This window comes from Cervus elaphus, chromosome 20, assembly GCF_910594005.1.
Source record: "Cervus elaphus chromosome 20, mCerEla1.1, whole genome shotgun sequence".
NCBI lineage: Eukaryota > Metazoa > Chordata > Mammalia > Artiodactyla > Cervidae > Cervus > Cervus elaphus.
The window spans coordinates 69,650,179-69,794,357 of record NC_057834.1 but is presented as its reverse complement, the minus strand read 5'-3'; the positions used below and the strand labels follow the sequence as shown (position 1 = coordinate 69,794,357).

Sequence of the window (144,179 nt, the reverse complement as noted above, 5' to 3'; positions counted from 1 at the left end):
TTTATTTTTTTCATGCCCTTTCAGCAATATAAAATGAACTTATTTGCTTACTTTTAAGCTTCACAATAGTGGCAATTTTGTTTTTTTTTTAAATCCCTGTGACCCCAACTTCTTAAACTGCACCTGAAACATAGTATAAATTTAATAAATACTTGTAGAGTGAATACATGAAGAAGGATGTCACAATACACAACTTGCATAGGAAAGAGCTTAAACTGAGTGGAGTTCATTTCTTTGGGGAGTGTATATGAAATGGTTCCAAGCTTGGAATTATCCAGTATGTGGAGAGGAAGGAGCCTTGAAAGGAAGCATAGCTACTTATTAAGGGACTACCTATAAAAAACCTGGGACACTGGATGAGTGTGTGCTAAGTCACTTCAGTCATGTCTGACTCTCTGTGACACTATGGAATGTAGCTTGCCAGGCTCCTCTGTCCATGGGATTTTCCAAGCAGGAATACTGGAGGGGGTTGCCATGCCCTTCTCCAGGGGATCTTCCTGACCCAGGGATGGAATCCACATGTCTATGTCTCCTACAATGGCAGATGGGTTCTTTACCACCAGTGCCACCTGGGAAGTCCAGGAGGGTGGATCCCAACTCTTTAATTGCTCCATATTGAATAATTTGCATATGCTTGTACCAAAATCACAGTTATCCTCTGAAGAAAGTGAAAACTCTTCTTGAAAGTAACAGTTCAGTTCAGTTCGGTTCAGTCACTCAGTAGTGTCTAACTCTTTGCAACCCCACGAACCGCAACACACCAGGCCTCCCTGTCCATCACCAACTCCCGGAGCCTACCCAAACTCATGTCCATTGAGTCAGTGATGCCATCCAACTATCTCATCCTCTGTCATCCTCTTCTCCTCCTGCCCTCAATCTTTCCCAGCATCAGAGTCTTTTGAAATGAGTCAACTCTTCGCATCAGGTGGCCAAAGTATTTGAGTTTCAGCTTCAGCATCAGTCGTTCCGATGAACATCCAGGACTTATCTTCTTCAGGATGGACTGGTTGGATCTCCTTGCAGTCCAAGGGACTCTCAAGAGTCTTCTCCAATACCACAGTTCAAAAGCATCAATTCTTCAGGGCTCAGCTTCCTTTATAGTCCAATTCTCACATCCATACATGACTACTGGAAAAACCATAAGCCTTGACTAGATGGACCTTTGTTGGCACAGTAATGTCTCTGCTTTTTAATCTCCTATCTAGGTTGGTCATAACTTCCCTTCCAAGGAGTAAGATTCTTTTAATTTCATGGCTGCAATCACCATCTGCAGTGATTTTGGAGCCCAAAAAAATAAAGTCAAGAACTGTAAACATAGCTGGTGATAGTGTAGAGAGAAGGTGAAGACAGGAGTCAATGTGGACCTATAGGACAAAGGGGGAAAGGAGACAGGGAAGTCAACTCACCTTGGGGAAAATACCCTAAGTGAAGCATGCCTGTTCATTCCTGCGCACACAGCTCCAGCCTACCTGCTCCTCTGCTCTCCTAAACACAAGTTTGTTCATCTGCAAGGCATAGTTATTGAGACAGAGCTAGAAATCAGCAATCCCATTCAGGGAAGAAAATGTTTACATATAGATCTGCACAATTGTAATCAGAGTTAACATTTGCAATAGCACTTGTCATGTGTAGGCACTGTTATACACGCTTTAGATATATTAACTTGCTTAATTCTTATTCTCCATGAGGTAGGTACAATTCTTCCCATCCTACAGATGATGTACACAAATGGTGTAGCGACTAGCCCAAGCCCTCCCAGCTTTTAAGTGGCTGAGTAGGAACTTTATTCCAGGAAGTTTTATTCCATGGTCAAAACAGTTAACCTCTACAGTCTATGTAAAATAAATTTATGTCAGTTCAGTTCAGTTCAGTCGCTCAGTCGTGTCCAACTCTGTGACCCCATGAATCGCAGCACGCCAGGCCTCTCTGTCCATCACCAACTCCCGGAATTGACTCAAACTCATGCCCATCAAGTCGGTGATGCCATCCAGCCATCTCATCCTCCATCGTCCCCTTCTCCTTCTGCCCCCAATCCCTCCCAGCATCAGGGTCTTTTCCAATGAGTCAACTCTTCGCATGAGGGGGCCAAAGTATTGGAGTTTCAGCTTCAGCATCAGTCCTTCCAATGAACACCCAGGACTGACCTCCTTTAGGATGGACTGGTTGGATCTCCTTGCAGTCCAAGGGACTCTCAAGAGTCTTCTCCAACACCACAGTTCAAAAGCATCAATTTTTCAGCGCTCAGTTTTCTTCACAGTCCAACTCTCACATCCATACATGACCACTGGAAAAACCATAGCCTTGACTAGATGGACCTTTGTTGACAAAGTAATGTCTCTGCTTTTTAATATGCTCTCTAAGTTGGTCATAACTTTCCTCCCAAGGAGTAAGTGTCTTTTAATTTCATGGCTGCAGTCACCATCCACAGTGATTTTGGAGCCCCCAAAAATAAAGTCTGACACTGTTTCCACTGTCTCCCCATCTATTTCCCATAAGATGATGGGACCAGATGCCATGATCTTAGTTAAGCCAACTTTTTCACTCTCCTCGTTCACTTTCATCAAGAGGCTTTTTAGTTCTTCTTCACTCTCTGCCATAAGGGTGGTGACATCTGCATATCTGAGGTTATTGATATTTCTCCTGGCAATCTTGATTCCAGCTTGTGCTTCTTCCAGACCAGTGTTTCTCATGATGTACTCTGCATATCAGTTAAATAAGCAGGGTGACAATATACAGCCTTGATGTACTCCTTTTCCTATCTGGAACCAATCTGTTGTTCCATGTCCAGTTCTAACTGTTGCATCCTGACCTGCATACAGGTTTCTCAAGAGGCAGGTCAGGTGGTCTGGTATTCCCATCTCCTTCAGAACTTTCCACAGTTTATTGTGATCCACACAGTCGAAGGCTTTGGTGTAGTCAATAAAGCAGAAATAGATGTTTTTCTGGAACTCTCTTGCTTTTTTGATGATCCAGCAGATATTGGCAATTTGATCTCTGGTTCCTCTGCCTTTTCTAAAACAAGCTTGAACATCTGGAAGTTCTCAGTTCACGTATTGCTGAAGCCTGGTTTGGAGAATTTTGAGCATTGCCTTACTAGCGTGTGAGATGAGTGCAATTGTGCAGTAGTTTGAGCATTCTTTGGGATTGCCTTTCTTAGACATTGGAATGAAAATGGACCTTTTCCAGTCCTGTGTCTGCTGCTGAGTTTTCCAAATTTGCTGGCATATTGAGTGCAGCACTTTCACAGCATCATCGTTCAGGATTTGAAATAGCTCAACTGGAATTCCATCACATCCACTAACTTTGTTCAGAGTGATGCTTTCTAAGGCCCACTTGACTTCACATTCCAGGATGTCTGGCTCTAGGTGAGTGATCACACCATTCATTGTTATTATCTGGGTTGTGAAGATCTTTTTTGTACAGTTCTGTGTATTCTTGCCACCTCTTCTTAACATCTTCTGCTTCTGTTAGTTCCATACCATTTATGTCCTTTATTGAGCCCATTTTTGCATGAAATGTTCCCTTGGTATCTCTAATTTTCTTGAAGAGATCTCTAGTCTTTCCCATTCTGTTGTTTCCCTCTATTTCTTTGCATTGATCACTGAGGAAGGCTTTCTTATCTCTCCTTGCTATTCTTTGGAACTCTGCATTCAAATGGGAATATCTTTCCTTTTCTCCTTTGCTTTTCGCTGTCTTGTCTAACTCAATGAAACTAAGCCATGCCATGTGAGGCCACCCAAGATGGTTGGGTCATGGTGGAGAGGTCTGACAGAATGTGGTCCACTGGAGAAGGGAATGGCAAACCACTTCAGTATTCTTGCCTTGAGAATGCCATGAACAGTATGAGAAGGCAAAATGATAGGGTACTGAAAGAGGAACTCCCCAGGTTGGTAGGTGCCCAATATGCTGCTGGAGATCAGTGGAAAAATAAGTCCAGAAAGAGTGAAGGGATGGAGCCAAAGCAAGAACAATACCCAGTTGTGGATGGGACTAGTGGTAGTAGCAAGTTCTGATGCTGTAAAGAGCAATATTGCATAGGAACCTGGAATGTTAGGTCCATGAATCAAGGCAAATTGGAAGTGGTCCAACAGGATATGGCAAAAGTGAATGTCAACATTCTAGGAATCAGGGAACTAAAATGGACTGGAATGGGTAAATTTAACTCAGATGACCATTATATCTACTACTGTGGACAGGAATCCCTTAGAAGAAGTGGAGTAGCTGTCATAGTCAACAAAAGAGTCTGATATGCAGTATTTGGATGTAATTTCAAAAATGACAGAATGATCTCTGTTCGTTTCCAAGGCAAACCATTCAATATCATGGTAATCCAAGCCTATGCCCCAACCAGTAACGCTGAAGAAGCTGAAGTTGAACGGTTCTATGAAGACCTACAAGACCTTTTAGAACTAACACCCAAAAAAGATGTCCTTTTCATTATAGGAGACTTGAATGCAAAAGTAGGAAGTCAAGAGACACCTGGAGTAACAGGCAAATTTGGCCTTGGAGTACGGAATGAAGCAGGGCAAAGGCTAATGGAGTGCTGCCAAGAGAACGCACTGGTCATAGCAAACACCCTCTTCCAACAACACAAGAGAAGACCCTACACATGGACATCACCAGATGGCCAACACCGAAATCATACTGATTATATTCTTTGCAGCCAAAGATGGAGAAGCTCTATACAGTCAGCAAAAACAAGACCAGGAGCTGATTGTGGCTCAGATCATGAACTCCTTATTGCCAAATTCAGACTTAAACTGAAGAAAGTAGGGAAAACCACTAAACCATTCAGGTATGACCTAAATCAAATCCCTTATGATTATACAGTGGAAGTGAGAAAAAGATTTAAGGGACTAGATCTGATAGACAGAGAGCCTGATGAACTATGGACAGAGGTTCGTGACAGTCACAGGAGATAGGGATCAAGACCATCCCCATGGAAAAGAAATGCAAAAAGGCAAAATGGTTGTCTGAGGAGGCCTTACAAATAGCTGTGAAATGAAGAGAAGCGAAAACTTATGTCATTGACCTGTTAACCAACTTTATTCTCCATTCATTATTAGAAATGGAAACTAAAGGAAAAAAAGACACTTGAGATAAATATACCACACCAAAAAGAATCAAGGGAACAAACAAGACAATTAACACTATAGGAAACAAAATTAATTCAAGATGCTAGTAAAATTCTAATAATATCCTTAAAAAAATTTTTGAGAGGCTCTTGTGGCCATTAAATACTATCAGAATTCCTGAGAAAAGAGCAACTGAGAAAAAATTATTCCTGGAAATTTGCAACATTATTGCTCAAAAAAATTTGAATAGTATATCTAAAGGCTGAAATGAATATCATCTAAGACCAAACAATGGTATAGAAGATAAAGGTAAAGAAATTTCAAGGAACATAATGCAAAAAGATAAGTAGACTTAAAATATGATAAAAGTAGTTAATAAACATGAAAAATTGATTCAAGACATGCAACATCTAACTATTAACAAAGAAATAAGGTGAGCAAGAGTGAAAGTGAGAGTAAGAAATAAAAAGCAAGAAGGAGAGGGAGCAAGAAAAGGAAGAAGGAGGGGGGAGAAAGAATGAAAGAAATAATGAAGGAAAATAGAAGTGAGAACACAACATTGATAGAAGACAATGAAAAAAATGACATAATTAAGCAATAATAGAATAAATAGAGGCATGAGCCTATATTGAAATGCTATGAGTATTAGTGGGGGAAATTTTTTTAGACATATGTGGAAGAAAACTCATGATATACAAAAACTACAATGATTAAAGGAAAATTCTAAAATCCTAAAGACAGAAACAGTAAGTGCTCTACAAAGAAGTGGGAATCAGAATTGTTTCAGAAACTCTGGATATTAGAAAACAATAGTGGAGGGCTTGACAAAATCTAAAAGTGGAAACTAGAATTCAATATCTAATCAGGGACTGGATGCATGTAAGAACTCAAAAAATATATTCCACAAAAAAAAAAAAAAAGAAATCTTTGAAGGCTTAAAAATGTGCTTTAACGAGTTATGGACTTAATACAAAATATAAAAGTAAGAAAATTACAGGATGGCATCTATACACTAAGACTAAAAACTACTGGTCTAAATTAATGCAGAAGTGAAGAAGGCTCTGTGAAGCATCACTTCGGAAAGATAATAGATTCTTTTAAAAAAATACGAATATGAAATGTGAAATTCTTTTGTCAATAAAGAAAAGAAAAAGCAATCAGAAATTTAGAAAAGCACAAAAAGTTGCACAAGAAAAATTATTCTAGGAGACAAAAGGTGTGGTATGCTTTTCAATAATTAATTTGTGTTTTGTAAAGAGCAACACCCATTTGACTTAATCTTAAAACACTCCATTTTGAGCAACAATTTTTAATCACCTGGGGTTAAACTTTTTCCTCTGCAGTAAATTATACAATTTGAATATCAGTGGATATATTTTATAAATATTATAAACACTGTTTTTAGTTTATAAATTTTAGATTTAAAGGTAATAAAATCTTTGCTTACAGTCATAGAGTGATTTAAGTTAATGGCCCCTTGTTGTTGTTGTTCAGTCACTCAGTCATGTCCGAATCTTTGCGACCCTGGGACTGCAGCACACCAGGCTTCCCTGTCCATCACCAACTCCCAGAACTTGCTCAAACTCATGTCCATTGAGTCAGTGATGCCATCCAACCATCTCATCCTCTGTCATCGCCTTCCCCTCCTGCCTTAAATCTTTCCCGATCTTTCAGGGTCTTTTCTAATGAGTCAGCTCTTTGCATCGGGTGGCCAAAGTATTGGAGTTTCAGCTTTAACATCAGTCCTTCCAGTGAATTTTCAGGACTGATTTCCTTTAGGATGGACTGGTTGGATCTCCTTGCAGTCCAAGGCACTCTCAAAAGTCCTCCAACACCAAAGTTCAAAAGCATCAATTCTTCGGCGCTCAGCTTTCTTTATAGTCCAACTCTCACATCCATACATGACCAGTGGAAAAACCATAGCTTTGACTAGACGGACCTCTGTCGGCAAAGTAATGTCTCTGCTTTTTAATATTCTGTCTAGGTTGGTCATAGCTTTTCTTCCAAGGAGCAGATGTCTGTTAATTTCATGGCTGCAGTCACCATCTGCAGTGATTTTGGAACCCCCAAAAATAAAATCTCTCACTGTTTCCACTGCTTCCCCTTTTATTTACCATGAAGTTATGACACCAGATGTCATGATCTTAGTTTCCTGAATGTTGAATTTTAAGCCAACTTTTTCACTCTCCTCTTTCACTTCCAAGAGACTCTTTAGTTCTTCACTTTCTGCCATAAGGGTGGTATCATCTGCATACCTGAGGTTATTAATATTTCTCCCTGAAACCTTGATTCCAGCTTGTGCTTCATCCAGTTCGGCATTTCACATGATGTACTCTGCATATAAGTTAAATAAACAGGGTGACAATATACAGCCCCTTAGAATGTGAAATTATAAAATTGACTGCAACTGGAAGATGGCATGAGGAGATATGGAGAATTATGTAGGGGAGATCACTTCTCATATGATATAAAGGGAGTTCAGTAGGTTATGCCTAAATTTTATGAATTAAGATATAGAACCATAAATGTTTAAAATCACAATACTAACCACAAGAGTAGTTAAAACCATAAACTGAGTGGTAGAGGAAGGGAAAGGGAGAAGTAGAAAACAGTGTAACTGTGGTCACTTTCTACTTGTAACATTGGTACAGCCAATACTGCCTAAATCAAAAAGTACTCCTTCATGTTTATCACTTAGGGATACAATAGTAACCTCCAGAAGAATCAATTTTTATCATTTTTATGATAAGTAAATAGTCAAATGAAAATTGCAAAATTCTTTGTATCAAGGTGACACCTTGGCTGAAACCAAGTTAATCAGTCCTCATGTCATCTGGCTGAAAAATGATAAAATTCTATTATAGAGTGATAATATGTAATCCTAAAAGAATGAATTATAGCAGAAGTGTAAGTTATTTTTGATGTGAATTATGACCATTCCTTAATTCAGCTAAAGAGCAAGAAATTTAAGATAAGAAAAGATGAATAAATAAAATGCAAAATGTGCTTAAACAAACACATTAGTTTTTGCTCCTAACAATATCTCACTGGCATCCAGTAATAAGCTTTTATTACTATTATTATGTTGTTACTATTATTGTTATTATTTTCCTTACAGGGCTTCAGGCTGGCTAGGACAACTTCAGCTTTTGGGTCCACTGCATACTTTTAGGAGTGGCTCAGCTCCATACTCCTATTAAGTAGCCCAGGCTGATTTGGGGCAGCATTCATCTGCAAAATGCTTTTCTCATGGTAAAGCCTGAAGTTCCTGTAGGGATGAGTGAAAACATACTGCATCTTAGGGCCTCCGTTCAAAATTCACACATTCATTTCTCTCTTCAGTCCCCTGGGCAAAGTACGTCACATGCCCAATCTCAAAATCAAAGGAGGCAGAGAATATAATTCCTATGGAAGTAGAGAGGGGAATAAACATTCGCTCAACAATAATCTAAGCCATCATAGACTATATATAAAGTTATTTCTTTCTATTGAATACTGTTGAATTTACTCAGAAATACATTTCAGAAAATTATTATTCCAATCATGACTTTACCTATATTTGTTTCCCCAAAAGTAAAAAGGCCAGTAAAAGCCTTGCAAGTCAAGTTACCAGTAACATCAAGCTAATAGAGTAATATACAACCAAACCTTTATTTATCATCCCACTAAAACCAACACTAAAGCAAACCACATGGTAAATTTTTCTCAAAAAGGAGAAGTATCATTTTTTCATTATCTCAGCACACACAATTATGTATACATGATATTAATTCTAGAAACATAACATTCGCCATTTGTATGAATGAGTACATATACAGCATTTGGTGGGAATTGCTCACTTTGTTCTGTTGCAATGCAATATCACTTAGGATATTAAAAATAAATAAGCACATTGGACACAAGAGAGTCTGGTGAAGGTTGACTAAGAGGAGCAGCATTTCTCAAAACAAACAAACAAAAAAAATTCTTAGTATATATTTGAAAGCTCTTTACACATATAAAATGTTACTTTTAACCAAACATATATGTAATTATATATCTATTATATAGTAACCTAACTTTCTTTCTTCCATCTCTGCAAAAGAAGAAATATTATCAACTTTTAGATAAACATTGATTTGAACTTCATAAATCAAGTATGGCTAGTCATTACTCTTTGTGACCCTATGGACTGTAGCCCACCAGATTCCTTTGTCCATGGGATTTTCCAGGTAAGAATACTGGAGTGGGTTGCCATTTCCTTCTCCAGGGGATCTTCCCAACCCAGAGATCAAACCCAGGTCTCCTGCATTGCAGGCAGAAGCTCTACCCTCTGAGCCACCAGGGAAACCCTTACATTATTTAGACATTGCTAAAACAGAGTTCCTTTGCCAACAAAGGTCCATCTGGTCAAGGCTATGGTTTTTCCAGTGGTCATGTATGGATGTGAGAGGTGGACTGTGAAGAAAGCTGAGCACTGAAAAATTGATGCTTTTGAACTGTGGTATTGGAGAAGACTCCTGTGAGTCCCTTGGACTGCAAGGAAATCCAACCAGTCCATCCTGAAGGAGATCAGTCCTGGGTGTTCATTGGAAGGACTAATGCTGAAGCTGAAACTCCAGTACTTTGGCCACCTCATGAGAAGAGCTGATTCATTAGAAAAGACCCTGATGCTGGGAGGAATTGGGGGCAGGAGGAGAAGGGGACAACAGAGGATGAGACGGCTGGATGGCATCACCAACTCGATGGACATGAGTTTGAGTAAACTCCAGGAGTTGGTGATGGACAGGGAGGCCTGGCGTGCTGCAATTCATGGGGTCGCAAAGAGTCAGACATGACTGAGTGACTGAACTGAACTGACTGAACTGACAAGAGAGTTCCAGAAAAACATCTATTTCTGCTTTATTGACTACGCCAAAGCCTTTGACTGTGTGGATCACAGTAAACTGTGGAAAATTCTGAAAGAGATGGGAAAACCAAACCACCTGACCTGCCTCTTGAGAAACCTGTATGCAGGTCAGGAAGCAACAGTTAGAACTGGACATGGAACAACAGACTGGTTCCAGATAGGAAAAGGAGTACGTCAAGGCTGTATATTGTCACCCTGCTTATTTAACTGATATGCAGAGTACATCATGAGAAACACTGGTCTGGAAGAAGCACAAGCTGGAATCAAGATTGCCAGGAGAAATATCAATAACCTCAGATATGCAGATGACACCACCCTATGGCAGAAACTGAAGAGGAACTGAAAAGCCTCTTGATGAAAGTGAACGAGGAGAGTGAAAAAGTTGGCTTAAAGCTCAACATTCAGAAAACTAAGATCATGGCATCTGGTCCCATCACTTCATGGGAAATAGATGGCGAGACAGTGGAAACAGTGTCAGACTTTATATTTTTGGGCTCCAAAATCACTGCAGATGGTGATTGCAGCCATGAAGTTGAAAGACGCTTACTCCTTGGAAGGAAAATTATGACCAACTTAGAGAGCATATTAAAAAGTAGAGACATTACTTTGCCAACAAAAGTCCATCTAGTCAAGGCTGTGATTTTTCCAGTGATCACGTATGGATGTGAGAGTTGGGCTATACAGAAAGCTGAGCGCTGAAAAATTGATGCTTTTGAACTGTGGTGTTGGAGAAGACTCTTGAGAGTCCCTTGGACTGCAAGGAGATCCAACCAGTCCATCCTAAAGGAGATCAGTCCTGAATGTTCACTGGAAGGACTGATGTTAAAGCTGAAACTCCAATATTTTTGGCCCCCTCATGCTAAGAGTTGACTCATTGGAAAAGACCCTGATGCTGGGAGGGATTGGGGGCAGGAGGAGAAGGGGACGACAGAGGATGAGATGGCTGGATGGCATCACCGACTCGATGGACATGAGTTTGAGCAAACTCCGGGAGTTGGTGATGGACAGGGAGGCCTGGCATGCTGCAATTCATGGGGTCACAAAGAGTTGGATATGATTGAGCGACCGAACTGAACTGAACTGAAAAGAGCATTAAATTTAAACTTAGAGACATAGAGCAATATCACTTGGATCTGGTTGATTGGCCATCATGCTCAACAATATGAGTTCACTTTAGATGCAATTTACACAAGTTAGCTGATAATAGTCCAAGCAGGGAAAAAGGCTGATTGAGAAGCATATCATCTTTCTCTTCATGTATCTCTGTTTCCCTTTTTCATCTTCTTTCTTCATTTCCAGTTCAGGAAATACAGTCCTCATGCAAACCTAGTTAAAAAGCTATTGCCATCTTGTCCTGCTCTCTTGGACCTCCCAGCATATTCCCTCCCCTAAATTTCTGAACTGTTGAGATTTACACATATTTTAATGATTAAAACAAATATACATATCTGTACTGAATAGAATAAAAGCCCTGCAAAACTTTGTATTATCCTCAGACTGTAGAGAACCTATTAAACAAAGAAAAAAATCAATAAAATTTCAACTGATTGAATAATTTAACAAAACCTTTTGCTGGAAAAAACATATATATAGATACCAATATCTGTCTATCTATAGACAGAGAGGAAGACATGTATACACATATATAAGTATCTTTGTATACATATGTATACATACATATACATGTGTATATATATATATGCATGTGTGTGTGTGTACAGATATATATCTCAATAAACTTATGCAAATATAATATACACTATTTTCATGATTTTCCTGAATAAAAAACATCTAGATAAACCTACCTAAATGTTTTCCTGACTTATACTTTATAACAAATCAATAATTTAGTGCAGTAGCATCAGTGGGGCATAGAGATTGTCCAAAAAATATATCTCAGGGTAACTTCATAAATTTTGTTTAATTTTTTTGTAAGACACATACATATATTCTTATCTTTTGCTAAGTGATTTGTCCAGTGTTTTTGAGTTGACCTTTTGTCCTTAATGGTCTTTCAGGTCTCTACCAATCAAATATCTCACTCTTATAATTGCAAACTTTTAAATAAGTAAATAAATTGAAATTTTCACCAATTCAAATTAATTCATGTCTTCCTAAACCAGGCAAATTTGTGATACTTCCTGGTACATAAATAGAGCAAGTAAAATGCTTAGTTAACAAAGATGACCCACTTTATAGGTACTCACTAAATATTTGTTGAATGATTCAATGTATGAATCCTATAAAATCAGAACTGAAAGACTAACTTGGTTCATTTTTCTTTATTTCACAAAACTTCAACCCCCAAACATGGGGAAAGTCACTCAGTGAAAGAGAATGTGAGTATCTATATTAATTCCTTATGAATGCTTCAAAGATTTAAATACAGATTTACAAGATGAATTTGTCCTGGATGTATTTCTTAAATGATCTTTTTTTTTCCACTATCACAACTGCTTTAAATTATTGATTAGTCAGTAGAATATAAGTCAAGAGTACATTTTAGTGAGAGACATCTATGCAGGAGCACCATGAAATGTACATGAGTTTGAGTAAACTCCAGGAGTTGGTGACGGACAGGGAAGCCTAGCATGCTGCAGTCCATGGGGTGCAAAGAGTTGGACACAACTGAGTGACTGAAGTGAACTGAACCATGAAATAGGGTTCTCTTTAAGTTTTTGAGTATGAGGTTCCCTGAAGAGTCAGTGGGTGAAGAATTTACCTGCAATTCAAGAGACACAGGAGATGTGTGTTTTGGGGAAGATCCCCTGGAGGAGGAAAATGGCAACCCACTTGAGTATTCTTGCCTGAAAAATCCCATGGACAGAGGGGCCTAGTGGGCTACAGTCCAAAGAGTCCCAAAGAGTCAGACACAACTGAGTAACTACATACACGTGTAAATATTCCATTAAGGGGTTTTGCTGATGTGGTCATGATGATGTGCTGCTTATATCTCTTGTGGGGAGCAAAATTCATTGAAGGCCTCAGCAGCCAACGCTCCTTTAGATCCACCCCATTTGGAGGCTGATTACATCAGGGCTGTGGCTTCCAGACACAAACTGAACATGGTGAAGGGGAAAAGATGAGTCTTACAAGACATGGTACTCTTAATGAGTGGCTTTGGCTCAAGGACTCTCTGTTAGACTGATCAGAACTTTCTCAGAACTGAGCTTCAGTTGAAGACTCTTTGCATTGGTCTATCCTTCCTCCTCCCCTCTTTCACAAGTGTCAAACCCATCTGGCAGTCTGAATGTTCTTCCCATTTTTTTTTTGGATCAGTGCACTGATCCCTTTATCTTTTATACCCAATAAATCTCATACACTTCTAATCTCCCATTGGTTTCTCAGACTACCCAAACAAACAGAACTGAACAATTGAGTTGAAAGTGTTTTTTTCTCTTTAAAATCTTCTCCAGGGTTGGAGAATCATGTAGGCTTTTATAGAACTCTTACTCTGTCCAGTACAGATATGTGAATTAGTATTAACCATTAAAATATGAATAGATCCCAACAGTTTGAAACTTTGATTTATAGTAGAAATGGCAGAAGGGCAAGGCAAACCCAAAATAGCTTTCAGCTAAGTCTGCATGGGTATATTAAGCCCCTGGGTTGGAAACGGAGATAGGAGATGAAACAGAGAATCATGGCCTACTTCTCACCAGCCCAGAGTGTCTCTGCTTAGAGTTTCACTGGCTAATTCATTCAAACTGCCTCCAAAGTGAAGTCAGGTAGCTAAAAACACTGGTTGTTGAACACAATCAAATCCAAGAGTTATTGCTGCTTTATTTCTGACCCCAAGAATTAGTATTTTTTAGCACAGTTTGAAAGTGAAAAATTATGAACTCAAAAATTAGCATTTCTAGCACAGTTTAAATGTCATTTAAAAAAATTTTTTTTTATGGGTAGCCAAGCTTCATTTGTGAAATTCAAAGCAAAGTTTATCTTAAAAGATCTGATCAAACTATTCTGTTTTAGTACGGGTAAAAAAAGTCAGGATTTTTTTTTTTTTTTTTTGATCAAAAAAGTCTGTCTAAGGAGCCCTCAAATACATACTTATATGTTATCTAATTTTTAAAGCAGCATTTTTTTCCAATTTAACTTCACTAGGTTGGCAGCAATGCTTTGGATGTACTTTACCTATTCAATGTAGCAATTCTTTTTTTTTTTCCATTAATTTTACATCGTTTGTTTTATTGAATTTTACTATTATTTTCTTATTGTAAATATGAAAATAATTTTGAAACAAAGAAGAAGTTATAAATTGCATAAGCTGTAGAAATGTTAAAGTATAACATAAAAACTACAATATATAAATACTTGCATTGGTTGACAAAACAGAGGAAACATTACTTGAAGTCATTACAATTGTATACCTACACAACTATCAAAGAAAAATTCTTTTAGTATGAACTATTTAACAGACACTACTGGGACACCTTGAGGACATCTAGAAAAAGAATAAAATGGTGTTGAAAATATCAAATGTAAATGAGAATAAATGGAGAGGCCAGAGAGTGTTGCTTGAAATGGGTGTGGGACTCGCTGGCCTATAGAGGAAATCATTACAAAAACCCACTAAGGTAACAAGTTCCTTGGTCCCAGACATATTACAGTTTCTACTTCATATGTACAAAGTTAGTTTTCCTCGCCCCAACAAATATGCCTTTTGGGGGCTTCCCTGGTGGCTCAGAGGTAAAGAATTCACCTGCCAAAGCAGGAGACATGGGTTCAATCCCTGATCTGGGAAGATCCCACATGACGTGGAGCACCTAAGTCTGAGCACTGTAACTATTGAGTCTGTACTCTAGAGCCTGGCAGCCACAACTACTGAGCCCATGCAGTCTAGAGACTGTGCTCTGCAATGAGAGAAGCCATCTCAATGAGAAGCCTGAGCACTGCAACTAGAGAGTATCCTCTTCTTGCTGAAACTAGAGAAAAGCCCACATAGCAAGAAAGACCCAGCACAGCCAAAAATAATAAATAATTTTTTAAGTGTCCTTTGGAGGATGTGTAATCATGATTATATCGTTATTTGCCCATTCAGTGTCTCTGCTTGACCATGTATGAGTGGAGATGAGTTATAATGCAACCACTTCAAGTGAGGGGAAATTATGACACAGACCAGCCATACCTGCCTCCAAAAACCTCTGACAAAGACAAATCCTGGGTTTAAATCAGAAGATTCATCATTTACTAATATATTTCCCTGATTGTAAATCAGCTCTCTTCCCCAAAACCACTCCTAAGAGAATATAAACTCCTTTGGGGCAGGTGTCTTTGTAGATGTGTTCTACTGTTGCATCCCAAGCACCAAGAATAGTGGCTAGCATAGAGTAGGTACTCAAACAATAAAATGTATTGAATGAATAGGTCTCCCTCCCCAAGGAGACTGTAAGACACTTGGGAACAAGAACCATATTGAACTGGGTTTTGTACATCCACCATCCAGTTCACTCTCTGAGACCTCTCTGCATCAGTGAATATTTGTTAAATTAATTATTTGGAAGTAGAACCAGTAGAAAAAAAAATTTCTTTCCAATCCAGAGATAGGGCATTGGAATCTACCTTTGGGCCAAGCATAGATGTCTTTTGTTTATCAGGTGTCCTGCAAGCTCTTCTAGTCAGCTGTAGAGTTCAAGGACAAGTATGACAATGCAATTCATTTTCTATGAAATTCACATAGAAGCTGATTCAGTTCTCAGGAGAGAGCATGAACTAAGGTAGCATTTACTGGATCTCAAGCATTTAAGCATCACTTTTAAAGTTGCTTCTTCCCCTACATCACAGCTGCACTGATATATTTTTCAATTATTTATTATAAAACAATTTTTGATTTAAAGAAGAGTTGTACAGATAGTACATAGAGTTCCCATATACCCTTCACCCAGTTTCCCCTAATGCTGACATCTTATACAACCATGAAACACTTGTCAACACATGGAAATTAACATTGATATGGCACTACTAATTGTACTGTACTTGTATTTTACCAGTTTTTCTACTATCATCATTTTTTGTTCCAGAATTCAACCCAGAATACCATGTTGCATTTATAATGATTCCTTAGTCCCCTTCTAAACTGTTATAATTTCTTGGTCTTTCCTTGTTTCTTCATGATCTTGCCTAACAGACACTTATGAAGATTTGTGGTCAGTAATCCTATAGACTGTCTCTTAATCTGAGTATGTCTACTGTGTCATGATTAGACTAAGTTTATAGATTTGGAGGAAGAATCTCACAAAGGTGAAGTATACTAGTCCATTAATTTTTGTATTCCAAATGATGCTGCTATTTTACAAAACAAAGTGAACATTTTATATCACATGCAACACCTGTCAAAACTGGTGCCAGTATTGGACTGCGCTAAACCTAGAAATCCCAGTACGTAGTTCTTTTGTTTACTAAAGCAGTGGAATACATGCACTAGAGATACAAACATAAGCTGGATGCCTAGTCTGGAGTGGAGGTCAAGGCCTAAATTAATTGTGAGGGTGAAAACACCTGCCCCTGCTTTGGTCCTTCTAGTGACTAATCTCAGAAGCTTCTGGAGAAAAGAAAATGAGAAAGAGACTATTTAGTGGGCAAATATCCAAGTTTCTTATATTGATATCATGAGTAATGACAGTATAGTAAATTGCATATTGTAAATGCAATAAGTATTTGTTGATGAATAAACAAATAAATGGCCAGACAACAAAACCACATCATCTGTATGACTAACAGAATACTGAGCTCTCTGGGCAATGGATCTGGCCCAAGATGTCTGGCAGTTTTTCTCTTTAGATGTCATAGTAACCTGCAAAATTAGCTTTACAATAGGTAGTTGAAGAGAAACTGCTGGTAAGATCACATCAAAGGTTACATTAAGTATAAAAGTTAGAAATTAAGTCTAACCACACATAACAAGCTTCTTCTTGCTGCCTTTTTGAACCAAAAGGAAGATCCTAGGAAAGATCTTTTTGTTTCCCTTATTTTAATTAAATCAATATATCTAACAATCTTAAGGCACTTACATTTTTAATAACATTAAAATGAAGCATATTATAGACATTGCTGACAAGAGCTTACTTTCTCTTGCCAAACTTAATGCAGAATATATTATTGGTCATATTTTATTTTCATTATTTTTAAGGGCTTTACCTGGGGGAATCTAAAAATGCACACATCACTGAAAAGGCAGTTTTGCTCTTTCAGAAATAATTCCTCCTTAAAGAATGTCGCTGGCTTAAAGAAAATTTGGAATAGGTTTTCTCTTTGAAAAAACTCATATGATTGAAGAGATTTCACCTTCAAAGAGTTTTACTCCAGAGGGAGCCCCCTTTGAGAATTTTAAGCATTGCATGGGAAATGTATTCTTTGAAGATTTTCATGTTAAAAAACAGTTGCATGACTTGGGTATCCTCTTTGAAGTTTTTTTTAAACAATATTTAAAGGATTTCCCCCTTTGAATGTTTTCATGTTATTGAGTACTGATTTTCTGAAAAATGTTATTCTCTGTTCAAGTGGTTTGCTTTTCTTTTTATTTTTCCCTATTATTAACATACCTTTAATTATTTTGTTCTGATAAGAGAGATTGAAGATATTAATATACCAGGACCCCTCCTAACTGCTATAAAACTAGGATTGGATTTCTTAGCCTCACGCTGCATCAAATCAGATTCAGAAGTACTATAAAAATTACTACCCCATTTAAGGAACCAACATAGAAATATGACCTAGCATAGGAAGCTCTGTAAGAATTGTCAGTGTCTGGATGAATTACTCAAGAGCAGCATTAAGTGATTACAGATAATAGAGAACACCTTAATGAATTTTATCATCCTGTCCCTAAATCGGATACAGCTCAAGAAGAGACAAATCTTTTAGAGTAGATTAGATGAGGCATATAAAGACTAATATCTGATTTCTTTTATTTGACTAACTTCCTATGAGACTCTACAATATTGTATCAAATAGGACACAAAATAAATAAGATATCAGCCTTACTCTTGAGAAGTTTACAATCTTACAAGAAGGCATAAAATGGACACAAATAGCTATGATGTCAGATTTTGTGTTAATTAAGTGCATCAGTAGTAAAAGCCCTTATCAGTGTAGATAGAAAAGAAAGGCTGTTTCTGATTAGAGGGATAAACATCTTCATATAGGAGGGGACATTTTAGATAAGCATTAAGGCAGTGTTTCCAACTGGAGAATATAACAGTAACCCATAATTGGGTCAAGAAATCGATCTAGTGGGATGAGATTAGCATTTTCTTTTAGTGATATGGAATGGTAGAGAACAGAACACAATACAATCAAAAAGAAGTTTTCTATGACTCAAAGTAAGGGAAAATATACTTTGAGGAAAATTCTGCTTTTTTATTTTTTATGTACATATGTATGTGCATTAGGTTGCAAGTAAAACATGTTTCTTTCAGTAGGTCTCAGTAAAACAAAGCAAACAAAGCAAAAACCATTTGAAACTCACTATGTTAAAAATGGAAAAGATTCAAGGAAGGAAGTGAGCTAGGAGAATAGACATAGTTTTGGCAGAGGTCAAAAGATAGAAACACACTGAAGGATGTGTCTTGAAAAATAATTCAGTGTCTTGAAGATAGAGTTCACTAGAGGAGTGAGAAAAGAATGGAAAAGTAAAATGAGGTGAGGAAAGGAACAAATTTTGTATAAACTTGAAATCCAAGCCACAGACTTCACGTATTATTCTAATATAGAGAGGAACCACTGAAAATCTGGGGGAGGAAGTAACAATATCAGAGTTTGTACTAGGAAGATTAATCCATCAGGGATAGGTTGCAGGAAGTAGAAATTATACATGGGAGAGAGATTAGTGGTGTATTGCAATACTGACTGAACAAGAGTGGAGTTTGTCATTTTTTAACTAAATATTGTGGCTTAGAGAGTAAAGTGTCTGCCTGCAATGCAGGAGACCCAGGTTCAATCCCTGAGTCAGGAAGATTCCCCTGGAGACGGAAATGGCAACCCACTCCAGTACTCTTGCCTGGGAAATCCCATGGACTGAGGAGCCTGGGAGGCTGCAGTCCGTGGGATCCTAAAGAGTCGGACACGACTAAGCAACTCCACTTTCACTTTCACAAATATATAGACATCATAAATCCAAATTTTAAAATTCTAAAGTAGGGTTAAGAAGCATAACTTATTGTGTTTTTCTTATAAAGAAATAAGCTTAAAAAAACCTTTCCTTCTAATTGTATTCTTTAAATAAGAATGAAAAAAATTACACAACATTGTGACAATGCTACAAGTAAACACTGCAAAAACTGGGAATGAATTCATAGGTCTTTTCTTATTTTTTTATTATTATTAGCGTTCTTTTTCCTAATCTCTTAAAAATTAAAACTTCAAGAATTTTTGAAGGTATGTCACTGTTATATTAATAATGTTTATATAAAGACGGAATTCATATTGCTAATATGGCTAAGCATCACCATAACTTAAGAAAACTACTCAAATGCCAGAATTCTACCTAATAACCCACATATTTCAGCCTCTAGCATAATTTCTGATAAACAGTAAGTTCATGGACACCACCAGATGGTCAATACCAAAATCAGATGGATTATATTCTTTGTATCCAAAGCTGGAGAAGCTCTTTACCAGTCAACAAAAACAAGACCAGGAGCTGACTGTGGCTCAGATTATGAACTGCTTATTGCAAAATTCAGACTTAAATTGAAGAAAGTAGGGAAAAGCACTGGACCATTCAGGTATGACCTAAATCAAATTCCTTATAATTATACAGTGGAAGGGACAAATAGATTCAAGGGATTAGATCTAATAGAGTGCCTGAAGAACTATGGACAGAGGTTCATAGCATTGTACAGAAGGCAGTGATCAAAACCATACCCAAGAGGAAGAAATGCAAAAAGGCAAAATGGTTGTGTGAGGAGGACTTACAAATAGCTGAGAAACAAAGAAAAGCAAAAGGCAAAGGAGAAAGGAAAAATATATCCATCTGAACGTAGAGGTCCAAAGAATAGCAAGGAGAAATAAGAAAATCTTCCTCAGTAATCAATGCAAAGAAATAGAGGAAAACATCCTGGAGTGTGAAGTCAAGTGGACCTTAGGAAACATCACTAGAAACAAAGCTAGTGGAAGTGAGCTATTTAAAATCCTAAAAGATAATACTACTAAAGTGCTTCACTCAACCTGCCAGAAAATTTGGAAAACCCAGGAGTGGCCACAGGACTGGAAAAGGTCAGTCTTCATTCCAATCCCAAAGAAAAACATTGCCAAAGAATGTTCAAACTACTGCACAATTGCACTCACCTCACACGCTAGAAAAGTAATGCTCAGAATTCTCCAAGATAAGCTTCAGCAACTGAGAACTTCCAGATGTTCAAACTGGATTTAGAAAAGGCAGAGGAACCAGAGATCAAATTGCCAACATCCATTGGATCATAGAAAAAGTAAAAGAATTCCAGAAAAACATCTACTTCTTCTTCTTTGACTATGCTAAAGCCTTTGACTGTGTGAAAGTCACTCAGTCATGTCCAACTCTCCGCTACCCCATGGACTATACAGTCCAAGGAACTTTCCAGGCCAGAATACTAGAGTGGGTAGCCTTTCCCTTCTCAAGGGGATCTTACCAACCCAGGGATCAAACCCAGGTCTCGCATTGCAAGTGGATTCTTTACCAGCTGAGCCACCAGGGAAGCCCAAGAATATTGGAGTGGGTAGCCCATCTCTTCTCCAGGAGATCTTCCAAACCCAGGAATCAAACCATGGTTTCCTGCATTGCAGGTAGATTCTTTACCAGCTGAGCTACCAGGGACTGTGTGGATCACAACAAACCATGGAAAAGTCTTAAAAAGATGGGAATATCAGATTACCTTACTTGACTCCTGGGAAATTTGTATGCAAGTCAAGAAGAAACAGTTAGAACTGGACATGGAACACCAGACCGGTTCCAAATTGGGAAAGGAGTATGTCAAGGCTGTATATTGTCACCTTGCTTATTTAATTTATATGCACAGTACATCATGAGAAATGCCAGGCTGGATGAACCACAAGCTGGAATCAAAGTTGCAGGGAGAAATATCGATAACTTCAGATATGCAGATGACACCACCCTTATGGCAGAAATTGAAGAGGAACTAAAGAACCTCTTGATGAAAGTGAGAGAGGAGAGTGAAAAGGCTGGTTTAACACTAAACATTCAAAAAACAAAGATCATGGCATCTGGTCCCATTACTTCATGGCAAATAGAAGGGGAAACAATGGAAACAGTGACAGACTTTATTTTCTTGGGCTCCAAAATCACTGCAGACAATGACTGCAGCCATGAAATTAAAAGATGCTTGTTCTTTGGAAGAAAAGCTATAACCAACTTAAACAGCATAGTAAAAAGCAGAGACATTATTTTACCCGCAAAGGTCCATATAGTCAAATCCATGGTTTTTCCAGGAATCATGTATAGATGTGAGAGTTGGACCATAACGAAAGCTGAGCATTAAAGAATTGATGCTTTTGAACTGTGGTGTTGGAGAAGACTCTTGCATGTCTTGGACTGTAAGGAGATCCAACCAGTCCATCCTAAAGGAGATCAGTCCTGAATATTCACTGGAAGGACTGATGTTGAACCTGAAGCTTCAATACTTCTGCCACCTGATGCAAAGAACTGACTCATTGGAAATGACCCTGATGCTGGGAAAGATTGAAGGCAGGAGGAGAAGGGGATGACAGAGGATGAGTTGACGTCAGAGGATGAATGACAGGATGGATGACATCACCGACTGCATTGACGTTAGTTTGAGGAAGCTCTGGGAGTTGGTGATGGACAGGGAAGCCTGGTGCTCTGCAGTCCGTAGGGTCACAAAGAGTCAGACACGACTGTGCAACTGACTGAACTGAATTTTTCTATGCTTGCTTGGCATGTAGAACTACAGGATTCCCACTGAAATTTGAATTCATATAAACAATGGTATTTTTGGTATAAATATGTTCCACTTCAGAAAACAAATACTTTTTTACTATAAGGACGTCCCAAATATTCAAGTTACACAAAATTACACTAAAAAAATTGATTTTTCTGACATTCAAATTTCACTCTCATATTTATATTTGGCGAACTGTAATAGTAGGAGTTCATTAATATTAAATTTTAAAAATGAATGCTTATATATGGTTCTTTTTTTATTGGTACAAAATAGACATAATATAAAATGTATAATTTTAACCACTTTAAGTGCACAATTCAGGGGCATTTAGTACATTCATGTTGTTGTGCTACCGTCACCATGATCCGCCTCCAGATCTTTCACCCAGACTGAAACTCCGTACCCATGCACACACTATTCTACCTTTTGTCTCTATGAACTTGTCTATTTAAAGTCTCTCATATAACTGGAGCGGGCTTCCCGGATGGCTCAGTGGTATAGAATCTACCTGCAATATAGGAGACACGAATTCAATCCCTGGGTCAGGAAGGTCCCCTAGAGAAAGAAATGGCAACCCACTGCATTATTCTTGCCTGTGAAATTCCCTGGCTAGAGGAGCCTGGAGGGCTACAGTTCATGGGGTCGCAAAGGAGTTCAGCATTACTTAGTGACTAAACAACCACAACAACAGCTTAACTGGAGCCCTGAACCCCTGACACATTGTCTGACTGTGGATCCCTAACAAAGCCTTCTTCCCAACTGCCACTCTGGACTGGCACAATAACCTGTTACAACATGTTCAGTAAGCTACTAGAGTAAATATTTGTTAGTGTAAGTTGCATTCTTTTTTATTATTTTGAAAAATATACAATCTCTAATACATCACTGGGCATTTTGAAATGATGTGTGGCAACTATAAATTTAATATTTAAAAATCTTTGTTTAATTTTCAGCTCTATTAAAGCAATTTTGTACCATTCTCCATATATATGAGATGGTTGCTAAGGAACTATTCGATGTAAATATCAAGTAATTCAGGTTTGGGCTTCAAAGGGCAAAGAGCTAAATTTTAGAGATCTTTGGAAGATAATAGTGGTTTTCTTTCTTTCTTTTTTTTTTTTTTTGTCCCCACCTTGAAAATGCAGAGAGATATTCTGAAGTCTCCGTTTGTTTCTGTGCAAGATGGATCAACCATGACGCCCGTGCTTGTCTATCATGACACTCATCCCATCTTACAGTGATTAACACCCTCCTTTGAGCTAAGAATTATTCTGTGTGAAAACTGTCTTGTGTATCCTCCTCAGTTCCTTGGGTCTAATAAATTGCTATTTATTTTTGCTTTAAGAAATCAATTATGTTTTGAAGAAATTTTTTAAATGAAAAAAAAAAACCTTTAAATATACCACATATTCACCTTTTCAGGCATTTTTATTCCTTCATTAGGATTTAATTCCCTCTCTAGTATAATTTTCCTTTTATCTGAGGAAACCATAGTACCAATATGCTGATAATTTTCTCAACTTTGTCTGGAATAGGATTTCATTTTCCTTAACTTCTGAAAGATATTTTCTCTGAGTATAGAATTCTAGTTTGAAAGGAAAAATTTTCAACACTTTAAAGATGTCATTGCACATCATCTGGATTGCAATTTTTTCTGGAAAGAGATCTGCAATCATATTTTATTTCTTCTGTCTGGTTTTAAGATTTTCTCTTCGTCACTGATTTTCAACAATTTGATTATGATGTGGCATATGTAGGGGGTTTTTGTGTGCTCATCATGATTGGTGTTTCTTGAATTCTTGAATCTGTGAGTTAATAGTTTTATCAAATTTGGAAATTTTTCATTCATTAATTTGTCAGGTATTTCCAGTCTTCCCTTCCCTATTCAGAACTTCAATTATCCATGTTTTAGACCATTTACTATTGTACCATGGGACATTGAAATTCTGTTCATTTTTTTTCAGTCTTTTCTTCCTTCTTATATATCAGTTTGGATAGTTTCTATTGATTTTTATGTCTTCAAGTTCATTGATCTTTTCTTCAGCAGTGTTTAAAAGCTCCATTAAACCTATCCACAAAATATTTTATTTCAACTATTATCTTTTTCAGCTTTAGAAGTTCCATGTGATTTTTTAATTTCTTAGTTATACATGTTATATAAAAATGATTTTATATAAAATAATCTTTTAACATCTTTTATTTCTGTCATTATATTTATATTTGCCATTATACTTATAAGCATATGTATAATCACTTTTAAAACTTCTGCTAAAACCCATCATCCCTATAATTTTGAGGTATATTTCTATTAATTTACATTTTTCTTGCATGAGTCTCTTTTTCTGCTGGCTTACATGTCTTGTAAATTTGTATTGAGTTCTGGACATAACAAAGTTTACTTTGGTCTGTATCATGTTTCACTGTCTTTTAAAGAGAGTTAAATTATTTTGGTAGACATTTAAGTTAGTTTTGGGCTTCCCTGACAACTCAGATGGCAATAAAGAATCTGACCACAATGCAGGAGACCCTGGTTCAAGCCCTGGATCAGGAAAATCCCCTGGAGAGAGAAATGACAACCCACTTCAGTATTCTTGCCTGGAGAATTCCATGGACAGAGGAGCCCAGTGGGGTACAATCCATGGGGTTGCAAAGAGTTGGACAAGACTGAGTGACTAATACTGACTTTCAGATCAATTTAGCTACTTTCATATCAATTTAACACATTTTTAGGGGGAGGGGTGCTTGGTCAGGGAAGGTGAAGAGTAATCTTAACACCGCAAGGGTTGTTTAGCTCCACTGTTAGAGCATGACATTTCTGTGGTCTCCACTGAATACACGGGAAATTCAATGAAGACTCTACCACGGTTTGTGTGTCTGTTTAGTCATTCAGTTGTGTCTGATTCTGTGTGACTCCATGGACTGTAGCCCTCCAGGCTACTCTGTCCATGGGATTCTCTAGGCAAGAATACTGGAGTGGGGTGCCATTCCCTTCTCCAGGGAATCCTCCTGACCCAAGGATGAACCTGGTTCTCTTGCATTGCAGGCAGATATTCTTTACCGCCTGAGCCACCGAGGCTATACCCAGACAAAGATACTGGAGCTCAAATATCTCCCCGCCCTGTGAGAGCAGTGATCACTACTCAGCTTACAGATCATCAGTCATTCTTTGACCAGCTTTATGGAGGTTTATTCCATGCATGTGTAGCTCAGTATTCGCCAGTAGACTCTAGGGTAACTCTCATAGATTTCTGGAGCAATTCCTCTGCTTTCCTTCTGTTTCAGATTCTCATCAGTTCAAATTTCAAGTGATTCAGCCTCTTCTAAATCTGATATCTGTCACCTCAACTTAGTGAGACTGTCATATCATGCTTTGTTTAATTCTCTCCTCACTATATTTCAGAAAGTGCCTTCAGGGACAAATTGGACAGATCATAGGGCTCACTTCATTTTTTTCCTTTTCTCAGTCTTGCACTGTTTGTTGTCCAGTGTATGAAAACATTTGTTTATATTTTTCAAGTTTTACAGTGTTTCTTATTTTAATGGTAGGAGGGCATGTCAGGTCCCAATTACTTTTTATGGCCAAGGATACTAATGAGCCCAGGCCAGATTCTTATCTGTGATTGACTTGTCTTGGCTATTTACAAACGAAATTTCCATTTTTCCCTGCTGTATTAGCCAAGAACTCTGATCTCACTATATAGAAATGTGTTCAGGTTGATTACTCCTGAGAGCTAGAGATAGAACACAGCAATCTTAGAAGAAAAAGTATATAAAGTGGCCTACTCCCTGTGGACATAATTTCTGCTTTAGGGAAAGGACCTTTTCCACACTGCAGCTAGGCCAGATGCCCAGATTGGTGAACTTTATGGCTACCAGGGTTCACTCAGGTCTTGGCCACTATTTCTTAACCCAGGTGGTATTAATTCCATTAATACTCTTTGTTTATGAGCACTTGTGTCTGGTATGGATGAAATATTTCACAGCGAAAATTCAGAGTTTCACACTGCAATACAATAAAGGATTTGGTAGATCAAGGTTGAAAAAAAATGTAGTTTCTACCCTCAAGGACCTATGAGGTATGTGTGGTAATATAGTTGTGGGCCCAGACTTAAAGAGAGAATTAGAAAATAACAGATAAAAATAGGTGATGGAGAGCGACAGGATATCATTACAGCAAAAAAAAGAAAGAGTTTTACTGTGACTTATTAAATGACTCCAGTAAAGTAAGCAGAAATTAATTAAGCAAAGGAAATGTGTTATTCAGTGTGGTGTACTGTGGGAAAGTTGGGAAGGTCATAAACAGGTGTAAACAAGGGCGTTGAGGCAAGAATGATACGCTAGGTGCAGGAACTATTGGTGTCCTATTTATCTGGGGCATAAAGTGGGAGACTGGGAGTGTCCAAAAGTGAGGTTCAACAACATGAAGAGTTTGCATACCATGTAAATAAAGCTTGGACTTTACAGTGAAAGGGAGTCATTAAAATATTTTGAGAAGAATGATTCCATATTCAGATCTGGTTTTACAGAAATCCTGTGGAGTGTAGAGTTCATATGAATAAGAATAGTGGTTAAAAGAGTCGAAAGTTATTATAGTAATTGAGTTAAGAGAAGATGCTTGTCCCTGAACAAAATTAAGTGATAGTGGGAGTCATTGACAGATTAAGGACCTGGATGATATAATATCCAGAAACTATAAGAGGTACCCTTCATCCTCAAAATTAGAGGAAAAGAGTAAGGGTGAATGGTTTGTCTAAATTATCTCATAGGTAAGGGATGTCCAGTTAAGAGAGATTATATATCATGGCCTCAGTTTTCTCAGTGGAAGTAGCCTGAAACTGAATGGAGAGTTTGATAAGATTTGTGCCAATTTGGATTCGGAGCTGAGGGAGAGGATGCTAAGTACAACTCAAGGGATTAATAGAAGAAGCTGAGGATCCAACCGAGTTTTTTGAAAATATGATTTTATGGAGGCAACATCTGTAAGACTGGGAGATGTTTCACAAGTGGCACTTAACTGTTCAGGTGGAGGAAAGAGAAGGTGATACATTAGAGCTTTGACTGGAATGCTATCGGGAGGAATTGGGAGTATAGCACTTGGGAGTTTTGTTGTTGTTTTTGTTTTGAGCAGTAGTTAAAAGCTTTCTCTAAATAATCAAATCTACCTTCTAAAACTTCTCTCTCATACTCCTATAATGAAGGGGAGAGAAATGTATTCATCAGAATTCCTCTAGGGAAGAACAGTGTTACAAGGAAGAATTATTTCTTGATGTTTTGAGTGAGACCCTCAGAGACAAGTTGAAGCGATAAATGATGGTCACTAAAACTATACACGTGAGAGAGGAAGGACGTTTTGTTTTGCTTCAACGGAGAGGAGAGCACAAAATGAGGAAGAGAGAAGAAAAAGAAAGCTGTAGAAGTCTAACCTCAGCACAGTGTAACTTCATTGTCACCTCCAAATATTCAGGATCAATCTCATGGACGCTTGGTGGAAGCTGATTTATTACGTAAACTAAACAAGGGATTGAATTTCACATATATGTTAGTGCAAGCTGTAAGGATGTAGGAAACATAGACACAGGCTGCTGCTGCTGCTAAATCGCTTCAGTCTTGTCCAACTCTGTGTGACCCCGTAGACGGCAGCCCACCAGGCTCCCCAGTCCCTGGGATTCTCCAGGCAAGAACACTGGAGTGGGTTGCCATTTCCTTCTCCAATTAACGAAAGTGAAAACTGAAAGTGAAGTCGTTCAGTTGTGCCTGACTCTTTGCGACCCCATGGACTGCAGCCTCCCAGGCTCCTCCGTCCATGGGATTTTCTAGGCAAGAGTACTGGAGTGGGGTGCCATTGCCTTCTCCAATAGACACAGGAGCTGGAGGCAAAGTAGATCATAAAAATCTAAGCTCCCAGGAGTGGACACTGGTGATTCACACCAACTTTATCTTTAGTGGCAGGAAAGCCTCCACAATAGCTTCTCAGGGGTAGAATTCAAACCAGTCCCTCCATATCTCCTGACTGCCTGGCATGTGCCTTACACATGGGAAGCATTCAATAGATAAACTCCATTCTGAGTCATCTGTCTCAAGGATGCATGCTACCTTTTACAAGAGGAACAGGAAAGAAAATAGTGACTGGATCTGTTACCTTTCACTGCCTTCAAATAAACAACTCAAAGCACAGTTCCGCACTGTCATTTTCATATAACAAGGGCACAACATTTTCAAACACTGGAGTGCTAGGAAAGCACAGGTAAGTGTTCTAAGAAAGACTGGACTAACAGAAACACGCTTGCATTAAGTATCTATTGTGAATTTATGTGGCTGGGCTGTAGGTAAAGCCACTCATAGCAATCTGTACCCAAAGCCATAGGTGTCTGTTTCTAAAGGTTAAATGCTGGCTCTCTGTTCTCCTCTGGCTGGTTCAGGACATTATCTGCCAAAAACTTATCATGTTGGCCACTAAAGTGCCTAATACCAGGTTAACCGATAATCAAGCTAAATTCATGCTTAGGATTCTAGCAAGATAGGAGCGTCACATTTTTTGCTTGTTTGTTTCAATGAAAGGCTTCCAAACAGTCACTAGAGGAAAATGCATTGGTCAAGGTTTAGGGGTTTTTCCCCCATCCTAAATTTTGGATTAAATTGTGAGCTGGAGAGATTTGAGGGGCAGGGGCAGTTTTCTTAGGCCCCTTTAGAGTCTCTGGATGGGTCTGATAATCAAATTGACAAAGATTAACAAGAGAAAAGCATACAAATTTTATTGAATTTTTACATGTACGGGGAGCCTTCACAAGAGAACAAAGACCTGAAGAGGTGCCTAGAACAGGAAGCTGTTATTTTATTCCTCTTAGAAAAAGAAGTAGTAAGTTTGTGAAGAATTGACCAAAGCAGTTTGGGGTATGGGTGGTGAAGAAATAACTAGAAAGGTAAGGGTGAGTTTAACAAGGTCTGTTTGTGCAGATTTCCCCACCTCTGGTAATAAGAATGTTGTCTTTCATTCTGGTACAGGAAGTGAATCTTTCACATATTTTTCTTCTTCTTCAGAGAAGAAGAGTATTGGGGGGTGATGGGAGGTCAGAGTGACCTTCCTGCTTCTGCCCTTTTCAAAAAATAAGGTATTAACGGTAATAAGGTTACCTATTTTAGTGAGTCCAGACCCCATAAAATGGAAACCTTAATTTTGTAACTAATTATGTCTTTAAAAAACCACTCTGGCTTATAAAATATCTGGTGGATATTTTCAGCAGACATATCCAGCTTGGTGGCTCAGATGGTTAAGAATCCACCTGCAATGCAGGAGACCCAGTTTCGATCCCTCGGTCAGGAAGATTCCCTGTAGAAGGGAGTGGATACCCACTCCAGTATTCTTGCCTGGAGAATTCTATGGACAGAGAAGCCAGGGGGGCTACAGTCCTCAGGGTTGCAAGAGTCAGTCATGGCTGAGTGACAAACACTTTCACATTTCAACAGACATAATGGTGATGGGTCCTAAGCAAAAAGGTACCAAACAAGATGAGGTAGTCACTGAAGAAAGGGGAAATAAATGTCCAAGTTCACTTAACATAGATGAAAGGCAGCAACTATTTCACCATTTCATCTTACTCATTTGCTGTCAAGTCTGAAGTAACTCAGACTTTTCCAGCTAACAACATGTTGACTAATAAAAATCCTTAGGGGACTGATTGAACAAATAGATAAGAATTATTCATAAATTAACCATAATTATCATATCAATTGTATGTAAATTAATTACTTCTGAAGTACTTAAGGGTGTTGAAGGTGCTTAGAAATAGTTTATAGTTAATGTTATTTTAAACATTCTGCTTACACTTAGACAATTAAGTCGTGTTGTTTGTAAGTAAGGAATTCTTTTGGGGAAGATGAACTTTATATAAGTATGACTCAATCTCCGAAGTTCTAAAAGCCACAAAAATCTGAATATTGTGGAGTTTTTCTTTTAAAAGTTTTATTGTAGGCTTCTAAATCTTCTCTCTCTCTTTTTTTTTTAAGAGATTTTGGGAAGGAGATCCAGAAGATATGCCTACACTCGACAAGTATTAAAAAAGGTCCAAAGATATATTTCATAAATTATTAAAACCTTGGCTTAAAATATACCCAAATTGGTCACTTTGCATTCCAAAGCACATACAACATCAGAGTAGCCAGGCTGCCATCTTCTATTTAACTATATTCATGTGTCCAATGGAATGTAGGGAGGGAATAATCTCTTCCTCTGCTTATTTAAGTTCTCCAATTTGGACCTGTAAATTAGACTGACAAAAGACAGATTAACAAGAGAAAAGCAAACAGAAGTTTATTAACATGTATATCCCAGGTATGAAAGGAGAGACTCAGGGATTAGTAACTCAAAGGGATGGCTAGACCTTCAGTTCATACAGTATTTTAACAAAGGAATAAAAATTTTTAAAGAAGTAACAAGACAAAGGAAAAGGAGCCTCTAGGTCTCAAATTGTTAGAAGATAAATATCTGTGTATCCAATGGTTAGTAAAGGCTAGTTAGTAAACTTTGTTATGCTGATTCCTCTGGTGCTGTCTCCAAGCTGATGAGGGTCTAAATTTCTAAATCTGTCTCTAGTGGGGGACATCTTTGTAAATGTTTGTTCTCCTTTTAAACAAATTAGGAGGAGAACAGAGGACTTTTCTTTCATCTGCTTCTTCTCAATTGCCTTCAGCTCAAAATCATTCTTATGCCAAAGTGGCGTATTTGGGGTGGCAAATTCTTCTACTCTCAGGGACAAGATTTTGTTTGCTGCTGTTAAAACAGCAAACTTCTGTATTGGTAGACAATATAAAAAAGAGATAGCTTTTGATGAGACATAAATAAGCCATGCTGCTTGTTAATAACAAAAGAAAATATTTGTCCATTGCATTAATCAAGGTAAAATCAAAATAATATCAGATTACTAGCATTAACATTGTTACTGATCTCAGGTTCAGCTTTCACTGCTCAAAAGCCAATAATTTGAGAGACAAGTGTACGTAGAAGGAAAGGTGCTTAATCAAAATAATATCAGATTACTAGCATTAACATTGTTACTAATCTCAGGTTCAGGTTTCACTGCTCAAAAGCCAATAATTTGAGAGACAAGTGTCCGCAGAAGGAAAGGTGCTTTAATCAGAAAGGCAGGCAATCTGGGGAGATGGTGGATGTGTGTCCAGAGACTAACTCCAAAGATTCTGCTGAGTCATGACAGTTTTTAAAGTTTTAAAAGGGGGAAGAATCTCAGTAAGTCATAAGGTCAGGAGGTTGGGTTCTAGTCATTCTCCATTGAGTGCCGACTGGCTGACTCTCTCTTCAGATGTTATTTTACCAGAGTGATCTGCCTGGAGGAATCCTTTGGGAACTGTTAGGAGTAGAGAGCTAATTATTCTTTACTTAATTCTTCATTCTTCTTTATAGATAGGAAAAAAATCAACAAGTTAGACAAGGCTGGTGTGCATTCAGGAGAGCATAAGTCAGGTGTTAGTTTTGACAGCTTAGTGATCTCTTTCCTATAATTAGATTCTTTTAAGGTTAGAGGAGAATAGAAATTGGCAAACAGGAAAGGGGCAAAAAAGCTGCTTTCAATATCAGTGGGAAAATACCCAATTCTCCTTTTTAGAAGCTTCAAATCAAAGACAATCTCCAGGCTATACTAAGTGTCATGAAAAAGTTACTGACATAAATATCTTGGTGCTTTATGTATTTCAGTATTTTAGAGAAACTATGAACTCTTTATTTGGCTTTTCCCCCTCTTCAGAGATATCAAGAGTCTCCAATAGGTAACAGTTTTACAAAACAGTCTTGTAACTTTCAAAAATTTAAAAGTGGAAATATCTACCCTGATTTCCTACCAAAACATCTTATAGGAACCTCACGTATTCTGCTGCTTAAAACCTTCCAACAGCTTCTTGTTGCATTGCCTTTAGGATAAGGTTCAAAATCCTTTCTTTTTGTTGTTCAGTTGCTAAGTCATGTCTGACTCTTTGTGACTCCATGAACTGCAGCATGCCAGGATTCCCTCTATCTCCCAGAGTTTGCTCAAACTTATGTCCATTGAGTCGGTGATGCCATCCAAACATATCATCTTCTGTCGTCCCACTTCTCCTCCAGCCCTCAATCATTCCCAGCATCAGGGTCTTTTCCAAAGAGTTGGCTATTTCCATCAGGTGGCCAAAGTATTGAAGATTCAGCTTCAGCATCAGTCCTTCCAATGAAAATTCAGGGTAGATTTCCCTTAGGATTGACTGGTTTGATCTCCTTGCTTTACAAGGGACTCTCAAGAGCCAAACTTCTTAGGTAGGCACACACAGACATTTCATTACCAGGTTGTCTCTTCACACTCCATTCCTTACAACAAAATCTCCAACACCATTATTACCTCTCTGTACAGGTTCCGTGGAAAAGGAAATGGCAACCCACTCCAGTATTCTTGCCAGGAGAATCCCATGGATAGAGGAGCCTGGCGGGCTATAGTCCCTGTGATCACGAGAGTCGGACATGACTTAGTGACTAAACCACCACCACCACAGGTTCCAAAGACTTCATTCTATCTCCTGACACGCTCTTTTGCACGTGCTGTTTCCTCTTATCTGAAATGCTCTTGCCTGTCTCATTTATTGGCAACCTGAGGCCTGAAGCTTCAACCACCCAGAGAACTCTCTCTATCTCACATTCTCCCCAATACTGCAGGCCTTCCTTTATGCTTCCGATTTTACGAGAGCTGTACTGAATTTTCTTTTTTTTTTTTTGCACTGAATTTTAATAATTGATTTTCCTAGCTCCTCCTTAACAGTTCAGTTCAGTTCAGTTGCTCAGTCACGTCCAACTCTTTGTGATACCATGGACTATAGCATGGCAGACCTCCCTTTCCATCACCAACTCCCGGAGTTTACTCAAACTCATGTCCATTGAGTCGGTGATGCCATCCAACCATCTCATCCTCTGTTGTCCCCTTCTCCTGCCTTCAATCATTCCCAGAATCAGGGATTTTTCCGATGAGTCAGCTCTTTGTATCAGGGGCCCAAAGTACTGGAGTTTCAGCTTCAGCATCAGTCCTCCCAATGAATACTCAGGACTGATTTCCTTTAGGATGGATTGGTTGGATCTCCTTGCAGTCCAAGGGACTCTCAAGAGTCTTCTCCAACACCACAGTTCAAAAGCATCAGTTCTTTAGCACTCACCTTTCTTAATAGTCCAACTCTCACATCCATACATGACTACTGGAAAACCATAGCTTTGACTAGTAGGACCTTTGCTGGCAAAGTAATGTCTCTGCTTTTTAATATGCTGTCTAGGTTGGTCATAACTTTTCTTCAAACGAGCAAGCTTCTTTTAATTTCATGGTTGCAGCCACCATCTGCAGTGATTTTGGAGCCCCCCAAAATAAAGTCTGTCACTGTTTCCATTGTTTCTCCATCTATTTACCATGAAGTGATGGGACCAGATGCCATGATCTTAGTTTCTAAATGTTGAGTTTTAAGCCAACTTTTTCACCCTTCTCTTTCACTTTCATCAAGAGGCTCTTTAGTTCTTCTTCACTTTCTGCCATAAGGGTGGTGTCATCTGCGTATCTGAGATTATTGATGTTTCCCCTGGCAAACTTAATTCTACCTTGTGCTTCATCCAGCCCAATGAAGTACATTTCACCTGATGTACTCTGCATATAAGTTAAATAAGCAGGGTGACAATATACAGCTTTGATGCACACCTCTCCCGATTTGGAACCAGTCTTGTTCCATGTCCAGTTCTAACTGCTGCTTCCTGACCTGCATACAGATTTCTCAGGAAGCAGATCAGATAATCTGGTATTCCCATCTCTTTCAGAATTTTCCACAGTTTGTTATGATCCACACACTCAAAGGCTTTGGCATAGTCAATAAAGCAGATGTAAATGTTTTTCTGCAACTTTCTTGCTTTTTTGATGATCCAACAGATATTGGCAATTGAATCTCTGGTTCCTCTGCCTTTTCTAAATCTGGCTTGAACATCTGGAAGTTCATGGTTCACATGTTGTTGAAGCCTGGCTTGGAGAATTTTGAGCATTACTTTGCTAGCATGTGAGATGAGTGCAATTGTGCAGTAGTTTGAGCATTCTTTGGCATTGCCTTTCTTTGGGATTGGAATGAAGATTGACCTTCCAGTACTGTGGCCACTGTTGAATTTTCCAAATTTGCTGACATATTGAGTGCAGCACTTTCATAGCATCACCTTTCAGGATTTGAAATAGCTCAACTGGAATTCCATCACCTTCACTAGCTTTGTTCATAGTGATGCTTCCTAAGATCCACTTGACTTCACATTCCAGGATGTCTGGCTCTAGGTGAGTGATCACACCATCGTGATTATCTGGGTCATGAAGATCTTTTTTGTATAGTTCTTCTGTGTATTCTTGCCACCTCTTCTTACTATTTTCTGCTTCTGTTAGGTCCCTGCAATTTCTGTCCTTTATTGTGCCCATCTTTGCATGATGATCCCTTGGTATCTCTAATTTTCTTGAAGAGATCTCTAGTCTTTCCCATTCTATTGTTTTCCTCCATTTCTTTGCATTGACCACTGAGGAAGGCTTTTTTATCTCTCCTTGCTCTCCTTTGGAACTCTACATTCAAATGAGTATATCTTTCCTTTTCTCCTTTACATTTCATTTCTCTTCTTTTCACAGCTATTTGTAAGGCTTCCTCAGACAAACATTTTGCCTTTTTGCATTTCTTTTTCTTGGGGATGGTCTTGAGCCCTGCCTCCTGTACACTGTCACGAACTCTGTCCATAGTTCTTCAGGCTCTCTGTCTATCAGATCTAATCCTTTGAATCTATTTGTCAGTTTCACTGTATAATCATAAGGGATTTCATTTTCCCTATTTTCTTCAGTTTAAGTCTGAATTTGGCAATAAGGAGTTCATGATCTGAGCCACAGTCAGCTCCTGGTCTTGTTTTTGCTGACTGTGTAGAGCTTCTCCATCTTTGGCTACAAAGAATATAATCAATCTGATTTCAGTGTTGACCATCTGGTGATGTCCATATGTAGAGTCTTCTCTTGTGTTGTTTGAAGAGGGTGTTTGCTATGACCAGTGCATTCTCTTGGAAAAACTCTATTAGCCTTTGCCTTGCTTCATTCTGTACTCCAAGGCTAAATTTGCCTGTTACTCCAGGTGTCTCTTGACTTCCTACTTTTGCATTCTAGTCCCCTATAATGCAAAGGACATCTTTTTTTTGGTGTTAGTTCTAGAATGTCTTGTAGGTCTTCATAGAACTGTTCAACTTCAGCTTCTTCAGCATTACTGGTTGGGGCATAGACTTGGATTAGCATGATATTGAATGGTTTGCCTTGGAAACGAACAGAGGTCATTCTGTTGTTTTTGAGAATGCATCCAAGTACTGCATTTGGACCATTTTGTTGATTATGATGGCTACTCCATTTCTTCTAAGGGATTCTTGCCCACAGTAGTAGATATAATGGTCATCTGAGTTAAATTCACCCATTGCAGTCCATTTTAGTCCACTGATTCCTAAAATTTCAATGTTAACTCTTGCCATCTCCTGTTTGACCACTTCCAATTTGTCTTGATTCATGAATATACCATTTCAAGTTCCTATGCAAGATTGCTTTTTATAGCATTGGACTTTACTTCTATCCCCCATCACATTCACAGCTGGTTGTTGTTCTTTCTTTCTGGAGTTATTTCACCACTGATCTCCAGGAGCATATTGGGCATCTTCTGAGCTGGGGAGTTCATCTTTCAGTGTCCCATAATTTTGCCTTTTCATACTGTTCATGGGGTTCTCAAGGCAAAAACACTGAAGTGGTTTGCCATTCCCTTCTCCAGTAGACCATGTTTGTGCCTCTTGGAGGGCACAGGCAGAACCTTGTGTGCACCAGGACCCAGGAGAAAGGAGCAGTGTCCCCACAAAAGACTGACCCAGATTTGCCTGTGAGTGTCCAGGAGTCTCCAGCGGAGGCGTATGTTGGCGGTGGCCTGCTGCAGGGTTGGAGGCACTGAGTGTAACAGTGCATGGAGCTTCTGAAGGCGGTCACCATTATCTTCATTACCTCCACCATAGTTTGGCCTCAGGTAAATAACAGGGAGGGTAGGCAGCCCCACCCATCAACAGAAAATTGGATTAAAGATTTACTGAGCAAAGCCCTGCCCATCAGAACAAAACCCAGTCTCCCCCTCAGTCAGTCTCTCCTGTCAAGAAGCTTCGATAAGCCTTTTATCCTTTTCCATCAGAGGGCAGACAGACTGAAAACCACAATCACAGAAAACTAACTAATCTTATCACATGGACCACAGCCTTGTCTAACTCAGTGAACCTATGAGCCATGCTGTGTAGGGCCACCCAAGATGGATGGGTCACGGTGAAGAGTTCTGACAAAATGTGGTCCACTGGAGAAGGGAATGGCTCCTCCTTCTACCAGAAGTCAAATTAGATGAGGCTGAGGACTGTTGGACTGTTTTGTTTCTTTGCTTGTTTTCATCCTTATGGCTTCAGTACCTCACACAGTGATTTAAGATATGGTACATTTCTAGTAAATTATATGTTAAATAACTTAATTTTCAAAAATTTTGAACAGCCACAGTCAATGTATTTCCATACTTACACAGACAGTGTTAGACTGCAGTCTCATACTGTTTTATCTTCTTCTAAGTTTCTTCTTAAATATTATTTTATCAGAATTGGCTTCCCTAATTTCCCTATTAAAACACATCACTCAGTTCTCATTTATTGCCTTTTTCCTACCCTGCCTTGCTATTTTTCTATCTAGCAGTTATCATCTCCTGACATATATATGAATATATATGAGTTTATGCATACATGAATATATACACACACACATATAGTGTGATTATATTCCTAGTCCCTAAAATAGAGTCCGAAACATAGAAAGTGTAAATTCTTTCATTTAACAAATATTTATTGTTAATAAGATTAGTATTTTGTAGATCCAGGCACCATTCTAAAGGCTTGGGGTACATTGATGAGCAAAGAGCTTTCCCTTGTGAGTGTCCAGGGTGAGAGACTATTGAAGGAAAGAAAGGAAACAAAAAATAAGTTTAATACAAAAGGAAATTGTTTACTATATTGAAAGATGTTATGAAGTGAAAGTAGGGTAAAGAGGATCAGATTTGCTACGGGGACAATTTACACTATTATTAAATAGGACAGTCAAACAAATATTTATGAATAAATAAACATTTATTGATTATATAAATATGTATTGTGTGAACACATACTTGTCTAATGAATGAATGAATATCTCTTATTACATGTGGTCAACTATTTTATACCTATTTAAACTAGCAATAGTTAAATAACTTTGGCTCACCAACAACAACATGAATGGTAACTTCTAGAGTGGAAACTTATTTTTGTTTGAACTGGATATTTCACCTCATGTAAAAAGGAATCGAAAATCTATATTTTCAAGTAAAATAACCTGATCATAGACTCTTCAAGTTGGAAGGAAACCTATACACCTCTAATCATGCCATTTCACAATATTTCTTTTAGCAAAAAATCATTTAGTGCCACCCAGTTTAGGCAACTGACACAAGAGCCAGCTCTCCTGAACTACTCATCCTTTGCTCTTTCCATTTCTAATTCAGACAGTCTTTTCTGAATCAAATTATTAGCTTTATATAAATGCAACACACTTTATATCAATAGGTAAAGTCAATTTGTTTTTCTGTATTTCAGTCTTCCAAACTATGAAACAGGATAAGGAGGAAAAGATATGCCATCTACTGTCCAGCAAGATCACTAGAAATAATAATTTCTAAGTAAACTTTCTCCTAACTTTCCACTTTAGCTCATTTGTCTTATATATCTAATCACTTATTCATATATTCAAACATTTTTATTGAGTGTCAATTCTGGTCCAGGCACTGTGCTAAGCATGTACAATAGAGAGATGATTACCACTTGATTTAGCGAAGTCTATTCATTAATTCATTTCATAATGATTTATTGACTATTTGCTTTGTGCCAGGCATTGTTCTAAGTGTTGGAAGAGCAACAAAGGACAAAAAATGCAAATTTATTGTTCTCCTGTAGTTTGCATTTTGGGCGATGAGACAAATAATAATCAATTAAACATTTAGACATACAGTATACTCTTAGGCTGTTAATTCTTAAGGAGAAAAAAAGAAGTAAGGCAGAGAATAAAGTAATGGAAAAGAGTTGTTATTTCAAGCAGAACTGTTTGGGAAGGCCTCTCTGAGGTGGGGTCACTTCTGAACAAGACTAGAAGGAAGGCAGAAAAACATGCAAAGAGAGAAAAGCATTCAAGACAGCCCAGCCTGAGGCTGACATGCTTGGCAGTAGATTCTGGATTCAGCAAGGTGGCCTGTGTCAGTGGTATGCTGGAACTGGCTTGTGCACGGGCTTGAGAACCAACTAGGCTCACATCTTCCCAAATTCATGTTTATGGCTTGAAATCAAACATGGAGGAAATATTTGAAAGTGAAAGTGAAAGAAAGTGAAGTCATCAGTCATGTCTGACTCTTTGCAACCCCATGGACTGTAGTCCACCAGGTTCCTCTGTCCATGGGATTTTCCAGGCATGAAGACTGGAGTGGGTTACCATTTCCTTCTCCAGGAGATCTTCCCAACCCAGGGATTGAACTCAGGTCTCTTGCGTTGTAGGCAGACGCTTTACCTAGCCACATGCAAATCAGCAAACATGACCAATCAGAGCTTTTCTCCCAGTTGTGAAACATTTTCCAGTGTTCAGCCTCTGTTCCCATGCACTGAGGCAGAGGAGAGTAGTGGTGGTGAGATTATCTCAGGGGGCAGATCTGACTTCCATGAGACCGGTTCACATGGTGGAGATCTGGCCAAAAGCTTATGCTTGTTTTCTTAAGCATCCCTACAATTTCCCCACACTACATTTACTTTTTCCAATTGGCAGAGTATGAGTCCCAATTAATGTGTAGAGAGAATCTTAACCTTTACCCTTTATATATAAACAGTAGATTTCATTTATTAATCCAGAACCTAGAAATGCAGATAAACAGCGGTTAAAAGCAAAATAAAATATTTATTAAATGCAAGTAATACAAAGAATTTGACTAGCTTGTTAGCTTAAGGGGACAAATAGAGCAAGAGTGAAAATGAGAAAGAGAGAAACTCAAGAACAGGAAAACCATTGGGCCTTAGGAAGGACTGAAATAGGAACTGGAAAGCCTGATAGTCGAGCAGCATAAACACTCATTCAGTTTTATTCTTTCTTTGCATCAGCTACATTCTTTTAATCCTTCTACAGACCAGTTATCTATACTCATTAGCTCATATGGTAGAATTCATTTGCTAGAATATGATTGTTTTACTTCTGGATTCAGATGTTACCTTTCTAACCACATAAGAAGGCCAGTTGAAAGATTTTTCTCCTACCTCTAAATTTCTAGGTGGAAGAATCTGACTGATTCAGTTTCCTAAGCTGCACACCCCTAGTCTAATTACCTATGTCCAAAGGAGCTGGGCTCTCACAATACAAATCTGACTGCTGGAAGCCCATCCATGTAAAAAGAGTCAAGGAATGAAGAAGGAGGTAGATGTTTTTATGGGTAAAGCAAATATCCTATAAGTGCTCACATCAAAATACTTCAGATCTGATTCTAGAGTAGAAAATAACTCTAAAATTAGAGTTCAATCTACCGCCAAATGCAGTGACTTCTGCTATCCTCTCTCTGACCCATGGATGTATTCAGTATCTGCTTGGATAGCAGAAAGCTGACTAAAGCCTGAGGCAGCTCATTCCAGAGTGAGGCAGTTTCATTGTTAAAAGGTCCATTCGTACACAGAGCTGAGATCTCTATAACTTCAATCCATTCTGCTTTGTGGAACAATATATGCCTAAATTCTTCCTGGCAGCCCTTTATTTATTAGAAGGGGGTCGCAGAGAGTCGGACACGACTGAGCAACTGAACTGAACTGAACTGAACTAACACGTTCTTCACTGATGTTCCCCAGAGTAAAAACATTTCCAACTCCTTCATTCTTTTTCTCTGGTATGAATCACCTATCCTTCATACTTTAATAATTAGTTTGCTTTCAGTTGCCTAAAAAAGATATTTTTGTTTCAAGTGTATAAAGCCCTAAAGGAATCACCTTGGCTCACATCATTGGCAAGTCCAGAGTTTTCTGCAAGTGGGTGATCCAGCAGCTAGGTTGCTCATTCATCCTTTAACAAAGGATTGAGGAGCACCGACTATGTGCCAGGCATTTGTACTAGGCACTCGAGGTATGTCAGGCCCCAAATAAACCACCATTCTACAGCTTATATTCTAGTGGAGAAAGACTTACGGTAAACAATAAATGTAAAAATATAAACAAATTGAATAGTAAGTTAGAATGTGGTAGGTGCTTTTACTAAAATAAAAAAGTAGAACAAGGAAAGGGGGCTGAGATTGTTGAGAGTGGGGTACAAAGGCTGTATCAGGGTAACATTCTTTGAGATTTGAATGAAGACTTAAAGATGAAGACTTTATTGAGGGTGTACATAGGAGATGGGCAGGGGATATTTGAAGGAAGAGAAGAGAAACAGATTTAGAGAAGATACTAAGGTGAGACAGTGCCTGCAATATTCTAACAGGGAAGGCCAGTACATCAGTAAGGAATGAGTATAAAAAAGGAGAGTCACTAAAGATGAGGACAGAGACAGGACAGGGGACCAGATCATGTCAGATTTATAAACCTTTGTAAGGACCTTGCCTTTTACTCAAAGTGAAATCAAGCTCCATTTCCAGCTTCTGAGCAGAGTAGTGACAAGATTTTGCTTACAAAAGAAACTCCCTGGCTCCTATTAAAAATAGATTATTGGAAGGATAAGGAAGCTGTGGTACATATACGCCATGGAATATTACTCAGCCAGTAAAAAGAATTCATTTGAATCAGTTCTAATGAGATGGGTGAAACTGGAGCCCATTATACAGAGTGAAGTAAGCCAGAAAGATAAAGACCATTACACTATACTAACACATATATATGGAATTTAGAAAGATGGTAATGATAACCCTATATGCAAAACAGAAAAAGAGACACAGATGTACAGAACAGACTTTTGGACTCTGTGGGAGAAGGCGAGGGTGGGATGTTTCAAGAGAACAACATCGAAACATGTATATTATCTAGGGTGAAACAGATCACCAGCCCAGGTTGGATGCATGAGACAAGTGCTCGGACCTGGTGCACTGGGAAGACCCAGAGGGATCGGGTAGAGAGGGAGAAGGGAGGGGGGATTGGGATGGGGAATACATGTAAATCCATGGCTAATTCATGTCAATGTATGACAAAAACCACTACAATATTATAAAGTAATTAGCCTCCAACTAATAAAAATAAATGAAAAAAAAAAAAGAATGTAGTATAAAGAAAAACAAATAGATTATTGGAAGGGAAGAGTTTCTTTCTGTCCTTCTGAGGGTTTATGTTTAGGTAGTCTCCTGTTGTGATTTTAGTGTGGTTACCAGCACTGATCAGAACTACATGCTTCCATGTTTGTGTCTATGAGATTTCATGCTGACTGACCCATCCTTGACACAACCTCTGTTTTCAATGGAATGCCATGCTCTGATTAGCCTTAGGTCTGGATGACCTGAAATTATCACTATGGAAGGAGGGGGATGATTACTTTGATTGGCTTACCCCTCACCAAATTGCATGGCTATCCATAAAGAGGAGAGGTCTGCCAACAATATTGTTTTCTACAATTATCCTCGTACAACTATTTTTTTTTTTTTAACACATTCCAACTAAACAAAGTCCATGGGAAAAATTTGAGTCAAATATAATGAAACTATTACCTTCTTAATTGAATACTTTTATTTTATTAAGAATCCTAACTGCTTTGGGTCAATGCTTCATTTTTTCTGTATAGAATGTATCATCAAGCCACATACCCCTTAACATGTAGAACCTTTTACAGTTGATTTTTTAAAACCTAAATAGAAGAATTTACATTTATATTCCTATTGAATTCCTTTCAGTATCATTTTGAATACTGATTGTATCTTCCTAATATAAAGTACCTGTCACTTGCAAATTTGGAAAAAATATTAAATACATTATAAATATTAAATACATTAAATAAGGACAAAATCATATTTGTTTCTTCTTCTTTAAAACATACCTTATTTTCTCTAATAGAAAATGGGTGTAGAGGGTAAGAGAATCAGACTTGAAGTAACAATGCTCCAACAGAAATATCTGTTGCAAGATAATTAAGAGATTTAGCCAAATCTGAACAATTTTCAGCTCTCATTTCTCATTTTTCATTGCTGGTGTTAAGGAGTAAATGTATTCAAATTACTTTGAACACTCTAGATTATTAAAATGGATTTTGAAAAGGCTGAAGGTTTCCATTTGTTATTTGGTTCCTTACTGTGTGAAGTTACCAAAGAAAGTTAGTTTGGAAGAGTTACTCATTCCGGGAATGAGCTTCAAAGCTGTAGTTTTATTTGCAGACCACTTGTCAGTCATCATTTGTGTGGTTATTTGCATAAAGGTAAGTAAATTATAATGTGGATTTTATAAAACATTTATACTATTTCATAGTTTATGATATTATAAAACAAAACGATGTTGTTTCTTTTGTATTTTGCATATTTTTCATCTTTTACTTTTCTGCACATTTTTCTTTATTTTTTCACATTCGCTCCCTTAGTTTAGTTCTTTATGCATGATCATTCTAAAAACTGCTGATCTGCTTAAACTATTGTGTTCTCTTCCAAGAATAATCTTTATTATATGCACAATATAGGAAGGACAGCCAGCTATGCTGAGCTTTTTTCAGTGAACATGTAGATAAGCAGTCACTTTTGCAGAATACAAAAGAGGCAATGTTTGTGCTAAGACAGTCCTTTGCTCGCTGCCATCTAATCCTTTCTTTTTTTAATGTAAAATTTATTTTTACCAAAGTAACACATGCACAAAACTTAAAAAGTAAATAGCTTTGGAAGATTTATCATGAAATAAACAAAATCCAAACTATATTCTTTTGTCTCACTCTTTTCTTATCCCTAAGTATTACGCCACAGAAACAACTGCATTCAACTCTTTCCTGATTTTCCTGGTATTTACCTCCATGCTTCTGAACAGTATGTTCATCTGCCATTTTCTCATCTATAAATGCTAGACATTATCTATTGGCTTCCTACTTTGGAACAGGAGAATTTGCATTCCCATCACATACACATATGCATACATCCATGCTTCTCCTCCATCCTCCCATGAAATTGCTTCACACTCTTAATTTTATTAATATTCAGTGCTTACGTTTTTATGGAGATGTAACTATTTTTATAACTGATTCATACAACTTTTTATTTATTTTGAAGCTAATTTTTAAAAAATTTTCATGTATCTTTTATTAATTTTACCCCTAAGCTGGCCAACAGTGCTATAAAACTCTGCTCAATATAGTCAGACATTTTCAGTCTATAAGCTCCGTGTTTTTCCTTGGAGACATGTTTTCTGGAGCTCTCTGGTCTCATACTGCATTGGAACCCTAGGACTGCTATATGGCTGTATAGCTGTTGGTCTAGGCCTTCTTTCATTGGTACCTAATTTTCTTCTCTTACATGTTGGATCTCTGGTTTCCTGGGTACCATGTCTTCTTTACTGATACAATGCTTCATTGGGAAATATGTCTTTCAGAAGACTGACGAATTACAAGTGTGTAGGGAATAAACTTTTTGACATTTAGTATATCCAGAGGTGGGTTTCCCTGGTGGCTCAGCTGGTAGAGAATCCACCTGCAATTTTGGAGACCTGGGTTTGATCCCTGGGTTGGGAATATCCCCTGGAGAAGGGAAAGGATGCAGGTCAAGAAGAAAGAGTTAGAACCAGATATGGAACACCAGACTGGTTCCAAATTGGGAAAGGAGTACGTCAAGACTGTATATTATCACCCTGTTTTTTAACTTACATGCAGAGTACATCATGGGAAATGCCAGGCTGGATGAAGCACAAGCTGAAATCAAGAAGAAGAAATATCAATAACCTCAGATACACAGATGACACCACCCTTATGGCAGAAAATGAAGAAGAACTAAAAAGCCTCTTAATGAAAATGAAAGAGGAGAGTGAAAAGCTGGCTTAAAACTCAACAATCCCAAAATGAAGATCATGGCATCCAGTCTCATCATTTCATGGCAAACAGAAGGGGAAACAATGAAAACAGTGACAGACTTTGAGCTCCAAAATCACTGCAGGTGGTGAGTGCAACCATGAAATTAAAAGATACTTGCTCCTTGAAAGAAGCTATGACCAACCTAGACGGCATATTAAAAAGCAGAGACATTACTTTGCCAACAGAGGTCCATCTAGTCAAAGTTATTTTTCCAGTAGTCATGTATGGATGTGAGAGTTGGACTATAGAGAAAGCTGAGCCCTGAAGAATTGATGCTTTTGAACTGTGGTGTTGGAGAAGACTCTTGAGAGTCCCTTGGACTGCAAGGAGATCCAACCAGTCAATCCTAAAGGAAATCAGTCCTGAGTATTCATCAGAAGGACTAATGCTGAAGCTGAAAGTCCAATACTTTGGCCACCTGATACAAAGAAATGACTCATTGGAAAAGACCCTGATGCTGGGAAAGATTGAAGGCAGGAAGAAAAGGGGACAACAGAGGATGAGATGGTTGGATGGCATCACTGATTTGACAGACATGAGTATGAGCAAGCTCTGGGAGTTGGTGATGAACAGGGAAGCCTGGCATGCTGTAGTCCATGGGCTGCAAAGAGTCTGACTGAGCAACTGAACTGAACTGAACTGATATCTAGAGGTATCTTTATTCTACTTTCACAATTGATACTTTGGAAAGGAATCCTTTCAGTACTCAGCTTTGTGGGATATTTGCCTGAGGTGGAGGAGGGAGGTGGGCATTGACAGGTGAAATTAGTACAGTTTTACTTTGGATGTTTCTTATTATAAGTGAGGCTGAGGATTTATAATTTTTGCTTTTACTTTCCTATGATGTTTGTTAATATTTCATTCATATGCTTTCCCATTTTTAAAATTTGGTTGTTGGACTTTGATTTTTTTATTTTTAGGTGTATATTAGAGATATCAGCCCTTTTTAATGATAAGAATTGGTAATATTTTCCAGCAAGGACTCAAGGACCTGGAAGGTAATTTGGTAGGATCTTTTAAAATAAAAAGTGTATTCTACCCAGAAATTTATAGTATCTATCCAGAAGATATATTCATACATGTGAAAAATGACCTAGAAATAGGAATATTCATCACAAAATTTTTTGTAAACAGCAAGATTGGAGGCAACATAAGTATTATCTATGAGTTCTAGTTAAATAAATCATTATTCTTATTTGATGGAATATTATGCAGCTATATATAAAGAATGGGGGCTTCCCTGGTGGCTCAGTGGTAAAGAAAAACTGCCTGCCAAAGCAGGAGACATGTGTTTGATCCCCGGGTTGGGAAGGTCCCCTGGAGAAGAAAATGGCAACCTACCCTAGTATTCTTGCCTGGGAAATCCCATGGACAGTGGAATCTGGTGGGCTATAGCCCATAGCGTTGCAAAGAGTCAGACACGACTGAGGAAATGAGCTTGCACATTGACATATATAAAGAATAAAATAGTTCTTAATGTGGTTACTGATAAGGACAGATCTCTAAAATATATTCTTAAGTTAAAAAATAAGTTATAGGACAATGTGTACTATGGTTACTACTTATTTTTTAACTCTGTATGTAGTCAATTTATACATTAAAATATATGTGGAAGAATATACCAGTAAACTGGTAGGATGGGTTTCCTCAGTAGCTAAAGATATGTGCTTTTTTTGGTTGACAGATTTATTGATATACAAATAACATATTATGAAAATCATCAGTATTAAGTATATAATTCAATGAATTTTTTTATATTTAGTATATTGTATAACTATCACCACAATTACTTTTAGAATATTTCCATTAGCCTAAAAATACATACTCCCCCAGAATTATCTAATTGACCCTACGATTATTTCCTCTTTTCATAAGAAGGAAAGCAGCATAAAAAAGTTAAAGGAAGTCTTTAGTAATATAGGCATGAAAGATGTAAAGCTAGGAATAAAATCAGAATATTATGAAAAGATCCTATCTCCTATTTTTAGTGCATCAATATTAGACCTCATTTTGACTTAACATACACTGAAATTTAGATTTAATCATTGTTCACATAGGTTTAAATCTCTGTAAAAGGTCAAAACATTTACCACTCAGAGGAGAAAGATCATTATACTGAAAAAAGATATTGAAATGAAAATAATACTGTACAGGCACTTCAACTTTTATTGCCTTATTTTGTTAGGAAGTCATAAACACTAATATAGTCTTGTCATATATTATAAACGTTGATCATCTGCTAATGTTGAGATTAATAATTTCCACCATGGTTAACTCATAAAATCACACAAATCTCAATTTGGATGAGGTTTTAGAAATTTATCTATGACATTTTCTCAGATTTATTCCACTAGATATCAGCCAATCTAATTATGTTAGTGATGTGTTTAACCTTTGTGAAAGTCTTCATATAGATTTATTTATATGAATATTATTGGTGCTAAAAAATCCAAGGGCCAAAAATTTGCAACCTGTTCCTTCTCAAGTGAATAATAATACTTAGTAACAACAACAACAAAATAGGATGATGATAGCACCCTTTATTCCTTTATTGAGCATTTACTATATGCTCTAGTGAGCTAGAGTTCTGCTTTACATACGTTAGGACTTTTAAGTTCAGTCATCTGGGAGGAAGGGCTTATTTTTAATCCCATTTTTATTTACAGTAGAGGAAATCCCACTAACATCAGTAAATGAAACTTTTTCCTGGAGAGGTTAATGAACATGTCTAGTGTCACACATCTACTAAACGAAAAGAGCTCTGATTTGATTCCAATCGTTAATCAGCATGCTTTTGTGATGTAGTTGTTGCATTAGTCTCACTTCTGGTTTTACGTTGTATCATCCTTTTATTTCTTCATTTCACTTTATATATTTTACCTACTACTTTTTGTGTCTTGACTTGTAAGGAAACTTAATTTTTTTCTAGAAAGTGATGGGTTTAAATAAGTAAGCACACTATTTTCTGTCCATAGTCTTGTATTTTATTAGGAGAAAAAAAAAAAAAGAAAAACACGTTTTTGTGAACATTATAGTTTGGACTTGGTTAACAGGGTAAAGTTTTTTTGTTTGTTTTGCCACCTAAGGACAGGTTTCCTTTGGTGGAGCAGTTTGTCTTTCCCAAGATAAAACAAGAGCTAATGAATTAACATTGATTGAGTCACTGTAGGGGAATACAGAGAATTATGGTAGAGTTCCTGCCCTTTGGGAGCTTACATATTTAATTGTTGAGTGAAAATACATGTTCAAAACCACAAACGTTTGAAAAGTGATTATTAATGGCACTGATAATGGGTCCTCTATGTATCATAAGTTAATGTTAAAAGCAAAGGGAAGACACTGTAGGAAATAACGGTTATTTATTTTTTTTAAGAAATTCTAATCCCTGAAGCAAATCAAGAATTTTTAACATTTGAGTGCTTTGAAGAGTTCTATTTGGACCAGATGTTCTATAAGTTTTGTTCAAGTTAAAAACAATGTAATTTCATGAATCATAAAGTATATTTAGTACAGTAAAATTCCAAATAGTAAAAGGATAAGAGGTTTGTATGAAGGAGATACAGGAAAGCCCAGAGTAGTCACTGAGAGTAACTGGAGAGACAAAGAGAATATTTTTCATTTCCCGGGATTAGAAGTGTGCGTATGTGTGTGTTGTGGTTGCGGGGGAAGGACGGAGGATAGAGAAAATTCGCCAACTGAGCAAAGTTTTCAAAAACAGATGCCTTTTCAAACGTTGAGCCTCTGATAAACACACTTTAAAGGAATTGTCTAATATGCTTTTAAAATTTAAAAGGAGACAGGTGAGAGATCTAGAAAAGGGAGTCAATTTGAGTAGCCCATCGTAGTGTTTCCTCCATCTTTAACCAATGGTAAAGATGGAGCTAGTACTTCCATCCCCACTTGCTCTTTCAAGCCCCCAAATGGTAGATCTTACTGTTGGTAGCAGATTTCTTACCAACTTTTTAATACATCTCTCAACCTGTGTTCTCTTCCATCCAGGTATTGTGAATATTTCCTACAGGTGCCCACTAATCATCAGCTGAGTGAGGTGAGAATCATGTCTTTCTCCACTTGGAACTGTAAGTGTCTGGAAGCAAAGGCCTATGTTTCCATCTAATGTCTACTTGCTTCAGAAGGACTGTTTTCATTGAGCAGTGGTCTTGGTTAATGGGATAAAGTTTCTTTTGGTTTTGGGTTTTGAGAGGATGGAGAAGTCTGTTAATAAAAGATGGCATAGTAAAAAAAGAAAAAAGCTATGAAATAGTTTTTGCTCGGCCCATCTAAGTCAAGGGTAGCCAAGTTGGGACCTGCTTTGGAGGGAAAAGTGGAGGAGGTCTTTGGGCAGTCCTGCGGTCCAGGGAACACCCTCCCGAGGTCCAGGGCAGTGGGTGTGGAGGGCTGGGTGCCCTCTCGGGGCAACAGGGACTTCGGGCACGAACGTACACTAGAAGTCAAGCAAGCCACGCTGATCAGCAACAGGCCGAGGCCCAGAGCGCAAAGGGCGGAGGGCCCCAGGCGCGCGGCGGCGCGTAGGAGGCCACTGCGGCGGCGCCCCCTCCCCGTCGTCCTCGCGCCCCGCCGCTCGCCGCCCGCAGCCGGGCGCCGGCGCGCTCGGCTCTTTCCGCCGCCGCCGCTGCCACGCGCTGCCCCGTGCGCTCCGGCACCTTCGGCAATTTCCGTCGGGCTCTAGCCGCCATTTTCTCTCCGCTTGTGTGTCTCGCCGGCTGCGTGGCTCGGTTCTTGTGAGCGAAGCTTTGTTCGGTTCGGCAATGGACGGGTAGGTAACGGGGTTGGCGAAGTGGTGTGTGAGAGGGGAGTGGGGCCCGCCTGTGGCCCCGTCCGGGGTCGGGCAGAAACCCTCTGGCGGCCCCTCCCAGGGCTGGGCTGCCGTTACCCAACCCCCGCCCCATCGCACACACCCCTCCCTGGGCTTCCTCCGGCGGGCTCAGGTCGAGAAAACGGGGAGAAAGCGGACTCGTAGGCTTGGCCGGCATTGGGGCGACGACCCCGGAGAAGCAGCGGGTCTTGGAGGGGCGGCGAGGGATGGGGTGGGGGCCCCAGAACGTCTCGCCCGGCCCTTCCCCCCTCTAGGAGCCATTTCGATCCGTAACCGGGGACCCGGACCCCGGACGAGCGGTTCTGGTGGGAGCGAGTGTAGCGGCCGGAGAGCGAGGCCTACGTTGGCGGGGGGAGGGCTTCCCGCTGAGAGAAGAGAGGGCCCCCCGGACCCCCTCCCTAGAAGTCGCAGGCCTTCTTGGCCACGCCTGGCCCGCCCTGGCTGGGGGAGATGCCGGTGGCGGGAGCTCCGGGGAAAGCTAAGTGGGAGCCGCGGGGGAAGGGGGGCGGGGAGGCGTGCGGCGGCGGGAGGAAGGGGGAGGGCAGATGTCACACTCCTTTGTTTTCACTGGAGTCTGCTAGTGGGGGCGGGAGGCTGAAAAATGCCTTTCTGTGCGGCCTAAGAACGTTGAAGGCTTGGCAGAAGGGCCCAGAAATTAAATCATCTCAAATACGAAGTGTTTGTGGTGGACATCAGTCACATGGGCAAAGGCTAAGAGCTGTGGCCGAAAGAAGAGCAGATAGCCAACACAGGGCCATTTTTTCAGCTACTTTGATCAGTTTCTGGAAAAACAAAACTCTTAAAAAGCCAGAACCATCTTCACCTTTGAGGCTGGCGATAGAATGCTAAGTAAGTGAGGTGAGGCAAAGGCTTCGGGAAATGATACGGGACCAGGGTCTCCCTGGTACTTAACGTTCCACACCTGAAAAGACTCTAATAATTTAACTCATTGTTAAAGGAGACACCCTTTAGGGCGAAATATAACCGTATTCAGCCCGTTTGGGAGCATAGGAAAACAGTATCTTTTATTGGTATCTGTGACTGTATTTGAAAGGTCAGAAGTAAAATACGAGGTATTTTTAAGCATCTGGAGTTCGATGTTTTTTAAAAGATACCAGGTGCAGATCTAATAAAAGTTAACAGACTAACGAAATTTGAGTCATCCTAGAGGTTCTCTAAAGATTATTTTCTAAATGAAACATCCAAATTTCCCTGTTTTCCCCAGATCCACATGGAAATAGATGGCAAAATTTGTACAGAATTACATGTTTCCTCATCCTATTAAGATAACTAAAGAGTTGAATTAAGTTTTAAATTAGTAACCTAAGTGTAGCGGGACATTATGTAGGCTTTGGGATTTTGTTCTTTTTGCTATTTGAAATTTAAAAAATACCGAAACTGAGTTTCCTCACGCGTTTGAAAGTCATTTCTAGAAAGCCAAGTTGATAATGTTCCACTGACCATCTATATGTGTGTTTTCCATCTGCATTTTGAGTGGAAGATGTATGAATGATGAACTATCATAAAAAGTTTCAGTCAAACAATGACCATTTGAAGAACTAGAGGTTGAAGCTTTTTGTTTGTTTGTTTTACAGAATTGTCACTGAGGTTGCAGTTGGCGTAAAGGTAGGAAAACAGTGTTTAAAATTAATGAAAACTGGGTTCCTCGATCTACTCAGTGTATTATCATTATTAATGGAAACTTTCTGTTGACTTTTGAAAACTATAATATAGCTTACAAAAATTCAAGTGGAAAGTATTTGTTGAATTTTTAAAATTGGTTTATATAAATAGTTTTAACCTAAATAGACAACCATAAATTTTCTAGCAAAGCAGTCTCTGAGAATAACATTTTAAAGTATGAATGGTGCTCAAGGAATTGAAGAAGCTTTCAGACATGGCTTCTTGTAAATATAAAATGATAACCCAATTTTCTGAGGGGAAATTATGGTTTTAAATGGACAAATAAGTGATTTGACATAAATGATATAATTATAGTAATAAAAGATTTTTTTCACTCTGCTTTTCTGTTATGAAGTCTTGAGATAGGTTCACCAGTAATAAGCTTCATTAGAAATCAGTTACCCTGATTTTTAAAAAAAGATCAACTTGTTCAGGCACTTCGCTTCAAATTTGAGTCAGAAGTTACAGAGTTGGTTTATGTGTCTATTAAAGAAAGTTAGTCCTTACAGTAGAGATTGTTTAGAATCTTGCCTCACTCACTTTGGCCAGAAAAACTATTCATACTTTAAACCTTAGATGTAGTGCTTAGGCCTTTCATTTCCTTGAATCCTTGTACATTTTAACATTGGGATGTATTACAAATTTTCGTTTGTAAACCTTTCTGCCCTGTTAGGGCACGATTCTTAAATCTTTAATTTTCCAAGCCTGGCAAAATGTCTTCCAAGCCTAGATCTCAAATACTTGTTGGATGCAAGACATTTACCTCCTTCAAGTGTGAGTGGTCATGAGAGGCAGTTTGCTCTTGAGAGTCTAGTTATGCCTGACTATTCTAAATAATTTTTGGAATTCTTAAAATTTCATCAATAATAATGTGATATTCTTTAGAACATTTGGAGATATTTTGTGTTTTCTTGCTTATTTTCTGTCCTCTCTAGTAAATTAAAGTCCAGGCTCTACTATTTTGCCTTATCTGTTAAGTTCATATTATGTAGATTGAAGGAGAAGTAATGAGCTTTTTGTGGGAAGGTGTATTTATTTTTATTCAGCAGCGCTGTTTTCTAAGTTAAGAGGGTCAGATATAGTAACCATCCAGGCATATCTTCTGGAAGTGAATTTTTAAGAAGAATATAAATGATGCAAGTTTGAGTTGTCAATTACTGGATAGGGAGAAAAGGAATTCACAAAACCTAGAACAAGCAGAAGGAAATAAAGATGCTTGGAAGAGGGTGTTCAGATGTGGTTTATTGGCAGTTTTCTACATCAGTAGTTTGAAGAGGGAATGTTAGAAAATGATGTTAAAGTGGTTACTAGCCTTTTTTTGGTCTATTGTTTAATATAAAAGTTTTGATAACTGAAGTTGTATTTTTATAATCTGCTAGGATAATAGTTAAGAATTTTTCCTTTGGCATCAGATTTATGTGCAAGTAATTAAGTTTTCATGAAATTTAAAAAATAATACATGTGTGTAGTAAAAAAAAATTCAAGTGAAAAATATTTCTCCCTGACTTCCAGTCCTTTTTCTTAGGTGTAGGTAATTACGTTAAAATCTTTTTGGTGCATGTTTTTTTTCCTGAACTTACTAGTTTACATATTACCACATACAAACATCCTTGTTTAGTTACACAAATGGATTTATGCCATGTGTACTGGCCCATATTGTGCCTTAAAAAAAAAAGCTTTATTGAGATGTAATTTGAGATAAACCACCTATATTTAAGGCATACAATGTTTTGACATATATACACCTATGAACCACTGCTATCAGGATAATGAACCCCAGGAGTATCATTTTGCCCCTTAGTAATTCCTCCCTTCTGCCTTTCTTTCCCCAACCAACCCCTGATCTGCTTTCTGTCACTGTAGATTAGTTTGCAGTTTTCAGAATTTTAAATAAAGAGTCATACAGTTTGTATCCTCTTTTTCCCTGGATCATTCCACTCAGCATTATTATATTGGAATTTCACTCATGTTGTGTATCAATAGTTGATTCCTTTTTATTGCTTAGTAGTACTACATTGTACAGACATACAGCAGTTTGTTTATCCACACAGCTCTTGAGGGACATTTGGATTGTTTCCAGTTTGGGTCTATTATAAATAAAGTTTCTGTGAACATTCCTGTGCAGGTCTTTTTGTGAACAAATGCTTTCATTTCTCTTCAGGAAATACCTATAATTAGAATGGCTAGATGATATAGTTAGGCAAATGTTTAACTTTTTAACAAATTGCAGTTTTCCAAAGTGGTTAAATTTTTACGTTGCTACCAGTTTACTGCTGGTGGCGTCCTCCATCTGCATCCTCTCTAGTGCTTGTTACTGTTTTTTTCTTAATTGTAGATAGTCTCATGGATGTGAACTGGTAATTGTGGTTTTATTTTTCATTTTTTCAGTGTCTTTGGTGTTGAACATTTTTTCATGGACTTTTTTGCAAGCTGTATGTCATTGGTTAAGTCTGTTTAAATGTCCACTTTTCAAATTGATTTATTTCCTTAAGTTTTGAGAAGTCTACATTCTGGTTACAAGTTCTTTATCAGATATATGGTTTACAGTATTTTCTGCCTTTTTTGCTTTGATTCTCTCAACAGTGTTTTGAAAAATAGCATTTTAAAATTCTGATGAATTTAAGTTTACCAGGTGTGTGTTAGTGTGACTCATGCTTTTGGTCATATCTAAGTCATCTTTAGGGCTTCCCTGGTGGCTCAGCGAGGGCTTCCCAGTGGATCAGGGGTAAAGAAACTGCCTGCAATGCAGAAGATACAGGTTCAATCCCTGGGTTAGGAAGATTCCCTGGAGAAGGAAATGGCAACCCACTCTAGTATTTTTCCTTGGGAAATACCATGGACAGAGGAGCCTGGTGGGTTGCAGTCCATGGAGTCACAAAAGAGTCTGAAGTGACTTAGTGACTAAGTAACAAAAACAGGCCATCTTTGTGAAACTCCAGGTCACAAAGATTTCTCCTTTGTTTTCTGATAGATTTTATAGTTTTTAGTTTTACATTGAAGTTCTTTTTAACTTTTTTTAATATGATGCAATGTATGAATCAAGATTTTTTGGATTTGAATATGGACATTCACTTTTTTTACCATGATTTGTTGAAAAGACTTTTTTCCTATTGAATTGACTGTGCATCTTGGTCAAAAACAGTTATGTATCTACATATGATTCTGTGTCTGTTATATATTCTTTTCCATTGACCCGTTTTTGTCTTATTTAGTAGCCAAAAATGTACTGTCTTAATTACTGTAGTTTTATATCAAATCTTGAAATAAAGTAGAACTTTGTTCTATTAAAAGTTGTTTTGGCTCTTCTGGGTCCTTTACATTTTCCTATGAGTCAGTTTCTACAGAAAGGCCTGCTGGAATTTAATTGAAATTAACTTGAATCAATAGAGCAATTTGGGGAAATTTTAACGTCTTATTGTTGATTTTTCTTCACTCTTGAACACAAATTATTTTAACATTTAATTCATTCTTTTACTTTTTGGAGCAGTGTTTTTAGTTTTCACTGTACAGATTTTTTGTTTGTTTTTTTACTCAGATTTGTCCTTATTTTGTATTTTTTTGGGGTGCTATTCTAAGTAATTTTAAAAAATGTCCATGTTATTAATATATAGAAATATTATTTTTACTCATTGCTTTTGTATTTTGCACATTTGCCAGACATTTTTTTTTTTGGTAGACGCCATCATTTCTGTGTACACTGTTTATCATATTTTCTATCTGGATGTCTTTTCTTTTTCTTACCTATGGCATTTAGTTGTTCAATCACTAAGTATGAAAAGGCATCTAGTGCAGTGTTTAAATAAGGAGAGCAAGCATTCTTACTTTGTTGCTGAAATTAAATACCTTAAATGACATTATTTTTTTTCTTAAATGTTTGGTACAGTTCATCAGTGAAGCTGTATGGGTTTGCTGTTTTTGTGGGAAGGTTTTAAACTACACATTCAATTTATTGAATAGGTATAGGACTATTCAGATTATCCTTTTCCTTTTGAGTGAGCTTTGGCAATTTTGTTTTCATAGAATTAGTCTGTTTCATCAAAGTTGCTAAACTTTTTCATCAAAGTTGCTAAACTTATTTGTAGGGTTGTTTAAAAAAAATTGCATTACATTTTTATGTTTTTAATATGTAGAATCTATAGTGATGTCACCTCTCTCATTCCTGATACTGATAATTAGTGTCTTCTCTTTTCCCTTATCAGTCTGGCTAGAAATACATTGATTTTGTTAACTTAAATAATCAGCTTTTGGCTTCATTGAGTTTTCCGTGTTTTCCATTTCCCATTTTATTGATTTCTGCTGTTCTAATGTTCTGCTTTGTATTTAGTTTGCTTTTTTCCTGTTTAATGTTGAAGTTGATGTAGTTGACATGGTATCTTTTCTAATACAGCAGATTAATGTTATATATTTTCATACAAATATTGCTTTCATGGCATCCCTCAAGTTTTGACATGTAAGCTTCTTTTCATTCAGTTCAGAGTACATCTACCATGTTTATTTCTTTGACCCATGGGTTATTGAGAGGTATGTTATTTAACTTCCAAGTATTTGGAATTTTCCATATGCTTTTTTTTTCTTTGCTTCTAATTTAATTCATTGTGCCTGGAGAACATATTTTGGAAGACTTAAATCTTTGTAATTTTTTCTTATTTTATGGTTTAGATATAATACATCCTGTTAGTTTTAAGTGCTTTATAGAGAGGTGTATTCTGTTGTGAGGCGATATGTTCTGTACATGTCAACTAGGTCATGCTTATTGGTAGTGTTGTTCAAGTGATGTCTTTCCTAATCTTTCTATTGCTGTCACTTACTGTAAAAATGATACTGAAATCCCCTATATTATGCATTCATTTGTTTTGCCCTGCATTTATTTCATTTTCACTTTATATTTTTGAAATTATAATTAGTACATAAATGTTTAAGATTACTATGTCCTCTTGATTCATTCACCTTTTTATTATTATACAGTGACCATTTTTATTCCTGGTAATCTTCTTTGCTTTAAGGTATACTTTTTCTAATTTTAATAGTCATCTTGGCTTTGTTTTGAGTAGAGTTCACATGGTGTATCTTTTTCCATTATGTTACTTTCAGACTATTTGTATCCTTCAGTTTAAAGTGTAGTTCTTGTAGACTACAGGTGGTCAAAGTATTGGAGCTTCAGCTTCAGCATCAGTCCTTCCAATGAATGTTCAGGGTTCACTTTCTTTAGAATTGACTGGTTTGATCTCCTTGCTGTCCAGGGGACTCTGAAGAGTTTTCTCTAGCACCACAGTTCAAAAGTATCATTTCTTAAGCGCTCAGCCTTCTTCACAGTCCAGCTCTCACATCTCTACATGATTACTAGAAAAACCATAGCTTTGACTATATGAACCTTTGTTGACAAAGTGATGTCTCTGTTTTTTAATGTGCTCTCTAGTTTTGTCATAGCTTTTCTTCCAAGGAGCGAGTGTCTTTGAATTTCATGGCTGCATTCATTGCCTGAAGTTATTTTGGAGCCCAGGAAAATAAAATCTGTCACTTGTTTCCACTTTTTCCCCTTCTATTTGCCATTAAGTGGTGGGATCAGATGATTGATCTTAGTTTTTTTAATTTTGAGTTTCAAGCCAACTTTTTCACACTCCTTTTTCACCCTCATCATGAGGCTTTTGTAGTTCCTCTTGGCTCTCTGCCATCAAAGTATTAGAATACTTCTCCCCTTTTGGCCTGTGTACTATTGTTATTGTAGCATTTTATTTCTACATGTTATAAATTCTATAGTGCATTCTTTAAGTAGCCATTTATCTTTTTAAAAGACTTAAACAACAAGAGAAATAACCTTCTACTTTACATAGTTATGCACTTGCCTTGAATACTCAGGGAGGATTCTCTGCAGATTTCCAGAGTTCTCTTTGTGCACCTCTCTTGAACTCTGCCAAACAAACTTGAGCTGCTTTGATCTTGGCTTTTTGACTTTTAACTCTCAGGGAATTTTTTGAAGTTCAACGTGGTTTCCTTATCAGAGATGGGCCTTGACCTGGACTTTCTCAAGCCAGTAAGCTGGGACAATCATGGCCTGTCCCATGGTCCATCATTGTCTAGTGTCCAGTGGTCTTGAAAAACAGTGTTGTATATATTACGTGTGACTTTTTTGTTTTCCTAAGTAGGGTAGATTGGTCCATTGTTACACCTTCTTGGCCAGAAGTAGAAGTTCACTTAAAAAGTTTACTTAATATGGTCTCTGCAATTATAGTTTTGTCTTCTTTGTTACATGGGTGCATCACAGTGTAGTTGCTTTACACATCACAGTTTAGTTCCACATCGACTAATGCTTTGATTTAATTATTTTTGCAGTTAACAGGTGAGCATATTAAAAGTAAAAGTAAAAATGCTGTGTCAAATTAAATTACAGTTAAAGAGTTTATTAAAACCACAGTGCCAAAAAGATTCTTACTCATTTGTTTTCTACAGTTGTGTATGGGAGTGCTTGTTTTTCTGCACCCTTACCAATTCTGAGTTTTAATGAAAATTTAGAATATTAGCTAATTTTAGGGTAAAAAAAGCTTTGTAATTTATATTTTGAAATAGGTGAGGTTTTAAAACTTTGGCTTTCTGTTTCTGTGAACTGCCTCTTTGAATATGTGATCTATTTTAATGATTATCTTGTTGGTCCAACTCTATATAAAAAGATAATTGATTCATATGCATTATAGGTACTTTTTCCCTACAGTTTTATTACATTTTTGGGCATTTAGATGTTGCCCACCAGGCTCCCTGGTCCATGGGGTTCTCCAGGCAAGAATACTGGAGTGGGTAGTCATTCCCTTCTCCGGGGGTTTTCCCCAGCCCAGGAATTGAACCCGTGTCTCCTGCATTGCAGGCAGATTCTTTACCCTCTGAGCCACCAGGGAAGCACATTTGAATTATTAAGTAGTATAATTCAGCTTTTTTTTCTGTTTGATACTTAAACATTTTAAACTTAAGTTTCTTTAGAATTGAGATTAAATTCTCAATTTATAAATTGAATATTAAATGTGATTGTACATAAAAAGTATTTTCCATGAACTAAGTCCTTTATTAATATTAACCAGTTTATACTACATGTAGAATATCCAGTTTTTGTATCTCTGGGGTATGTTGAAATCTCATTTTTCATTATCCCTATGAATGTTTTCATTGATGTTAATTAGTTTAGTCCCTCAGTTGTATACAACTCTTTGCGACCCCACGGACTGCAGCACACCAGGCCTCCCTGTCCATCACCAACTTCTGGAGTTTGCTCAAACTCATGTCCATTGAGTCGGTGATGCCATTCAGCCATCTCATCCTCTGCCGATCCCTTCTCTTCCCGCCTTCAGTCTTTTACAGCATCAGGGTCTTTTCCAGTGAGTCAGTTCTTTGCATCAGGTGGCCAAAGCATTGGAGTTTCAGCTTCAGCATCAGTTCTTCCAATAAATATTCAGCCCTGATTTCCTTGAGGATGGACTAGTTGGATCTCCTAGCAGTCCAAGGGACTCTCAAGAGTCTTCTCCAACACCAGAGTTCAAAAGTATCAATTCTTGGGCACTTAGCCTTCTTTATAGACCCCTTTTTATTTGGTTAGGTCAGTGAGACTGTGAAACAGAAAAATACAAATTTCTGTTTTGTAGATTTTAATAGAAAGTTTGTTGCATTTCTTAAAAAAAAAATTTTTTTTTTAATCGCTTGGTGATTTGTTTCAGAGATTATTTCTATACTCTTGATCATTTTGCCTCTGTGAAATTCTTTCAGAATAATGGGCCCAAATAGTTAGCTTTTTTCAGGTTAAATTTTACTAGAATTTTGAAAGCACCAGTTGTAATCTGCTGAATGCAAAGACAGTTTAAGTTGTAATATGGGTATTTTATTCAGCATCATTGGCTTTCCTAGATAATTGCAATAAAATAGTACTAAACATAACCTTTTCTGCAGTAGTTGAATATAACTGATTGATGACCAGTATTTTAACCATAAACTGTGTTATTTGGGTTTTTAGGTTTTGAGTTTTCTTAAAATGTTACATAATGCTTGCTAGGGTATTTATATTAGAAATTCAAATTAAAGACATTTATAGTGTGTCTACTAAATGACAGCACTGTGTTAAAACCTGGTGATGCGAGGACACTGAGAATAGAATGTCTGTGTCTTGAGGACAGAGACCTCACTTGTTCTGTTGATTTCCATCATTGGTAGTACATATTACATGATACATACTCAGTATACTTAATGACTCTTGAAGGGTCTCTGCCTTCAGTATGCTCATAATCTCATGAGCTACTTATCAGTGAAAAGGTCAGTGCCAATTTTATTGCTTAACATTCTTCCTTTTCCCTGGAGATCCAAAAGAGCTATATCTTCCAGGACCTCATCTAGTTAAAGTCATAAATATACTAAAACAAGGTTTATGAAAATGCCCTAAGGCTACAGTAGGGAACATTAGTTGGTAGAATCAGAGTAGATTTCATGAATTTGGTAGATTGTGACCAGTACATGTAAATGTTTGGGAGCAGAACTGAGCAATATATGTTGAGGGAAAGACATGTCTAAGGTTGTGTCAGTAGGCTGCCACAGATTCATAACCATTGAATAATCAGCTAAATCATTTGAATTGTACTGCATAGTTTGTATGTGGGAGGGAGAGAAAATACAGGATGTCAGATAGGTAGGCAGAAAGTTTGTACTTCATGTGGTGGGCAGTATTCCATATACCTGTTCAGTTCAGTTTAGTCACTCAGTTGTGTCCAACTCTTTGCGACCCCATGGACCGCAGCACGCCAGGCTTCCCTGTCCATCACCAACTCCCGGAGTCTACTCAAACTCATGTCCATTGAGTCGGTGATGCCATTCAACCATCTCATCCTCTGTCGTCCCCTTCTCCTCCTACCTTCAGTCTTTCCCGGCATCAGGGTCTTTTCCAGTGAGTCAACTCTTTGCATCAGGTGGCCAAAGTATTGGAGTTTCAGCTTCAACGTCAGTCCTTCCAATGAACATTCCGGACTGATTTCCTTTAGGATGGACTGGTTGGATCTCCTTGCAGTCCAAGGGACTCTCAAGAGTCTTCTCCAACACCACAGTTCAAAAGCATCAATTCTTCTGCACTCAGCTTTCTTTATAGTCCAACTCTCACATCCATACATGACTACTGGAAAAACCATATACCTGTAAGCTACCATATATGAAAGTAGCTCATTATTCTATTTTTAGAATGTCTAGACTGAGCTGCAGAATCCTTAGCTTTGGCATTATATGGAACACTATGATTTAGAATCATGATCCTCTGTAGTTAACTGTTCAGATATCTTTTTTGGTTCATTTGTGTTGCTAAATTAAAAGCTGAATAGCTTTCTTAATTTAGTTTTAGCTATTCATGAAGGGCTAAGGTGGCTAGGTAATCTTTTTACTTGAAAAGTAATAAAATAGAAAAGTTACGGAAGAAATGTGTTTTTGAGTAATGATTCTTGTTATAGCTATTGTGGTGAATTTTGAACATAGAAAAAAGACGTAGTAGTATCAGAAACTGTTATTTATTTGTCACTCAGTCCAAACAATCATCAACAGACAACCCATTGCTAAAATTTAGGCTATCCACACTCTACTTTTCTTCTCTTATGTTATTTTGAGAAAAATTCTGGGTATTTGTTTTCATTCGTAAATGCTTGGTGTGTCTCTTTTAAAGATAGAGTCAGTTCTCTCTCCTTCCCTCCCTCTCTGATTTAAAGAAATACAACCACAATGCACTCCCTCCAATAGGAAAAAAAAAAAACAACAACAGCATCAGTAATTGCTTAATGTTCTCAAGTGCCAGATTTGTGTTAAGATTTCTATTTGCCTTGTAAAAGTTGTAGTATGTTTACTGGTTTTATTTTTAGGAGTACAGAAGGTTGAGGATCAAATAAGATCAACACATTCAGTAAATAAATTTTTTCAGTCTGCAAATTATCCTTTTATCCTTGTGAGGTTTTTATAATTATATTTTATTTTTGAAGAAAACTGGTTGTTGGTCGTACAGAGTTATCCATGGTCTGCATCTACTGATTGTATTCTGATGTTATAATTATTATGTTCTCCATATATGTCAGTTGGTGGATGGATCTAGAGACCATCACGTTCTCTTGATTTTTAGTAATATTTTGTAAGTGATGGAATGTTTTTCCATTAAAAGATACATAATAGCTGATTTTTTATTTTTGCATATGTCTGTGTGACACTTTTTTCAAGAACATTCAATTTAATAACTTTGTTAAAAAACCTGTTTATGCTCAGCATAGTCTGCTCGGTAAGTATCTGTTCATCAGTCTTCTTAAAGGGTATATGTGAAGATGTGTATCTTGAAAGGCCAAATAAAATTTTTATAATAAAGATGCAGTATTAAAATATGGGTTGGAATTATTGATGGTGAAAAAGAAATGTTTTGTCAGTGTTCAGTTCAGTCGCTCAGTCGTGTCTGACTCTGTCAGTGTAGGTCTTGTCAAATTAAAAACACATGATTTAGAATTAACAGACGAGTTAATATTGAACAAGGAAACCTCTGAGTTTCAGTTTTACAACTTTTAAAATGGGTTTAACGGGACCTATTTCAAAAGTTGTCTTGATTGAACAGTATGTAAAAGAATTAGCACAGAATGGTACATAACTGCTCAAATGATGGTGATGCTTTTTATTATAGTTCTTTAATCTGTAAGTGAGCTAGTGAGTGCAGTTGCTCAGTCATGTCTGACTCTTTGCGACCCCAGGGACTGTAGCCCACCAGGCTCCTCCGTCCATGGGATTTTCCAGGCAAGAATACTGGAGTGGGTTGCCATTTCCTTCTCCAGAAGATCTTCCCGATCCAGGGATTGAACCCAGGTCTCCCGCATTGTAGGCAGATGCTTTACCGTCTGAGCCACTAGAGATTCCTGTAAATCTGTAAATCCTGAGAAGGAGCACTTTACTAGAAGTCAGCTTCAAAGTTTTCATTTATTTTCTTGGAGTTTTTATATATTGATTTAAGGAGTTTTTCCTTTTATTGATTCTTAGGAGTTTTTATGTATTGTGGGTACTACAGCTTTGTTGTACAAGGTACAGGTAAACTTCCTGTCGTGGCTATTTTTTTTTTTTTAATGATGTTAGATTTGGAAATACTAACATTAAATTTTTTTTAGCTTTAAGAAATTTGTTTTAAATTGGTCTTTTATATAATCTTCCAGATTTTATTTTGAACATTTAAAAATTTTGATTTTCACATTTAGGGCCTCAGTCTACTTGAAATTTAATTTTAGTGTGTTATAAAGGTTATATGATTTTTTCCTCTTATGGCTAACAAATTTGTTACAAACTTGATTGATTCATGTTTTTCCTACTGATCTGCAGTATTAATTGTCATATTTCCATATATGTGAGAAACTTCCCTGGGCTATCTCTTCCGTTTCATTGTTTGTGACTATCCTATTGCTATCAATACATGTCTTAATTTAATGTAGCATCATGATAAGTCTTGGAATTTTGGTGAGTAAATTTCACAACTTTTCTTAAAAACTGTCCTTGGCATTTTTTTTTTCATATAAATATATTTGTGTGTATGTGTATAATATACAAGATAAGATGGCTGGGTTCCATGAGGACTTTTGATTTTTGATTATAGTTGTACTAAATTTATAAATTAATTGGAGAGCATATTTCTTCTCCATGATATTTTCTTTATTTGTAAAAGACATGCTCAATGCAGAAACTTAATGCTTTAGGCAAAAATGAAAATAAATCACTGGCAATTTTACCAAAGCTGATGCGTTGTACTTCCCATCATTTGTCCTACATGTTGCAAGGATTTTAAACAGCTTGTGTGTAAGGCATGAGGAGAGAGAGAGGCTTTTTTTGACAAATAGTTTGATTTCTTCCAAAGTTATTTTTCAGATTTATTTCTTTTTAATTGGAGGATAATTGCCTCTCAATATAGTATTGGCTTCTGCAATACAACAACATGAATCAGCCATAGGTATACGTATGTCCCCTCCCTCTTGATCCTTGCTCCCACCTCGCATCAAAGTTTACTGATTTATTCCGTTATTCAGTACTTTGCTATTTCTCAGAATTTTATAGCATTTTTTAATTCTCCCTTTTTTATTTTTACTAAAAGCACATATTCATATTTTACCCTTTATTTTTCTTGTCGGAGGCCTTATTTTACTGGTTTTCTCAAAGTACCAGCTTCTGTAATTTTTTTGTTTCAAATTTCACTGATTCCTGTTTTTATCTCTTTCTACCCAGCTAGCTTTGTTTTATTATTTTTTGTCACTTTACATGCTAAACATGTTTATTTTCTTATTTAAAAATGCATTTAAGATTAAGAAAAATCAGTTGATACTTTCGGCAGTAAGCTTGGATTTATAGAGTTCTTTTTCCTTTTTTTTTTTTAAGATTGTGATATAATTGACATATAACATTGTATTATTTTCAGGTATGCAGCATGATTTGTGAAACAATTACCAGAATAAGTTTAGTTAACATCCATTGCCATACATAGTTAAATTTTTTTCCTTGTGCTGAGAACTTTTAAGATTTACTTTAGGCAACTTTCAAATACTGTTAACTATATCAGCATGTGTACATGGTCAGGGCTAATTTATGGGCTTCCTTGGTAGCTCAGCTGGTGAACAATCCGCCTGCAACGTGGGAGACCTGGGTTTGTTCCCTCGGTTGGCAAGATCCCCCGGAGGAGGGAACGGCTACCCACTCCAGTATTCTGGCCTGGAAAATTCCATGGACAGAGGGGCCTGGCAGGCTACAGTCCCATCGGTTGCAAAGAGTTGGACACGATTGAGTGACTTTCACTTTGACTTTCTCACTTTATGTCAGAATTCCAAGTTTGTACCTTTTGGCCACCATCTTTACCGCCTCCCCCCACCTCCTACTGCCCCAGACTGTGGTTCTGGAATTCAGTGTTTTGGGTTTTTGTTTTTTAAGAGTTTATAGGTAAATGAGATCATACAGTGTTTATCTCTGTCTGACTTATTTCACTTAATCCTATGACCTCATTTGCATGTTGTTGCAAATGGTAAATTCTTCTGTTTATGGTTGTTATGAAGATTAACCACATTTTCTTCATCCATTGATGGAGACCTAAGTTGTTTCCCTGTCTTGACTGTTGTAAATAGTGCTACAGTGAACATGGGGGTGCAAATGTCTAGATAGTGATTTTGTTTCTTTTAGATAAATATCCACAAATGGTATTACTGGATCATGCAGTTATATTTTGTAAAATTTTTTGAGAAACTTGCATAGTGTTTTCCTTAGTGGGTACATCAGTTTACAGTCCCATCATCACTGCCCAAGTGTTCCCATTTCTCCAAATCCCTGCTAATGCTCGTTATTTCTTTTTTGATAGCATCCATCCACCTAACAGGTGTGAGGTGATACTTCATTGTGATTTTGATCGGCATTTCACTGATTTATGATTGAGTACCTTTTCGTGTATCTATTATTGGTCATTTGTATGTCAATTTAAGTCCTCTGCCCATTCTTTAATCGTACTATTTATTTTTTCTGAGTTGTATGAGTTTCTTATATATATTTGATATTAACATTTCATGTATGATACGCACATTTTTCCTTCCACCCATCTTGTTGATGGTTTCCTTTACCCTATAGAAGCTAAAGTTTGACATAGTCCTAATTACTTTTGCTTTTGTTGCCTTTGCTTTTGGTGTCAAATCCAAAAAGTCACTGCTAAGATTGATTTCAAGGCGCTTACTACTTACGTTTTCTTCTGGGAGTTTTATAGTTTCAGCCTTTTTGTTCAAATTTTTAGTACATTTTGAGTTCATTCTTCTGCATGAGGCTGTCCAGGTTTCTCAGCATCATTTTGAAGAGACTGTTTTTCCTCACTGTATACTGTTGGCTCCTTCTTTGTAAACTGACCATGGATTATTTCTGAACTCTGTACAATTAATCTATAATAGTCTGCTTTTATGCCCATATTATACTGTTTTGAGTTACTCTGTATTACAGTTTAAGACCAAGAGGTGTGCTGCCTTCACTTTTGTTCTTTCTCAAGATTGCTTTGGTTCGTAGGGATTTTTTGTTGTTTCTTTTAGGATTTTTTCTATTCTATTTTATGAAGAATGTCGTTGGAATTTTGATGATTGCTTTGAATCTGTAGATGGCTCTGAGTAGTATGGGCATTTTAACAGTATACTTCCAATCCATGAGCATAAATGGAAAGAATACCTTTCCATTTGGGTCTTCTTCAATTTCTTCCATCAGTGTCTTTTACCTTTGTCACTTTTTTAAGCTTTGTGAAAGCTTCAAAATGTACAAACGTGGGGTGAATGGTATAATAGTACACTTCTTTTGCCTTCCTTTGGAAGAATGTTAAAGCAAATCATGGCGACAATTTTATATCATTCCTAAATATTTCAGTGTGTATCTCTAGCAGATGCAGTCTCTTGAAGATATTTTTATCATTATACCTAATAAAATTTTAAAGAATTTTTCTGTTGCTGTTTAAGTGTAGTTGAGTGTGTTAATCGATCAGTCGTGTCTGACTCTTCGCAATCCCGTGGAGCCTGCCAGGTTCTCTGTCCATGGGATTCTCCAGGCAAGAATACTGGAGTGGATTGCCATTTCCTCCTCCAGGGGGAAATGTCAAATGTAGTTGATACACTATATTATGATTTAGGAGTACAACATAATGATTCAACATTTATACGCATTACAAATTGGTCACTGTAAGTCTAGTAACCATTTGTGACCATATAAAATTATTACAATATTGTTACTACATTCCCCATGCTGTGCATTACATCCCAGTAACTTACTTAGAACTGGAAGTTTGTATCGCTTAGTTACCTTCACTTATTTTGCCCATCCCACCCAACCACTAAAATGTGTTTTTTAAGTTACTTTTTGGTTGCGCCGGGTTTTCGTTGCTAACTTAGGCTTTATCTAGTTGCAGTGTGCAGGCTTCTCATTGTGGTGGCTTCTCTTGTTGTGGAGCAGGGACAGGGACTCCATAGAGTGTGGGCTCAGTTGTTCTGGTGCATAAACTCAGTTGCTCTTCTGCATGTGGGATCTTCCCGGACCAGGGATCAAGCCCGTGTGCCCTGCATTAGCAGGTGGAGTCTTATCCACTGTACCACTAGGGAAGTCCCTAAAATAATTTCTTAATACCATGTAATCTCCAACAGTAGTAGTCAGAATTTCCTGATCCCTTTAAAGAAATCTTGTATATTTTCTTTTTAAATCAGGGATCAAGGGAAGGCAGCTTACTGATTTGGCACTTTTAGGTCTGTATCCCTGCTGGAGGGCAAGACAACCCACTCCAATATTGTTGCTTGGAGAATCCGCATGGAAAGAGGAGCCTGGTGGGCTACAGTCCATAGGGTGGAAAAGAGTCAGACGCAACTGAAGCGACATAGCATGCATTCAAGCAAGTCTATTTATAGGACATTTTTTTTCCCTCCCTCCCCCTTTCTTGATTTTCTATTAAAGAAACTGGGTCATCTGTTCGTACAATTTCTTGAAAATTATGCTTTTGCTGATTTTACCTCTATGTTGTCATTTTGTCTGTTTCTCATATCCTTTATCTCTTGTGTACTTGTGTGTGTCGTTGTTCAGTCGTGTCCGACTCTCTGTGACCCTGTGGACTGTAGCCTACGAGGCTCCTCTGTCCATGGGATTTTCCAGGCAAGAGTACTGGAGTGGGTTGCCATTTCCTTCTCCAGGGGATCTTCCCAGTCCAGGGATCAAACCCGGGTTTCCTGCAGGTAATAGGACTTGATCAGATTGAGGTTTAATTTTCAGCAAGAATACTTTGTAAATGTGCTGTGTAATTTCAAGTGTATCACCCTAGAAGGAACATATCTAGTTATCTTTTTGTGATGTTGATATTTATCAGTAGGTTCAGGTGTTCTCAGCTTGATGCATCCAGCATAGAGTGCTCCATCATCTTTTTGTACTAATGGGTTTTAGTAGGTAATAATTGCATAATTCCACTGGGTGTTGCAAAAATGGTGATACTCTTCTCCTGCATATGTTACTTAGTATTTTTCTATTCAGGAGAACTTTTCCTCTCAAATATTTGGTTATACCAAAACACCCTTACTAAAAAAAAACAGGAGAGATTTTTGTTAAAAATTTTCCTTATGAGCTGCTAACTCTAGCCTAAACTCCAGTGTAATGTGAATTCTTTATTGTTGGTGAAAGTGTCATTGTGAAGGCAAGGATTTTTACATTTAGTCTTACTGCAGTGATCATTTCTTTAAAAATGTTTAAATTTCCTCATCTTGGGCCATCAGCAGCTCATAGTATCACTAGTTTTGCTACTTACCTAAAGTATTATTTTTTTCTCAAAAATTTTAGTTAGCTGGAAATCATGGGTCCTTTAGTGGGACCTGGTCTTTAGAGACAATAATAATGTGGGTGCAAAGGTGCCAATGACTTTTATGTTTGTTATTGTTTCCAATTTTTTTAATTGACAAAGCTAACAGAATAGGACATATATATTTGTGTTCATTTCCAATTCGTACATAATTTTACTATTTTTCCTTTTCCAATTTTTTGTTGGTATCTCTTGTAGGCTGAAAATGCTTGCTAATGTTAACATAATTGCATATATATTTCTTTAAAAAGCAACATCAGTGTTAACATTGTAGTATATTTTTTGTAATATAATGTAATTTTAAGATTTGTTTTGTAATTATTTTTGTTCTCAAAGTGTATTTCATGAAAAATGTATAATAGGTTTGCCAACAGGTACATTTGCTTTTTTCCATAAGATGACTCTAGTATTGCTTAGTTATCTTTGTATTAACTTCAGTTGGAACAATTTTGTTAGTTTTTTCTTTTTTCATTTTGTTTACTTGAGACAATTTTGTTAGATTGTATTCTGACAGCTATCATATCAGCATGCATTTTTAAAAAACTTACTAAAATTGGTGAATTTTTGTGTAACCATTTTACAATTGAGGATGGAGGGGAAAGCAACATTTTCAGCATATTATGCTTTATTATTTCAAGGAAGGTAAAATGCAACTGAAATACCAAAAAGGACTTGTGTAGTATATGGAGAAGGTGCTGTGACTGGTCAAGTGTGTCAGAAGTGGTTAATCAAAGTTTTCATGCTGGGGATTTTTTGCTGGATGATTCTCCAAGGTTGGGTAGACCAGTTGAAGTCCATAGCGATCAAATTGAGACATTCATTGAGAACAGTTGATGTTACACCATGTGGGAGATAGCTGACATACTCTAAATAAGTCACATCAAGCCTTGAAAATCCTTGGCACCAGCTTGGTTATGTTAATTGTTTTGATGTCTGGGTTCCACATAAGTGAAAAAAACCTTCTTGATGCTGTTCTCTACTTGAACATAGCGAAAACGTTCTGTTTTTAAAACAAATTGTGCCAAGCACTGAAAAGTGGATACTGTACAATCAGGTGGAATGGAAGAGATTGTGGGACAAGCGAGTTGAACTACCACCAGCCAAACACCAGTCTTCATCCAAAGAAAGTGATGTTGTGTATATGGTGGGATTGGAAAGCAGTTCTTTAATAAGGGCTCCCTCTGGGGAACCAAATGATTAATTTCAGTAAATATTGCTGACCAACTGGAAATTAGACCAACTGAAAGCAGCACTCGATAAAAATTGTGGATTTATTCAACAAAAAATGCATCATCTTCTATCAGGATAATGCAATACTGCATGTTTATTTGATGACCAGGCCCCCCCAAAAAACTACTACAACTTATCTGGGAAGTTCTGATTCATCAGCTATATTCACCAGATTTTGCACCTTTGGATTTCCATTTATTTTGGTCTTTATAAAATTCACTTAATGGAAAAGATTTCAATTCTTTAGGGGACTGTAAAAAGCACCTGAACAGTTCTTTACTCAAAAAGTCTTTAGATGATAGAATTATGAAGTTATGCCTGAAAAATGACAGAAAGTAGTGGAACAAAACAGTGAATGTGTTGTTCAATAAAGTTCCTGGTAAAAATGAAAAATGTGTCTTTTATTTTTACTTAAAAACAAATTTTTTGGTTAGCCCAATACAATTACAGGATTTTAAAGTTTATTGAGATAATTTTGTGTGTGGCTCTACCATCACCCTGATAGTTAGATTTATTTGTTACATTTTGATTTTCATTTTTACGGAATATTTTTTCACTTTGAATAAATTTTCCAAAGTCAAAGTTGCAAAACAAGCTACATTCATAGATGACTTCTACTGTTCATTCTACTTTGCTTGTTCTGTCCCCTTACAAAGGGTTTCTACTTTGATTAATTTTTGGTTTATTATTTTGTTTAATAGAAAATGTGAGCTTCTTCTGCATGCTCCCTCCTAGCATCTTAGAGAAAAGATAGCACAGAATACACAGGGTTTAATATCTTGACTTTTTAAGGTAATGATAAACATACCCTGGAAGGTAAATATACCCTGAAAATCACTCCATGGCTATACATGGAAAATCTTCTCATTTCTTTATCCTACTGGTTAGAAAGTATGCAGGTTCCTCAGTTCCCCATAGCCTGCCCAGCATATTGAAATGCTTGGGATTTTGCCAGTCTGAGAAGTGAGATGTCATCTAAGTCTAGTATTGACTTTTTTTTTCTTTCTTTCTTTCTTTTTTTTTTTTTACTATGAGCAAGATTAAGGGTAATTTTCATTTCATGTACTGAAAACTAATTTCTTGCTGCTTATTTTATGAGTAACTTGTCTTTTAAAGTTTCTTATTACTCTGTGAAATTTACAGTCATTTTTGGCTCAAATTTTTATAAACAGTTTCAAAATCTTACCTGAATAAACTACAACAATTAGATTTAGTTCTGTTTTTCTTTTCTCTTATTTTCATTAAAATATCTTATCATGTTTGATCAAATATTACGATCTGTACAATTTCTTATTTTTGAAATTTACTGAGGTATTCATTACATAGTATGTGATCCACTCTTGTGACTTACATATTCATAGATAAAAAGAAGTTTTCTTCTGAAAAGTTTTATAGTCTTATCTATTCTGTTTGTCTCTAATTTACCAAAAAAAAAATTTTAGTTACTACACTGTATTAACTGGGGATCTAGTTTTATTTCTTTTTGCTTGTATAGAACAGCTAGCCAATTGAAATATGCAGTGTCTTTTTTTTTTTTTTTCTTCACGTTACAGGGGTATGTATATGTTAAAGTGTAAGCTACTGTAACAAAATGTAAATGCAGAACATAGTGGCATGAATAGCCTAGAAGTTTATTTTTCATAAAAGTCCTGCAGCTGTAAGAAAATGGCGTCATTGTGCTCCATGAGGTTTTTCATTGAGCTAAGTGTTTTTCATCTGGTCGCTTCAGTTTTTCCCCTGAGCTTTTATTCTTATGTGCATGACTTAATGAGGTATAATGAGCTATCTTTTTTTGTTTTGTCTCTTTTGTTGTCTTGTTTTCAAAAACTCAAAAGCTTGATTTTATTGATCCTCTTTTGTGTGTCATTGTTAAATTTATTTTGTATTTTTATTGAATATGTGAGTTTGTGCTCTTGTGGTGTTTAGCAGGTATATTCCTCTCTCCATGGAATCTTCCAAGTGAGAAATATTGGAGTGGGTTGCCATTTCCTTCTCCAAGGGATCTTCCCAACCCAGGGATTGAATCTGCATCTCTTACATCTCCTGTATTGGCAGGTGGATTCTTTACCACTTGCATCACCTGGAAAGTCCATATTCATATATAGAAATACTCAATATTGTCAGGATGTCAGCTCTTCGCAAAATGATGTATAGAGTCAATGCAATCCCAGTCAAAATCCCAGCAAGTTATTTTGTGTGTATCAACAAACTGATTGTGAAGTTTATACAGAGAAGCAAAAACCTCAGAATAGTCAACACAGTATTGAAGGAGAATAACAAAGTTGGAGGACTGATACTACTCAACTTCAAGATTTAATATGAAGCCACAGTGATCAAGGCAGCCTGGTTTTGGTGAAAGAATAGATAAGTTGATCAGTGAAACAGAATAGATAGCCCAGGATAGAGCCCCTTATAAATAGAGTCAAACCTATTTTTGACAAAGAGGCAAAGGCAATAAAGTGGAGCAAAGATAGTCTCTCTGACAAGTGCTAGTGAAATAACTGAAATCCATGTGCAAAAGAATGAATTGAGACAGATATAAACTTTTCACAAAAATTAACTCAAGGTGGACCATATACCTAAATGTAAAATGCTAAACCATAAAACTCTTAGAAGATAACGTGGGAGAAAAATCTCGATAACTTAGGTATAAAGGTATCTTTTCAGGTACAACACCAAAGACATAACCCAAGAAAGAAATAATTGATTAGCTGGACTTGATTAAAATCAGTAATTTTTTCTCTGTGAAAGATAACTAGAAGACAAGCCACAGACTTGGAGAAAATACTTGCAAATAATACACAGGACAAAGGGCTGTTAACTAAAATACACAGAACTTTCAAACTCGGCAGTAAGAAAGTAACCTGATTAGAAAGTGGACCAAAAATTTGACACCTCACCAAGGAAGATATACAGATGGCAGATACACATATGAAAAAATGTTGCACATCATATGTCATTAAGTAAATGCAAACAGAAACAACAGTGAGATACTGCTACACTATCAGAATAGCCAAAATCTGAAACGCTGGCACCCATAAAGGCCGGGGAGGATATGGAGTGTCAGGAAATCTCATAGATTCCTGGTGGGAATGCAGAATTATATAGCCACTTTGGGAAAAGGTTAAAGTGTCTGCCCACAATACGGGAGACCCAGGTTTGATTCCTGGGTCAGGAAGATCCCCTGGAGAAGGAAATAGCAACCCACTCCAGTATTCTTGCCTGGAAAATCCCGTGGATGGAGGAGCCTGGTAGTCTAGAGTCCACAGGGTTGCGAAGAGTTGGACACGACTGAGCTACTTCACTTTCACTTTCTTGGAAAACAAATTAGCTGTTTTTACAAAGCTGAACATACTTGTACTGTATGATCCAGCAGCTCCTTGATATTTATTCAAAGGTGTTGAAAACTTACGTATACACAGAAACCTGCACATGTATCTTAAGAGGAGCTTTATTCATAATTGCTAAAACATGAAATCAACCAAGATGTCCTTCAGTAGGTGAATGGATTAGTAAACTGTAGTACATAACATTGTGGTATTTATCAGCAGTAAAACAAAATGAATTTTCAAGCAACGAAAAGGTGTGGGGGTATCTGGTAGCATAAATGCAGATTACTAAATGGAAGAAGCCAATTGAGAATGCTGCATACTGTAAGATTCCAGCTGTATTCTGAAAAAGGCAAAACTATGGAGACAACAAAATTCAGGATTTGGAAGGAGTTTGCATGAATAGCCAGAGCACAGAGGATTTGGGGGGTAGTGAAAATAATGTTAAAAAAAAAATGTTAAAAGATGGATATATGTCACTACACATTTGCCCATACCCATTGAATGTACAGCATTAAACCTTAGGTAAACTGGACTTTGGGTGATTATGATACATTAATGATCGTTGGTAATAAATGTACCAGTTTGGTGGAGGATGCTGGTAATGGAGGAGGCTATGCATGTGTGGTGGCCAGGAGTATATGAGAAATCTGTTCCTTCTCAATTTTATTTTAAATTAGTGTTCTAAAAAAATTAAAGCAAACTAGGAAACAAGAAGTTGTTGATAGTTAACCAGTAATGTTTATTAGCAGTTCTTAAACTTTAGCATTCATCAGAAACACCTGGAGGGCTTGTTAATGAACTCAGGTTGTTGGATCCTGTCTCTGTTGTTTTCTTCAGTAGGTCTAGGATGGATCTGAGAACATATTTTGCTAAGGAAATTTCCAGGTTTTTAATGTTGCTCTAGGGACCACAATTTAAGGATCTCTTAAGTATCTAATTCTGTATGTTATGTTCTTATAAAACAGTGCCATGCTGTATCTTTCATACCTTGATTAAAAAATTAAAGATGATGTAAATATGGCATTAATGTGACTTGATACTGTGTGTTTATTTTTCTTGTACTTCTCTGAGCTTGATGTTAGCAAATAGTTTGCTTTTAAAACAATGAGGACAATGACGTATGAATATTTATCACTTTTACATTTATTGTAATACAGCTTATTAAAGAATGAGTTTAACACAGATTAGCATGAAGCTTATGGTTAATTAGAATTATTTTGGACTTTCTGAAATGCTCTGATAAATTACCTACTTTGTATATTTTTTTTCCATTTTGGTGGTTGCATTCAACTTTGTACTGTTTGTCTAAATCAGCTAGTATTGATTTAGTTATTTTAAATATTGCTTACCAGTGTTTGTAAGTACATACTTCAAATAGGCAAAACAGTTGATTTAGCTATTTTAAATATTAGTGTGCTCATATGTACTTTTGTAAGTACGCACATTTTAAAAATAGCTGAAACGGCATTGCTTGGTTTGAACAAACCATGCAGTTCTAAGAACATATAAACATATGATTCATATGATTTTTCTTTAAAGGATTTGAAGACATGATTTTCTCTTCTTATATTGGTAGAAAGAAATTTCTCATTCCATAGATTTTGCCTTTGCTTACAGTGTTCTAGCCATTGAAACATATACCTGTTTAATTTCAATGATTATGAAGATGAGTTGCCCAGATCATTACTGTGAAGTTCTCATTTTCTAAAGACCTGAATTACCTGGATGAGTAAAGGATATGAGGTTGAAGGTTCACAGTGTCTGTGAGAAAGTTCAACTGCTTTGGTATTTGCTTATTAAAAAATTGATATAGTTTTCCAAAGCTTTTGATTATGAAACCTAGTCATTTTTCCTACTTATTGCCTTTTGGACTTGGGTGAATGGAAGGAAGGACATACTGTTGGCTTTGTGAGAAAGGAAGTTATGGATAGGAGAGTGGAGTTAACGTATTATTTCAGGAATTAAATTATTTTTATTCCCAGTAGTGTAACACCTGACATTTTTCAGTGACACTATTTGAAAAGTTACAGAGAAGTGACTTTCAGATTAACATTTTTAAATTTAAAGGGGTCTTATGCTAGTCTGTTCTTGTTTTTATAGAGAGGATCTGACGAACTACTCTCAGGCAGTGTTCTCAGTAGTCCAAACTCTAACATGACCAGCATGGTGGTTACAGGTAAGTGTTACTCTCTTAACAGTCTCATTATTTGCCATTTTGCAGGGCAGAATGTTACAAGTTTGGTGTGCTTTACCAGAATAGCATTTATTTTTAAATGCTTTGTGTTGAAACATTTTAGAGGAAATTTTGCTACAGTATATATGTATCAAGTGGAAAAAAAAAACTGAAGTGGATGTCTTGTGGTCAAGTAATTAAATCTGATAGCTTTTTTAAAAAATGACAAATGTAAGCTTTTTTTTCTTTCATTTACAAGTTTCCTCACTCTCACTTCTTTTGTACTTTCGTGTTTAGCTCTCATGTTTGTATGTCATAAAATATTTTTACTATAAGTATTTCTTCTCAATCCCACAAATCCTACAGCCCCAAATACAAGATTCAGTTGCATAGTTGTCTTTTTTATGTGGTTTCAGTATGTTTCTCTGCTGTAACAGTATTGTAATTCTTTGACTTGATTTCCTTTATTTACTTGAAAATGTAAGATTTGTTTACTTCACAAGGTATTTAAACTTTATATATTTGAAATAATTGGTTGGTTGTATTGTCTGTCTGTAAATATGTGGACCAATATTTAGACCTTAGATTTTTGGCCAGTGGACCAAATTTGAATCTGATGATGAATGAATGAGTTTGCTTTATAACTGTACATTTTATGTTATTTACCTTAACCAAGGTTTCTTTTTACTAAACCCTTTCCTGAATTACTTGTTTGAGGAATCAGTTACATTGGGCAATATAAAGATTGTAAAAGAATGAAAGCATTTTGATTTTCTTTAGATAACCTCGCCCATGTATTTGTACACCTCAGTGCACACATACAGACCCTGCAAGTTAAATAAAAATTATAATGAAGTATTCTCCAAATATAGTTATAATAATGATAAGATGAATTTTTCTTCACACTGTCATTACTGAGTTTTCCATGTCACAATTACAAAGCAAAATTACTGACCATGATTTTGAAAGTCAGGGTACCATGTGCAGATAATTGAACGAACAAGCTCAGATGTCTGTATCTCTGCCAGTTTCATTTTTTGGAAACTGTACATTTAATGATTGATAATGGAAATGTTTTTAAAACTGATTTGTAGGGCTATGACAGACTAGTAGCAGCCTTTCCTTCTTTCCATCTTCCCTCAAAATGAAAAAATATAAAATAGAGTAAAATATGTAGGACAGCTGTTGTCTGGAATTGATGAGTAAATAGTGTAAGATGGTGATCCTTGAGATAAAGGAAACATGTGAAATGAATCTCATAGTTCGGCTTTTCTCCTTTGAGGTACCCTACTGTTGTAGAACATGGAGGAGGAACCCAAGCAGAGCATGAAGGTTTCACTGTGCTGAAGAGAGTAAGATTGGAATTCAGAGCTTCTGAGACATTTGGAATTTATGGAGAAGGATCCTGAAAAAGGAACTCGTTCGAGGGTTTGGGCATAGGTCAGAAGGCAGAATTTGGTGTAGGGATTCTTAAATCAGAATTTTGAATAATGACTGGGCTGCACATGTGCAGGTTAACACTCTCATAGTCTGTCAGGAATGACCTACTGTGGGGCTGAGAGTTAGAATGGTGATTCCATAGGTTGTACAGTGCTCTGAGACATTGGAGTTCTGGAAAGTTAGAATGCATACGTCTTGTGGATTACCTCAAACATTCTCTTTAGGCTGCAGAATGGTCAGGCTTTCAGAGAAAGGATCATACACTAATATTAATAGTAACAATCATTAAGACTAAGTTAAGAGACTGTGATAGTCCAGTCTGACAAGACGTGAAGAATTCACCAGTAATTTAATAGCCTGCCTAAATAAAACAGTATCCCCTAAGGGAGACAACATGATTCAGTCTTCCCACAATTATCCACAATATCCTACCTACATCAAATGTTACAATCATGTGAAGAAGTATTCAATAAGAATAGACCTCAAAATGTTCTAAATATTGGAATTTGTAGACAGAGACTATAAGTATTTTTAAAGCTGTGAAAGAAAATATTGAAAGAATGAACATGGAAGAATGTGTTGAGAAAGCTATAAAGAAAGCATATAGAAATGCTGTAACTGAAAAATACCATATTCACACAGTATTTGGAATGGAAAATTCACTAATTGAGACTAACAAGTTTGGAGACAACTGAAGAAAGGTTAGTGAACTTGAGTACAGATGGATAGAGATTATTCAGTTTCCAGAGAGAATAAAATTATGCCTTTGGATGATCAGGCAGTCTCATGTATGTGTCCTTGGAGTTCTCAGAGAGGGAGTAAAGAGAATGCTGCCAAATATGTATGTAATTGAAGCAGTAATAACTGAAAATGTCTAAAATCTGAAGAAAAATACCAAGTAGGATAAAAAAAAAAACGTTGCTCAGTCACTAAGTCATGTCAGCCTTTTTGCGACCCCATAAACTGCATTACTCCAGGCTTCCCTGTCCTTCACCATCTCCCAGAGTTTGCTCAAACCCATGTCCATTGAGTTGGTGATGCCATCCAACTGTCTCATCCTCTGTCGCCCCCTTCTGCCCTCAACCTTTCTCAGCATCAGAATCTTTTCCAATGAGTAGGTTCTACACATCAGGTGACCAAAGTATTGGAGCTTCAACAAAGATGCATAGTTAAAAGCTAGTAGAAATTCGGAGGACTGACTCCTGTTTTCAAGTTATTGTAAATCCTAAAGTAATCAAAACAATATCATATTAACATAAAGGTACGTAGATTAGTGGAACAGAATAGAGAGTCCAAGAAAAAAGCCACAGAATTACGGACAACTGGTTTTTGACAAAGGTACAAAGGCAATTCAGTAGAGGGGAAAAAATTAGATTTTTCAGCAGAGAGTTGTATCATATCATAGGATATCCATATGCTGCCAACAACAGCAGCAGCAGCAAGCTTCTTGGATCTATGTTTTGTTGTTTAGTTGTTAATTTGACCCCAAAAGCATGGTCTATGAGAGAACAAATGGGACTTGATCTGTTTTAAAAACTTAACATTATTCAAAATACAGTTAAGAGAATGAAAAGACAAGCCATAGAGTGGCAGACATCTTTACAAAGCATGCAGTTGATAAAGGATTTTTATCCAGAGTAAAAATTAAAGCTAAAGTGAGACAACATTGCCTATTTCTACAATAGCCAATATTTAAAAGAGTGACCATACTAAGTGTTGAAAAGGATGTAAGGGTACTGTAACACTCATATACTGTTGATGGGAATGTAAAATTGTAGAACTATTTTGGAAAACAATTTGGCAGTTTCTTAAAAACATTAAACATTTACTGTATGATCCAACTTTGTTTCCTAGGTACTTAACCCAAGAAAAATGATAGCATATACTCATCACTCATGTAAATGTTTATAGTAGCTTTATTTGTAACATCTAAAGCCTAGAACAACCCAAGGGTCCATCAGTGACTCTATTGGCATTGAATTTCATGCATACAATGAAATACTGCTTAGCCATATAGAGTGACCTATTGTTCTATGAGCTTTTCTGGTGGCTCAGTGGTAAAGAACCTGCCTGCCAATACAGGAGGTATGGGTTCCATTCCTGGGTTGAGAAGATCCCCTGGAGAATGAAGTGGCAACCTATTCCAGTATTCTTGCTTGGGAAATCCCATGGACAGAGGAGTCTGATGGGCTACAGTCTGTGGTGTTGCAAAAGAGTCAGAGACAACTTAGCAACTAAACACAACAACAAAGCCAAGGGTATGGGCCGGGGGGGAGGGTTTGTAAAGGACATAAGGAATTTGGAGATGATGGGTATGTATATTCTTTTATGCTGAAGGTTTCATAGATGTAAACATATGTCAAAACTTGTCAGACGACTGTAGCTTTATATGAAGCTTATTTTACATGAATTGTATCTCAGAAACACTGTTTAAAATAAAAAACCCATAGAGGAATTAAAATGGAATACTGTCAAATATTGCAAGAGAAGAACAACAAAACACTGGACAGTTAGAAAATTAATGGCTAGATGTTAAACCCAGTCATAAATCTCTAAATGTAAATTGGCTAAACTAACATAGTCTCGTAGTAACCACTGGTTATATAAGGCTATAGAGCATGTAGAATGTGACTACTCTTAATTGATAAGTGAATGGGTGGTGTGCTTCAAAGATGTCATACTGAAAAAATAAGGATGTAAAACATCTAAAAAATTTTTTGAAGTACTGATTATATGTTGATGTGGTGGCTTACATTGTGAAGAATCTGCCTGCAATGCAAGAGACCCAGGTTCGATCCCTGGGTCAGCAAGATCCCTTGGAGAAGGAAATGGCAACCCACTCCAGTGTTCTTGTGTGGAGAATTCCTTGGACAGAGGGTAGGAGCCTGGTGGGCTACAGTCCATGGGGTTGCAAAGAGTCAGATATGACTGAGTGACTAACACTTCACTTTCACAGTAATATTTCAGATATATTGTATTAAAATATATATTAAAATTAATTTCACTTTCTTTTACTTCTCGGTATGGTTACTAGAAACTTAAAAGTATGTGATTTGTATATTTCTTTTGGATACTAGTGGTCTAAGAAGTTCAATTAAAAGACAAAGTCATACTGGATTAAAAAGTACTACACTGTCTACTTCTGAAGTCAGGTTGAAGTACAGAGACACAAGTTGGAAAAGGATGGAAAATAATATTTCATGCAAATATAGCACAGGAAAGTTCATGTAACTATATTGATATCAGATGAATTAGAATTCAAGATAAGAAGTATTGGCTGTATTGTTATAAAAAGACATATTTCTTAGTGTCAAAAGGGTCAGTATATTGGAAAACATAACGTTCCTTAATCTGTATATTAGTAATACCAGTTTCAAAGTACATTTTAAAAATGACAAAAGAGAAGCAGAAAAATCTACAATTTTAAATTTAAAACTGGGCATTTTAATATTGTTCATAGTAATCAATAAGACAAATCAATCTTAAAAAATACATGGAAGTTTTGAACAATGCTATTGGCTCAGCTTAACTTATATTTATAAAACATGGAGTAACTGCAGAATAACTTTTAAAGCCAATATAGGATGTTCAACATGATTTTAAAAGTAAATTTCAAATGATAGAAAGTTTGTACAGTATCTGATTATTCTGGGATTTAACTAAAAATAAAAAACAGTAAGAAATCTAGGAAATTGCCAAATATTTAGAAATTTCCATAATTCTGTACAGCACATGAATCATAGGATATTTCTGATTGAGTAAAAATGAAAACACAACAAAATTGTATTTTCTCAGAATATAGAAGAAAATATAGAAATGTTCCCCACACCACCTCCAAGAAGTGCATGGGGGGAAATAGTTTTGTACCTACATTAGATACTTATCTACCTTTGTTGGCTCCATATTAAAAAAAAATGGTTTAAAATTCCTTTTGAGAAAGAAAAAACAAATTACTGGTATCAGTAGTGGAAGTGGAGGTATTACTATAGATCCCATACAGTGATCCATAGATCCTTATTATAGGAAAATAAGACAGTATTACAGGCATCAGTAATGCCAATAAATTCAACAAATGAAATAGAGAATTTCTTTTATAAATTTAGTTTAAAAAACATATTTTAGATTAACTCTCTATACATTAATAGGTAGTATTATAGGCATCAGTAATGCCAATAAATTCAACAAATGAACTAGACAAATTTCCTTACAAATCTAGTTTAAAAAACTGATAGATTACCTCTTAAATATTATTATAGATATAGGTTATCTTTATATCTATTATCAAAATTGAATTTTTAATTTAAAAAAGTGTTAGTCACTCAGTCGTCTCTGAGTCTTTGCTTTGTGACCCTGTGGACTATAGCCTGTCAGCTTCCTCTGTCCTTGGAATTCTCCAGGCAAGAATACTGGAGTGGGTAACTGTGCCTTTCTCCATGGGATCTTCCCAACCCAGGGATCAAACCTGGGTTTCCTGCATTGAAGGCAGATTCTTTACTGTCTGAGCCACCAGGGAAGCCCTAAGTTATTTTTCCACAAAGATTTCTCAGGCATAGGTGGTTTCACTGTTGAATTGTATGAAATGTCAAAGGAAGAAATAGTCATTTTTTAACCTTTTAGACAAAGAGAATGCTCCTTAATTCACTTTATGAAGCTACTGAAATCAAAATCTAACAAAGATAATATAAGAAATACAGATTTCACACTAATACTTTTCATTTACATAAATGTGGACATTCTTCACAAGATATTAGCAAATCACATTCAGCAGTATGTAAAAGATAATTCACGATGACTAATTGAGATTTACCCCTTGATTGTAGGGTTTACCAGTGGCAAATGAACTCTACATAATCACAGTAATAGAATAACAGAGGAAAAAAAATCACCAGGTTAATAGAAGCAGAAAAAGCCTTTAACAAAAAATACAGCATCTGTTCATGATAAAAAGTTCTCAGAAAGCTAACAAGAAAAGGGAACCTTCTACAAGATACACAGAGGGGATCTACTAAGAGCCTACAACAAATTTCATTCATGATAGTGGAACACTGAATATTTTCTTAAAATTAGAAATGAAGTAAGGATGTGTCTTCCCAGAATATTTCTAGCTTTTACTTTCTTTAAGGCAAGTAAAATAAATAAAAAGCATAAAGTTTAGAAGGGGAGAAGTAAAACTGCCTTATTCACAGTCAACATGATTTTTAAAATAGAAAACTCAATAGAATCCAAGTGATTTTTAGAACAGATATGGGATACAGTTCAGATTTTTTTCTGATAGTCTTAGCAAATTTTTGGAAAATGAACTTTTAAAAAATCCATTTATGGGAACTTTAGAAAAAATATGCAACTTTTTGTTAAAGTTCTTGATGTGTTATACTAAGGAGACTGAACTTTTTTAGAAAAGATTTACATTTTAGAAAGGATTTTTGTTCTGTTTGTGTGTGTTTTTTTTTTTTTTAAGGTGGCAGAGGCAAATTGAAGATATCAAGGTCCTTAATTTTAGAGTCTGAGAAGTAGAATATGGAGAAAATGATGTATCAAGAAATTGGAAGAATTTCTGAGTTGGGAAGTAGACTTTGATAGAAGTATTAAGCGTTTTGGCCTGGAATCACTGGGTAATGGATAGTACAATAGTTCTGTTAACAAAAGGAACAAAGTAGAGAAATTTGATTTGATTTTGTTGAAAAGAAAGAACAGTCTGTTAATTGTCTTCCTTTTTTTAAAGGATGTTTAGAATAACAATACTTTATGACTAAAGAATGAATCAAGTCTTTTTGTAGTGATGGAATAAAATTTCTTAAAGCCTGTTTTAACATGAGAAATTTATATGCATTCATTTTATTTTACCTTTTCTGAACAGAGGCATTGAGTTTTAAAATTTTTGTGTTTTTCCTAACATAGATGAGGGTAGGATCTGTGTATATGCAGACAGATGCCAATTTGAATCATAAGACCTTTGAAAACCAGTAGCTGTACTTAGCTAGAAAAATAAACAATTGTCATCCAAATGTCTCAAAAATGGACTTTACAGACAATATTACTAGGACATTTTTATGATTGTCAGATGCAAAATAGTATTTCATTTTTATGTTCCAGCTTTTTCCATGTCTGTTCTAATTGACTTTATAGAATTCTTGCTTCCAGTAGCATGTCTCAGCAGCCTTTCCCTGTCTAGACTGTCTTCCTCTACAGCTGTATTTCTGTCAAAGAAAAAAAGAATTTAGGCGTGGGGGAAGTTAATGTTATTAGAAACTTAGTCTTGGGGAAATAATCTTGAACTATTTTGTATTAAACTAGTTCCTTTAGAAGTTAAACATTTCAAAGACACAGCTCTGATGGATTGGAATTGGATTTTATTGGAAGGAATGTGTAATTATTTGAAAGTGGGGAGGAGGCTTGACAGTGGTAAGATAGGGTCTGTCTTGAGTCCATTTTATATAGGTATGGAGATGGGATACTTCTTTAAGTTAGGTGTATTTCTGTCAGTGCTGGTGTTAATCTATAATATCAGGGTTTATTATTGCTGAAAGTATGACTTTTTATTTCATTATGTGAATCATTTTCCAGATTTTGTTACATGTTACTCAGAACTGTTTATGTCTGTTTTAACTTTTATATACAGACATTTTTTATATGATGTCATTTCATTTTATTGTAATGTTTTGAAACTATTCCAGCACATTGTTTCAGTTTGAATCTCTATGAGGGTCCTAACAACATGTCCTCTTGCACAGAGGTGATGGGAGCCTTCCTCTAATATAGTCTGCATGCTTAGTCGGTCAGTAGTCAGTCATGTCTGACTATTTGTGACCGTATGGAATGTAGCCCGCCAGGTTCCTCTGTCCTTGGAATTCTCCAGGCGAGAATACCAGAGTGGGTTGCCATTTGCTTCTCCAGAGTATCTTCCCGACCCAGGGTTGAACCCACATTTCTCCTGTATTGGTACGTGGATTCTTTACAACTGAGCCACCTGGGAAACCCCTTTGTTGTCCAGTTGCTCAGTCATGTCCAACTGTTTGTGACCCCACAGACTGCAGCATGCCAGGCTTTCCTGTCCTTCACCGACTCGCAGAGTTTGCTCAGACTCATACCCATTGAGTTGGTGATATCATCCAGCCATCTCATCCTCTGTCATCCCCTTCTCCTTCTTTCCCAGCGTTAGGGTCTTTTCTAATAAGTCGGCTCCTCGCATCAGGTGGCCACAGTACTGGAGCTTCAGAATCAGTCCTTCCAATGAATATTCAGGATTGATTTCCTTTAGCATTGACTGGTTTTATTTCCTTGCAGTCCAAGGGACTCTCAGGAGCCTTCTCCAACATCACAGTTCAAGAGCATGAATTCTTTGGTGCTCAGCCTTCTTTATGGTCCAACTCTCACATCTGTACATGACTCCTGGAAAAAATCACATCCATAGCCTTGGTAATACTGACCTTTGTCAGCAAAGTAATGTCTCTGCTTTTTAATGCACTAAGCTTGTCATTGCTTTTCTTCCAAGGAGCAAGCATCTTTTAATTTCATTGCTCCAGGCACCGTCTGCATTGATGTTGGAGCCTAAAAACATTGTCACTGTTTTCATTGTTTCCCCGTTTATTTGCCATGAAGTGTTAGGACCAGATGCCATGATCTTTGATTTTGAATGTTGAGTTTTAAGCCAGCTTTTTCACTCTTCATCAAGAGGCTCTTTTGTTCCTCTTCATTTTCTGCCATATGGGTGGTGTCATCTGCATATCTGAGGTTATTGATATTTCTCCCTGCAGTCTTGATTCCAGCTTGTGCTCCATCCAGCCCAGCATTTCTCATGATGTATTCCGCATACAAGTTAAAATAAACAGGGTGACAGTATACACCAATTTTGTGCCCAATTTTGAACCAGTCCGTTGTTCCACGTCTGGTTCTAACTGTTGCTTCTTGACCTGCATACAGGCTTTGCAGAGGCAGGTAAGGTAGTCTGGTATTCCTGTCTCTTTAAGAATTTTCCACAGTTTGTTGTGATCCACATAGCCAAAGCCTTTCGCATAGTCAATGAAGCAGATGTTTTTGTAGAATTCTCTTGCTTTTTCTGTGACCCAAAGAATGTTGGCAGTTTGATCTCTGATTCCTCTTGCCTTTTCTGAACCCACCTTAAACATCTGGAAGTTCTGGGTTCATGTACTGTTGAAGCCTAGCTTGGAGAATTTTGAGCATTACTTTACTTGCATGTGAAATGAGTGCAATTGTGAGGTAGTTTGAACATTCTTTGACATTGCCTTTCGTTGGGATTGGAATGAAAATTGACCTTTTCCAGTCCTGTGGCCACTGCTGAGTTTTCCAAATTTGTTTGCACATTGAGTGCAGCATTTGCACAGAATCATCTTTTAGGATTTATAATAGCTCAACTGGAATTCCATCATCCCCACTAGCTTTGTTCGTAGTAATGCTTCCTAAGTCACACTTGACTTCGCACTCCAGAGTGTCTGGCTTTAGGTGAGTGATCCCACCATCGTGGTTATCTGGGTCATGAAAATCTTTTTTTGTATAGTTCTTCTGTGCATTCTTGCTACCTCTTCTTAATATCTTCTTCGTCTGTTAGGCCGTTTATTGTGTCCGTCTTTCCATGAAATATTCTCTTGGTATCTCTAATTTTCTTGCAGAGATCTCTAGTCTTTCCCCTTCTGTTATTTTCCTCTATTTCTTTGCATTGTTCACTTAGAAAGGTTTTCTTATCTCTCCTTGCTATTCTTTGGAACTTTGCATTTGCATAGGCAAATCTTCCCTTTTCTACTTTGCCTTTCACTTCTCTTCTTTTCTCAGCTATGTAAGACCTCTTCAGATAAACATTTTGCCTTTTTGCATTTCTTTTTCTTGGGGAAGCCCCTAGCCTTCTATTATTTTCCAAGTCATGCATAAGTTACATTTGGCAGCTAGGCTGTGCAGCTTCTCAGAAATAGAGTTACAGGCAGGTTTTACAATAAACCTAGTAAGATTTTTTTTGTTCAGTGTCTGTTGAAATTAACTAACAGCTAAAAAGTATTCTCTATCAATGTATACTCACATTTCTGGTTAACTGTTCTTTGAAATTTATTTTCCCATGTAGGGATGGAAAGATAAGAAAGATAAGTATGATCATTCATTTTCCTTAGCTCAGATTCTTTGTTTTTTTTAAAGCTAGCAGCTTGTGTAACACTATGCTTTGCCTTGAAGTCTAACTAAAACTTCTAGTCATACAACTCAATACCAGGGAAACAACCCAATGAAAGGTGGGAAAAAGACCTAAACAGACATTTCTCCAAAGAAGACATACAGATGGCTAACAAACTCTTGAAAAGATGATCAACATCGCTCATTATTAGAGAAATGCAAATCAAAACTACAATGAGATATCACTTCACACCAGTCAGAATGGCCATCATCAAAAAATCTACAAAAAATAAATGCTGGAGAGTGGAGAAAAGGGAATGCTCCTGCATGGTTGGTGGGAATGTAAATTGATATAGCTACTATGGAATACGGTATGGAGATTCCTTAAAACACTAGGAATAAAAGCACCATATGACCCAGCAATCCCACTCCTATGCATATACCCTGAGGAAACCAAAATTGAATGAGACACATGTATTCCATTGTTGATTACAGCACTATTTACAATAGCTAGAACATGGAAGTAACCTAGATGTCCATTGACAGGTGAATGGATAAAGAAGTTGTGGTACATATACCCAATGGAATATTACTCAGCCATGAAAAGGAACACATTTGAGTCAGTTCTAATGAGGTGGGATGAACCTAGAAACTGTTATACAGCACAAAGTAAGTCAGAGAGAAATAAATATAATATTCTAATGCATATATATGGAATCTAGAAAAGTGATACTGAAGAATTTATGTACAGGGCAACAATGGAGAAGTAGACATAGAGAATAAATTTATGGACATGGGGAGAGGGGAGCAGAGGGTGAGATGTATGGAAACAGTTAACATGGAAACTTACACTACCAGTTGTAAAATAGATAGCCAGTGGGAATTTGCTGTATGTCTTAGGAAACTCAAATGGGCTCTTATCAACCTAGATGGGTGGGATGGGAGGGAGACGGAAGGAGGTCACAGAGGGAGGGGGTATATGTAAACCTGTGGCTGATTCATGCTGACGTTTCACAGGAAACAGCAAAATTCTGTGAAGCGATTATCCTTCAATAAAAATTAATTTGAAAAATAAAACTACTTGGGAAAATAAATTTCAAACTTTTTAGGATTAAAACTGCATTGCCTTTCAGTTATCGTATTTGATAAAAGAAGTTACTAGTGCTTTTTTATAAGTGCTTGCATCTGAAAGACTTGGAAAATGAAAATAAGGAGAGAATACTTATGTTTTGTTAAATAATTTTCACTGAACAAATGAAGTATGTTTTGAGATGTTGCACTTCAAGTTGGTATATACAATTGGAAGTACACAATTAGAATATTGGTCAAATGAGTGAGATTAAAATAATGGGCATATAGAAAAACTTTTACTGGAGTGTTTATATGAGCAAGTAAGGATAGGAAGGACATGGAGACCAGAACAACTTGGGGCACTCTAACCATTTTGAGACATAAATGAGTTACCAGGTGGGGGCGGGGGGGGGATGGTTGTCACTGTAACCATTTTGAGAAGTAAATGAGTTAGCAAAGGGGTCAGTGTGTGAGTATGTCTACATCCACATGTGTGCATGCCTGTTTGTTGTGTGCACTCAGTCATGTCCAACTTTTGTGACCCCACAGGCTGTAGCCCACCAGGCTCCTCTATCCATGGAATTTTCTAGGCAAAAATACTGGAAAGGGTTGCCATTTCCTACATCAGGGGATCATCCTGACCCTGGGGTTAAACCCAGTCTCTTACTCCTCCTGTATTGGCAGGCAGATTCTTTACCACTGCACCACTGGGGAAGTAGCAGAGGGGTCCAAACAGGTATTAAATGAATCAGGAATTAAGGAAACTGGAAATGAGTATTACGGGTGCTGTGAAAAAAGAGATTTGGTAAGATGAGAGGGCCCATGGCTCTTTGACCACATGTGGATTTAACAAATAACACAGAATCTTGGTGAGACCTTTTTTGTGTTAAAACTACAAGTATAAAAGCCACTAGAAAATAAACTGTGGAATATTCCGAAAGAGTTGGGAATACCAGAACCTGCCTTTTGAGAAATCTTTATGCGGGTCAAGAAGCAACAGTTAGAACTGGACATGGAACAACAGACTGGTTCCAAATAGGAAAAGGAGTACTTCAAGGCTGTGTATTGTCATCCTGCTTATTTAATTTATATGCAGAGTACATCATGAGAAACACTGGGCTGGAAGAAGCACAAGCTGGAATCAAGATTGCTGGGAGGGTATCAAAAGCCTCAGATATGCAGATGACACTACCCTTATGGCAGAAAGTGAAGAACTAAAGAGCCTCTTGATGAAAGTAAAAGAGGAGAGTGAAAAAGTTGGCTTAAAGCTCAACATGTAGAAAACTAAGATCATGTCATCTGGTCCCATCACTTCATGGCAAATAGATGGGGAAACAGTGGAAACAGCGGCTGGCTTTATTTTTCTGGGCTCCAAAATCACTGCAGATGGTGACTGCAGCCATAAAATTGAAAGATGCTGGCTCCTTGGAAGACAAGTTATGACCAACCTACACAGCCTATTAAAAAGCAGAGACATAACTTTGCCAGCAAAGGTCTGTCTAGTCAAAGATACGGTTTTTCCATTAGTCATGTATGGATGTGAGAATTGGACCATAAAGAAAGCTGAGTGCCAAAGAATTGATGCTTTTGAACTGTGGTGTTGGAGAAGACTCTTGAGAGTCCCTTGGACTACGAGGAGATCCAGCCTGTCCATCCTGAAGGAAATCAGTCCTGAATATTCATTGGAAGGACTGATGTTAGGCTGAAACTCCAATACTTTGGCCACATGATGGGAAGAACTGACTCATTGGAAAAGACCCTGGTGCTGGGAAAGATCGAAGGTGGGACAAGAAGGGGATGACAGAAGATGAGATGGTTGGATGGCATCACCAACTAAATGGACATGAGTTTGAGTAAACTCCAGGAGTTGGTGATGGAAAGGAAGGCCTAGCATGCTGCAGTCCGTGGTGTTGCAAAGAGTCGGACACAACTGAGTGAACTGAACTGAGAAAACAAAGATCAGTCAAAGAGAAAAACAGATGAGACTGGGACTGATCAAAAGTGAAGATATTCACTAGAACTGAGGTAGAAAACTTTGAAATTTATATTCGAATGTTCAGTTAGAAACAGTGTCTGTCTTGTTTTGAATTTATGAGTAGAACAACATCCTCACTAAGCTTTTGCGTTTTAAAATGGCATATATGGGAACTAGTATAATTAAAGATTTCTACAATTTATATGCAGCTTATCCATATCTGTTTTGCATAAATTCTTAAAATTTGTTTTAATTATTACTGTTTTTATATACCCAAACCAAAAGTTTTGGGATTTCTCTGGGAAATGCAAGGAAAAGGATTGTGGAAAGAAGTCCAAATTAAACTGAGGACCACTCAGTTGTGCCCTTTTCTTTTTCCAGGGTTGGGGTACTTTTATGTATGAAAATCAGCTTAGTTAATTTTAAAGAAATTTTCATTTCTCAGTTTTGCATTTTCATAGTAATTAAGACTTTCATGATATTTTGCACTAAAATATGAATATGTGAAAGTCACCCTTTCTGAAGCTATTAAATAAGAGGACTTTCAGGTAATGCAGAGTCTAAATATTGTTAGTTACATGGCATTTGGAAGAAAAGAACAAATATTCTTTAGCCATTATATGTTACATGAAGTTTGTCTTTAGAGTCTTCCAGTGGTATAGTGGGTTGAAAGCACAGACTTCAGACTCTTGAGTTTTATATCTTTTTCTGCCATTTCCTGTCTTTACCACTTTAGTAATTTCCTGACCTTGAGCAACTTCAGAAGCTCTCGTCTATAAATGGGATTGATAAGTCATAAAAGCAATCCTAGAATTATGAAGTGCCTGGCATGTAGGTTACTTTCAGTGAATGTTAAATATAAATGCAAATTTTCTATAAATCTTAAAAAAATAAAAACCAAAACCAAGTTATTTGTCGTCTTCTTTGTGAAAGCTGTCCCATCTACTAAACTTTATTATTCAGTTGTTTCACTTACCCTCTACTGTCTAGAAATCATGAAGTACAAAATCAAACAGTTAACTCTTCTATTCTTTTAATAATAGGTTTAGGCAGGCTTTTGCCTTTTAGAAATTATATTCTAAGAATTGTTTGATAAAGGTAGAGTTTTTCTCTCCCTCTATGTGTAGTGATGGGTAGTATTTTTATTGTGATTTTTTTCCTTTGCTTTTTCCCTGAAGGAAAAAAGGCTAAATTAGGAGAAATAGAAAATTGCTGTTTGAATTTCCTCATATTATAATGTATAACTCATGTGACTGTAGGTTGGCCTATGAAGTATTCATTCTTGTTATTCAAATGAATGTACAAGAACTCAATCTCAAGACTGCTTTACAAGAAAAGGCCTTAGAAGAAAATGCATTTGTTATGTCGGTTGTATGTTTTATGGTGTATGTATATTTTTTGATTCCCTGATTTAACTTACATTATCAGTTAAACAGACCCAATGATATTGTTAAAATGAGATGCTACAAAATAAGAAATTCAGCCTGTTCCTGATAATTTCAGGTGCTTGTGCAGGAACAAGTCTTCTTTACTTATGAAAGGAGATGTGGAGAGCTTTTTGTAGTTTTTATTATTTCTGGAGTGATGAAGAGCTAGCCAGCAAGATTTTTCTGGTAATATATAGTAGTAAGTAGAACTTAACTAGTTTTCTGTTCAAAGTAACCTATGGAATCTTTATTGCATTGAACAACATTGCATTGGCTGTATAATGTATTGGCTATATAAAGTTCAATGTAACTCTTAAGCTGTGACTTAATTGACACTTCAAGTTGTATGATAAATCAGATGAGTTCACATATTTCTGATCATCCAGTTAAATCACTACAATATCACCCTCTTCAAATCCTCTGTTATGTTACTTTTAATCACATTACTGTGCTTTACTTTCTCCATAGCACTACCACTCTAGAAGTTATCTGGTTCATGTACTAGGTAGGCCATCTGTCTCACTAGACAACAAGAGAACATCAGGGCTCTTACTGCTTGCTGTTCACTGATGTACTCCAGAACCTAAAATGCCAGACATTTTCTTGATATTCAGTAACTGTTAAAAGAGTTGATGTTTGAGTAAATTTTAAGGATACTTTTAGAAGATCAAGATGGTCTTAGAGTTTTATTGTATTGAATGTTTGGGAGTATGTACTGTGAAGTAACAAAATTTGTATACAGAAATGGAGTATACATGTATCTTTCTCTGTGTGTAAGAGTTTCATTTTAATAGATTCTTAGAACTATCCTTGAGTCTTAGGTGATGTTCTGTTTATTGTACCTTTCATAAATTTTGTTTTTGTTTTTTTGTGTTTTGGTAAAGTTTTGGAATAAAGGCAGGCAACTAATTTGTTGTTCAAAATATCACTCTAAAGCTCAGAGTAACAGAAAAGATAATCAAGTCCATGAGTGATAATATAGTACGTAATTGTTGATAGTGATAAAATATTTAGGTAGAGGAATATAAGCCATACTGTGGATTGACTGCATAATAATTTTTAAAGCATTGTCTGATTCCATTTTTTAGTACATTTTCCAATTTGAGCAGTTTAGAATTTTTCAGGTAAAATACAGTATCCCTGATTTTTGCTAAGTCAAAATTTTCACTGTTTTTGTATTTTCCTTATTCTGTTAAGATGATTGAATTGTAAGATAATTGTTTTGTGTAGCCATTGACCATTTCTTTATGAAATTTCATTTTAATAAAATTGTTACTTGTTACTTGTCACTTGTTACTCTACATATGCTATCCAGAAATACCTCTACCCAATAATAATCTTAATTGATGAGTTCATTTAGTAGTAATTGGTGGATATGAGTTTTTTCCATTACTCTGCAAACCATGTTTTCAAATTTTTAGGAAGTATCACAAGTATGCTCAGCTATGTTTTTTTTAAGTTCTCTATTGAAGTTTGTTTTGTGATTTTTATTTATGCACATAAGATAAACATAATAACTGTTTCTTTACTTTCTTTCAGCCAATGGTAATGATAGTAAAAAATTCAAAGGAGAAGATAAAATGGATGGTGCTCCTTCTCGTGTACTTCATATTCGAAAATTGCCTGGTGAAGTGACAGAAACTGAAGTTATTGCTTTAGGCTTACCTTTTGGCAAGGTGACCAACATCCTTATGCTGAAAGGAAAAAATCAGGTACACTTATTTCTGGACTTAGAAAATGTTAAGCTCCAAACTGTCCTGTAAGTGTGAATTAGCTGTCGCCTGATGAAATGATAGTTTATGTAATTATACATAGTAGGTTACTTTTCTTAAGGAGCATGACAAAAGTTCTGCTCTGACTTTTCCTAGTAGCTGTGTATAAGAAATTAATGCTAGGGAATTAAAATGAGTAAGTCACTGTAGTTTTAAAATTTTGCTTTGTAAATTCACTTTAGAACTGTAGTGGAACTATTGTTCAAGGAGATTGTGGGAAATACAGATGTAATAACTTTTTTTGATTGTGGCTTTACTCTTTGTAATATCAGAAATCAGTAGGGACATTAGTATCATCTTACCTTTAAGCTTATCCCAGGGAAATATTTATCTGATTGCATTAGAAAAAAATAGTTATTAGTCCCAGATAATCTATACTGAATAGATACATCTGTAGCAGTAGGGTCCAGGTGTATTAAAAATCAAATTTTGTTTTAAAGTTCCTAATGATACCATTTAGAAGAATTTAGAGAAATTTAATGCTCTCTTAAATATAGTTAATATCGCTAATAAGATGACATTTAATTTTTTTCTTCTACTAGATTATAAATGCTTTAAAAACGACTTGGAGATCTCATATTTTCTAGGTTAGGCATGGTAAAATTCTGATTTTAGAAAATGTTTGGGTTTTATTTTCTCTAGCCTTTGTTGGAGGAGTTACATTTGTAATGTATGGAAATCCGAGGTGGAAGGCAGAAATGCTGTGTATGCTAAGAGCTGTCTACTGAGGTTAGCTTTAACTGTATCTCTAAGCTTCAGAAAGGATTTCTGATTGTACTTATTAGGGCAGTTCTCGGTAGTGATTTTTTTAATGAACCAAATAGATCACACAGATATTGAAGTTTATTTGAATTTAATTCATAGTATTATCATTTTTGCTATTGCAATTTTCAGGCGTTTTTGGAACTAGCAACAGAGGAAGCAGCTATTACCATGGTTAATTACTATTCTGCTGTGACACCTCACCTTCGTAACCAACCAATTTATATCCAGTACTCCAATCACAAAGAACTAAAAACAGATAATACATTAAACCAAGTGAGTATGTGTAGGTTCATAAATGAAATGTCCTAGAGCATATTAAGACTCATATTAGGAGAAAAAATATTTTTAACCACTGAGGAGATTTCTGTGTGATCTTTTAAATTTTTTGTTGTTGTTATATTTTCTTGCAGTATGTCCCTAAGTATTAAATGTTATGTTACTTTACAGAGTCTGTTATTTTCATATTTTAAATTAGTACTGAATAAATTAAATAGTATCTTTTCAGTTTTTTTAAGGTTCTAGTCAAAGTTCTTTTTCTTTGTACAAATTAAAACTTTTATATAGAAACTGTCTGAGGTGGGACTTAACTATAAACTGTTTATACAACTTTGATTAGATTTAATGTATGAAATTCAGTCCCTTTGGTTATTTGACTTTTTATAGGTTTTAATTTCTTATGGATAAATTCCTATTAAAGATGAATTAATGATTTTCCTGGAGGGAAATATAAGAATTGAGACTATATGAATATGTTGATCTTTTCAGGTAGAAGTTTCTAGTTATTTAAAATTAATGTTTCTTTAGAAAAGTATGGTGGTTTTAGATATAAACACATAGGATTGCAGTAAACAGTCATATAGAAACTTTAGTTCTTTTAATGTAGCTTTTAGCTAATTATATCTGTTTTAGTAAAATAAAAAGCTGTGTCTGGCTCTTGACTTAGCAAATGGAAAATAATCCTCACAAATTTTAACCTTTGTAAAAAAATAACTGAAGATCATTTTGATAGTATAATAACAATAAGCTTGTAAAACTTTTTGCCTAAAAGATAAGGCTAAGATTTCAGGTTTGTTTTTTTTTTAAGTTTGGTAAATTTTCATTACTTTTGAACCAGAAGTTGTACTTCTTACAGTTTATCAAAAGAAAATACCTATTCTCTATTCCTTTTACTTAAAGTGGCATTTAATATCCCAGTTGGGTTTAACATGTTAATATTTTCAATAAAGTAATTAGTGAATACATTCTCATTTTAAAAGATTCAAATGAAAAGGATGTGGAAAGGATAAAGATAAGGCATCTCTAGATATCTGTGGTGGGGTGTGAGGGTGGGGGCTGTAATTTCAAATAGGATAACCAGTGGACGCCTGATTGACAGGTGACATTTGAGTAACAAACCTCAGAGATTAAAGAGTAAAACACTTATTACAGTTTTGGTTATTTTTGACATCGGGAATAATCAGTGCAACGTTCCTTCTGTTGAAAAAAAGGTTACAGCCATATTTTTGACTTTCAAAAGTTCTTTGATAGCCTTTTTGTATTACAATTGGTCATTGTTTATAGATACTAATTAATGGTATTTTTAAACACTCTGCTATCTTTTACTTTCCTTAGTATTAGCTGTATGTTTATCTTGCTCTTTCTTCAACCCACCCGCTCTCATTGCCCGTTTTATATTTCAGAATCGACAGTTAGGTTTTATTGGACTTTACGTGCTTTCCTCTAGAGTAAAGTAATGAGTTGGATGCTGAACTAGGATTCCCCCAAATGCCAAAGAGGTTTTTACTTTGGCCTTTAAAACCCTCTTTAGAGTTTCTGTTCTTTTAAGGGGGTGTTTAGTTGTTGCTTTTGTTTTTACTAAGTTGGTTGATGGTGAGGAGGAAGAAGAGTTTAGCTGTTTGTTAGCCAAGCTTTCTGTTAATCCTTTTATTTTCACATTCCATTTCACCTCCTTCTGTGTACCTGCCAGTTTCTAATTTGACTCCTATAGCTGCTACCAGTGCAAACGCTCTTTGCTGTGTGTTCACTGTGTCTTCAGTCCATGCAATTTCTGTGTTCCAGGAATCTGATAAAATTATTCTCAGCCAGTGATGACCTCTCTTCAGTGTCTGCATTTATTCCATTTTGTATTTATTTATAGGCATTTTAATAGTGTTTTATAACAAAAGAGAGATGAATGTGTACATCAACCATAAATTCTTCCACAACCTTTTATCAAGTTGCAAGTCCTATGAATTCACTCTTCTCAATATCTGCCCAGTTTTCTTTTCTTTTTTCTACTTCAGTTGCTCAAACACAGCCATCTCTTACCTAGTAACTCTTGAAGTGAAATGAAGTTGCTCAGTTGTGTCTGACTCTTTGGCGACCTCATGGGCTTTAACCTACCAGGCTTCTCTGTCCATGGGATTTTCCAGGCAAGATTACTGGAGTGGTTGCCATTTCCTTCTCCAGGGGATCTTCCCAACCCAGGGATCAAACCCAGGTCTCCTGCATTGTAGGCAGACGCTTTACCATCTGAGCCACTAGGGAAGTCAGTAACTCTCTTACCGACCTTTAATTTTTGTCTTGAATACTTTCTCCCTAGTGATGTGTGTGTGTATCTTTCTAAAATGCACAGATCTAACTTGCTCTCCTGCAGCAGTTTCTTTTCATGCTCAGGATAAAGGCCCTTTCTGAGATGACTACTGTTTCTGACTGTGGCTGCTTCCCCCTCCATTTTCTTGTGCTTCTATCTCAGTAGTAATGGTAGATCCTATAACTTGGCATACTTTCTCTTCGTTTGTCTTTGGAGGCCACTGTGTTTCTGTGCTGTCACTTTTGCCTGAAATATTGTGGCCTGCCTATGTTTGTGCCAAGTTTCCATCCCACACTTCATATGACCACTTGTTAGACATCTTCAAGATTCCGTAAGCCAGTTTCCTTGAAAGCCATCCTCTGATCTACGAAGTAGATTAGGTTTGGATTAAGAACCTTTAATGCAATTTAAAATCACTGTGAGATACTGCCATGTGCTACCCTATTGGATACAATGAGGTAATTCCAAGTGTTGGAACAATGTAGAAAAGCTTGAACTCTTATAAATAAGTGATGGGAATGTAAGTTGGTAGAATGGTTTTTAAAATCTTCATTTGTCTGCTAAAGCTGAGCTTATTCCTGTTCTTTGACTTAGTAATTTTACTAGTCATGTATCTGAGAAAATTTATATATATGTGCATCAAAAGATATGTATGGGAAAGTTCATCGCACACTATATGTAATTACCCAAGGCTGGAAATGATCTAAATGTTGAGCAGCAGTAGAATGTGTTGTGGTATATTTATTTGTTGGAATACTCTCTGGCAAAAGAATGAACAAGCTACTGGTGCATGCAAAACTTGAATGGACATCATAAAAATTATGTTTATTGGAAGAATCCAGACCAGAGTAGTACATTCCATTTATATAACTGGGAGAAAACATGTGTGTGGCTTTTGGAGTGTTGGTAATGTTCTGTTTTTTATCTAGATAGCGCTTTCACAGATACGGTTTACTTGATATTTTATTGAGCTGTGTATACTCATGATTTGTGTCCTCTTATGTGTATGATTGTTTCAATACAAAGTTTAATTAAAGTCTAGATTGGCAGATCACCTCTGCTCCATGAATATTTTTAAAACATGTATGAAACATGAATGAAGTTATTTGTTAATGATAGTAGAGAACATAATTGTTAAGGTAAAAAAGGAAGATGTAGAAGAGTGAATATAGTATTAGAAAGAAAAATATGCAGTAGATAAGTACTTATGTGCTTGTATGGAGTATGTATATACATACATGCTTGAATATGTAGGTGATGTCTCTGGAAGAATACCCAAGATGATTGTGAGGGTTCGTAGGGGAAAGCATACAGGATGAGTGAGTTGCAGAGAAAAGTTAACTTCTTACACTGTTTGGATAGTATACCATGATCATGTGATTCCTGTTTAGAAAGTGTTCAATTATTTGAAATACCAGGTGTTAGAGTTGTTGTAAGTTGTGATATTTCCATGCTTATTATAATAAATGTATGTAGACATGTTCACTAATGAAGAAATTGATATTGCAATGAGCTACTTAAAATACTTTATTTAAATTTGTATTGGACTAAATATGTTCAAATATTTAACAAACATTGTTCTACAAATACTTTCATCTCTCTTTTATAATAGCTGTGTGCTCTAATAGTAGTGTAAATGTGTCCATTGTATTAAATATTTATCATATATTTCAAAATGTTGGATTTTAGTCACTTTAGCTGACATAAATTTATAGGTCATGTTTTATTTAATTACCATTTAGATGATGAAGTTTGACTAGAGGAGTGTGTGATCTCTTTGAGATTATGCTATGTGATTTCCTAGTTAGAGTATATATTATTTCAGTGAAATGAGCATCCCCTCACCTTTGTTGAGATATAATAGACATATATATTGTGTAAGTTTTAAGATACACAACTAACTGATGTGATTTATTTATGTTTTGCAAAATGATTACCAACACCACTTTAGCTAACAGGTCCAGAAAATGACACTTCATGAATTTGGGGGTCATATTTGCATAGGACCATGCTAAACTCTGTATTGTTTCAATATTGGTATGTGTGCTGCTAAAGGGAGCACTGATCCTTCCTTACATAAGTGGTGGTATTCTTTTGTGTTTGTCTTCCTTTTCATTTATTGCTGTGCTTTGTTTATATGCCTGTTCATCTGCCAATATAGCTTCTTCAAACTATAAAGCTAGCGTAGAGGTGTTAATTACTATTATATTTAACAGTTATTTGCCTTTATATAAAGGTTTTTTGACCCCAGATAAGGTAGAAAACAAACTATTTCCTTATCAGTGAATCTGTCAGAGAAATAGAAAAGACATAATGGTAATAAAGGCAGTCTTTTTGGAGCATTTAACATAGATTTAGTTGACATATTTCCTAAAAATACTGTGTTTTCTCAATTCCATATATATTTTTTTCACTTTTAAAATCTCAGAAATCAAGATGTGTCTTATAAGTTGATCTGTCATGGTTCAATTAGCAATATCTTATTAGTCCTACATAAAAGGATAGTTCATTTTACCATTAATGATGTATTAGAAACAATAACATGGATGGAAGATTCTTTATATTTTATCTTGAAGTATTCCTGAGAATTTTATGGCTGTGTACTGTGGTATACATCAGTTTCTGTTGTAAAAATTTTGGTTTCAAAAGTTACACTAGTATAAAAAAAATTTGTATCTGAATATTTCTCTTTTAGGATTTATTAGAAATAATAAGCTTTATAGGAGTTCTTTTAGATAATCTAGTAATTTCCTTTTAAGGTTTGCCATCTGCCTTTTTTATGGAATGAATAATGTTAAAGTTTCATTGTTCTCTAAGTTTCTGTTTAAAACATTTTCTGAATCGGTCAGACCACATCTTGTTGTTTTGAGAATAAATTACATGGCTTATCTATCTTATTCAGCATTGGTCCCAAACCCTCAGCAACTGTTTCGAGGTAAATACTAGTATTATACTTGAATTGTAAACAGACAATATGTGGCTTATGGCAGGTGCTTAAAAGTATATTTACTGAATGAGTGTTAAATTTTATTTAATCCGTATGTGTTCTAGAAAAGAATTTAATACTGTAGCATGTAGCAAAGTATCAGTGAATATACCGGGAATATTCTAAAGTGCTTATGTTTTGATTTTTAGCGTGCCCAAGCAGTTCTTCAGGCTGTGACTGCTGTGCAGACAGCAAACACTCCTCTCAGTGGCACCACGGTCAGTGAGAGCGCAGTGACTCCAGCCCAGAGTCCAGTGCTCAGAATAATCATTGACAATATGTATTATCCTGTAACGCTTGATGTTCTTCACCAAGTAAGTTTAATTTAATTTGCATTTTATCTATAAAATGGAGAAATAATAATACAGTAGATATAATTTGTTTTGATTTTAATATTTTAACAGATATTTTCTAAGTTTGGTGCTGTATTGAAGATAATCACATTTACAAAAAATAACCAGTTTCAAGCTCTTCTCCAGTATGGCGATCCAGTAAACGCTCAGCAAGCAAAACTAGTAAGTCTAGGTTTTTTTGAGAGCAATAATTTTCAGTGGCAGATATATATACACACACACACATATATAACTAATATCATTAATATTACAATTACAATTATTATTTATATATTATTAATATTACTATTATGTCAGTAACTAATACTGACATAACAGCAATACCATATAGCATTTTAGATGACATAGATCAGTGCCGTAGAGATAGTATTAGAAAGCTTATATTTGTGATAAAAAGAAATGTTTATTTTTAACAATTGTCATGTTTGTAGTTATCTATAATATAGGCTTATATTCTGCATTTTTGTTTTATTTAGGTCCAAATATTTTGTGCTCTTGAGGATATAGCAGGATTATATTATATTATGCATGCATACCTGTATAAGATTTTACATTTTCCAGTGGGAGTTTCAAAGTACTTAATTCGCTGTAAGGTACTTTGGCTGAAATATATCAGTACTCATGTGGCTCAAATGCTGTGATAAGCTCTCAGTTGATTTCCAGTATTCTTTTTAAGTATTTTTTTAAAAGACAGGTTTTTTCAGTACATTCTTGGGCTCCTTTTTATTCCAGTCACTTACCTTTTTTTTGTTGTTGTTATATATGGAGGGTAAGAAACTATTCAAAGCAGTAAAATGTACCCGTGTCACGGCTACTACCATTGAAAACTGCATACCAGTCTTTGTCTTATTTAAATCTTCCTTTGTCTCTTTAACTTCTTGTGCTGTAGTATAATATCATTATTTTCATTCCACTATTAAAAAATTAAATATTTATTGTGTGTGTAAAGTGTTAGTCACTTAGTCGTGTCTGACTGTTTGCAACCCAATGGACTATAATAGCCTGTCCCAGGCTTGGCTGCCCATGGAATTCTCCAGGCAAGAATACTGGAGTGGTTAAACCTTTTTTAAATCAGCAGTCTCTGCTTAAAATTGTCTTACTTCTTTTTTCTCTCTTTCACTCTTTTACTTTCAGACTGATTATGCTCTATTACTTCAGTGCTTCCTCCAGATCAAGATAGCTTGTTTGAAACCAGGCCATTTTTAACTACTGTTTCATTTCCATTCTTAGAATCTCATTTGGGGAGCAGAAGTAGCTTCAGGTAGCAGAAAGACTTTACTAGTAATAATAGCATAATTGAAATGATTTACCAAGTGCTGTTATCTCATTCTTTTTCTGACTACTATGTATTGTAAACTGAACAGGAATTTTTCCTGTTAGCAGATGCTCAAGATTCAAAGTGGTAAATGATTTATAATGTACACATCTGTAGAGTAGACATTTTTTCAGTCTACTCTTCTCCACTGTTTCTACTCAGTGGTTCCCGGTTGCATGATCTAATCATATTTCCCTTTTCAGGAATAAATTAGCAATTATAGTTATTTTTTCAAAAATAATTATCTTTCCTAACATGCTTCAGCCCTCCAACTTTGGAGATACTTTATATTTAAAGAGATACCAAAATAATTGTGGTATGAGGTTTGATCAATAGCAGACAGTCTAGAAGCCATGTTCTTGATGGCATTTTTCACAACTTCAAACAAATTTAAATATAGTGCACATATTTCTTAATGTGAAATATTTTCTTTTTGTCATTCTGATCCAGAGGAAGACTGTTTAGTAAAGGACCAGTGAAATGGAATTTGATTTAGAATTGTACCTCATTTGGGCTCTGGGATTCAATGGGGAAAGTAGTTTATATATATTTTTCAGTATTTAATAGGTTTCCATTTAACCAATCTTCTGCACAGAAAATAAGCATTAAACTGCTGGTGTTTATGAATGTTTATATACACTCAGGTCCTCTCTACAAAAATCTGCAAAGAGATAATTACTTTATTAAGCTTTTATTCTGGTATCTGAGCTCAACTATATTCCACTTATTGGAGAAGAAAAAAGGAGTCTCTTTTCTAATCTTGCTTGTCCCATTGTCTTGTAATCCAGACTCCATCTAAAACCTATACTTTTGATGACGCCAGTATTTTTCTTCATACCTTTATCTGGACTATTGAGTGTAGCCAGAGAATATCACATAATCTAACCAGTTGATACCAGTTTAAACTCATCAGCATTAACTACAAATAGGCCCTCTACTCTGCTTGCAAAATCTTACCACGTTTCTTCAGTCTTCTCCCGTTTTCCACAGTTGTCTGTATCAGATAGAAATTTGTCTTTCCATCGAGTTGCCTTTCACTCTTATGACCTTACCTACTCCTTCTCAGAAAAAAATAGAAACTATCAGATAGAAACTCTTATCAACTTTTCTCACAAAATATACTTATACCCACACATTTCTTTCTCCTAAATATAAGGCATAGATATTTCTAAGACCAGTAAACGCCAGATACCATCCTCTTCTGCCTCCTAGGAGTCTTTGTACTTTTATTTCTCCTTTCTCTTACATTTTTCTCCATGTTAGTTACTTCTCACCAGTGTTTCAAGCGTGCTTAAATGTTTCTCATTTTTTTTTAATGAATTTATTTCCCTTAACTCCATATACCATTTATTTGTCCATCTAACACCTTATCTCCCTTTCTTTTCATTTATTACCAGACTTCTTAAATAAGTTGTCTTTGTTTGCTTATTATACTTATTCCCTTCTTATTTCTCTACTTAACTGTAATTTGGTTTCAGCTCCCATATACACAAAAAATTCTCCCCAAAAAATTCTACTCCAGGGGCCACTGGAGTAGCTAAATCTCAACAGAATTGTTCAGTCCTTGTCTTACCTAACCTCTAGGTAACCTTTGACATTGAATCTGTCTTGCCCTTTCTTAAAATCCTCTTTTCTCCTGGTCTTTAACACTTCTCACCTAGATATATCCCACCTCTCTGTTCATTCTTTGTTACATCCCTCCCCTTCTTCTAGGGGGACCTCACCTGTTACACACAGTTTAGCTACACTTTGTGATTCTGACAGTACTCACATCCTTTTATTTCTAGGTTGCACATTGGAGAGACCCAGGCTAGAACTGTGGAGCACCTTCAAACTTAGTGTGTTCAGTTAAACTCCTGTCACCCCCACCACTACCAGCAAAAATACTAAAATCTGTATTTTATGTATCAATTTCTAGGTATTGATCAGGTCACAGGTCAATCTAAGAAATAAGACAGGAAGCATTGGATCATCTTTTATCTTCTTTTACTCTTCCTCCTTTCAGCCTATCACCAAGTCTTAACTGATTTTAGATCCTAAATTTCTGTTCAGGCTATTCTTTTGTCTCCAACTCTTGCTGTCGTCACCATAGTCTAAGCTAGTGTTTTTCAGAGCACTAGTCTCCAGCGCTGTAAGAAGCTTGTGCCAGCATACAGACTAGCTGACTTTTAGCTGTGGTTTGTTTCATGCAGGATTGATCATGAATTCTGATAGACACTTCTCGTCATGCGAGGTGAACTGGGCTGCTAGTCCATGAACCACAGTTTGAGTAGCACTGATCTAAGCCATCAAGCCATCTCTTAAATCTGTGCCTCATTGGCCTTCTAGTCTAAATCCACCACTGTGAGTTTTAAGAATGATCTCAACTTAAAGTCATATTTCTTCCTCCTCTGTACCCTTCAATGACTGATTTTTGTCCTTGGTATAAAAATACTCTTCTTTAACATAGCTTATAAAAACTCTAACTCTTGTCTCTCCAGTCTCATCATATACCTCTGTAACCATATTGGGCTTTTTTTTTTTTTTTATGTTTTTTTATTGTTCGAAAAGTCACATAATATAAAAGATACTATTTTAACCATATTTAACTGTACAGTTCAGTGGCACTCAGCGCATTCATTGTTGTGCAACTTTCACCGTCATCCATGTCCTGAATTTTCCACCTTCCTAAACTGAAACTGTCTCCATTAGACACTACCTCCCCAGCTTCCACTCCCAGTCCCCTGCCATCTGCCACTGTACTTTCTGACTGTGAATTTGAGTATTCTTGGTATCTCTTAAATGGAATCAACAGTATTTGTCTGCACCTAATGTGTATTGGACTTCTTTAATTCTTGGGTATGCTGTATATTCTCTGATCTCATGGGCTTACAACTTGCTATATTCTATGTACTAAAATACTTTTCTCTTCATCTCTTTATGACCAACTCCTCATTTCCCTCTTTCAAGTTTCAGTTTAGAAGTCTCTTCTCCAGAGAGGTCTTCTATAAGCTTTCAACTAGACTTGATCCCTTCTTTCCTTAGTTCTCACCACCACAGATCAAATTTATATTCACTTATTAAGTGTCTGAATTCTGGAGAAGGAAATGGCAGCCCACTCCAGTATTCTTGCCTGGGAAATCCCATGGACAGAAGAGCCTGGTGGGCTGTAGTCCATGGGGTCGCAAAAGAGTTGGGCCTGACTGAGCTACTAAGTGAAAAAGCGCCTGTGGTCTGCTGGACGTGAGCTGTGTGACAGGGGTCATCAGGCCTGCGGCGTTCTCAGAACTCAGCACAGTGCATGGCACATCACAGGCAGGAGGGCGCTGTTTCAGCATGTCACAACTCGCCCGGCATCTGGCGTGCTGTAGATCTCTTCCTGCCTTTCAACCATCCATGTACATCTCAGTGTATGATAAAATGAGTTAGATCTAAACTTTGTAATTCAGTTGCTATATTTTTATGCTTGTTAAAACAGTAGAAATCGTAAAATTTACAGGTAAGGAATAATAGTTTGGGAAGAGAATTTCAAGCCTGCTTCACTACTTCTATAGTGATAGTTGTTCAGATGATTGAGAGAATGAAAAAATGTCACCTGTGCCTTGGGAATTCATTTAGCAAGCATAGTGTATCTTTAGGTTTGGAGGGAAAGAGAACTTAGAGTGTTCTTTTAAAATATGGTTCAGAACCTTCTTATCATATAGATTGCTTATAAAAGATGGGACTCAGGCTCCTCTGAGCTAACAGTTATAATCTTTGGGGTTGGGAGCCCACTGCTCTGTTTTGTTTTAAAAGCCCTGGGAATCACTGCCATGTAAAGGCAATGTGAGTGACATTGCCAACCAGACTCTTGCCATGTATTAGTTACGATCCTTGGCAATTACTTTCAGTTGATTTGAATTCTTTCCCCCAGCATTTTATTTTATAAGAGAATAGTAACTCAGGAAAAAAACATCTTAAAAATGGAGTTTTATTAGTGAGGGTTGGAGGGGAAAAATGTAACCATCTCCTGAATTTGTTCTGAGGTTCATGTATATTGCAATCCAGTCTCTTTAAAAACCTCTGAAGTCAGGGGGACACATGTACACCCATGGCTAATTCATGTCTATGTATGGCAAAAAACATTATAATATTGTAAAGTAATTATCCTCCAATTAATTAATTTTAAAAAAAAAACCTCTTAAGTCAACCAAAAAGGTAATGTTCTGTATATTGAGGTTGGCATTTAGGGTGGTAGTCACCACCAGTAATCACCAATCATTGTAAAAATGATAATTATCAAATAAGAAATAAATTATTTTAAATGATCCTTGAACTTATTAATGAAAATGCCCTAATGCCTTTTTCAGAAATCTTTTTCAGTGTATTGGCAAACAAAAATATCACTCACTTAACTGTGGCTTTCTAGTTCAGTTTCTGTATTTTCAAGGTATAGAAAGTGAAGTCGCTCAGTCGTGTCCGACAGTTTGTGACCCCATGGACTGTAGCCTACCAGGCTCCTCCCTCCATGGGATTCTCTAGGCAAGAATGCTGGAGTGGCTTGCCATTTCCTTCTCCAGGGGATTTTCCCGACCCAGGGATCGATCCTGGGTCTCCTGCATTGCAGGCAGACGCTTTAACCTCTGAGCCACCAGGGAAGCCCTCTAGGTATAGAAGTAGACTCCTTTTCACCTGAATCTTTAAAAATTATTTCATTTATACAACCCTGAAATTGTAACACACTTGGTAGAAAATTGTAACACAGCTTTTAGGGGTACTCTCTACTTTTATTAGGAATGTGTGCAGTTGACACTGCACAGTGACACTGTATCTTTCGGAAATCCTATCATTAATGGTTCCTTCCAGGAGAGTATATTTCTTTAAGTTTCATTAGTGGCTTTTCCTATTTTTATCCATATGCAGTGTTTCATTGTGTTGTTAATTATGCATTCTGTATTTAACATCTTTATTGAGTTTATCATGTTTTTGACATAAATCTTATATTTACTATGAAGATATTTTTTCCTGCTTGTTTTCATGTACTCTCCAAACTTTACCTTTGCATAGATACACTTGAGAGGCTTTTTTGCAAATTAACTTGGGCTTTTACTGTCAGAAATCTTTGCTCCAGCAAGATCATTACAATCTTGATTGCTGAACACTGACTGACTTGTGTGCTACTGTTATTTCCTGGAAGTTGGCAAATAACAATGAACTTAAAGTGAGCTTGCATATATAGTTTAATTTGATTTTTCTTCTTACTTCACTTGTAGTCATTTTACCTCAGCCAGCTATTGAAAATGCCTGGATTTCTGTTATCATGTGTCCTCAGCTCTCTTTCCTCTTCCCTCTTGCTAATATACATATTGTTTCCTGATTTCTCTAGCCCTTGTATCTTAGGTACAGTTTTGTGTATGCCTAGTGTGTATACCTTGTGTGTATCTTAGGTGTACCTGTGTATAACACCTACATAAAGTGTGGGTTTTTTTTTTTTTTGGTTAAAGGTTTCTAGACAGCTTTCAAGCAGTTAGCATAGTCATTGTAAATATTTGGCAGTCAACCTCTTTGATAGAACTTGGCCCCAAAGAAACTCTGCTTGTTTTGAAGTTAGTCATTTTGTATCGGTACGTTACTTCTTGCATTAATCGAGGTACTATGATCCAAAGCCAGGTCTTTTCTTACAGTGTATCAGATTTTTTGTATATTATTGAAATAGTCACCTAAGAGTGAATTTTGACATTCATGTATAAGGTAGAGACAGATTCTGTTACCTGGCTCGCCACTTCTCCTATAGGAATGAGGAAATGAAGACCTATTTTCAGTGCTTTGTTTGCTTTTACAGCAGAGTATTGAATTAATTACTTACTAAGTATTGAATAAGAATTACTTATGAAGTATTGAATTAATACTTACATTACTCTGCCTGAGAGAGTTGATACTTCCCATTCTCATGTGATGATAGGTGCTTTCCCTAATTCAAATAGAATTCAAATCCTGATGTGTATGTAGTCCTTTTATGTGAGTATTGAAATGGGTAAACTCATGTTGAATTGTATTTTTAAGTTAGCTTTTAGCTTGGTAAATATAGTCACTTAAATCTTAATTTTGTATATTAAAGGATTTTCCCTTTTTCACAGAGTGGGAATATTTTAAATAAATATTTAAAATATTTAAATATTTTAAATTTTAAAAATATTTTAACTATAAACTTTATATACATAAGCAGCTATTGAGATTTCCTTTTTCCATAACAGAACACTCTTGACTATTTTTAAGTCTGTTTCAGTTACGTTCCTTTTCCAATAATATAGCCATTAAAATAGTCATACTGAAGTAATATAAAAATTCTTCTTTCAAACATCAAGTGTGAAAAATATGTTTGTCTACTATTAATACAGTTCTATATTTACACACCTAGTAGATCTTGATCTACATAGGTATCAGGCTTGATCTATTTATGTATTGTTAGCAGAAGAATTGTTGTTTTATTTTTGAAGTGAATTAGAGCTAAACATGTCCTTCATTTCTGAACTGTTACTTTATACAGAAAATATTTATTCTTCTAATAAAAAATCAACAATATATTCCCCTGTTCTCTAGTTTGTTTCAGGTGTCTGTCTAGCTGGAGTATAAATGGCGATTATATAGGATCAGAAAAAAACATACAGCACCATGTTTTTTTCTATGCTTTATATGTTTTTTTCTATGCTTTATAATTCATGATACACTTGCACACATGTGGTCTTTTATCTAATCCTCACAATAATCCTGCAAGGAAGCATGGCAGGCATTGTCATCTGTCTTCCAGATTCTGAGATTAGAAAAGATTAAATAACTTGTTGAAGGTGACCTAATTGAGTGTAGTCTTTCAACTCTAGAGCATAAGTATTACCATCTGGCAAAAAATACGTGTGTAATAAAATTAACTTTAAACTATTGTGCAAACTATTGATATTACAGTACTACTTTGGCAGGATGACCTATATTTGTGACCTTTGTTTTTTTAAAGTAAAATATTTGCAGGTTTTTGAAGTTAAAAGTATATTAGCACGTATATTTAACTGGTTATATTTTATATTTAAGTAGCATTTTGTATTTAAAGACAGTAGTATTTGTGGAAAACAATATACATGCAGCTAGTGTAGCAAAGAAAAGAGTATGGAATTTGATCCCTTTTCTGGCAACTTTTATTATGTGCAGCTTTTCATTGTTGAATTTTTTATCAGAGTCGTACTTTTTCTAATTTTTATCTCTTAAAATTGCTGTTATACTTTATTCACTTTTACAGGCCCTAGATGGTCAGAATATTTATAATGCTTGCTGTACCCTAAGGATTGACTTTTCCAAACTTGTGAATTTGAATGTAAAATACAACAATGATAAAAGTAGGGATTATACTCGACCTGATCTTCCATCTGGGGATGGACAACCTGCATTGGACCCAGCTATAGCTGCAGCGTTTGCCAAGGAGACTTCTCTCTTAGGTATGATTTTTATTGTCTGTACCACTTCTGCCAAATGGGCAAGTGCCTGTTAAACTGCAGTAAGTATAATGAATCTCCCATTTTGAAATTTAAGAAATTATGTTAGATATTTTTCCCTCTTCAGGTAAGAATGTATATGAATACTGTTGGAAGAAAAACCTAAATTCATAAGTATAATTAAAGTTGTGTCAGCATTCCTTTCACCTATCTCATCTTCTCTCCCAAAATAGAAGAGGAAAAGCTCTAATGAAAAAATACTGTTGAGTTCTTAAGAAAACATTTACACTTTAAAGTCATGCTATCTAGAGGCCATTGTGCATATTCAGTCTTAATTGTTTCAGATAGACTGGTGAGCCAGTCTGATTGTTTCAGTTTAGCCCTGCACAAAAAAAACAGAAAGTTAACAGGGGTAGCATATAATGGGAGTAGGTGTATGGATTTTTCAAAGCATGTTGTAGTCTTAAAACACAGTTTTAACTAGGAAGAATTTTATATAAAATTTATTTTGGTATTTATTTGCATTTTGTCTTAGTTATTATATTTCACCTCATTCTGCAATGGATTAGACCCACCTAATAAAAAAACACAAATATTTGCAACTAATAGTTGACAGAGTCAAGATGAAGAAAAAATAACAGAAAATGTTATTTTGTAAGTAAAATAAGTGATTTGTAACTTCAGATGAAATTTTAGTTTCCTTTTGATGTATTCAGGAAATTCTTGGTTTCTGGTTTGTAAGATTATCATTATATGAATGTTTCCGGACGTATGTAACCTAAGATTGATGAATCACAAACTTGTTCTTATAGTTTAGCTTATTGCTATTATTCAGTTGCTAAGTATTGTCCCCGTGGACTGTAGCATGCCAGGCTCGTCTGTCCTCCACTGTCTCCCGGAGTTTGATGAACATAAGTTGAGCTTATATTCATCAATTTAAAAAGAAAAAGCATTAAAATAAAATAATTTTTGGAAATACTTATTTAGTGTGAATATGTAACGTGTTATCCATTTATAAATATGTTATATAAGTGATACATCATCTATGAACAGAGACACTAATGCACAAGAGAAGCATTTGATATGTGAAATTAATTTTGATAATTTTAGACAAAACTGACCCCTTATTCTGATTGTCTAATACAACTTGCAGAAGTTATAGCAGTTTATCATAATAAGTTTATCATGATAAATTTATCATAATGAATTCTTTAGGTTGATAACATTCTTTCCTGACAGAATCTCCATCACTATGTGGGCTTAGTTTAAAGCTTTATTTCTTCCACTTGGCTTGTAAGTAAATAATATTAACTATTTTATGGTGTACCATTTTTTTTAAGTTAAGAATGAGACAGTAATGAGTGATACATGGCCTTTGGTTGTAATTGTTACTGTGAATTCTTAATTTTTTGCTGATAGAACTTACAGAAAAGACAAAAATCAACATTTATTTAATAGCTTCTAGATCCCAGGGGTTCTGCAAGGTACTTGGCAGATACATTATTTAATTCTTAAAATAACCAAAGTTGAAGATGATATCAAGATTTTATAGTCGTTTCTATGAAGTTTAAAATTTTACATTCAATTCATTAAAGAAACAATGGTAAAAGACCAAGAAATTTCAGCTACTTTCAAACATAGGACTTCCTTAGACCCATAATCACTTCCTTGGACCCTAAGAGCTGTGTATATTTGCCCATTGTGGGGGTAGTTGATGAATTTGTGTATGTATTTTGGATTCTGGGTGGAGTCATGGATTTGTCTATGGAGTTTATCATCATTTTTCTTGTAATGGCCTTGGTGGAATTCTTTTTTAAAGTAATAATAAATAAGAACTCTTTCTCTAAATCTAAATCTAAAAGATTATACAGTCCTGGCATAGCTAACTTTTGTTTTATTCAGTGCTTTTATCATTTCTCAAGTGTTGTACGTTTTTGCATTAAAAGAGTAAAAGTTGCTCAGTTTTTAGTAAATTTGGTGTCTTCTTGCTGCTCTGTCTTGAAGATTTCAGTGTAATATTCTGGCATACCTTGTTTCAATGTGCTTCACAGATACTGTGTTCTTTTACAGATTGAAGGTTTGTGGCAGCCCAGCATTTTCAGATGATAGTTAGCATTTTTTAGCAATAAAGTATTTTGTAATAATGGTATATATTTTTTTAAAACATACTATTTGCACACTTAAACTACCATATAGTGTCAACATAGAAAAGTATTTTGGGGTGAAAGTATGTGAATTCTTCTTCCTTGACTAAATGACTTCATTGTTTACATGTTTTAATGGTTTTAACTGGGATTTTTTAAATTTTAAATATCCTCAAGTAGTTTTTGAAAGGTGAGTTATAAATTTTAAAAATCAAATAAAGGAATTTATTTATAATTCATAAGAGATAACTACCTATATTTTGATATATTTTTTTCTTATTTTCTATGTAAATACACTTGTAAAAAATTAAAATCACACTATTTGCTGTTTTGTGTTTCATTTTATTGTTTTGTTTTGTTTTGTTTTGTTTTTTTGAAAAATGGTAATTATAATAGCAAGATAGCCTGCAAATGGATGTATAATACTTTTGGATATATGTTGGATGTTTAGTTTCCCTTCATACTTTTCATTAATGTAAGTGGCATTGTGACCACCAGTACCTGTATGTAACATTTTTGTCCCTTACTTAGACTAGATTCTAGAACTAGAATTGTTGTGTCAAAGAAATGTTAAAGCCTTGTGATTCTTGTTTCAGATTTCTTTCCAGAATGGTGATAATTAATTTAACATACATGGTGTATGAGACTGGCTGTTCTACTTTTTCCTGTTCCAACATTGAGTATTAATACTTTTATTTGCTAGGGTATTAACATATGATAAGGATGTCATATTATTTTAATTTTTATCATTTTATGAACTAGTTTATAATTTCTAAATGCTCATGAGATATTTACAACTCTGAATTGGTTGTGTGGATTCTTTCTTTTGGAATATACAACACATGTTAAATGTATATTAAGGATATTTTGCTCATATTTTATGAGCTAAGCATTCAACTTCATACTGTTACTGTAGATTGGCCAGTTATGGAAAAAAATGTTTTAAAATAATTCATCATAATCCAAGCATTTCCATTTATAGGACATTAAGATAACGTTTTTTGCACCCCTACCCCCTTCACTCACCTTTGGTGGATAGTATAATCTTATGAAGAATCACTTACTATTTTACTTTTTAAAGTAGTCATCAGACACTGTTTGTAGTAACATGCAGTATTGCTCTAGTAAGGTCATACCTTCTGGAATGGTGACTAAATTTTTTTCTCTTGTTTATTTGCTTCCATTGATACCTAATCAGTCAGGTGACTTCAAATTATAACAAACTAATATTGATAGGATCCATTTTCAGCTTGAGTCTTTCGTAAGCAGTACTTGGTCAAAGTGAAATAATTTATAGGTATCCCTGTATTTCAGAAATTCTGTAAGAACACAGATAGAAAGAAAAGAGAGTGAAGTCGCTCAGTCGTATCCAACTCTTGTGACCCCATGGACTAGAGCCCACCAGGCTCTTCCGTCCGTGGGATTTTCCAGGCTAGAGTACTGGAGTGGTTTGCCATTTCCTTCCCCAGGGGAATCTTCCTGACCCAGGGATCGAACCCGGGTCTCCCACATTGTAGGCAGATGCTTTACCATCTGAGCCCCCAGGGAAACATAACTAGGTGATATTTCTTTTCTGCTAAATATTTAGGAGGATTCACTTTATTTTGTGTGGTTTTTATATCTAAGCAGTTGACTAAGTTTAGTCATTTTGGAATCAATATTACAAATTTTAATTGGTTTATTTTACACAGTAGGTTTTTAAAACTAGCATTTATATGTGGCTTCTCTGCTTCTTTCTTTCAGAGTTAGGAATCACTGTGTCTTCAAAAATGCAGTTTATTTAAGAATGGAGATGAGTGCTTTGTAATTAGTTAGAAATCTGATGTTTAAATACATAATCACAAACCTGACAGACTATTAGTTATCTACATCAAAGAACAAGGTGATCAAAAATCCTTGAGATTATAAATTGAGATGTCATTATAATGATCATTTTATCATGTTTAAGAAGTGTAGTTAATTTATTAAGGGGTGGATCACTTTTAGGAAATTGCTAAAAGTAATTTTTCATGCTCATGCTATCTACATTTTAAAAATTAATCCAGTTAATACATTCCAAGAGCACTTCAGAGCCTTCTGTGTAGCAGTCATTCTCATCATACAGTTTTAAAAGAAAAGCAAACTTTGTGTAAGAGATTTTGATATTAAAATAATTGATGATTGAGAATAGATGTAACAACCATCTAGGTAAACCTGTAATCCTTATAGATCTGTGCTTCTCAGAGTTTTCCTGCACATCAAAGTCACCAGGCCCTACCCTAGACTGAAAATCACTATGAGTGGGGTTCCATGCATTTCTAATTGTTTAAGATTCCAAGATGGTTTTACTATGTAGTGGGAGTTGAGCATTACTGCTATAGAGAAAGTATGTAATATTTTAGATGCTTTATTTTAGCTTTTTAGCACGGTTATTAATGTTCTCATAAAAACATTCTTCATACCTGTTGACCCAGTATTTTAATACTTTTCTTTATTCATGCCTTATAACTCTGCCTTGATACAGTTCCACTGATAGATGTTCAGTTTAACTGTTAAGTTGAATTTACTTTGGTTTTCTTTTCTGTGTGTTTATGATGCATAAAATTAACAAGCAAACTCATTTTTTAAATACTTTTTAAAACTTAATATATTAAAACTTACTTTAAATGACTTGTGAATGATTTTTTAATAGGTTATTTACATGGTGATTTTTTAAAAGCTTTTACTATCAAAGTTTTTTTTTATCATATACTGATGTAATAAACCCTATATATTCATCATCTCAATTCACTAGTTTCCACACTTGTTATATCTGTTCATTTTTTCTGTTATATTTTATTTTTTTCTGTTATATTTAAAAGCAAAACCTCAACATTATGTCATCTCAAACATTTCCATAATTTCTCTAAAATAATGACATTTTCTTACCAACCATACCTGATGGAAATCGAGTAAAACCTGGTAATAAAAACTTACCAAAATTGAGAATGGTCTCTTAATGTTCAATACGCAGTTAATCTTGAATCTCCGCAGTTGTTTCAAAATACGTTTTTTAGGGTTGATTTGTTCAGAATAGGATATTTTCAAGAGCCACATATGGCACTTGGTAGCTGTGTCTCCTGAGTGTTATTCTGAAGATTATTAATATAGAGGTTATTTTTATATAAAGGTTATTAAAGTCCTCTCCTTCCACCCAACCCTCAGTTTCATTGACTTATTTATTATAGAAACCTAGTTATTATATCCTTTTAGAAAATGCCACAGTCTGGATTGGTCTGGCTATTTCCTTTTATAGTAAACTGTTCTTCCATCCACTGCATCTTTTATATAAATAAGAAATTAGCTCCAAAACCTTGATTAGATTCAGATTCTGTTGTTTACATTTTTAAAGCAGGAATATGGATGTTCCTTATGATCTCAGTTGGAAGCATAAAATATATGGTTGGGTCACTTTTAGTGATTTTAGTGATGCTTTAAGATTGTGGTTTCAGGTGGTGACATTCTGATTCTTCCATTTTATTTTTCTATTAATGGTTATAATATCAACTAATGGCTGCTGCCTTTATTTCATTTGAAGGTTGCAAATTTTGGATTTTTCTTCTGATTTAAACATTTTTTCTACAGTAATTTGTTGAAAGTGTTTAGTGTTCCTTTGTCAACTAGGGCTGTTTACGGTTTGTGCAGGACAGTTAAGTTCTTGAATTTATTTGCTAATTTTTAGTGGAAGAAGTTATGTCCAGCTTTTGTTTTTAGTTTATTGTGTATGAGTGGGTACAGACTAGATTCTTCCCTACTTCTGCTTTAAACTTGAAACTCTTGGTTACCTCCAGGTTTTGATAGCCCTAGAGTGGTTTGAGATGGTGACCTTAGCCTAGAAGTGAGTGTTTTTTGATTTATTTATGTTATTATTCAGTCTTAATGGCCCCAAAAAGGAAGAAGGGTGGTTAAAGGACTAAAGAGAGCTAATTAAATTTAGGTATGTTTATCTCAAACAAGAATTCATCCCATGAAATAACCAGGAAGCATAAAAACTTTTTTTGTAAAACCTAATGGACTAAAATCACTTCTCTCTTAAAACTAACTGGGGCGGGGGGTGGAGCCTCCATCTGTGTGTTATTAATTCAGTCAAAAAGTTAGCATCTTTTTCCTTATATCCATATATATGTTTGTTCTGTGTCTTTTTATTCTTTTTTTAATATGATTCCGTAGATGTGCAGTAAAAAACACCTGTGAAACATTACTGTCTCATATATGCCATTACAATAGAGTGATGGGGGCAGGGAACTACAAAATTGGAGGTTAGTATTGAGCTAATAGAGCAGTAATCAAATATTGTCTTAACAAATATATTTTAAGTGCTGCCTGTGATTTTCCTTTTGTGTATGTGTTTTAGAAAGTAAAATATATTTAGTGTTGTTTGTAGATACTTTGTAATAAATGTAAGCTGTTCATGGTTTCAGTATCCTCCAAAGATGAATGTTACTTGGAAATTCTTGTTTGTTTCAGTGTTTTTACTGAACCATTCAGTAGCACCAGAGCTTAGAAAGAATAAAATTGCCACTTGGTATATTGTAAGGCCACTTTTAGTTCCATCTTTGTGATATAGGTAAATAAATACTTCTGAGAAGGAAATGGCATTCCACTCCAGTGTTCTTGCTTGGAGAATTCCATGGACAGAGGAACCTGGCGGGCTACAGTCCACAGGGTCGCAAAGAGTCTGACATGACTGAAGGACCCACACTGTGTAGAAAGAAATGATGGTGAAAAAGGAGTCTTAAAAATACACATGTACCAGTTTCTAAGGAGTGAGATTTTTTGGATGATTGGTATTGATAGAAGGGATTAGCCTTTTTTCTTCCACTGTTTTCTCTCCCTATAAAAGTTTGGCTCCACCATCAAAGTGCCTTAGGGGATCCTTTTTGGGATAGTTCCTACCACAGGAATATCTGTTCAGAAAAGTAAAAAGTAATTATTTAGATTCCACCTTTGTGGCTTACAGTTCTTCATTTCATTTATTTTGTGGCAAAAACATTTAAAATATTGTGCTTTAGAATAGAATTGTCCCAGTCCCAGGAACCAAAAGGTTGATGCATATGGATGTTGATAATAGCCTACCATTTATTGAGTAGATTGCCAATGCATCATTCTTAACCCTCTTGTGAGTTAATCCCCACCATTCCTAAATGAATTTATCCTTATTGCCCCCATTTTATAGATTTAGAGACTGGAACACAAATTGATTAGCAGTTTTGCTCAAATTCCCATCATTAGTGAGGGCCTGAGCCAGCCAGGCAGTATGGCTCCAACAATCTGTCCTCCTAATAAACATTAAAATGAAATGCGCTACAGATTAGCTAAGCCTTTTAGCCTGCCTTTTTTCCCCCTATGGAGTTCATGTAGAGTAATGTCATGCATATAGTAAATTGGTAAGCTTGTAGTTTTAATTTTCTTTTTTTATATAGTGAGATATTTTCTGTTGCCATGACAGATTTTTTGTTGCCAAGTCCATCCAGTGTTTAACCTGGTTATTTCATGATTACAAAACCAAATATGAGTATTACTCATATACCTATTCTGTAATTAAATCCAGAACAGGAGCTGTGTGCCTCTGTATTTATATATATATGATCATTCATATACATATGATATATGTAAACCAATATATATGTATGGTCATTCATATACATATGTATATTATAGTAAACTGAATTTATATTTTTATTTTTTCACAAAATATACATTGAAACCTACATACCAAAATCTTAAACTTAGCAAAACCCTAATCTATAATATTCCATTATAAGACTAATTATAGCAAAGACAGTTATGGCCAGAAAATCACACCAAATAATTCATCTACTGCAGTCACATTGAAAGCTCCTAGAGACCAAAATAATTACTCACAAATATGAAAACATCCTAGAAATATTTCCTGGAAGTACTGAACCACACCCTTTTAAAGTATATCACTGAGTCTCAAAAAAAAATAAAAGTTTTTAAAAACTACATAATTTAAAAGCCAGTATTTTATCATTTTCAACATAAACCAGAATTTTTTCATCCAAAGTTCGTGAAAATACCTGTCCAATAACTTTGATTTTCTCATTTTATTTCTGTTTTAACATCTAAGGGTTTAGAAACTAGTTGATTGAGCTTGCCTACTTTTCCATGTGTGCATTTTAGAAAATGCTGAGTTCTTTGGATTATTAAACTATCCTCTGTTTTTCTATGGCTGAATTTTAAAAATTTTGTTTTGTTTTCAGTTTTTAAAATATCTCTTCTAAAAAGGAAGTTGCAAGAGCTGAAGTTGAATTGTTCATTTTTAAATTTGGATAAAATTTTCACTTGTGAATCACAAATTAACTTGAAGCAGTGACTTTTAAAGAGTTTATTTATTTCTTTTAGTATATTTTAAATAATATTTGAATTAATGTTTTAAATCTGGAAATTGTTTTTCTTTTTTTTTGATCTTCTGAGCAAACGAAATGGTAATAGCATACTTTGAAGATACAGTGGGCTGTAAACATTAGGAGAAAACATTAATGCATCAGTTAGCATTTACTTATGCACCAGCATTCTCAAATGGAATAAACTTGTAACTGTAGGACTAAAATGTTAATTCATAGGCTGCTTTTTAACTATCTTGGGTGCAAATTTTCATTCCCAAGTTTTTTGCTTAACTGATTTTGTTATGGTCATTGATTATATTGTTCTCAGCTGTAGCTTTAAGGAATTTCTTTTATTAATCCCGTGTTTACCTTCTCCTTTTCCATGATAGCCTGTCACATATTTGAAAACATTTTTCCTATTTATTCTGGCTTCATATTTTTAAAGCTAAACAGCCTGAGTTCAGTGGTAATCAACTCCGCCTTTGGATGTAGAAAATAATTCTAAATTAAATCAGATGGTAAATTTAATCTTAAAAAAATTTTGCTTTTAAGAGTTGACAAGTATGTATATATGATACGACTAAAAGAAAAGCCTTCTAAAGTATATTACTGCTATCTCTGCAGTTAGAAGAAGAAAAATTATGTATTTGCGACCAAGTATGAAATGAGCCTCTTATCTGAAGGAGGTAAATATTATGCAGAAGGTTTTGAGTCTCTAAAGATGCACCAAGAAAGCAATAGATACATATAGGAAATTTCATTTAGAATTTTTTGTGTGAATTCTTCCTAGTTTCATATATCCCTTTTAATTTGTCAATATTTCTTTTTCCTGTTAATCTTAATTTTTAAATGGTATTTTATCTCCGAGTCTTCCTTTCCTTTTTAGCCCCCTTGTGAATTTTTCTTACCCTTCTTAAGTAATTGCACTGAGCTTTTCACATTCCTAGAAGGATTCTGCCTCAACTCAGTGGCATCCTGCTTTATTCATTCATTGCATTTTTTTTTTTTATTGTTTTAGCACTGTGCTGGGGACTATAGGGTCTCAGAAAAATTACACAATTTCTGTGCTTATAATCTGGCAGCAAGCATCTGAATATATATCTATTATGAGGCAAACTGAAATATGTAATCGTTATTATACTATTAGAGCATAATCAAATGGGCACTTTATCATCCAAAGGAGAAAGTTGAAGGGCATTGTAGGCCAAAAGCCATTTGATTGGGATAAAAAGACAGGATTTATTTATTTTTACTTACTTTTTTTTTTTTTTCCTGGCTGTGCTGAGTCTTCATTGCTGTGTGAGGGCTTTCTCCAGTTGGAGCGAGCGAGGGCTACTCTTCATCATAGTGTGCAACTTCTCCTTGTGGAGACTTCTCTTGTTGTGGAGCATGGCTCTAGAGTTCAGGCTCAGTAGTTGGGATTCACAGACTTAGTTGCTCTGCAGCATGTGGGATCTTCCCGGACCAAGGATTGAACCCATGTCCCCTGCACTGGCAGGCAGATTCTTAACCACTGGACTACCAGGGAAGTCCAGAAGAAAGGATTTTGAAAACACTGCATGAGCAGATGTGATGAAGAATATATCTTGCATATTTAGGAAGTGACAAGTATTCAATTGTGAATGAGGCATGGGGTAATTAGGAAAATATGAAAGGCTGTGAGGAGAAAAAAAAGGATCTTAGAATGGATGCTATCCGAAGAAGTATGCTGGAGACTGTTAGTCTAAGTAAGATAAAATTGTGAATCTATACTAGGGATAGAAATGAGAGTGGAAAGAAAGAAACAGGAAAATTAAACGTAAAAGTAGTAAGACTTGGCATTTATGATATGATGACTCACGAGGAGTTAAACTCGAGAAGTTGACCTGGACAGTAGGAAATTCAGCCTAGAACTTAGGCAAGAATTCTTTGGGGTTGAGAATTTGAAAGGCCAGAGGATTGATACTTAAAACTTTGGTTTAAAGAGATCAGATCAGACAGAGGGCTTGAGGATGGGGAGAAATTGGATAAAGGTGGACAAAAAAGTACAAACTTCCAGTTACAGGGTAAATAAGTACTAGGGTTATAAAGTATTACATGATAAATATAATTTACACTGCTGTATGTTATATATGAAAGAGTAAATCCTAAGAATTCTCAGTACAGGAGAAAAATTTTTTTCCTGTTTCTTGTTGTTATCTATGAGGTGATGGATGTTCACTATACTTAACTGTGGTGATCATCTCATGGTGTATGAGTCAAATCATTATGCTGTCTGTACACCTTAAATTTATACAGTGCTGTATGTCCATTATCAGTAAAACTGAAAGAAAAAAAAAAAACTTTGGTCTAAGATTCCCAAGTGTAAAAGAGCAGGAGGGCTAAAGTCTTGAAACTAAGCAGTGTACATTTATGTTGTGGGAAAAATAAAGAAGCAAGAGATCAAGAGATAAAATAAGATTAAAATTAGAAGTGCCTTTTCAGTTTAGTAGTGACCATAAAGTTTATTCTTACTCAATAAGAATTGGTATAAATCAAATTATAATGAATTAGGAATGTAAATATGATAAAATACTCCTCTTTGAAGTAATGTGCTCTTGAAGGAGAAATGGGATGGTAGTTGAAAAGCGAGGAAGTATGCATAATTATTTTGAGTGTAGGCTCAAAATCCAGACATCCTCAATTGAAAATCTGGCTCAGCTTTGCTGTCTTAGCTTTCGCATTTGTCATGGATATGATAGTAATCCCCATGTTCTAAGGCTAGTGTTGTGAGGATTAAATGTGTTAATGCATACAGAGAACTTTTCATAATGCCTGACATATAATGAGTGCTAATTTCATATTAGCTAGTATTTGTTTTGAAGGCTAGCTTAAATCCTAGAACTGATTGTAGTGGATTGGATTGAGAATAGTGGAAGTGTTGGGGCAAAATATATAGAAAATTTTTAGGGCTGTTGTGAGAACTAAAAGGAACTTTTGTCAAGCTCACATAGAAATTTAGGAGCAGATTTGGAGCCAGAACTGAAGTTGTCAGTCTTCTACAGTCTGTATTCTTTCTTCTCACCATTTATATCTTTATAAAGAAAGGGGAACATGAAAGAAGGGAGAACTTTTCATGTTGGTTGAACATTTTGAGGGAATTCTCTTCTCAGTCTTCCAAGATATTTGCTGAAGAATGCATAAGAATGAGGGTTGGTTACAGGAGTCTAGTGTGTTTTTAGGGAATTCTTGAAAACAGACTAGTAAATCAGCTGATGTTGAGTAACAAAATGTGGACTCAGTTGGTGGGGTGTGTGTGTGTATTTTCACTTTAATATTTTACAAACCCAGATGAAGGTATGTCCTTTAATTTATAAACTTTAATTTATCCAAGCCTGGCATAGTAGAGCATTAACAGATAAGTAGCGAGTGAGCCAAAATGCTCCAGCTACATAGTAAAGTCTAATCAAGGGAGAATAGAAAGGGAGGTGGATTTATCATATAGTCTAAAAATGGCTTAAGTGGTTGGTATAGAAGCAGAATCAAGAAGATAGAAGAATGAAGTCAGGAAAGGGGATTTAAATGTTAGCAATGAATGGCGAAAGAAAAAAGTCAAAGATGTAGTAAAAGAAGTTGATAAAATAGATCGATATAGAAAAATCAAGGGAGAAGTTGTTAAGGAATCATGAGACCAGCATGTCGGACAGATGGCAGGATGACAAGAGCTGAGCGAGGAGAAGGAAATAAGGTGTGAAAGTCTTTATGGCATGAGAGACAATGTCCCAGTGACTCTGACTGTTTTGATGAGAGATATTTACATGGTATTAACCTCAATACCATGGCGATACCATCAATACCATGGTGATAATAGAACAGCAGTTGGAAAGTAACATTGGGTGGTGGGATAATAGGATGAATAATGCATCCTTTATTTCCCTTTGGGGAAGAGTTTAGGGAGATAAAAATGACTGGGAGGGTTACAAGAGAAGTTTTATTAGGATCAACCAAGCTTTTAGTTAAACATTTTCTCTAAGGAACACATTGAATAAAAATGAAATTGTTAATGACAGAAAAGAAAAATGGGTTCTAGAGGGTAAAATAGAAATTAAAGGGAAAGTTGGTGGGAGAGGAGTTATGGGTTGTTTCAGGAAAGAAGAGCAGTTGTCATTCTTGTCAAAGGTAAAGTTTTTATTTTCAAATCAGGAAATATATTGTAAAAACTGCCTTCCCCACCCAGGACCCTATACTACATGAATTAGGATAAACCTCAGACGTTCCACCACCAAATCCTCTGTTGAGTCATATGTGAGAGTAACAATCAACAGATAGATGTCTTGAACAGGGAAAAGTATTAAGATCAGAAGATAATGGTACAATTGACACTGAATGAAAGTTTTAGAATAGGAAATGAAAGGATAAAACAAATCATGCATCTTTAAAAAACATAGATAAAACTGCCATAGTCAAGAGGAGCGTTAAGGAGAGAGACATGACTAAATTTAATAATAGGATCCTGAAATAAAAGACATGAATACATTCTGTGCTCAGTCATGTCTGACTCTTTGCAACCCCATGGACTGTAGCCCACCAGGCCCCCTCTGTCCATGGTTTTTTCCAGGCAAGAATACTGGAGTGGGTTTGCCATTTCCTTCTCCAGGGGATCTTCCCAACACAGAGATCAAACCCATGTCTCCTGCTTTGGCAGGCAGATTCTTTACCACCGCACCACCTGGGAAGCCAGGAAAAGAGGACATTAGATGCAGATTAAGGAAGTCTGAATACTTTATGGACTTTAATAATAACATATTAATACTGGCTGATGAATTGTAGTAAGTATATCATACTACTGCAAGATGTTAATAATGGGGGGAAAGGGGTGCCCAGGTTATAGGAATTTTGGAGAATGTTTAATTTTTCTACAAATCTAAAAACTGTTCTAAAATAAGCTTATTAAAAATTACAGATAAAATTGGCAAGTGGTTTAAGAGAAGTTATCAAAAACAGTTTAATTCTTCTGTTGTGATGGACAAGGAATGTCTGTGTGCCTCAGCAGAATGTGACCTGAGGGGACAGAGGGATAGATGTATAACTTAAAATCACTTCATCCGCCTGGACTTTGAGTCTCTATCAGATAGATACGTGGCAGTGTGGCCATCAGTTTCAGTGGAGGAATGGCTAGTAATGTGTCAGAACCATTACAGGAAATTTATAAAATGACTGAGTCACTCAAAATGCTGGGTGGCCCAGCTAATGAAGATCATTTCACATAGAAAGGATCCTTGTGACACCTTCCTTTTCCTTAGCATCTGGCAGTATATGAAGCTCTTTGATGTTACTTGATTCTTATAACAGTAGCAGTCCTAGAAGTAAAACAGGTGTTTTTATCCCCCATCATCGGTATGCACAGTGTTTTTTTCAGCACATTTGCTACCTTAAAGATGTTAATCATTAAAATTATTTTTACAGCTAAAAGTAATCCATTAGTGCCAATGTGTATAACATGTTCTATATGTTTTTTTACAAAAGGAAGATAGTGAATGTATTGTTTTCTCTCACGGCTAGAAGTTAACATTACTATGAAAAATACAATACAGAATTCCTTTCCAGAGTTCTTACAGTATAAATAGTGCATCATGAAATACTTTATAGGTTTTTGTTTTTATGTAGTAGAATTTGAGATTTACCTGGTTGACAGAATTTTTTAGAGAAGAACATATTGAAAGAAATTGTGGGATCTACAGAGGCTTTTAAAGGTCCAGTAAAAACTGCAAGACTATTCTAGTGACTTAGAACTGCAAAAGATGACTGAAATAGTTTCTCTAAGTTACCAGCATGGGAGAAGGAATAGTGAGGGAGAAGTACACACTAGTGGCACTGAGGACAGTGACTGCCCTGTATTTTGCACCATGCTCTGGACTGCCTAAAATGAAGGAAGATCATTTGGCAAGAGGTTAGATCATCTGGCTTAGTAGCAAGTGATCCAACATGGTAAGAATAAATGGAGAAATATGGAAACTGTGAAGTAGCATTTGGGCAGTAGCAACAACATTGGAGACGTCACAACTTACATTCCACTTTTTGCTAAGCTTTCCATTGCTACTTTACTAGAGGGAGGTAAATTGTATCTGCTTTGAGTCACAAAATTTCATGAGAGAATTAATAGTCTCATTTTTACTAAAGTGTAACATTTATTAAAATCTGGCGTTCTGGCTTTTTATTTAAGTCAGGTTTTTCACACTTAAAAAGGGGCTTTAGCCTAGACTTTAATTCTTAATTACTATTTTAAATTAATTTTACTTATTCTTTTAATTCTCTGATTATTTTTCCATGATAAGGCTTGATAATTTAATATTGTACTACCAAAGTATCTCCATTACAAATCCTAGACTTAAAGTTTCTTTGAACAAAATTTCCATCATCTTTGAATATTTTGGTGAAGTTTTATGATTGTTTAATTGTGTATTGGCATGGTAGAGATGTATTTTAGAAGAAACCATTTTCTGTAGAAAGGAAGTGTTTGTTTACCTAGACTGTTGTGTGTAGACTGATATATCAAATGTATTGATATTTTATACGTGTTTCATGAATTAGTAGTTTTTCTTGAGTTAGCAACAAAGAAAAATGATAAAATTACCTAGAACTATAAATTTGGGAACCTGCATGTCTCAGAATATGCAGGAACAAAATGACTGTGAGTACATACCTAGGAATTAGGAATGTATCTTTACATTGGCAGCATTTTAAGATATCCATTGTATATTAAATGGAAACAACCTATGAAGTGTAGTGAGATCTATGGTATTTAACATGGAGAAGTTAGTAATACCATAGAATAAAATGGTAGATCCTAAAAGGTGCTAAAGATTACTTAGTATGTATAGTAATTATTAGACATGAGGAGTTTCTATGTTAAAATTAGATCCTTATTTCTGCAGTCACTTTAAAAATAAAATGAGTGGATGAAGCAAGATTGGCCTTGAATTAGTAATTGTTAAACAGTTGTGATGGATACATGGGGCTCATTATTCTAGCCTGTGTACTTGTGTATATGTTGGAAATTTTACAAAACAAAGAGTAAAAAATCTAAAAAATAAAAGTGAAGAAATACTAAAAAGAGGGGACTCCCAAGATACTGTATTGGGGGAGAAAAACTGTAAACTCACCCAGAGCTTGAACATATATGAGAAACACCATTCCACTGATGAAAGGTGCTCAGTAAAGATCAAAGGAAATCAGAGGGAAAATGTTTACAAGTCGAAAACTAAAGAGGTTAAGAATTGTCAATCCTGAAGAAGCTTCAGCCTGCCAATAAAAGGTCATAGTAGTTTTTGTAAAGTAAAAATATAAACAAACTTGGCTAAAAGAGTAAGATCTAACACCAGAGTTAACAGTCCATCCTTATGACATGTACAAGAAAGCTGAAAAGAAGAGATAAAACATGAACTTATGGGACAACAGTACTAAGGGCCTGTTCTACCCAGGTATGTCATGAATTAATTTTGTATAGGTTAAATGTTTATCTCCTTTATCATGGGAAGAAAAAAAACAAACGTAATTTATTTCTTTACTGAACTAATATTTATTAACAAATAAGCTAGTATGTAAGAATATAAGCGATGAAAGGAATAAAAGTTTATTGGTTATTGATCAGTAGATTAAAGATGCTGAGGCAAAGGGAATTCTGTGGAATAAATGAAGAATCCTGAAGATGACAGAGCAATAGTAAGACTGGAAAGTAGAACAGTAGAAATAAGAAGGAAATGTTCAAACTGGTAGGTAAAGGATAGGAAAATACTGGAAGAGAAAGCTGGTGTGCTATATTGACTTTTTCTTATTCTTTCTGTGGGGCAAGTATTGTGTTTGAAAAACATATTACACCTACTTGAATATGGAGTTAAGGAAAACAAATTTTGGTAAGATTTTCTTTAGGTCAGTTGAATACATTATATAATGTATGTTCAGGGTGATTTGTTTCTAAGAATAAAGGATTGCTATATATGTTTTGTGAGCTATAATTGTCTGATTTCAAGTAAGTTTATGAAGAAGATAGCACTTGTTATTTTTTTTAGATTTGACTCCTATGTGAACCATGGAAGTGAATTTTACAAGTCTCTGACTTGGAAATACATTCTTTTTGCTTTGTTTGCGTTTCCATAGGAAATGGAATGTTATATATTTAATATTGTGACATAATACAGGTATGTACCTTGGTTCTAATACTTAATGATTGATTTCATTGAAACCAGTGAATTTTCTCTGCTACTTACAACAACAGTTTTTCTTAATATTATGAAAATTAACTTTCAGGAACCATTTGGAACGGTCAGCCCCAAGCCATCAGCCATCGTGCTTAAATTGGTTTTTGTAAACGACTTGTGTGTGTTTCGTAAAATATGCTTTATTTTAAAATTAGGGCTTCCTGTTGCAGCTGTTCCAGGAGCTCTGAGTCCTTTGGCCATTCCAAACGCTGCTGCAGCAGCTGCTGCAGCTGCTGCTGGCCGAGTGGGTATGCCTGGAGTCTCAGCTGGTGGCAATACAGTCCTGTTGGTTAGCAATTTAAATGAAGAGGTTAGTAAAATAATTTTCTAATGTCTGTTTTTTAACTCCATTTCATTTGTGAAAGTTTTTCATGTTTATTTCATTTTGCACTTGCCTTTCTTTTTATGTACATTCATTAGTCAAAGTATTTTCTGTGTGTTTCTACTTCCAAATAAAATCTATGTACTTGTTTAGGTAATACTTTATTTCTGTAGCTAGTCATATCTCTTTATATATATATACATATATATTTTTAACCTAACTACCTATTTTTCCTAAGAAAAATATGGTGAAGTACTGTAGTTTGGCTTTTTATCTTTTTGTTGTTCTCAAAGGCAAATATCTAATTTGCAGATGTAACTGTAAAACAATTTTGCTCTTTGCCTTTTCTAATTATTTGCTTGTTCATTTCATGCTTATGTGTCATTGCATTTTTTTAAATCTTATTTTATGTGAACTACTCTAATACATTTTTCTTTGAAGGTTCTTCCAAAGATCTTGACGAGGCACTCTTCCAGTCTTTCTTAGTAATTTTTTCTTTGCAGTTATTAGTCATTGTCTTCTAAAAATATTTTTCAACTTTACCTCTCCCCAAACCCCTCCCACCCTGTTAAATAAAATTTATTGCTGAGTTATTTTCTTTAGTTGTACATTTTATGTCTGGTATATTTTATTTTGATTGCTATGGAAGCTGGTATGAAATGTGGGAAGCTCTATGTATCAGTTTATGATGTCTAATTTGAATATTTGTTTCATTTTTAATCGGCCTCTGTTAATACGAACATTAAGCTATTTTATCATTTAATACTATAGTCATTCACAGTTGTGCATGCTAAAATGTTTGAATCAGAGTGCCTTTGTTTTTCTTTTTAAGAATTTTGCCTGCATTTCATAACCAGCCATGCTTATGCAGTTAAAAGTTCAAAGTTTAAAATTCCTATGCATGCTTTCCTTCCCTATGTTGAGATGAAATGCTGTAATTTACTCTTTGATATAGATGTACTTTACCCATATTTGTCTTGGATGACTACATTTTACTCAGTTTTTCTTGTACAGTACATAAACCAACCATTTTCTGACCAAATCCTGCATTTCCTATGTACTGACCTATATTTTATTTTTTTTTTGTTCCCCAATTCCTTATTTTTTTCTTCTGCATTGCTGTTTCCCTTCCCCATTTCATCCTTTTCCCTGTGTGTTCACCTTCCCTTTCCTTGTCTTTTCCCAAATGCCCATTCCCTTCCCTGTCTTATCCTTTATTTTCCTTGTCCTTGTCTTCATTCCCTGTCTCCATTCCCTATGTTCATGCTTCTGTGCTTGAACAAATGTTCCTCGGACCAACTTGCCCCAATTAACCGCCTTGAACCATGATCCATGACCACCTCACCATTCTGCGGGAACCACCCTTCGTTATGGATGATCTGTTCATCTCCGCTCTTCCTCGACTCTTCTCTCTTCTTGTCTTACGCTGCTTGCTCTTCTCTCCTTCTAAAGATGGTTACGCCCCAAAGTCTGTTTACCCTCTTCGGTATGTTATTGTTAGCACTATACTTTTATTATTGATTTGATTTTTGTTTCACCTTAATTCTTATTTGTAGCTAGCACTTTGGCTTAAAGTTGAATAGTAAATCTTTTGCTATTTTTCTTTGCTATTTAAAACTTTCCATAGACACAAAATTTGTTTTAATGCATGCTGATTTATTTTGCATGGTCTTTAATTTAATATCATTCACATAGCTTTGAGGGTTTATCAGAAATTATTCTTTTCAAAATTCACTGTTCAAAATCTTGATCTTCTTTATTCATTTGTGAGAATGATGAGTTTGAATGAGTGATCATGTTGATGTCTGAATGTTTCATTAATATGTCAGAAAGATAATCTTTAGCTAACTTGCATGTAAAAATTAATTCCATTTTTGGATTACCTCTCTGTGACTCCAAAAAAGGTGTTTATGGAGATGTGCAGCGTGTGAAGATTTTGTACAATAAGAAAGACAGTGCTCTAATACAGATGGCTGATGGAAACCAGTCACAACTGGGTAAGATTCAACTATGTGTCATCTATATGGCTTCAATCTGATTTCAAATGTATAATGTAAACCTGTGAATAAAAACAAACTTCTTTATATCAGTAAGAAACCGTTTATTAATAGCCAGGGTTCACAGTGTCATGTTAATTTTCACATTTTAATGTGAATAGTTGTACGTGATAAACATATTTGTATTTTTGTGCTATTCTCTTACCATTTCTTGCTTGGAGTTTAATGGAAAAAGGTTTTGCCTTCAAGATTGAAATAACAGTTTCACCTAAGAATTATGATACACGTATTAAAAGATTCTAAGCATTTTTCATTTCTGGTTACTCCCTATAATTGAAGTTAACTGTTTATATAGTCCATAGAATCCAGATTAACGCCATGTTAATTTTAATTCTTCTAAGGTCATTTGAAAGTATTTGACTGAACTTAGTAGAGTTACATGAAGTGTATTTTAGAGATACCAGGTTACTATAAAATGAAAAACTTAAACCAAGTGCCCCACTTTAATCCTTTTTGGAACCTTAAAATGTACTTCAACAAGTTTCACTTAGATTATTAGATAAATAATTGATCACTTAATTAGCATCTCATTCAACTTCATACACAAAGCCAAATCACGTAAATCCAGAAGGTAGTTGCATATTCACAGTGTGATTGACTGTAAATGTCAGTATGATCTTAGCTTATAATTCTGTTCATTAAGATTCGGGGATGATGGTACCTCAGACCATGTGTATTCACATTATTAATTTTGAAATTTACCATTTTTGGTGTAAAAACTGGTGTATTTTTGCTATTATATCCAGTGAGACTCACAGACTAACAACATGATAAACCAGACCTTTTAGTCTTTGGCTTCAGGTAGAAGTTTGAAATTCAGTTTCTTACCAACTGTTAGGGTAGCCCAGGCAATGTATTACCAGCAACCCACACCAGGACTCTTGCCTGGGAAATTCCGTGGACGGAAGAACCTGATAGGCTATAGTCCATGGTGTAGATAAGCGTCAGACACAACTGAGTGACTTCATTTTCACTTTTCACTTTCATGCATTGGAGAAGGAAATGGCAACCCACTCCAGTATTCTTGCCTAGAGAATCCCAGGGACGGAGGAGCCTGGTGGGTTGCTTTCTGTGGGTTCGCACAGACTCGAACACGACTGAAGTGACAGCAGCAGCAGCAGGCAATGTGTAAAATTTTACATATCTGGCTTTCAATTTAAAAAAATGGAGATGTCTATCTTTAGTGGAAATTATATAAAAGTGCTGATTGTGTCGTCGTGTGTCTGTGTGTGTGTTAGTCATTCAGTCCTATATAACTCTTTGCGACTCCATGGACTGTAGCCTGCCAGTCTCCTCTGTCCATGAAATGTTCTTGCATGAAATGCAAGAATACTAGAGTGGGTTGCCACTCCCTTCTCCAGGGATATTCCTGACCTGGGGATCAAAGCCAGGTCTCCTCCTGCATTGCAGGCAGATTTTTTTACCACCTGAGCCCCCAGGGAAGCTGCTTGATTATGTCATAGATGCCCATTATTCTTTTCTTCTTTTTCTCCTTATGTACATTTCTGTACTCTGGTTAGGGATAGTCATTGCCATTATCTTTATGTACTTTATAAGAAGTCTTTTACAGTGTTTCATAGTTGACAAAGCATTCTCAAATTTTTATTTCTTTTTTCTCACTGTGTGAGCTGTGGGTGGTTTGTTGTTCAGTTAGTTGCCAAGTTGTGTTCGATTCTCTGCACGCCAGGCTCCTCTGTCTTCCGCTGTCTACCAGAGTTTGCTCAAATTCACATCCTTTAAATCAGTGATGCTATCTAACGATCTCATTCTCTGCCACCCCCTTCTCCTTTTGCTTTCAGTCTTTCCACATTACCCTTAATAAATAAGGGATACACAGTCATTATGGTTGAAAGTACCTGTTCATCAAATTCTCCCGGATACTTTTTGGTTTTTTATAGAAGGACTGTTTAAATAAGTGATGCTTTAATTCTTACTATACTTGTATTAGTCTGCTTGGGCTGCCATAACAAAATGCAACAAACTGAGTGACTAAAAAAACAGAAATTTGTTTTCTTAAGTTCTGGAGACCAGTAGTTAGGTGACAACAGATTTGGTTTCTGGAGAGGACTTTCCTTCCTGGCTTGCAGACTGGCTTCCTTCTCCATGTGTCCTCACATGGCCTTTCCTGGGAGCCTTCCTCAGCCTCTGAGGTGCTGATATCCTTTCCTGTACTTACAAGGACATCAGTCTTACTGGATTAGGGCCTCACCCTTATGACCTCTTTTAACCTGAATTCTGTCTGTAAAGGCCCTGCCTCCAGATAGTCACATTGAGGGGTTAAAGCTTCAGTATATGAAGTTTGGGATAATACAATTCACTGCCTAACAGTATTTACTTACATTTTAAAATCTTTTATGGCTAATTTTTATAAATTATAAAAGATAAAATTTTTATCTTTTCACTAAAGCTTTGCTTACTAATAGCATGACATAGTTTTTGGACTATGTGTAGTGGCAAATTTCTCATTGCTGCTAGGTTAGATTTTGCTTTCTTGAAGTATATGTCCATAAACGGACTCACACCATTAAATCCTTTAAAACACAAATCCTATGCAAAACTAGGATGTGCTATGGAAAAAAATAAGTGAAACTTTTTTTAATATAATATACTTTGTTTATGGACTCTGTTCTTTTTGGTTTTCATGGGACTCTATTTGGGAAATATACTCAGTTGTTTTATAATATAAGCAAATATTTTTATGCTCAGAAAGTAGTATGGGAGAAATAAATGGCAAGGTATAGTCAGTAGTATTCAAGTGTGAATGGAATTATTGCAAATCTTAAAGGCCCTGTTAAATCATTTTAGACCAGAGTTTTAAAATTTGCAAACATTAAAGATGTTTCCATTTCTACTATAGCCTATTTAACTAATATACTAGAATTTTCTTAAATTAGGTAGTTTAGGAATAATAGAATTTGTAAATTATGTTTGAAATAGTATACTGATCTTCAGTGATTAAATGAATTCTAAGTACCAAAGAGTAGTTCTTTGTTAAAATAATTATTTCTCCAATTCATATTTTCAAGAACTACTTACAAAAGAGCCTCAACTGTTTTTAGACCATGTGTAGCTGCCATCTCAAAAGTATACTAAGTTTTTCATAATAGATCTTTACCTACTCTCTAGCAAAATGTGCTATAGCGGGAGTATTTATAACATACAGCAGTGTTAAATATATTTGTCATGTTGTACGTTACATCCTTAGTACCTCTTTGTCTTATAATTGGGAGAGTAAGTTTGTTTTTACAAATTAGGGAAGCTATAAATGAAAAAGATTTTTCAGAATGGTACCTTATACTTTTATAGCATTTTCCTTTTCAGACCTGTTTTATATTTAACTGGTTTATTCTATACAAGTAAGTATGACAAGATGCATGGATTTAACAAGTTCTGGGTATCTCCTGTGTCAGACTGTGTACTGTAGTGTACTAATCAAATTAAAAACATTTGAGAGTAGGGATTTTGTTCTCAATTCCCTGCTCTTCCATATTGCCTTTACCTCTCTGTTGTTAATACTCTAATACTTTGATTTGAGTAGTCAAATAGACATTCAGTTTAGCTAAACTATATGACTTATGACATGGTTTTCTTCAGTTGTGACTACTTGAATAAAACATAAAACATATAACTGTTCTCTAATCTCAGACCAGTTCATTTAGTTCAAAAGTAACCCAGCTGCTGCCTCAAGAAGTAGGCATGTGATGTTCTGTGTTTAGGCACTGTGCTGTGTGCTGGGGTAGAGACACTGGTTCCTGCTTTCCTGTATCTTACAGTCTGAACGAGGATAATAATGAAAATGTGTTGAATTTATAAAAAGAAATAGAACTGTATGGGGACTATCTAGTAAGGTTCTGAACCTTTTCTGAAGAGTGAAGAAAGAGTCCTCTTTAGGAAGTAACACAGACGAATAACTTAGGAAAGATAGTGAAGGAGATAGGAAATTGCTATAAATAGAAAAGCATGCATTAGGCTAAAGATAAAACACTAGTATTTGCTTAAAAAAAATGTTTTGTACACCTGAAAACTTAAGTACAAGGAGGATAGTACTAAGATACTGTAAGTTCCATGAGGGTCAGGATGGTTCTTATCTTACCATTTGATTCTCAACACTAAGAAAGTTACTAGTATTATAAAATATCAATAAAATATTCATTCCAGGAGGTTTGAGAAAGATGTTAGGGTCAGACTGAGAAATGTAGAAGATATGTTGAAGAATAAGTTGAGTCTTCATCCCTAAGGATTTTAAGCAGGTAGTGATACAGATTTGTAAGAATGGGGGAACACAGAGAAAAATCCAACAAGACAAATTGGGAGACTGATTTGAGTTATACAGATAAAAAGTAATGGCAGTGGAAAGTGTAGAAATAGATGAATTTGAGGGATAATTAGGAGGAAGGGTTTCATAGGACTTGGCAGTTAGGATATTGAGCAGAAGGGAGAAAAAGTTAAAAGTTTCTGGGGCATTATCAGCAGGCCTGTCAAGGAAGATACTCATTCTGGATTTTCATTCTATGAAAGAAGCTGGCTTCTTTGCCTCAGTGCCTTGTTGAGTGCAGATGAATTTGTTTTGTCACCAGTGGCTATTGTAAATTCATGATTCATTTTAAAACCATAGCAAAATTAGGTATTTCAACTATTCTAAGAATTATTGTAATATTTTTGCTTTGAATGGTGATATTGTTTATTAATAGGCATTCTTCCTCTTTATAGCCATGAATCATCTTAATGGACAGAAGATGTATGGAAAAATTATTCGTGTTACTCTGTCTAAACATCAGACTGTACAACTACCTCGAGAGGGACTTGATGATCAAGGGCTAACAAAAGATTTTGGTAATTCCCCATTGCATCGTTTTAAGAAACCTGGATCCAAAAATTTTCAGAATATTTTCCCTCCTTCTGCAACCCTTCACCTATCCAATATCCCGTAAGTATTAAAGACAGAGTAGTTTATTAAGGATATACATTTTAGGAATAAAATATAAAATTTTTTAATAATGTTTTTACTCTTTTTTCCATCTAATTTTCCCAGTCCTTCAGTAGCAGAAGAAGATCTCCGAACACTGTTTGCTAACACTGGGGGCACTGTGAAAGCATTTAAGTTTTTTCAGTAAGCAAGCTTTCTTGTCTTTAAATTAGTGACTTGATAGAAGTAAAAGTTTTCTTCGAGTAGTTGTTTTCATTTCTAGATATCTTTTGATCCTGGAATGAGCAAAAGTATTTAAGCCATTCTGATTTTTATGAAGTATCTAATTTTATAATTTTGTTTCAGAAGAGATCACAAAATGGCTCTTCTTCAGATGGCAACAGTGGAAGAAGCTATTCAGGCCTTGATTGATCTTCATAATTATAACCTTGGTGAAAACCATCATCTGAGAGTGTCTTTCTCCAAGTCAACAATTTAAAAAGCGGGGGAGATGAAGATTGAGGGTGAATCACATTGTTTGGTGTCATCACCTATTGACTGTTCAGAAAAGTGGGGACCAGAGTTTGATTTTTTGTTGTTTTTTTTTTCCATGCTGTTATCATTCCTTGGTTATAAAATGAAATGGCGTATGTAAAGGCAGAGTTATTAACTGCTCTCTTTCATCTGTTCTGTAGGGAAGCCATTTTTGTCTGTTTGAAATTTTAGTTTAATTTTACTTTCCTTTTTCAACTTAGTTGACATACGTGCCTTAAAAAGGAAACTAGTGTTGCTATTGTGCATTTACTAGAAAAAAGGAATTGGTTGTCTAGGGCACATTGTTAAATGGGAATTAACAATATGTTTAGGCAGGGGTGTGTAAAAAGGTTAAGTTTTTTTTTCCTCCTGCTTGGAACTTATTTTGAATTATTGGCTTGTCATATTTCTTTATTTAATCAGATAAGATACATGATACTGAAAGAATAAAGCAGCTTTTTTTTTTCAGTTTTTACTACCTTAGGCTTTATTGCTTTAAAAAAACATTGGCCTTTTATATCTCACAATTCTGGTCTAGATTCAGTTATGAATGTAGGCATTAGTTAAAATTAACAAGATGCAGAGTATTACTTTCTTAAGACAACAAAGTGATTTCTGTAAGTTTGAGCCCTATGTGGAAAAGCATTGTGGAATCTTAACCTTTTTGTACACACTCTTGTGGGACGTATCATATAAATGTCAGCACTAAGTAATGTCTTGTTTGTGGCTGAATATTTTTCGTAGATGTTTTTGAAGTTGACATGACTTATGTGCATTTAAATATATATTGCCATCCTTAGTTTGTAATTAAGATTTGGAATATGGTTGTGGATTTCTGAGCATGTGCAGACCGGTCTAGCTAGTTCAGGAACTGGTGCATGTATTTTTCAAAGATAAAAGAAAGTGTACTGCAAAAATTTGCAGGAAGATTAATTTTGTGGCAGTTTTCTAAAACTGACAACCAGGTGGGACCAAAGTTTATGTGCCTTTAGTCTTAATTTACCTTGCATTGTAATATTCAGTTTTAATAAATCTTCAAAATATTTTGTATTTAGGAATAGATCTGACTTTAATAAAAACATGGCTCAGAATCTACAGGTCAAATTAATTTGAACAGTTATTGTCAATCTGAATTGTTGATTCTGTTTAAATGACCAATACTTTTTTGAAATTGATGTACTTAGTTTCAAGATTCATAGATTCTGTTATCTATGTAGACAGAATGGTCATGTATATTTTCTATTAGTTGAGTTTTTACATCTTTAGAAATGTAAAATTCAGTATAGTTTGAAAGCGGCACAATTAAAAATTAATTTTCTAACAAAGTTGGGAGGTTTGATGGTTGTTTAATTTCCTTTTGTGTGTACTCTGCTTACCTCTGTAGCATGCTCAATAAACACTTCTGTAGCTCTGTACTCACCTCTTCTGTCTTTCTCTGCTGCCTTTTCTCTCTCTTTGTTTTCACTCCACTGTGCTTCTGAATTCATGTTTATTCTCTGCCAGGGTGGGAAAGGAGTAATAGTAATACAATTCTATGACTTTATACCATAAATAAATCTAGATGCTGTGAAAATATACCAGCTGTTTTTTTTTTTTTTAATTTGAAAGATGGTAACTGCTTTTCAGGAGGACACAAACATTTCCCACCCTGTTACAATCTACTGCTTTAAAGACATAACTTTTATTGTATCTTGTTAATTCTTTCTATCTCTTTTGTTGTTGTTGTTTTTTTTCCAGTAGACTTCTGCACTAATAGATCTTTTGGATTTGCCATGCTTTCTTGCTGCAGTTTCATCTTTCATCTTTTGTGTCTGCTAAAGATTTCCTACTTTGTGAGTTTTAACAAAGGATACTTGATGTTACTGAGAAGAAACAGAATCACACCATCTGCTTTTGCTTTGGGTGGGAGGGAAGATGCACATTAGGGTATTTAAAAACTTAAGGGTAATTTGTGATATTACCGTTTTCACTTTTTAAATGGTTTCAGTTAGGGTACTATTTTGTATTAAAATATTTTGGGGGGGTTCACTTTTGTCAGTAGTTAGGCATATTGGTGTCAGATAACTTTGCAGTTACTCATGTTCCTTAAGTTTGTTCTGTTATAACTGACAAATATGCAAAACTCACACATTAGGGAAATTAAAAACAAACAGAGTATGCAGCACCTTTCAGTGTGCTATATTAATGCAATAATTAGTCATCTCCAAAAAAGAGAGTCTAGTAAATAAAAATAATTGTGTACATTTGAGTTAACATGAGGGTGATTTGAAAGCTAAGTAATCAAATTTTTTTTCAAGTATCATTGTAGTACAGAAGAACTCTAGCAACAGTAGATGTGCCTAATATCTATTTAAAAAAAAAAAAAAAAGCCTGTACCATGAATGACTAGTAATTGAGCAGTTTCTTCAGGTGAAGTTTTTCTCAGAATGATTGGGGCAGTAGTTGAAATATCTGAAGTGAAGTGAAAGTCGATCTGTTGTGTCCAGCTCTTTGTGACCTCCTGGACTGTACTCCTCCAGGCTCCTCTGTCCATGGAATTCTCCAGGCAAAAATACTGGAGTGGGCTGCCATTTCCATCTCTAGGGAATCTTCCCAACCCAGGAATCGAACCCCGGTCTCCTGCATTGCAGACAGACTCTTTACCATCTGAGCCACCAGGGAATCAAGTAGGTGCTACCCCTTTTCAGATAGTCCCTTACGGCAGCGGGGATTGGCTTGTAAGAAGAAAACAGAGGTCCTGAAATGTGTGTGGGAAATGAGGTTGCTTCCTTACTGAGCTGGGAAGAGTTCCCATTGTCTCTGAGGGGGGAGTGACCAGAAGCCCAAGTTTTTCCTGCCTAGGAGTAACAGATTCTTCAGCTTTCTACAGTGCACTCCAGTGCAACCTTCCTTCCAAAGTTCAAGCCCATGAAGTGGGAGTTTTGACATTCTAGAATATTTTCATATATTAACTCAGTCCTTAGCATATAGTAAATTATTTTAAGTGTTAATGTGAAAACAGCTTTGTCCTTGTCATTATTACCACTTAGATGCCTCTGTCTTACCTCTTAGATATCTCTAAGATAAGAGGAATGAACTAGCTAACAATGACCTGTTCTTAAGATACACTGCTTGTTCCTAGAGGCCTTTCCTTGAATATTAAAGAGATAACTTGATTTTTTTTTTCTACAACAGAGAAAAATTGATTTTTTTTTTACATAGATTTTTTTTTAAATACCTACTTGAGGAATGGATTCATGTATATTTAATGTTAGAAATCTAATTTAGTATTTGAAAGCAACTGAGAACACCCTAGCTTAACAAGGGATAATAAGGAATCATTATATTTAGTTAACATTAGAGATACTAATACTTTAGAGGCATTTTAACTTCAAAATATAATTTTAATATTAACCTTATGAATTTTATTAATTATGTGGTGGTTAATTTGTTCATTAGTTCTATTTTGGGTCACCATACAGTTTGAAGGAAAAGGAAAAGTTACTTTTCTAAGTCTTAGTATCCCTTATGTATTTATATAAAATGTAGGCAATAAATTCTGCTTTTCCCACCTCACAGGGTACTGTGAAGTTCAAATAGTATGAATGAAGAAATACTATGCACTTGATAAATTTGTAGGAGGAAAAGTTGCAATGCCAGTTTCATGTCTGCCAGATCGAGTTACCAGCAATAAATAATACCCTGATGTCTTTCTTTTTGCTACAGAGGAATATTTTCATGTTTTTAAAAAGTGTTGCATCTGGTAAAGCAAAAAGATGTAGAAAGCAAGTCTATAATGCATCCCAAAGCCAAATGAAAGGAGACTGGATTTAGCCTTATATTTCCTGTTTGAATTATTTGGTAGCCCAGTAATAAAACCATAGATCCGTAATTGGGAACTTCATTAAAAATTAGATCTTCTATGTACACACCTTTAAAGGTGCTGCGCAACTTGGAGATAACCCTAACCCTTGTCCTGGAGCTCTGTGAGAGGGAAGGTGGTCTAGAGCAGCTCGGACGTCAGGATGGCCTCACTGCCTTAGTATTTTTAAATAGCGTAAATCTGAAAACATGTTTTTCATTCAGGAGAAAAGGATATGGAACTGTTCAGGGAAATTGAACATACATGGGTTTCTATTTTGGCTAAATATCTGTTTCAAGACATATTCAGGAGAAAAATCTCAATTTTAAGTCACAGGATTAGAGTATGTGTACCAATTATCAAAACCTTTAATTTTGGAGTTACTCTTTATTTTCCTAAATACACTTATTCCCTTTATCTTTTTTTTGTTTTATATTTTACAAATAATGTACAAATGTTAAAGACAAGAAGAGGTTGCCCCACATTAAAGACAAAATGAAGTATTCAAATATGCAGAAAAACATGAAGAGCATATAATAAACACCTGTGCACACTTACTCTTGCTGCCTAATACTTTCCATACTTTGTGTAATTTTAATGTATGACAAAACAGATTGAACTGACATCATTTTTGTACTCTCTCTGATCTTAACCCCCATATACCCCTTCTACAGGTAATCATTACCTTGAATTTAGTATGTTTTAAACTCAGTGGTTGTTTCCAAAAGGAATTTGTTCTGTAGTCTATGGCTTTAAAAAAAATACTGCAAAATTTATGTTTAAATGGTACAATATTTTGTTCAACACACTTTAAAATTTTTTTAAGATTAGGATGTCTGAACATTAATGGCTCCTTACCAAATCTTATGACATTTAACCAGTTTTAAGATTTTTAAATCAATTCCTTCAGTAAATATTGTTTAAGTTTTTTGAGTCTCAAGTTTCTTCTAAGGCAAAGTTGTGAAAACTAAACAAGAAATTTTTATGTGTGAGATCCTCAAATACAGATATACCCTTTCTAGCTTTAGATTATAGCTGCCCTTGGTGCAACTTAATGCCTCCCTCTCATTTCAGTGGACAGAAAGAGTATTCCCCTTAATTGGTGTTAGTGCTTAGAAAACAGTAACAAACCTCCATCATTCAGCTTCAGTTACCAACTAAATGTTTCTTGTTCTTCTGTCCACTTACCGCCCGTATTAGCACAAATCCCAGACATATTACGTCATCAGACTTTCTGGGATATTTTCCATGTCATGTTTTACTCCTGCTCATAGTTGCAATTGTGTAAGAATATCAGGGCTAGCCAAGCTTGTCAGCATTACAATTTCTTCAGATCTTAGAACTTTGCTACTCAAAATGTTGTCCCTGTACCGAGGGCAATTAGTATCACCTGGGAGTTATTAGAAACTCAGACTCTCTCAGCCTTGTCTGTGACTTACTGAATCTTCGTTTTTACAAGATTGGCAGGTGTGACCCATCTGGACATTAAAGCTCTATGCTGGTAGAACATTCTTTTCAGTTCAGTGAAAACCAGCTTTTTTCCTTCTTGTGAAAAAATTATAAAGAAAATTTAACAAGTTATTTGAAAGGCCTGTACTGTTAATAACACTAAGGAATAACGGTAGAGCTGAAAAGGACCCTAGGTATATGGTTTTAACCTGTAGTTGAGGTAGGTCAAATGAATAGTTTAGCAACATGTTTGTATAGACTTATCTGTAATTAGAATACAGGTCCCTGGGTTTCCAGTTCAGTCCTATAATGTGGTATATTAATTAAAGCAAATAGAGACCTGCTGTTATTCATAAATTAAAACTACTGGAATTCAGATTCAGTGTGCAAGTTAATAGGTAAATAGCCAATAATAGTAATCAATGATTTTTTTTTTATTTAGTAATAAATCCCAAGTTCATGAAAGATCTTCCACATGAATTGATTTTGTTGAATGACTTGAAATTAACACTCTAAAGCCCTGTCTGTATTACATCATGCTTGCATATGTGTGTGCTCACTCAGTCATGTCCGACTCTGTGTGACCCCGTCGACTGCAGCCTGCCAGGCTTCTCTGTCCGTGGGATTTCCCAGGCAAAAATACTGGAGCTGGTTACCATTTCCTTCTCCAGGGGATCTTCCTGACCCAGGGATCCAACCTGAGTCTTCTCTATCTCCTGCATGGGTCGGTGGGTTCTTTACCACTGAGCCATGTGGAAAGCCCCGATTACATCATATGGTATAATAAAATGACCCTTGAGTCATTTTGGTAAATGGACAGCTTGCCTATTCATTGGGCTTCCCTGGATTCATTGAGTGCTGCTTCAATTCCTTTCTCCACGCCAGTGAATAGCGAAGTTCTATAGTTGAAATACCTAAGCTTATTGAGTGATGCTGCTGATAACTCAAGTTAGAGCTGTGATATATAAATTCAACTGTGCCATACTATGCTTTCAGGGGCTATTACCCACACCCTTAACATAGTTTTTCATGTTCTTGTGACTTAACAGTTTTCTCCATTGTCTTGCTGAGTATTTCCTGCTTAACCACTCCCATTGCTCTCTCAACCTTGCTACTGCTTTAGCTCTCACTTATATTTATCTTTCTCTTCACCTTTCATCTGTCTCTTCTTTGCAGCTAATTTCTTGCTCCTGTGACTTATGTTTTTATAACTATAACCAATTAAAGTCTTTTCAACTGGTTAATGAACTGATAAATGATACTGCATTGTATGTAATATTTAGATGTTCTGTTTTTGTCTAGTTCAGCTTAAAATCCTTCCTTTTTAAAAATTATTTGACTTGTGGTATTATAACAATTCCAGGTGGTAGAAACCACCAAAGTATCCGGAAATCTGAAGTATTAATGTATTTATCGCTAGTGTGTTCAGTGCTGGTGGAGGAGAATTTGTCAAAAGAATTGGGGTTAAAGAGCTCCCTATCAGGACACTTGTAAAGTTCTAAAAGGTGGTTCCAGTTCACTCAATCACGATTCATAGAAGTTAAAGTGCATATGTTCAAAGGAATAATTACTGTTGTTTCTTAAAGATGTAAGTAAAACAGCCCCATGAAGAGCATAGTTACATTGCAGTAGTTGTCTCTTGCATAAGTTTGGCGTTTTATAATTATAAATGCATTAAATTATAACTTTTTTCTTCTGGAAAAAGCATAGGCATTTACATTAGACTAAACTATTCAAAGACCTTTTTCTGCTACCCAGTAGTTATGAGACCTTTCAAAGCCTTGATTTTCTCGTCTGTAAAATAGAGAAAATATCTACCTCGTATAGAAAGATCCCCTGGAAAAGGAAATGGCAGCCCATTCCAGTGTTCTTATCTGGGAAATCCCATGGGCAGTGGAGCCTGGCAGACTACCGTCCATGGAGTTTCAAAGGAATCATGCTTAAGAAGATAATGCCCAATAGTTTATTTTATAGTTTTTGTTAATCATACTCTCCTGAGCATTAGTTTCGAATTTTGGCATGGTATTTATCTTTCTTGAAATAATAGCATTAATTTCAACCAGTCATGAATACTAAAAATATTACACTCTGTAACAGTGGTATATTTATTGCTAAATCAATATATAGATTAACAGCACCAGCAATAAAACATGGCAAATGTTAAAATACTTTCAAAATAAAAAGGATTATTTTTAGTTTTAAACAATAATTCATGCAAGCACTTTTTAAAATATCAACTGCTGTAGAAACACAGCTTTGAGAATATCTAGTAATATTTTTAAAAATCACCTTTTGAATCAATTTTAGGATGAGATGATTGTAATGTTTTTCTGAACAAATGGAGGGTTTTTTTTTTAACTCAAAAGTCCATGGCTGTTTCCTCTGTCCACCACAATGATATAGATTATTTATTGTTAGTTTTTTCCTTTCCTGTTTTTGTTTGGTTAGATAGTAGTTGAGTTTAATTATTTGTCCACATTTATAAAATTATAGTAGAGCACCTGAAGAAGTAGATTTCAGTTTTAAAAGATTGTCAGTGTAAAACATCCAGTATTATGCTTTCAAATGAACCACTAACTTCTAAACCTGAATTTCTAACCAGAAACATAAACCATACTGACCTGTTAACATCTTGAACAAATACTATTAATACTACATGCTAACTAGATGCTGTGATTAAGCATGAAACACAGTTCCTTCTTATCAAGAAGCTTTCAGTCTGGTGTGAAATAATAGCAGTTGTATAGTTGAATAAGTTTTATGGAAAAATTACTGGGTGCTATTGACTTCCCAGGTGGCTCTGTGGTAAAGAATCTGACAGCCACTGCAGGAGACCTGGGTTCGATCCCTGGGTAGGGAAGATCTCCTGAGAGATGGCAACCTACTCCAGTATTCTTGCCTGGGACATCCTGGACAGAGGAGCCTGATGGGCCACAGTTTATGGGATTGCAAAGGAGTTGGACACAACAGTTAAACAACAGTGGGGTGCTATTAGAATATATTCAACTTTTATCTGTAAGGATTCCTGGAGGTACATTTGAAACTTGAACAACATGGGGGTCAGGTGCTTATAAAGTTTTATAGTCCTTCCTCTGTACCTTTGGTTCCACATGTGGGGATTCAACTGAGGATCCTGTAGTACTACAACATGTATTTATTGAAAAAAGCCCATGTTTAAGTGGACCTGTGTAGGCCAAACTTGTGTTGTCCAAGGGTAAACTAGTTATAGTTGAGAGCTGGGTTAGAGGGAGGGGTGAGGAAGGGAAGTGTTGAAGACTGAATAGTTTGTTAAAAAAAAAATAGTACTGAGTCAAGATTGTGGCACCCTGGAGAAACTAAAAGTTCAACATTGCTAGGTCATATAGAGATGACACAAGGAAGCAGTAGAGAAATGTATTTTGGTATGAAAAGTTCAAATTATGGGCCAGGCTAAAGCACTTGGACTCAAGATCATGAGTAAAATGGATATATGAGAAGGGTCTGAGTTGGAGTGACAAAACTGGTCAATTTACCCTGCTTATTAAAATATCTCTTTTAAATGTTCTTTGTTAATTGTAAAAAATCAAACAAGTATTAAATTTGTTTAAACATGTCCTTACAAGAAACTCAAAACTTGATTTTAAATACTTTTAATGAATATAAAATTAAGACTTCTAAAAATACCCTGTTGGATGTCATTAAAAGGAAGACCCTTACTCTAAGGCTGCATTATCCTCTGATGATTTAAATGCCATGGCCATCCTATTCTAATTATATGAAAAGGATTAGAGAAATTCATGAAACAAACATACATGATTTTCGATTATCTTTTTATATGGTAATTTAAGAATATTTTGCCACTAAAACATAGACATATGAGAAGAATGGGAAACAAAGCATGTAAATTACAACAAAAGATTTAAAATGAAATCAGACCCATTTTAGTCACTGTACTTTTAGGACCATTTTAGACTAACTCAGATTCCCCTAGGAATATTGGTTCACCCTACTAAGCTATTTATGGTGCTCTTTTGGCTTGAGAATTCTGCAGTAGGATCCCTATTCTTACGTAACACAGAAATTTTAAATTTGAAATAGTTTTGTTGAGTCAAAAGTATTAATGTAAAGGAGCAAAGATCCCCTCCATAAAAATGTTTTAACCTTTAAAAATAGTGTCAAGTCCCACCATAAATTTAAATATTACTTGCCAAATAAATATATCAACCATATTTTTAGTTTGATTCAAGCAGAATTACACATGCAATGTATTTTTGAGTTTACAACCACACTCAAAACCAGTTTGACTGAAAATTCAACATAGTTTTCTTCACCATCTGAGATTCTAAATTTGCTCTTTACCTCAGCTTATCATTCGGTACACAAAAGCCAGATATATTTGAGTTTAACGAGAATTACACTTGAAGTCAAATAAGATGTCCTTGGAAATATTGACTTTAATAATAAATAGAATTGCCAACAATATTTGTGGGCATTTGCTTTCTGTCTGATCACTGAATCACTGGAACTCTAGAAGTTCCTTACCAATATATCGTCTCCCTCTGTTTTCTTTCTGCATCTCGTCTTTGTTTTTAGGTCAAATCCCACTTTAAAAATTCTAAAGGATGTCAGTTTTTTTGACACTTATTTGAATTATCACTAAACAAGTTTTAATTAGTTTAATAGTGTTTGGCCTAAGGAGATCAAAGGACTCATTCATCTATATTTAATATATTTACTTCATAAACTCCATACCATCTTGGTCTAACTCATGGTGTAATAAATGCAAAAAAATTGGCAAAATTAATCCAGATTTTGTTTTCATTTGCCGTCTGGTGTTTTTACTGAATTCTTAATCTGAACATGTATACGCAAGCACTAGTATACCGGTAAAAAAGAGTTTTTTTCTGTTAGGGAAGGAGAGCTTAAGTATGTGGTTCCTTGTAGATTTGTTGAAGCAAGAGATAAGAGACAATTCAGGTGATACAAGAAGACAGAAAGCAGAAGTCATACAATATTGTAACAGGATTTTTGAAAGAACACGAGGTTAGATGTGTCTTTTTCTTCTTTGTATTTATACTCAACACCATTGTTGAATATAGAGGTCTGGAGTCACGCGGTGTACCCTTTTCTTTCCCTGTCTGAGTGGGGGGAAAGTATTATGTGTTCTCTAAGAACCTAAATTTACAGTTTTATTTTCTATGATAAAGACATGATCAAAATCAATCATGGACCTAATCTAGCTCTGTTAGATTTGTAGTGCTTGAAGGAGACATGTTCCTTTAATTTGTCTATACAACCAGTACTAAAAGCAAGTTATCCATGCCCTTCAGTCAAAGGAAGATGAAAAAAAGATGTTTTTTTATTCTTGGTCCTGGTTGCTTTTCTATATACCTTTTATCCCTGACAATTTTACATATGTAACATTTCTTCTGTCCTTTCAGAAAATCTTGTACATTTTTATCGTAAGATCCTTTTAGTGCATTTTTGCACAGGACAGCCAGAACTTTCTGCTGTATTCCATCTTTCTCCTATAGGAAGGATGATCATGAAAACATCTTGTCTCCTTTTTCATATAGTGGGGGTGGGGTGGTGGTATGTGGGTTTAATAAAGCTTCAGGAAATGACACATTGGAGCAGTAGCAACAGGAAACACAAATCTGATGTCCTGTGGCTCTGGATTTACAGTTGTGGTCCTGTGTTATGTATTATAATAGCTAGAACGTGAAGAGCATTTGATAGTAACACAGTGCTGAATCTTGTATACACTTACATGTTTAATTCCTGTGGCAACAGAGTGCGTGCAGACTCAGTCACTTCAGTCGTGTCCAACTCTTCGTGACCTTATGGACCACAGCCTGCCAGGCTCGGTCCACGGGATTCTCCGGGCAAGAGTAGGTTGCCATGCCCTCCTCCAGGAGATCTTCCTGAGCCAGGGATCAAACTGTGTCTTTTATGTCTCCTGAATTGGTAGGTGGGTTGTTCATCACTAGCCCTACCCCAGAAGCCTAACAACAAGTGTGAGGCACACATTTCCGTACTAGAGAACGAGGCTCAGGAGGTGTTACTACCAAAGTTGCAAGGTACATAGCAATGCCTGAGCCCATGTTTTAAAAGCTAATCCTTCTACTATCATTTCAGCCCACAGACCTTCAGAGAGAACATTTTATCAGACACCTCCATAAATATGCACAGTTTTCTTTTGACTCAAATGTTTTTTATCCTGTCTTCCTGCCTACCCCAGCCTCTAGGGTTTAGAGCCAAGTGATGAGACAAACACAAAACTAGCCTCACTTTCTGGTGGGGGTGTGTTATCAGACACTAGGTGAGGGTATTCTTTGCTACTGACTAAGTTGGGCATTTCTGTTTTTATTGACATTAATGCACTGAGACCTCAGTCTACTCTGAGTTTCTCAGTACACTGGCCTCCATTTCCACCAGGGACCTACTCTTGCCCTGGCTTCAATATCCACAGATCAGACCTCCCAGGGCATCAGCCTATAATTGGTAACTGGCTCCATTCAACTTGGCAACACTCCCCTGGACGTTCAGTTCAGTTCAGTTCAGTCAGTCAGTCGTGTCCAACCCTTTGTGACCCCATGAACTGTGCCCCGACAGGCCTCCCTGTCCATCACCAACTCCCAGAGTCCACCCAAACCCATGTCCATTGAGTCAGTGATGCCATCCAGCCATCTCATCCTCTGTCATCCCCTTCTCCTTCTGCCTTCAATCTTTTGCAGCATCAGGGTCTTTTCAAATGAGTCAGCTCTTTGCATCAGGTAGGCACCTGCTGTGAAGAACTGACTCATTGGAAAAGACCCTATGCTGGGAAATTTTGAAGGCAGGAGGAGAAGGGGTTGACAGAGGATGAGATGGTTGGATGGCATCACCAACTCGGTGAACATGAGTTTGAGCAAGCTCCAGGAGTTAGTGATGGACAGGGAAGCCTTGAGTGCTGCAGTCCATGGAATTGCAAAGAGTCGGACATGACTGAGTGACTGAACTGACTGATAGCAGTGCATAGTTATATCCTTTCTTGTTAGCATATATTTAAACTTCAAAGGAGAACAGTAGAAATAACAATACATCATTAGCATTACTTTCCAAAAAGATAATAACTTTTATGTTCTTGAAAAGTCTCTAAAGTGAAAGTGTGTCTGGAGATATATGGTAAGTTCCACAGAACATTGAAATTTTTCCCTATAGTGGTATTTCATAATATTACATTCTTCGCCATAATTTACTTTCCAAATTATTCTCTGTGCTGAATTAAACAGAGAGCATAAGCAAACCTAAGTGCTTTAGAGATAAAAAAGCAAAGAGGGTGGAAAAAAGTTCTTTAGCAAATACTCATTCCTCTTGGAAAGTATCATTTTCTTGTGCTGGGTTCTTATAAATATCTGAAATTTGAATCAATCCTAGCCCTCAAAGAGCACACAATTTATTTTGGCAAAGAGGACTGATAGAATACAAAATAGATAAAAATAACCTTTGGTGGTGGTTTAGTCACTAAGTCGAGTCTGACTCTTGTGACCCCAAGTCTGTAGCCTGCCAGGCTGCTCTGTCCATGGGATTTCTCTGGCAAGAATACTAGAATGGGTTGCCATTTCCTCTTGCAGGGGATCTTCCCAACCGATGGGTAGAACTTGGTCTCCTGCATTGCAGGCATCTCTACCCATTCTCTATAGATGATCTGCTTAAACTATGATCTATATGTTATGGCCAAAATACTCCCTGGATATTATCTCCACTCCCGCCTCTCTTACAACCTGATCAAGTGCTCTGACAGTTCTTTACACTGAATATCTAAAACTAAAAGTTTAGTTATCTAAAAGTAGCAAGAGCTACTTTTTTTTCTACCTTAAGTTCATACAGCTCAATATCAGAAAAACAAACAGCCCAGTCAAAAAATGGGCAGAAGACCTAAGCAGACATTTCTCCAAAGACATACAGATGGCCAAAAAATACAAGAAAAGATGCTCAACATCACTAATTATCAGAGAAATGCAAATCAAAACTGCAATGAGGTATCACTTCACATCAGTCAGAATGGCCATCATCAAAAAATCTACAAACAATAAATGCTGAAGAGGACGTGGAAAAAAGGGAACCCTCCTGAACTGTTGGTAGGAATGTAAAGTGATAGAGCCATTATGGAAAACAGTATGGAGATTCCTTTAAAAACTAGGAATAAAGCTACCATATTACCCAGCAATCCCACTATTGGTATATATACTGAGAAAACCACAATTCTGAAAGACATATACCCCAATGTTTATTGCAGCAATATTTACAATAGCCAGGACATGGAAGCAACCTAGATGTCCTTCAACAGATGAAGTTTGGATAAAGAAGATGTGGTGCATATATACAGTAGAATGTTACAGTCATAGAAGGAATGAGTGAGTCAGTTGTAGTGAGGTGGATGCACCTAGATACAGAGTAAAGTAAATCAGAAGGAGAAAGACAAGTATTATATATTAATGCATATATATGGAATCTAGAAAAATAGTACCGATGAACCTAGTAGAGAATGGACTTGTGGAC

At 36.0% G+C, this 144,179-nt stretch overlaps 1 protein-coding gene and 1 pseudogene across 5 annotated transcripts; one reads left to right on the top strand and one right to left on the bottom strand.

Moving 5' to 3' along the window:
• Positions 1 to 48,622: 48,622 nt before the first annotated feature.
• PTBP2 (polypyrimidine tract binding protein 2) lies at positions 48,623 to 131,691 on the top strand. 5 transcript variants are annotated; one of them, XM_043875742.1, is made up of 14 exons: positions 48,623 to 48,764; positions 50,420 to 50,450; positions 73,518 to 73,593; positions 90,157 to 90,329; positions 91,284 to 91,427; positions 96,862 to 97,026; positions 97,117 to 97,227; positions 105,627 to 105,822; positions 122,718 to 122,857; positions 124,322 to 124,355; positions 124,774 to 124,866; positions 129,637 to 129,853; positions 129,959 to 130,036; positions 130,202 to 131,691. In XM_043875742.1, the coding sequence occupies exons 1-14, from the start codon at positions 48,757 to 48,759 to the stop codon at positions 130,329 to 130,331; spliced, it is 1,596 nt and encodes a 531-aa protein (XP_043731677.1). In that variant the 5' UTR covers positions 48,623 to 48,756; the 3' UTR covers positions 130,332 to 131,691. The 5 variants fall into 5 exon arrangements, with proteins under 5 accessions (XP_043731677.1, XP_043731676.1, XP_043731675.1 ...); XM_043875741.1 differs by having other exon boundaries at positions 130,199 to 131,691; XM_043875740.1 differs by having other exon boundaries at positions 122,703 to 122,857.
• Positions 95,689 to 95,788, bottom strand: LOC122678517 (annotated as a pseudogene).
• Positions 131,692 to 144,179: the final 12,488 nt, after the last annotated feature.

Bases quoted from the DNA above. Each gene is read 5' to 3' on its own strand.
- PTBP2 (XM_043875739.1), top strand. The intron at 50,451-73,517 runs GTAGGAAAACAG...TTGTTTTTATAG, and splicing joins AGGTTGCAGTTGGCGTAAAG to AGAGGATCTGACGAACTACT. The intron at 91,428-96,861 runs GTGAGTATGTGT...TTTGATTTTTAG, and splicing joins CAGATAATACATTAAACCAA to CGTGCCCAAGCAGTTCTTCA.